Source organism: Saimiri boliviensis, chromosome 16 (assembly GCF_048565385.1).
Source record: "Saimiri boliviensis isolate mSaiBol1 chromosome 16, mSaiBol1.pri, whole genome shotgun sequence".
NCBI classification, from domain to species: domain Eukaryota; kingdom Metazoa; phylum Chordata; class Mammalia; order Primates; family Cebidae; genus Saimiri; species Saimiri boliviensis.
The window spans coordinates 86,625,481-86,753,819 of NC_133464.1; the positions used below are offsets into that span (position 1 = coordinate 86,625,481).

At 39.4% G+C, this 128,339-nt stretch overlaps 1 protein-coding gene and 2 non-coding genes across 3 annotated transcripts; all 3 read left to right on the forward strand.

The window, feature by feature from the left end:
- The first annotated feature begins 14,140 nt into the window (after positions 1 to 14,140).
- Positions 14,141 to 117,858, forward strand: MICU2 (mitochondrial calcium uptake 2). Its single transcript, XM_010335808.3, has 12 exons — positions 14,141 to 14,394; positions 53,325 to 53,466; positions 73,438 to 73,469; positions 73,558 to 73,633; positions 87,088 to 87,135; positions 88,070 to 88,152; positions 91,555 to 91,620; positions 101,485 to 101,582; positions 108,340 to 108,511; positions 114,709 to 114,817; positions 115,276 to 115,433; positions 117,208 to 117,858. Exons 1-12 carry the CDS (start codon positions 14,185 to 14,187, stop codon positions 117,310 to 117,312), a joined length of 1,299 nt encoding a protein of 432 aa, XP_010334110.2. The 5' UTR covers positions 14,141 to 14,184; the 3' UTR covers positions 117,313 to 117,858.
- Positions 62,591 to 62,699, forward strand: LOC120365779 (U6 spliceosomal RNA). The gene has a single exon (XR_005580631.1). It is a non-coding gene; the product is annotated as a U6 spliceosomal RNA (small nuclear RNA).
- On the forward strand, positions 81,829 to 81,928 carry LOC120365857 (small nucleolar RNA U13). Its single transcript, XR_005580700.1, has one exon. It is a non-coding gene; the product is annotated as a small nucleolar RNA U13 (small nucleolar RNA).
- Positions 117,859 to 128,339: the final 10,481 nt, after the last annotated feature.

Genomic DNA, 128,339 nt, shown 5'->3' on the forward strand with positions numbered 1-128,339 from the left:
TCCTTTTAATTGGAAAAAAATTTGTCATTCACAAAGAAATAATTTACATGTAAGAATCAGATGTTTAGGAGGTATTTACGTGTCACTTTACTTTTGCTGATGTGTTTGATCTCCTACTGTACATGTAACCTGCCTCAGGTAAAAACCATGCCTCTCCTAGAAAACATAGACTCTTCCATTTTCAGTCTAAGCTCTTGCTACTTAAAGTGGTCCTTGGGCCAACAGCATCAGAAACTCTTGAGCGCGTCTTAGAAATGCCAGCTCTACTTTATTCCTGCAGAACCTGAAATAACATTTGAACACGGTGCCCAAGTTGTTTGTATATTGAAAAGCACAGATCTAAACTAATCAGAATTTTCCACACTGATCCCAGTAAATATCTGTGCTTATTACAAAGATAGTAATAGGCTGGTCTTGGGCCGTACGGTATTTTATGGAATGTTTCAGTTATTTGTAAAAAGCTCATCCACTAGCTAATTCGTTGTAACTTGAATTTGAGAAGCAGTATGTTGTTGTGGGAAGGGTGCTAAATTGATAAGAGGAAACCTGAATTTTTTTGGTTTTGCCTCTGTCATTGTCTGTTGATATAACTTTGGGCAAGCCATTAATTTTGTTCAGTTTCAGTTATTTTGGTTTTGTTTTTAATTAGTATCCATTTAAATACACAAAATTAGGTTTTTCTACTAGGTGCTCCCACACTGGGCTTCGTAGCTCTTTAGACTTTCACAAAAGAGGAATGATAAGACCTCAAACAACTTTCTGTATATAAAAAAACCTGACATTGGAATTCTGCGTTTAACCATGATAAGGTTACCCAGAATTTGCTCTTTAGCTACCACATCTTCCTTGCTGCCTGCCCCAGATTAAAGTCAAGATTTAAGCTGTCTCAGACATGTGAGAAGTTCTCTCATTTTTAAAGACTTCCGGAATTCACATGGAACTGAAATTTAACAGTCTTAACTGTAAACGAATCTAAACCCCTCCATCTTTAAGCCTTCTTTTCAGCCTGTGTCCTTGTGGTCAGCAGAGGTTAGGGACCACAAGTCACTCTTTTCTGAAAAGAGCCTTTTATATAGGCCTTATCAGGGATTAGTAGTCAGCTCCGGGCCAGACCGTCCAGGAATGGTACCCAGGCCACTCGGGGTGGAGGGGTCTCATGAAAGGAGGAAGTGAAATATGACAAAGGGCAAAAGTATTCACTGCACAGTACTGCCTAGGGTCAAAGGCCTTTCTAGTCACAAACGAAATAGATGGACACAGTTTTTTCTTTGCTCACACTTTTGTTCGGCTTCTTTCTTTCTTGGCCTTTACTTTCAATGTGAAGCCTTTTTTTTCTTCCTGTTTGGTTTCAGTGACTATACAGTCACTCTTTTGTAAAATCGAAAGTAGATCTATCCCCGATAGGGAATCCTGAAAATGTTCCAGTCCCTCAATATTCTAGGGACATAGTAAAGGTTCTATTTAGATGCCACACTGCATTTCAGAGAAAATGTGATTTTCCTTTAAGTGTTTGCTTCCACATCTCCTACTTACACCAAACACACTTTCAAGTTAATAAAAGCTCTACCTGCCGAGGCAGCAAATCAGGCTATAATTAAAAAGGAGGAAACATTTTACACAAGAAAATGTGTGGTTTGGTTAAATCGTAAATATGAAAAAAAAAAAGGCATGAAAGCTGATAACAAGATATAATTTGCATTCGTGGTTTTTGTTTATTGAACAAGCTGTTAGAAAACTTGTTTTAACTATAAACTTACTATATTCTAATATGTCTTTAATGTCTCACATAGCTACCGCATTAGAGCCTGTAAAAATAACTTTAAATTCCAATGTCAAATGGAGCATGAAGATTTGGTTTCATTTTCAAAACTGCTTTGCTGAGAAATATACCCTAAAAAGCAATTCTCATTTTACTTCCTTACAGCTCCAACAGCTGCGGGGCGAATTATAAAACGTCTTTAACCCAATCTGAAAGTTAGAATTTTGATCTCTGAAGAAAGTATTTTTGAAGAGTCTCGCACATGCCAGAAAAAGGATTTAGAACGTTGATAAGGCTTCAGAAAGTAAGAAGCACTGTGAAATTTTAACAAAGAGCTACCTTCTTTTTTTTTTTCTTCTAAGAATGCTTCAGATCTATATTGTACGATTTAATACTGTATTATAGATGGATGAGTAGTACTTTATTCTTGAATTTTTCATCCTTCTCGGTACATCATATTACAATAGACAAAAAGATACTTTATACAAAAAGATTCAAATAAGCATTCACTTGTTCTCAAGCAAATGTTACAAACAGACATATATATCAGCATATATATTTAGGTTTTCTGAATGTTCATTCAGAATGATCATGCTTTCAAGCATTGTATATCTTTCTGAAGCTGCAGACAGCTCTTGGAGGAGTGGCTGGTTAATAAGGACCCAGAGTCATGGTGATTTTTCAAATTGTATCCCAGGGGAGCATCACAAATCTCTAGGGAAGGATAATGGTTTACGGCGCCTTCTGTATGGACTGGTGGCCTTTAGGATGCAGAGCTGACTTTCCATCCAATTCTGGCGGCCTTAAGATAGGGCTAATGCCACATCCTTATCTGCACTTACAGTGCTGTGTCATTCATCGTTGCGATCTTCTTCGGAAAAAAGTCACAACGCGATGTGTCAGTATGTGTTTCTCTGCAGCTATGGTAATTTCGGTATTTGCACTAGGGGAAAATAGACGATTCTTATAATAAAAGATATCCCATGTGCACATGCGCTGTCTCACTGCTTTTCTCTTTTTACTTTATTAAAAGATTTTTAGGCCAGGCGTGGTGGCTCACACCTGTAATCCCAGCACTTTGGGAGGCTGAGGCGGGTGGATCACGAGGTCAAGAGATCAAGACCCTCCTGGTCAACATAGTGAAACCCCGTCTCTACTAAAAATACAAAAAATCAGCTGGGCATGGTGGTGTGTGCCTGTAATCCCAGCTACTCGGGAGGCTGAGGCAGGAGAATTGCCTGAACCTGGGAGGCGGAGGTTGTGGTGAGCCGAGATCGTGCCATTGCACTCCAGCCCGGGTAACAAGAGTGAAACTCTGTCTCAAAAAAAAAGGTTTTTAATGAAACTCATAAGCATTATTATGTTCTGCCTAAATAATATCTTAGATTATGTTTCTGAATATATACATTAGAAATTAAATGTTTCTTACAAAATGATTGCAATACATTCCGAGATCCTTGAAACTGAAATACAGAAAATATGTAACAAAAGATGTGTGCACCATATAATACATCTGTAGATTTGTTTCTGCTCTCTAATTGTTTAGTATCATAATGTCCCCATTCCTAAGCTCTTCTGTTCCATTAGTATCATCTAATTCCGTTTTAAATTTAACACTTTAAGTCAACACTTATACTGGTATCTTTATTAATCAATCAACCAATAAATACTTCTTAAAAATTATGAGGAGAGCTGCCAAAAATATAGAAAACATGTTGTAAACTCTCAAGAAGATAATAGCCTAACTGAAAAATATGACCATCAGAAAATGATTGGAGGGAGCAGTTGGTTCATGCCTATAATCCCAGGACTTTGGGAGGTGAAGATGGGTGGATCACCTGCAGTCAGGAGTTCAAAACCAGCTTGGCCAAATGGTGAAACCCTGTCTCTATTAAAAATGCAAAAAATTAATCAGGCATGGTGGCAGGTGCTTGTAATCCCAGCTACTAGGGAGGCTGAGGCAGGAGAATTGCTTGAACCCAGGAGGCGGAGGTTGCAGTGAAGTGAGATTATACCATTGCACTCCAGCCTGGGCAACAAGGACAAGATTCCATCAAAAAAAAAAAAAAAAAAAGAAGAAGAAGAAAGAAAGAAAAAAGAAAATGGTAAAATCTACATATTTTAAAAATGTATTTATATCAGCTTCTTTACCAAAAAATATTTGAGCCATTTGAGTAAACACTTAAAGAGAATTTGTTTTTATTTTTTAGCAAATTATGGTGTCATAGGAAAATGAAGGTAAGAAGTCAGAATAATACCGATTAGAAAGCTCACATAGTTACTAGACATGAGCCACAGAGTCAGCACTGAGGAAAACATGATCAGTTACAAGATGCAGAGTGTCCAAAAGAGCGGGCTGGGTACAAATGTGAGGGGTCTTTTATTACCACCAGAACTAAGAGAAACTTCCCCTATTGATTCTTACCAGGTGATACAATATGGCTTACTAAGCTACAACCTCAACAACAGTCTTTTTTTTTTTTTTTAACTGCCTTAACCTGAGATACGACAGTCTTTTAATAATATAATACTGAGTTTCATTTTGCTATACAATGTTCTTCAACGTAATGGCAATGACAGAGAGTAAATAATAGAGAGCTGCATTGAAGAATTTACATAGAGAATATTGATAGCCAGTGTATTAGTCAGGGTAATCCATGCCAGCTGCTGTAACAACCAACCATAAAAATCTCAGTCTTTTAACACAAGAAAGTCAGTGAAATGTAGATTGTGTGTTTCTCCTCGGCAGCTCTGCGGCAACAAGTGACCTACCCTAGCTAACCCTACTGGCATGCATGGCCTGCAAGAGCCCTGCAGAAGACGAAGAGGCAGGGCGTGGAGGAAGGTATATTGGCCTTAGCTACTTTGGCTCAGAATGAACACAATCAGCTCTCCTCACATGCCATTGGCGAGAATGTGAGGATGTGGCCACACCTCACTGCAAGGGAAGCTGGGAAATATATCATCCGTGTGCCCTGGAAAAGGAAAATAAAATGGGATTTGGTGAATGTATAACATTGCCTCTGCCACAGCTAACAATGCCATACTGAGGAGATTAGATGTGATGCACTAGCCTGGGGTTCTTAAAGGGTACTGTCATATGAACTAATGGTATAAGAACAAAATATTAAAACTTCTATGCATTGCTAATTTTGATCCAACAACAACAAATAACAAATATATATATATATATATATATATATATATATATATATATACACACACACACACACACAACAAATATATATATTTAAGAACTATAGGCCAGGCGCAGTGGCTCATGTCTGTAATCCCAGAGGCTGAGGCGGGTGGATCACCTGAGGTCAGGAATTTGAGACCAGCCTGGACAACATGGTGAAACCCCATCTCTACTAAAAATACAAGAAAGTTAGCCAGGCATGGTGGCAGGTGTCTGTAATCCTGGCTATTCAGGAGGCTGAAGCAGGAGAATTGCTTGAACCCAGGAGGCGGAGATTGCAGTGAGCCAAGATCATGCCATTGCACTCCAGCCCGGGAAAGAAGACCGAAGCTCCATCTCAAAAAAAAAAAAAAAAAAAAACATATATATATAAAATATAGGCCCTAAGTAAGAAGGCCTCATGTCATGATATGCAAGACAAGAAAGTGTAAGTTCTATGACTTAAAGGAGTCATGAGAGGTATCCTTACTTGACTGCGAGGTTTCAATAAATTGTCAGGGGTTGCAGTTTCTGTGCATCCAGTTAGGTGGATTTGCTGGTTATATTGCCTAGTGTTAATGAAAGTAAGTCTGATGAAAGTGGACACCTGGCTTTTTATTTTTTTTTATTTTTTTGGAGTTTTACCTAGGCTGGAGTACAACGGCATGATCTCGGGTCACTGCCCCCTCCGCCTCCCAGGTTCAAGCGATTCTTCTGCCTCAGCCTCCCGAGTAGCTTGGATTACAGGCACCTGTCACCATGCCCGGCTAATTTTTTGTATTTTTAGTAGAGATGGGGTTTCACCATCTTGTCCAGGCTGGTCTTGAACTCCTGACCTCAGGTGATCCACTCCCCTTAGCTTTCCAACGTGCTGGGATTACAGGCGTGAGCCATTATGCCCAGCCAATATCTGGCTTTAAAAGAGTCCTGAAAAAACTCTACAGACAGATGATGCTAAAATATTAACATGCCAGTGAACTAGGACAAAATTCTGCTCTTCAGCTTTATTATAAGATAGAAACAACTTTCTAATCAGGCAAAATCAGTCCAAAAATAAGGTGATTATCAAGACAGTTATTTGAAAAAATTGATTTATATCCACTATAATTAATAATGAACCTAATTCTAAATGTACATTAAACTCTAAGATATTAACTATTAATGGTACGAAGCCACAATAAGAATTCAATACTACTATCCAAAACATGAAGACAAGCCTCTACAAATACATATTTTCATGAGTATTCAGTCCAATACTTGACAAAATTTTACTCAACTTGACTATTCATAAGTTATAAATGAGAAATTCACAACCTCCACTGAGAAAACAAGGGTTTTATTACAACAGGGTTTTCCTACTGTAATAAAAAAAATCACTAAGATAATATTCATTCATTCATTCATTCATTCATTCAAGAAGTACTCACTGAGTGCCAACGGAGGGCGAGGCATTGTTCTAGAATCAGAGATCTCGGGGTGCACAGAATAGGCAAGACTGACTGCCCTCCTGGAGCTGACGTTCTGGGCAGTGGTTCTCAGCTGGGGGTGATTCTGTGGCCTAGGGGACATTTGGCAACATCTGGAGGCACGATGTTTGCTTTTCACAGCTGGCGCAGGGTGGAGTGGGGGTGCTACTGGCATGTGGTATGTGGTGGGTAGAAGCCAGGAATTCTGCTAAACACTCTGTGGTTCATATGACAGCCCCCCACCCCTCCACCGCCCCCAACAAAAAAAAAAAAAAGAATCCTCTGTCTCAGCGAGTCAATAGTGCTAAGATTGAGAAATCACAAATGCTTAATTTTGTAGGAATAAGCTGTCTAGCGTTTTGTAGTCTTTACAGTACCCTGCAATGAGTCGAAATGTGACCATAAAATGCTTTTGGCCACATAGCAGTTTGCTAGTCAACTCATAGCAAAATAATTTAAACAATCATTCTGTGGAAAGGTAAGTTACTGGAACTTGCTTTTACAAAATGGCAAGTGGCTGGTATATGCTGCCAATTTCTACAAGCGGTTGTTGGTAATATATATGTATATATATATATATATATATATATATATATATATATATATATATAATATTGACTCTATCTCTTCAAGGCAAAGGCAATGTGTTAACAAGTCACTATCATGATCTCTGAAAGAAATTTGTGCTTGAGGTGTACATTTTGGTAACTAGTATTTGGTTAGTTGCCAAAAAATGATGTAAACATGTGACTTAGGAAGACTCTAACGTCTTCATATTTGCAACAGCTGAACTCCAGATTTTCTAACCCATTTGGAAAACCTCTGAAAGGAGGATGTTTGGTGATTTTGAACCGAATTAGTCTGAAAGAACAAGTGAATGACATCGAATAATCTGGAGACTTCAGAAGCCAGACTCTGGCAGAAACATCCCCCAAGTGGAGGGTTGAACTGTCACTGGAATACCACGAAGGTACTTCGGAATACCAGCAGCACCGTCCCCGCCACGTCCGGAACCCGCGGGACGACTGCGTGGGAGCAAGTCCGGCACCGCTCGTGCCCAGGAACACGCAGTGGCCCGCAGCCCCGCAGCACCCGCCTCCCCACCCTGCGCGCAACGATGGCGACAGAGGCTCTCCAGGGCCCAGGGCCCACTCTCCGGGTCTCTATGCTTGCTCAATGCACTCGCCTTCCAGATTCTGGCACAGGTCCGCCGGTCGGGGAGTGGCCCAGCCCTGCCAGCCACCAACCCCGCAGGGCTCAGGCTCCTTAGGAGGCCAAGTGACCGCCTGGGCCTGGCGCCCACGCTCAGAGGCCCTGGGCGGAAACAGGCCTCACCTCCCGCGCACCCTGTGGCCGTCTCCTGGAAGACAGACCTTCGTGGTCACCCCTTCCCCAAGGCAGCCCAGATGGCCCTTTCACTCCACTGGGCTGGCGCTTCTGCCTAGGGAAGCCCCCAGGCTGAGGCGCCCCCAAACTAGGTGCAGCGCAGCGCAGAACCCCGCGGTCTCAGCATCTGGACTCTGCGTGCAAGGCCCCCACCGACGGCAAGAGCTCCGGCACGGCAGCTCTTTGCCTCTGCCAGCCACGTCCTCTCCCCTAGGTCTTTGCCCCATCTGAAGCACTCCCGGCAAACCCTCAACACCCAAAGGTTACCATGAAGCCCTCACAACTGGAAGAGCCACAGCCACAGTGATGAGGAATGATGAGGCAAATGAATCAAAGCTGTCCTATTACCCGTCTGCAGGCCAAGCAGGTGGTAAGGGTCACCAACACCCCCGGACACCAGTATGCTTGTGTGCGAGGCGCAAACCTGCCCACTAGGAGTTACCTGTCACACCTGGCTCCACCCTCCTTGCCAGGTCGCCAGGGTCTCTAGATGGAGACAAGACCATAAGGTCATCGTCCTCTCTGTGAGAGCCACTGAATGGTGACCATCTCTGTGTATTTTTCAAGTCTCAGAAGCGCAAAAGAAACGCAGGGCAACCCAGTCAACTGGAGAAACAAGCCCTAGAGAGAAGCCAGATCCTACTGCCAGATGCCCAGCCTCCTGCCCTGCTGATGGCCTCTGGGTGGTGGTGCTGACACCATGTGTTCACACCCTGCGGTAGGCTAAAGACAGCTAACCAGCAGATTGGCTCTGGAGAAAAGGAATGAATGAGAAACTGAAATTTTTATTTGGGTTTTTAAGAAACAATAAAAATGTCAAAGCGTTTGCATTAACTTAGCGGCTTCTTCTGCACAGTTAAGGGCAGGCTATGATATTCTGGATGTCTCCATGCACAAGAATACATATCACTGACTTGCAAGTTTCTGCAGAAATCTTGGGATCAAAGAACATTTCATGAGATTATTAAAATCTTGTCTCTTGCTCCTCTGGACGTGCTTTTCTTAACTCTTCTCTGTCACCATCTTTGATGTGCTTGAGATGTACTAAATTTTACAGCTGAAAAGGGGAAAAGGAAAGACAGTGTGAATAGTCTCCTTTGGCAGGCTACACCGAACTTTGGAGATACTATAACGGACTTTAAAGTACCGACTGAATTCTTTTGACATACCCAATCTGTTCCATAAATGTGCTTCCAGAAAAAATTTTTTTTTGCAACCTCGTGCTCGCTTCGGCAGCACATATACTAAAATATTTTTTGCAACCCCAAACATTGTGCTGTCGCTAATTTTCATAAGTGTACTTTATGACAACACAGACCCTTCTCCCTGAGATGTGGAAGTGTTACCCAACACTCATACAACAGACTTTCTAATCTTCTTTCTGTTATCTTGGTGTCCCCCCAACCTCCCAGCATTTTAAGCAGTTGACACAACTTTTTGTCTTCAGTAAATATTTGTGTTCATTGGATTATAAGCATTATTAAGAAATACAAAAACAAAATATTGGTGTGTGGGTTTTCATTTTAAGAGCACTCATCTTTTAAAAATACATAATGAGCAGGGCACAATAACTTATGTTTGTAACCCCAGCACTTTGGAGAGGCTGAGGAGGGAGAATCACCTAAGGCCAGGAGTTCAAGACCAGCGTGACCAACATGGTGAAACCCCTTCTCTACCAAAAATACAAAAGTTAACCAGGTGTGGTGGCACACACCTGTAATCCCAGCTACTCAGGAGGCTGATGCATGGGAATTGCTTGAATCTGGGAGGCAGAGGTTGCAGTCAGCCAAGATCACAGCACTGTACTCCAGCCTGGGCGACAAACTGAGACTCTGTCTCAAACACACACACACACACACACACACACACACACACACACACACACACTCTGACCGAAAACAAATAAAAATACATAATAAAATATGTATAATACCAGACCTTGTGTCCCATAAAACCTAAATCAGCATTGTCCAAGTCAATGAAGCCAATTTAATCACACAGATCTCACTAAAACATTAACAGTTTTAGAACAAAACATTCATTGCATCTTTAATAATAAAAATACAATTGTAATTTGTAAATACTAGTTCATCTTTATATCATTTAAATTCTTACTATGTGGTTTTTAACATTTACTTGTAAATGTGTAGATTTAAGAAATTAACATACATAAATGGGGGGGGTTACATACTTTTAAAAGTTGTCAGCACAGAGGACATAGGCCAATGTGTGAAGGCTTAGCTTACTTCAAGCTCTATCCTATTTGTCCTTGTGTTTCCAATGTGTGGTACCTGGCACATATTTCACACTCGATACAGTTTGTTAAATGAGGGGGGAAAAGCCACTTTGGAGTGGCACAGAATTAAGAATTTTAGAAGTGTAAAAATAAACTGAACCCCTCCTCCTCATTTTCCAACAGGGAGACAGAGGCTTAGGAAGGTTAAATCACAGAGCTAATGGATGTATGGTGAAAGAAATGTTTTAGGAAGATTGATCTGACAGAGATCTATGGGATGCTTCAGAGGAGAGAAAGACTGGAAGCAAAGGCACGTGTTAAGAGATGGCCGCAATCATCACAGTGCGAGGTAATGGGAGCTGCATTGGGAGGATGGGAAGGGAATGAGATACAGAGGAGGATCTGAAAGACACACAAAATGCTCCTCTGGGCACTGCTTTCTCACTGTCAGTAAGATTTCATTCTAACCTATTTCTACACATGCTGGTATCAATCATGATATCCAGATATTTTTACCACGGCCCCAAACTGCACAAAAAGACATAATTAGCAGTTCTTTTGACTCATCTAGGGCCTCTGAGAGTGATTCATACCCTCCGCTATGCAATTATCCACCATATATATAGTTCAACCTCTGTCTATTCCAAGCAGTGGTTCTTTATAATGTCCATTCATATGCTTTTCACTTCATTCCTATGGGAGTCCAAACTCTTTAATCTTTTGAGATTCCCCCATATTTTTTCTCCTCCACCTAAGATAATCAATTTCAATGCACATTATTCTGGAATAGAACAGTAAACAATCCTTCAGAATCAGATAGCAATTTTTGTTTTTCTCCCCAACACATGCTAAGATCAAAGATGTGTTTGAGTTCATTTCTTTTAAAATGGAAATACAAAGGAGTAAATATCTTCAGTAAGAAAAACTAGTTGACCTCTTTTGTTCAAGAGCAGTAACCCAGAGGAAATCAAAGTTTTTGTTGTCAGTAAAAAGGAAAATAATTTGGAGAAGCCTGTGGATAGTGGCTAAGAAAGGCCAGGATACTGTCTGGGCAAGCAGAAGAAATACACTGGCAGAGCATCTGAGATTCAGAAGAGGAGCTCAGCCTCAAGGTGGGTGGGGACGCTGGAAGAGAAGCATGAATGCCCCAGTGACAAATGTGCAGAGGGACAAGGGGGCTGACAGCTGTTTCATAGCCTGGAGATTATTGGGTGGCCCCTGCCTGGCTCCCAGGACACTCCAAGCCAATCCCCATAGCTATCCCTTCTACTCCAAGCCTGTCCGCACACACTGTATGCAGCCTCCCCGAGGCTCTCACCCTGCCTCAGACCCCAGCAAGTTCCAAATCAAGTCTTTCCTCTTCCCTAGATGCTTTTCCGTCTGTGTCAGTCCACCACACCCTTGCCCCTCTGTACAGTGCAATAGAGACAATTGTTTTGAAATTCAAGCCTAGCTTCTCCAGTGAAAATAAAGCTTCTTGAGAGCAGTTTTTCTGACATATCACTTCTGTTCTTCCTTCAGAAAAAAAGAGCAGGAGTAAGTGAGTTGAGAATGATACTTTGTAACAATCAGTACTTCCATTCTGTTTTTGTCCAGCTATTTAAAACAGCATACATTGTATAGCTTTAGAAGCAGCTTCTCATTTGGGGATTGGTTTATAAACTGCATGGTTGAAAATACATCCCAGCCCAGGACTTTACAGCTGGTGATGAAGAAATGAACAAAGCTGGAGCCCAAAACGACCAATATAGTCAATGTGCTTAGACAAATGCCAGCAGCTGCCAAGGAAGATTTCATACTTAGAATGGTTATTCGACTAGAGATTGGTTCTATTATAAGAATTTGTTTCCTCTGCATAAGAAAAGTTTGAATACATTAAATTATAAGTGAGAGTTCTAGAGGCCTGGGCACATAATGAAAATCTAAAAAACAAACAAACAAACAAAAAAAAAACTAATTACACTGGTTTCCAAGTGGGTTCAAAGATTTTAGCAAAAGAAAATAAAAAGCTTTTGTTTTGAAAATAAAGTACACCAAAGGTGTAATATATTTCTGTACTTTTGATGCCCAGAGCATCAAAAATGGGAACCCCAGAGTTTCATTTGTGCCATTTATTTGTTCACTTATATACTCATTCATTGAATGCCTATTATGTGTTGGACACTGTGCTAGTTGCTAGAGAAACAGGGAAAAGGAAGACATCTCACCTAGAAGCATATCAAATTGTGGGAGAAATACAATGCTCTTAAATATGCCACATGTTTTAATAGAAATCTAAACTTACCTTGGGCTTGAGGCAATAACTGAGTAATAGAGCCCAGATTTCATTAAATACCTAGAGGAACTGTGTGAATCAGGTAGTTAGAAGTAGACAAGTAAAGACTGTGGTTTCTGGAAAGCAGGAATAGGCTACAGAGTAAGACATCCAGGGTGTCCAAACATATCCTAGAAGTCCTATAATCACCAGGGGACAGAAACAAGCTAGATGTCAATAGTCCAGAAAAGCAGGACATGTGCCAAGAGCTACCAGAGTTAGCAGAGGTGAAAAACAGATCAGAGGTTGACAAAGTCAGGCTAGATATGAAAAAGCAGCAAAGTCTCAGGTTAAGATGGGCTAATGACCTGAAATCACGGACATTCGGTCAAGCTCATTTGTGTTCACAGAGCAGGAGTAAACCAAACCTTGACCACAGTAAACATTCATCTGTCATGAGCCTACCAAGTGCCAGGCATTTGGCTAGCCACTTTACATAAAATATCTCATTTAGCTCCCCCACCCCAAACTGTAAGAGGGTTGTTCACAGATGAGAAAATTGAGACTCAAAGAGATTAAAATACCTTACCCCAAATTGCAGTGATCATCTCCCAAATCATGAATCATTTACAAATAATAAAATTGAGACTCCGAGAGATTAAATAATTTCCCCCAAACCACAATGATCATCCTGGTAGAGCTAGGATTCAAACCTTGAGGTCTGGCTCACAAGTCTGTGAAGTGAGGCTCATCTCTCTACTTCCTGCCTGGGAAGGCACACTGAAAGTGAGTCCCGCAACTGAGGGGAAAGTGAGAAAGCTTTAACTGCAGATTAATTTAGACAAGCAGGCTAAGAGAAAAGGAGCAAGGATTAAGGGCAGATAATAGCAAAGTGATCCACGGAACTTCCATGGAATGATCCAATTAGATTTCGTGTGACAGGCTTTTGTCTCTTCAAGTTTTGTTTTGTGCAAAACTTGTAGACAGCAGTCATTATGTCATTAGGAGTCTTGGCCCTTTGATGTTGGCTCCGTTACTGCATGCCCAACTAAAGCTTCTCATAGCCGGGGACATTTCAGAGGCTGAACAAAGAGTTGATTAAAGAGAGTTACTCAGGAAAAGGGCAGACCAAAGAATGGAGAATTGAAGGCTGTTAAATAAAACAAACTCGTCCGCCTCAGCTACACCACTTGTCACCAATGGAACAGCCAGGACTGAGGTGACCTTCTAAGCCCGCACTCGGGAAGACCTCCGGGTCCCCATGACAGAGACATGGGGCTGGTGGGCCGCTGTCTCCGACTTCCGTTTTGGGTAGGGTAAGAGCTACCATCACTTTGCTGAAACTGAATTTAAATTCAGTATTCAGCCAGTAGTGAGTGCCTGAAACAAAGAGAATGGCTGTGTCTGCTAGTCCTTTTAGCAGAAATGAAAGAACAGTCAAGACTACAAGCGTAGGAAGACATCAACCACCCAGAGGCGGAAGTGACTATTTCAAAACCACCCAGAGGCGGAAGTGAGTTTCAAAACCACCCAGAGGCGGAAGTGACTGTTTCAAAACCACCCAGAGGCGGAAGTGACTATTTCAAAACACGTTTGCCGGTCTCACAAGGTGAAAAACGGAAAGGAGAAACCGGCCCGCACAATCGAGGGCACTATCTTGCTTTGGACTAGTAAGCCACGTTACACTGGTTGGATGCTCTTCCAGTCATCCCATCCCCACAGCCCCAGAAGGCGGGCCCCGGAACCGAAGGCCGCTACCCGCCGCTCCGAGCGTCGCCTCAGCGGCCGCACCTACGGCGCACGCCCGGTAGGCGGAAGCGCGTCGGATCTCGCGAGAGTTCGCAGGCCCCGGGCCGCGGCGGCGGCGGAGGAGGAGAGGGGCCGCGTAGCTGCGCTTCCGCAAAGATGGCGGCGGCTGCGGGGAGCGGCGCTCGGCTGGCGGCCTGGGGCGGAAGACTGCGGCGCGGGCTCGCTGCCAGCCGACGGGCTGTGCCGCGTCCCGGCTCCTTGGCAGCCGCAGTGGCCGGTGCGGCCGTGGCAGGAGCAGGAGCGGCCTGGCACCACAGCCGCGTGAATGTCGCGGCGCGAGAGGGCAGCCTCCCCGTCTCACCCCAGGTACGGAGCGAACTCTTTCTGCGAGCCGCAGCCAAGCTCCTCCCTCCCCTGACGCCCCTTGACTGGGAGTGGTTTGGTACTGGGCGGCTCTAGCCGTCTCCCGGAGCCTGGGGCAGGGTTGTCGCTGCGAGCCGGGGCGCCTGGGGACTGGTGGGACTCGCTCCTTCCTGGACTGCCCCCTTCCCCGAGCCCCCCAAACCCCCCGAGGACCTTCGAGGCTGGTGACTGGAGATTTTGCCTCCCTTAGAAAAACGCGCGGTGCGGATGACACACTGGCCGCACTCACGTAGTAGTGACGAGTGTGGGTGTGTCTTAATTCAAGGCTCCTGATTCAGACTCTCTCGGCCCTCGCCCCTTCCTCCCTCTCTGGTCAGTGAAGTGGCCTTCACATCCGCAGGTGCTGTGCGTCCAGTACCCCTCTGGGATATACTTTCGTTAGTCTTTATAACTAAACGTTTTACGACCTCTTCTTTGGATAGCGTGGTGAAGTTCTGTAGATTGCCTTTTTTTTTTTTAAGGCACAGAGTCTTGCTCTGGCGCCAGGCGCCAGGCTGGAGTGCAATGGCGCAGTCTCGGCTCACTGCAACCTCCGCCTCCCGGGTTCAAGCAGTTCTCCTGCCTCAGCCTCCCGAGTAGCTGGGACTACAGGTGCACACCACCATGCCCAGCTGATGTTTGTATTTTAGTACAGACGGGGTTTCACTCTGTTGGCCAGATGGTCTGGATCTCTTGACCTCGTGATCTGCCCGCCTTGGCCTGCCAAAGTGCTGGGATTACAGGCGTGAGCCACTGTGTCCGGCCCAGTTTGCTTTTTCAAGTCACGAAAGTGTCAGCCGTAAAAATTAACCTGTTGATGATTTCCAGATTTTATTAGCAACTTTAAAGAACACTATTGCATGATTATAAACCGTAGTACTTTAGTGGACCGTAATAAGTGCTAAGCAAAAATTGCTCCTAAAACTTCCTTCTATTAAGTCATCCGGGCGCGATGGCCGTAATACCAGGGCTTTGGGAGGCCTAGACGGGTGAATCACCTGAGGTCAGGAGTTCGAGACCAACCTCGCCAACGTGGTGAAACCCCCGTCTCTACTAAAAATATAAAAAATTAACTGGGTGCGGTGGCGGGCGCCTGTAATCAAGCTACTCAGGACGCTGAGGCAGGAGAACAGCTTTAACCCTGGAGGTGGAGGTTGCAGTGAGCCAAGACCTAGCCATTACACTCCAGCCTGGGCGACAAGAGCAAACTCCACCTCAAAAAAAAAAGATAAAATTCAAGTTCCCTATTTCAAGATCAGTAATGTTGTGATGTAACGCATTTGAAAATATGAAAGAGTACTACTTTAAAATTTTTATAGGCAATGTTTTTACATATGAACTTTTTTGAAAATTGAAAGTATTATTTTCTTTGTTAGATTTACATTATGTGTTTCTAATAAAAAACTCAAGGAACATTCAGATACAACAAAAAAGAGAAAAGAAGTCCTTGTGAATTAAAATTATTGGCAAGTGATATTCCTTATAAATACATAAATGATTATAATATAAATTATATTAATGTAATGTAAACATATATAATGAAAAGATATATCATCTAGTGTCTTTATAGCATTTTTGTGAATCTCATGCCAAGCAGGTTAGTGTATTCATCGTCATTTTTTCTCTCCCCTTGATTCATCCTGTTTTAAGACCCTTAGGCTAATCTTCTCCGGAGAAGTGCTTTAACCACACAATGTAACCTTCTTTAGAAACCTTAGTGCAGGCGTCCCCAAACTTTTTACACAGGGGGCCAGTTCACTGTCCCTCAGACCGTTGGAGGGCCGCCACATACTGTGCTCCTCTCACTGACCACCAATGAAGGAGGTGCCCCTTCCTGAAGTGCGGCGGGGGGCCGGATAAATGGCCTCAGGGGGCCGCATGCGGCCGTAGTTTGGAGACGCCTGCCTTAATGTCTCATTTTGCTGAGAGTAAAATCCACATTTTAAAACGTTGTCATTCAGAGCCCTTTATAGTCACACTCTGACCTACTGCTACTCAGGCACCTTCCCACCAAAGTGATTCACTCACTATTCTTGGAACAAGCCCCAAATACCACTCACCCCCCTGCAGCTTTTGTAGATCCTGATTTCACTGGCCCACTTCTAGTCTTTCTCCTTTGAAATCTCTGACTTAACTAAAAAATTCACACTTGTGTAGTTATTTTGGATTCTCTTCCCAACGCTCAGCTCTCCTTCCCTGCAGCTTTGTAACTTTAATCTCCTTCCCTGCAACTTGTAACTTTAAGCTTTGTAACGTTAATCTTTGTAACTTCTACCATTTTATTATCAATTGTTTTATAAGGTCTGTTGGCACAGCATTTGCCTCATCTGCTGTTGGACGGAGACAGTGGTTCTCACCCTTGTGCCACCACGGTGGACATGTCTTTCAACATCAGTGGCTGAATACAGGAAAGATTGAGAGGAACCTATAGCTTGAAAACTTTGCCTTCACCTCAGTGATTTTCATACATTTCCCAAAGAGGTGGGGCTGTTAATCCTCCTCTACCACTACTTTGGGGACAGGTGTACATAGTTGAGCTAGATATGTACCAGAATTTTGGCTTGTGATGAATAATGTTTCATCACAATACAATTTTTTCTGCACCAATACAGTTATCTTACTTAGTATTCCAAGTTGGTAAAATCTTCCTGATGTGGCCCTGTAATAATAGTGATTGATTATGTTCTTCATTTCAGTCATTACACTAAGTGCTTTTTCCAGTAAAAATATGAATTTGTATTAATGGAGTCCTACACTTTACCAGTTCCCATTGTGACCAACAGATTGCATTTGTGAGGGTCAATCAGGAATTAAGGGTAGAATGTCATGTCATGAAACAGTGGACAGATTGGAAACTTCCTTTTGTCTTTACTTTCTTCCTTTCACAAGTATTGAAATCTTACTCTATGCTAGACAGTATGCAAGGAGCAGGGATTAGAGACACAGTTTATGTGCTTACTGTTTACTGGGGAAGGGCAATTTTAATACAGTGTGATAAATGATCTGTGGTCGGTGCTGTGGAAGCATAATGGAAGAGCATCTCACAGTCTTAGTTTCCTGAAGGAATTATTATGTAGGTTGACACCTGGAGGGTGATTGCAAGTTTGCCAGGCAAAGAGAAAAAGAAGAGTTTTGTAGGCAAAGGAAATAGCTTTATAGAGATCTGGAAGTAAGAGTTTGACTCAGCAGAATAAGAGCTGCAAAAATGGGGTTCCAAACTAGGTATGAGCAATGGCTGGGAATCAGATCATTAAGTGTCCCTTAAGCCATGTGACAGGACTTTTTATCTTAAGCACAGTAGGGAGCCATGGCAGCATTTCTTAACCCTCATGGACCCCCATATATCCATGCATGAAATTTAGGGGATCCATGAACTTAGAAAAAAGATTACATTTTTGTTTTCATTGACATGTAATTTAATGTTTTTTTCAGTTCATTTAATGAATGTAGGCAACAAGCAGCAGCGGTATTCCAGTAACTGCCTTTGTCATCGACAGAACTCTCAGATATTTTCCTACCATATTATAGTTGTTATAAGCATCTCAGAGTATCACTTCTTCAAAATGGAAGCACTTTTTAAACCTGCCCCCATATCATGTCATTTAATGCATAAAGGTCCATGTAATACTATATCACAAATTTGTTTTTGACCTTTGGAAGGAGTATTGGGACTTTAGTAAAGGGAGTGGATTGAGAACTACATTTAGGGAGCCGTTGCGGTAATTCAGGAGAGAGTTGATGATCGCTAAATTAAGTGGATAAATTCAAAAGACACTTAAAAGGTAAATTAGTAAAAACTCTGAATTGCAAGTGTATCTATTTCATTGTTAAACCTGGGCAACCAAATAGTGCCTCCTACAAAGAAATTCTTAGTGGAACTTGTTTTAGATCACGTCAGCACATCAGTTACGTCTAGGTAAACTGCTGCTTTTAAAACAGAATATTCAAAAAACTTCTCTAAGATTTTAGTATTACTCCCATGACAATGTTGTATTTGATTCAGACACGTAAAATCCAAAATAATAGAAGGGAGGAGACAGACTTACTCTGTTGTTTCAATCCATTCTGCTATGAAAGGATAGCTGCATTCTTAAACCTTGATATATTTTTTGAAATTATAAAAAGTTGTTTCAATGGAGAAAGGAGGTTTAGGAGCTAGAGTCTTAGAGTTGCAAGGGTAAAAGTATTTCTTTCCTGCAGGAATTTAAATAATGAAAGTGTTAGGGCAGCAGTCCCCAACCTTTTTGGCTCCGGGGACTAGTTTCGTGGAAGACAATTTTTCCACTGGCCGAGGTGGGGATGGTTTCAGGATGTAACTGTTGCACCTCAGATCATCAGGCATTAGTTAGATTCTCATAGGAGTGCAGTTCACAATAGGTTCGCACTCCTATCAGAATCTAATGCTGCTGCTGATTTGACAGGGAGTGGAGCTCAGGCGGTAATGCTCTTTCACTCCACCACTCACCTCCCACTGTGTAGCCCTGTTCCTAACAGACCATGAACTGTTACTGGGTTGGGGACCCCTGTGTTGTGGTTATTATTGTATTTTATTATTATAAGCTAGAATAATATACTGATAAATCCAAACTGATTAAAACAAACCTCCATTTCACTGCGTAGATACTCAACAGCATGTAAGATCAGACTAAAAGTAAAGCTTTCTGAACCATTACTGTTGGTTTGTTTTTGCTTTTGTTTTCGTTTTTGTTCTGAGATGGAGTCTTACTGTGTTTCCCAGGCTGGAATACAGTGGCATAATCCCAGCTTACTGCAACCTCTACCTCCCGGATTCAAGTGATTCTCTTGCCTCAGCCTCCCTAGTAGCTGGGTCTACAGGCGCAAGCCACCACGCCCAGCTAATTTTTGTATTTTTAGTAGATACGTTGGTCTCAAACTCCTGACCTGAGGTGATCCAGCCGCCTTCGCCTCCCAAAGTGTTGGGATTGCAGGCATGAGCCACCACACCTGGCGCCGTTACTATTTTAAGTCATTGTAATAATGCTCAAAACTGGAGAAGGAAAGTAAAAACAGCAAAGCTGAGTAAAATACAGTATAGTTCACAGTTGACAACAGTGATATTTTATGTGTTCTTATTCACTTGTTAATTGCATGAATATTTCATTTATTCCCTAAATTTTCTTTCCAAATTATATGTAATATTGTATACTTTAGGTTTTCTTTTTTTTTGACTTCATAACAGATTTGTTGTTGTTGTTGTTTGCTTTTCGATAGAAAGTTTTTCCACTACAGCCAGTCGTAGTGGCTCATGCCTGTAATCCTAGCACTTTGGGAGGCCGAGACAGGCAGATCACCTGAGGTCAGGAGTTCGAGACCAGCCAGACCAACATGGAGAAACCCCATCTCTACTAAAAATACAAAATTAGCCAGGCATGGTGGTGCATGCTGGTAATCCCAGCTACTTGGGAGGCTGAGGCAGGAGAATCACTTGAACCCAGGAGGCAGAGGTTGCAATGAGTTGAGATCACTCCATGGCATTCCAGCCTGGGCAACAAGAGCAAAACTCTGTCTCAAAAAAAAAAAATTTTCCACTACAGTTTAAAAAGTAAAATTATTTTTTATTCTAAATAAATCCAAATTACTTATTATACAAAAACATATCAAACATTCTTTGATATGTTTATTTACATTCATATTTATAAATATGTAAAACTCTTTTCTCTGTTAGCAGTTTTTCTTTTCTTTCAGTGCTTATCACTCTCTGAAATTCTTTTATCTACGTGTTTATTTTGTCTTCCCTCACTAGAATGGCCTGTCTTTTTCATCTCCGTATTATTAGTACCTGGAAAAATCGAAGTTATCTATTGGCACATAATAAATGTTTATCTAGAGTGAATGAATGAACTGAAAGGCATTAGATAACAAAGTGACCTTCTCCATCTTTGGTTTGCTTGGCATTTATAGAAATATTAGACAACCAATATCTAAAAATAGTTAGAATCAGCTAAGTTACTAACTGTCCCAAATATATTTAATTACATACTTAGAGCCATAGAGACATGTCATGCCATATTCCCAGTAGAAAAGATAAGTAAATAAGAGACTTTGCTCTAATCTGTTATGTTCCAAGGGTCTAGAAAAAAGCCTGGCACATAGTAGGTGCAGTAAATGTTTATTGAATGGGTGAATTAATTGATGACATCTATAATGTTTTATTAATAGATATTCCTTTCTCTCTGAAGTTTAAAGATGGGTCCATTTAACCTGTTATTACATATAAGATTGAATTTTTAATATAGATTATTAACATTTATATAGCAAGCTTTTGTCCTTTGCTATATCACTTTAAAATAACAAATATTCATTTTAGAATTTAAATAAGATAATTACATTTTGACTTCAGTTACTGAGATGCTTCAACTGGTAAACCTCAAGGCAATTAAATTAGGAAAATAATCCTGACATGGCAAAAACCAAGTATATTAATAAATTAATTTTTCATCATAGTCAAATGTATGTTACATATTTTAACACCAACTGAAGATGTAAATATAACAAGCTGTATAACTTAACAATTGGCTGAAAATCCTCTTAGTGAGAGAATGGTTTTGGTTTACATACTCAGTTTTGAGGTAGAGAGCAAGCCCCATAAGAACCTGAATGTTGCTGACCTAGGCTTCAGGGGTAAGAGAAAACTGCTTTGCATCATTCAAGCAGAAGAATTTGAAGCATATAAAGAAATGTGGGAGGAAGTGAGTACTGGGAGTGAAGATAGAGGGAGAAGGAAGGACAAGATTGGAAAGACTACTCTGTATGGTCTTAAGATCTCTCCTTCTTTCAGCCCATCTTAAGTCTAGCAAATTCACAAATGCTTGAATAGAGTTACGCAAAGCTCCCATGGTTTAAGCAGAAGTATCACTAAATGAAAGTGAATATCAAAAGAGGACACATGGAGAATGTAAGTACCTCCATTGCCTCAGTTCTTAGCAACACTCCTGGAAGGGTTTTGAATATTCATAGATTGTGAAATTAAAGATAGGATATATCTCTGTCAGAGTCCAATGAGGAGACAGAAATCAGTAATTTCAAGAAGGAAATTTAATGTAAAAAAGTAGTAAAAGAGCCGGGTGTGGTGGCTCAAGCCTGTAATCCCAGCACTTTGGGAGGCCGAGGCAGGTAGATCACGAGGTCAGGAGATCGAGACCATCCTGGTCAACATGGTGAAACCCCGTCTCTACTAAAAAAAAAATACAAAAAATTAGCTGGGCATGGTGGCACATGCCTGTAATCCCAGCTACTCAGGACGCTGAGGCAGGAGAATTGCCTGAACCCAGCAGGCAGAGGTTGCGGTGAGCCGAGATTGTGCCATTGCACTCCAGCCTGGGTAACAAGAGCGAAACTCCGTCTCAAAAAAAAAAAAAAGTAGTAAAAGGTGATTGATACTAAGGGAGTAACACTCACACAGTCCAGAAGTAGCAGATGTCAAAAAGTAGCTACTGCCTTTAGTCTGAAGAGAGTGGACCATGAAGGACCTGAAGACTTGGGAGAAGTATCCCCCCTCCATCCCCAAAGCGGAGACTCACCCTCTTTCAAGAGGCTGTGCCTATCCCAAGTAAAGCCTGCTGCTGCTGAAGAAACTTGCCAAATGGCACAGGCCATAGCTAGTCTGTAGAAGGAGCCTGCCATTGGTGGAAGGGTTGAGTAGGCTGGAACTAGTCTATAGTATTGACCTGCTGGGTGGGAGAATGTGGCCGGAGGTCCTGGCTTGGAGCTACTGCAGAGGTGGCACCCTGGAGTAACTAATAACTGCAGCCTAGTGGGTTGTGTGTGACCTAAGGGCCCCTGGAGCTGTCATGGAAGCTGTTCATTAAAGCTATTTGGAAGCCAACAACCAGTGTGTCCCAAAGGTGCAGCTGAAGTCACTGTATCTGCCTACCAGAGCTAATTGGAAATGGTTCTGGCTGGTCTGTGAGGGGCCCCAGTTCTGAGTAACAAAAGGTAGACTGAGACCTGAGAGAAAAGTGCCTTTTTGCCTCTGCTATCTTGCAGTGTCATTCCCATACCCTCTATGAACAGAGCTTTCCCAGCTGACAAAGGAGAACTTACAGAGTCTAGCTCTAGTATTACCAAGCAAAGAAGTGTGGATTTTAGCTGGTAAATTGGTAACTGGTATACAGTTCTAGAGAGTTTTACCTGGGTTTCAAGAAGCAGGGAAACCGCCAACTGACTACTGTAATGGTACAGGTTAAAGATTTCTTTCTCTTTTTTTAAGCTTCTAGTTTCTATTCTTACATTAAAGTCTCTAATTTTGTCTTTAGTTGTTTTTTCTTTATTCCAAAAAAAAGGTGGGGGGATACATATAGAACTTACAGGTTTGTTACATAGGGATATGTGTGCCATGGTAGTTTGCTGCACCTATTGACCCATCTTCTTAAGTTCCCTCCCCTCACTCTCCACCCCCTAACAGGCCCTGGTGTGTGTGGTTCCCCTCCCTGTATTCATGGGTTCTCAGTGTTCAGCTTCCACTTATATGGAGTGACAGTCACATGTGGTGTTTGGTTTTCTGTTCCTGTGTTAGTTTACTGAGGATCATAGCTTCCAGCTTCATCCATGTCTCTGGAAAGAACCTGATCTCCTCCCCTTTTATGGCTGCATAGTATTCTATGGCATAAATGTACCACATTTTCTTTATCCAGTCTATTATTGATGAGCATTTGGGTTGGTTCCATGTCTTTGCTATTGTGATTAGTGCTGCAATAAACATACATGTGCATGTGTCTTTGTAGTAGAATGATTTATATTCCTTTGGGTATATACCCATTAGTGGGATTGCTGGGTCAAATGGTATTTCTGGTTCTAGATCCTTAAGGAATCTCTACACTGTCTTCCACAATAGTTGAACTATTTTATACTCTTAGCAACAGTAGTAAAAAGCATTCCTATTTCTCCACATCCTCTCCAGCATCTACTGTCTCCTGATTTTTTAATGATCTCCATTCTAACTGGCGTGAGATGATATCTCAGTGTGGTTTTGATTTGCATTTCTCTAATGACCATTGATGATGAGCATTTTTTCATATGTTTGTTGGCCTCATAAATGTCTTCTTTGGAAAAGTGTCTGTTCATATCCTTCGCCCACTTTCGAATGGGTTTGTTTGTTTTTTTCTTGTAAATCTGTTTTAGTTCTTTGTAGATTCTGAATATAGCCCTTTGTCAGATGGGTAGATTGCAAAAATTTTTTTCCCATTCTCTTGGGCCGGTTCACTCTAATGATTGTTTCTTTTGCTGTACATAAGCTCTGGGGTTTAATATTGCCTATTATGGCTTTTGTTGCTAATGCTTTTGGTGTTTTAGTCATGAAGTCCTTGCCTATGCCTATGTCCTGAAAAGTTTTGCCTAGCTTTTCTTCTAGGGTTTTAATGGTGTTAGGTCTTGTGTTTTTAGTAGAGATGGGGTTTCACCATTTTGGCCAGGCTGGTCTCAAACTCCTGACCTCGTGATCTACCCAACTTGGCCTCCCAGAGTACAACCTGATGGCCAGTAGGATCACTCCTGTATAGGGTATCTGACAACCTTTGTTGGAGGGTTTCACCCAGTTGGGTGGCATGGGGAGCAGGACCCACTTAATGAAGCATTTTGTCCCTTGTAGAAAGTGTTTCACTGGGGGGAAACCCACTCATCTGGGCTGCTCACATTCTTCAGAACTAACGAGGAGAGGCTAAGTCAGCTGGTATGCAGAGATTGCTGTCACTTCTCCCTTTAGGGGCTCAGGCCCAGGGAGATCCAAATTCTGACCCTGAGCCTCTGGCTGGAGTTACTGGAGATCCTGCAGGGAAACCTTGCCCCATGAAGGATGGGTCAGGGTTAGGCCTGAAGAGGCACTCTGACTGCAGACTGCCACAGCCGGTGTGTTGTGCTTTGGGACAAGTCTTGGGACCAAACCATCAAGCCTCCCTGGCTCCAGCAGGGGAGAAACACAGCCCTAGAGCTATAGACATGTATGCCACCCTTCCCCCGTCCAGGGAGCTTAGAGTGTTTTGCAGTTGCAGGTCCCAGTGCTGGCTGCTGTCACTCCTCCAAGGAGCTCAAACAGCTTAGACTACAGGCTGCCAAAGCCAGTGTTGGTCTCCCTTCCCCCTGGGAAGTAAACTTAAGCAGATTCTAGCTGAGAGGCTGTAAGAATCTGCCCGTTCTGGGGTTGGGACGCTAGGCCTGAGGTGTGGGTTTGCACGTGGGATCTTCATCTTCCGATGCACTGTTGCACCGTTTCGTGGAAAAAGCACAGTTTCCCCGGCTGGGTAGCATGCTGTCTCATTGCCTCCCTTGGCTGAGGGGTGGGGGTTCCTCTTCCCCATGTGGCTCTCAGGTGGGCCGTCCCACCACACAGCTCTTGCTTCTCTCCATGGGTCACGCCAGCCTTCTAGTCAATTTTGATGAGAGAACCTGGATACCTTGGTTGCTGGTGAAGGATTCACAGGCCTGTTATGGGTTTTTTCAGTGGGAGCCTCTGAACACTGCTGCTTCTAGTTGATCATCTTGGCCCTGCCATAAGGATTTTCATGCTTGCATTATATGCAGTGCTCATGATATATGGGCAGTTTATATGATCCAATTTGTCCCTTTTGTTTCTGCAGTTATCCTCAAGGAACTTAAAAACTCAATAAAAGTGCGCTTTTTAGCCAAGAGCTTGGCATTTAGGCAAAATGTTAGTTGGATAAACATTCCATAGTTTGAAAATAGTTTGACCTACTCCCCACTGGAGATTTTGCTTGCCATTATTTACTGTTTGCTCTGTATAAAATTCCTGCTAATTTGGTATAGGAATTGAGGTTTAGGATATTTTCATTGTGAAAAACAATAAGGTTATAAGACATTGTTGAAACCATAATTTTTATATTTTTAAGATAGATATCATTAATGATGGCAGGGAAGTCATGAGGTCAATGTGATGGTCAATACTATGTGTCAACTTGGCTAGGCAGTAGTGCCCAGCTATATGATCAATCACCAGTCAAGATGTAACTTTGAGAGTATTTTTTTAATGTGATTAACATTTTAATCACTAAACTGAGTAAAGCAGATAGCACTCCATAATATGTGTAGGTCCCATCCACTCAGTGAAGGCTTTAAAAGCAAAGACAGAGATTTCCTGAAGAAGAAGGAATTTGGCCTCTAGACTGCATCATAGAAACCAACCTCCCTGCAGATTTTAGACTCAAGACTGCAGTGTGAACTCTTACCCAAATTCTAGCCTGCTAGCCTGCCCCGTGGATTTTGGACTTGCCAACCCCTGCAGTTGAACCAGTTCCTTAAGTATCTCTTTCTCCTTCTGTTTCCCTCTCCCCACTTGGATGTGTGTGTGTGCACGTGTGTGTGTGTGTGTCTTGTTCTGAGGTGAGGGAGAGATGGATATACGTATCTTCTCTTGGTTCTCTTTGGAGAACACTGACTAATATAGACATTGGTCCTGGGAAGTGGTGTGCTGCTGTGACAGATACCTAAAAATGTGGAAATAGGTTTGGAATTGTGGAATGGTAATGGGTGGAGGCTGAAGGTAGCATTTGTTAATGATGAAATTGGATATTTAGCAAAGGCAGTTTCTAAGCCAAGTGTTGAAGGCGTGGCCTTAGTTTTCCTTGTTGCACATAGTAAAGTGTGAGTGGTGAGATAAAGAAGGAATCATTACCCAAAAAGGAACCAGAATGTAAAGGTTTGACAAATTCTTGGCCTGTCCATCTTGCAAGAAAATGAGAAAGTATGCTCTGCAGATAACACAGAAGACTGTGTTTGGGCACCTGTTTGCTGAAGAGATGTAGTGTGACTCATGGATCCAGACACCCATCTCAGAACTGCTGAAGCGGATAGAGAAGGGATGAAATGAAAGAAGGCTGTGGGACTTCTGGGAGTCCACAGGCTGTTAGTCTGTTGCCTTTCAAGTAAAGGGAAGAGTGACCCTAAGGTTGGGGTCACTACCTGGTAGGCCCAGAGGATGAGCATCAGATTCAGACTGTCTGACTTTGGTGTGAAAGCAATACACATTCAGTAGAAACCATACTTCAGATTTTGAATTTTGATTATTTCCTGGGCTAGCAATATCTGATGTGATACTGTTTTCTCGATGCTGGGTAGCAGCAGTGAGCTGCATCTTCCAATCAGACACACAGTTGGGGGGATAAACACCAATACTCTACAGTGTACTGTGTTACCCAACTGTAGCCTCAACATTAAGTGTTCTGTGCATGTTAAGGGTAGCCTAGGCTAGGCTATGATGTATGGTAGGTTAGGTGGATTAAATGCATTTTCTACTTAACAATATTTTCAATTTGCGATTTATTTATCAGGACTTAACCTCATCATAAGTCAAAGAGCACCTCAGACTTGCTTGGAATCTGTGGCCTCTTATTTTCCTTCCAATTTCTGCCTTTTGGAATAGGAGTGTCTATCCTATTCCTTTCTTACCATTGTATTTTGGAAGCAGTTAATTTGTTACCTCATGTCACAGCCTTACAGAAGGAGTAGAATTTCACTCATAACTGATCTTAATGAAAGATTTGGGCCTTAGTAAGATTTTTGGACTTAGAGTTGATGCTGGAATGATTAAACCTTATGGAGATTTGTTGGGATGTGAGGAGGACATGAATTTGGGAGTAACGGAGGGCGGACTGTTAATGAGTTGAATTGCATCCCCCTCAAAATTCATACATTGAAGTCTTAACCCTTATTAGCACAGTATGTGACCTTCTCTGGAAATAAGATGATTGCAGATGTGTTAGTTAATATGAGATCATATGGAATAGGTTGGCCCCTAATCTAATGTGACTAATGTCCGTATAAAAAGGGGAAATGTAGACAGAGAGATGCACACACAGGGAGAACACCATGTAAAGATTGGAGTTAATGTTGCCACAAGCTGATGAACTACCATAAAAGTTGCTTTAAAAGAAACATGACAGGAGATCATACCCTCACATCAGAAGGTGATTTCCCCAGGGATCAAGAGAAAGGCAGAACAAGCTGAGTGGTCAAGAAAAGATGCCATTTTGTCACTGCATTGAAATTATGGCAGATAAACTAAAGATAGTTTGAAGATTAATAAATGATATTAGGGGTCTTTTTAAGTAGATATCAAGACTGGCTTAGAAGTCTTAAGTCTTCTTAATATTTTTCTTTTTTCTATAACTTGCCTGGAATTTGGATGTAAGGCTTTTCTCAAGAAAAAAAAAATACAAAATACAAAAATACAAAAAAAAAAATACAATGTATTTTTTTGTATTCCAAAAGCTTAGTTGACATGTTTAGATTAATTTTATATAATTGTTTATATAGTTAATTCTGTTATAGGAATTAATTATAAATGTTAAATTTGATATTATTTACTTAATAAATTTAATTTGGATATCTTTATGTCCAGACAAAGCAGGATGCCTCCAGTTGTGCAGTTCTAAGTCTCACTTATTTGAATGTATCAAAAAAGAAAAATCAAGATTGAGTATTCACTGAAATTTCATCTACTTTAAGTGCACATTTAGCTTTTAGTTCTTATAACTACCATCTTAAAGTACTTATACCTGACTATTTAGCTTTTATTATCATTTTACTAATACTTAGTATAGTCCCTATTTCATGGTAGGTCCTAATAAACAACTGTTAACCGAGTAAGTCAGTGGTTGAATGAATAGTAAGAGTGTCCAGCTAAAGCTGTGCTTAAAATGGCTTAATTCAGTTCAAAATCAGTGTGCCTTTCCGTCCATCTATAATCCATTCATATTTTTCCTATGCCTACTTGCATTTGCAGTTTTAAAGCATTTTCACCTATGACTGAGTAGTGGCTACTTTCCAAAATGTTCCTTAATTTAGGTTTGGTTGATGTTTCCTCATGATGTATGCACTTTTATCACAAATACCATTAAAGCCATACTGTGTTCTTTTCAATGCATCGTATTAGGAGATACACAAATTAGATTTCTACCAGTAGTAATTACCATTACTTTTATCATATAGTAAAAAGACATCTGCCAAGTTTCTTCACTGAAAACTTAATAAGTACTTTGTACTCATTAATTAATAAGTATTTTGTGGGGAAATAATTTTGTGGCTTTATAAGGCTTTCTCTCCACTGTTTACTCATTATTCATTTATATCTACAGGATTATAGGCCGACTCATGGTTTCCCATTTTCTCAGTGTTCCCATTTATTTTGATACTCAATCGCCCCATATGTAACCAGTCTCCTAAAAGTCGGTGCCTTGAACACTTGGTACTCTTCTCCTGTCGTCCCTGGCAACAGGGAGGAAAGAAGAAAGGGTACAGCCAAGTCTTGATTAACTGATCTGAGAGAGGAGAGCTTTTAGCTTTGATGTATAAAATGACGTCATTTTCCTAGGATATAGTAGCTTATACTCTGAAATGTCAGGCAAATAATGGGAAAGAGGGAAGAAGATCCCTGGAAAAGCAGCTCCTAGGAAAACAAAATTAGGCATCTTCTCTCACCAACTTTATTGAATCACTTTTCTATATATATTTGAATGTTTGTATATTTATGCTGACCTTGGTACTGGAAAGATTTAAAGTGACTTAGAAAAATGCTACTGTAAGTTAGAATTTTTAAATAGAGAGAAAAATGAGAGTAATAAACATAAGCCATAAAGAAGACTAAAAGATATACTGTAACACACTAGGTTTGTTGGCTCGCGCCTGTAATCCCAGCACTTTGGGAGGCCAAGGTGGGAGGATTACTTGAGGCAAGGAGTTCAAGGCCAGCCTGGACAATATAGCAAGAACTCTTCTCTACAAGAAAAAGAGAAAAAAAAAATAGCCAGGATTGGTGGTACACGCCTGTAGTCCCAGTTGCTCAGGAGACTGAGGCAGGAGAATCGCTTGAACCCAGGAGCTGGAGGTTGCAGTGAGCCGAGATTGTGCCACTGCACTACAGCCTGGGTGACAGAGCAAGACTCCATCTCAAAAACCAAACAAACAAAAAACCTGATGGTGAACTGCTCTGAAAAATAAAGAAGTAGGCCGGGCGCGGTGGCTCACACCTGTAATCCCAGCACTTTGGGAGGCCGAGGCGGGTGGATCACGAGGTCAAGAGATGGAGACCATTCTGGTCAACATGGTGAAACCCCGTCTCTACTAAAAATACAAAAAAAAAAAAATTAGCTGGGCATGGTGGCACGTGCCTGTAGTCCCAGCTACTCGGGAGGCTGAGGCAGGAGAATTGCTTGAATCCAGGAGGCGGAGGTTGCGGTGGGCCAAGATCGCGCCATTGCACTCCAACCTGGGTAACAAGAGCGAAACTCCGTCTCAAAAAAATAAAAATAAAAATAAATTAAAAAAAAATAAAGAAGTAGATTCTGGGAAATACGGACCACATCAGAGGGATCTGTAATCTGCTACTGCAGCAGATAACCCAGATAGTTAGCGGAAGAAGGGATAATTTACAAAGCTGTGAACCTTAACCGTGAGATAGAACAATTACAATGAATATAGGACCAATTGCCACAAACTTCTAATGGCTTTCTTCTAGTGAGTCAGCTAATTGGGGTTTTTTAATGTTTCTGTAAACTGTTACCTAAAAAATGCTTTTCATAAACCTTGGTATTTGAGTTTAATACAGGTAATATATTGGGCATTAAATTTAAAAATCTCATTAAAATTCTAAAATAGAGAATACCAAAGATGGTTTGCTTTTCTTTGATGCTATTTAAATTCATATTTTGAACTCATTTTTTATTTTGTGAGTACAATCTGACTAAAAGAGATGGTTACAAATTTTAAATAAAAGCAAGAAATGTGGACTGGTGTGTTTAAACAACTATATTTTTAATAACTTAGGAAGTGAATTTGCAGTTTCATGAGACGTAGAGTCTCCTTTTTTTTTGCATGTCAGTGAGTATTGTAAACACTCAATGTAGTTAATAAGATGGATCTATTTTAATTTGCTATAATCAGAAAATTAAATTGGCATAGCTTTCTTTTATTTCAACCTGTTTGACCATAATTTGTATTGATTATTTTTGTGAAAAAGAAAAAAAGATGTTAATAGGACATTAACAATAGGTAAAATTGGAACTTATTGGAGTGTACTGCTAGTATATTTGTGTGCAGTGCATTAGTTTAATGATACTGCATGTAAAATTGGTACAGCAAGGACAGTAAACTTTATAGCAACGTACAGAAGTTTAATAACCATGAAACATTGTAATCCCAGTGAAAACTAAAGCTTTCTTGCAACAGTAAAGCAAGAATGCAAAGAAGTTTTTATACTTTATTGCCTCAGGTAAATATGTCTGTAGAAACAGGTAAGTGATGACAAAGCTTTGATGTTAATAAACCTAAATGGAAGTCACAAATCAAAGTGTGTAAATGGCTAGATTATGAAAAGAGAGATGACAAAGTTATACCCTGTACTTACATGTAATTTGTGCTTTTGGCATAACTATTTGTCCTGCATGAATGAGAGGTTGTCTTACTTTCCTTCCTCGTATAATAGGACAGTACTTAACGATCCTACTGTAAATCGATGGAGTGACTTTTCTGGGAGGCCAAGGAGGAAAGAAGAACAAATTGTAATATAAAAACAAAAGCATATTTAACCTTTTCTTTTGCGTGTATATTGTTTAGTGGAATCTAAATATTACTGTCTGTTCTTGTTCTATAAACCATGTGTTTTAGTAGATAATATATACAAATTACGCTTCTGTTACTGTGAATTTTAGAGTTTTATGAATTACAACAGTGCATAAATATAAGCCACTGATAGTAGCAGTATATGAATTTAAATGTTTTATGTATAGTTTAAAAAGTGGCAAATTGGTAGAGTAAATCAGTAGTAAATATATCCTCTCAATAACCCTTCATAAATAAGATTATTAAATGTTTTCAGAGTAATTTCAATATAAAAATAATATTTAATGAATCATATTTTTAAGTATAGCCTGGCCCTAAAATTTTCATAGACATCTATGAAAGTTCCATAGATATGTGGTGTATGGAATAAAAGTTGAACTCTACATGCATACCTTATTTCCAAGGAAATAAGTCGATATAAAATCTTAAATTTATCCACATGGATATTATTTGCTTTGTGTTTTGTACTAGAAACTTGATACCTTACGATCATAGGCATCTTTGTCCTGAGTCTCTCATCACTCAGCTGTATGTACCCTGGAAATGCAAACCATTTTTAGAATTAGGCAAAATGAACCTTAAATATGAAAGCACAATGTGTTTCCACAAACTGTTCCAGATGTTTCAAAGCAAAATATGAATAATGCAGCACATCTACTGTTTGGAATTGTCATTCTTCTCATTCACTAGTATATACAATTAGAAGATTATATACAGTAAGAAGTTGTAAACAGGTTGATTTCTACATTTCTAAAAATGTAGGAGATTAAATACAGGTGACAGGACACTGGAGAGCAAGAAGATGAGGCAAGGGCTAGTCTCCAAAACAAAATCCAGGAGATTACATTACACTGTTGAGTGTTTTAAGAACAAAAACCTTTTCAGTTTAACTTGGCCGTAATTGCCCAATTAAGAAACCAGATCAAATCAGCACATTTTCAGTATGGCTCTGCATCCATTCAGCCACAGTCCTGGGAAGTTCTGGAATGCTTGGAATGCTGGAGGGCTGAATTCCAGGTCAGGGAACTGCTCTTTCCGTGATAGGAGAAGTACGGCTTTGACTGTTGCTTTAGCGGGAGCCCATAGGTGGAGTTGTGACTGCCCTACTGCAAAGAAAAAACAATAAACGGCCGAGCACCTCCCAAAGGCTCATTTAATTATCAGATGATAACTGATCCAGCTGCCTCCATAAGTTGAAGTATATATGAAAGATTTCACTGTCCTAGTAGTTCTTAAACTTAGACATACCAAGTATAACATCCTTCAATGGCAAGCCAGAAAATAGTGATTGAGGAAGCACTGGCTTTAACAAGGAAACCATCGCAATGCAAGGAAGACAATCAGTAGTATATGTTCCAGAGACACATTTTTCTCTTTTAAAAAACTCATTACTGACTGATCACCTTTTGTCAGTGATTGGAGCTTGTTTATGTATTTAATACTGCAACTTTTTTGTTTTTATTTTATACTTTTAGAGACGAGGCTTGCTCTGTCACCCAGGCTGAAGCATAGTGGTGCAATCATAGCTCAAGGCGACCTCCCTCCTCAGTCTCTCAAGTAGCTAGGACTACAGGCACAAGCCACCACGCCTAGCCCAGCCTTTTTGTTTTTAAATTAGTACTTTGTATTTCATTAGTGAACTTGGCCATTAAACAGTGCCTATATCCATCTTAAATTATAGTCATGAAAAGATTGCTTCCTGAAACACTGAAGAAATAATTTTTTATTATGATTACTGAAGTTCCTTGACATATATCAGGGGCTAGAGATGTTGCTTGTTTCTCAGTTCTTTTTTATGTTGGCTTTTTTCTTATTGAAATACATGTATATTAGAGAAAAGTTAGGGGAAAAGTCAAAAGGAAACTTGTAAAAACCGTCTTCTTCCTATGATGACTTGAGAAGACTAGTTACTATTAAAGTTTTGGCTGTTGGATCTTGAGTAGGTAGGTTTTTGTTTTTTTTTTTTTTTTTTTTTTTTTTAGTAGAAATAAAGCTGTTAGTGCTGAAGCTAAGAAATGATTGTGGTAGTTCCAAATTGTGTCATTAAGGGGAAAGTGCGCCGTCCAGGCCCTTTTGGAGACTGGCCCTCGCCCCTGTCTCCTAGCTCTCCAGTCTCTTGTCACCCATATTTCTCTTTAGTTGTTTCTCTGCTGACGGCTATAAGTATTTATCATACTTAATGTGATGACCGCTTTCTTATATAGAGCAGGGGAAGGCAGCCTGCAGTGGCTTTATTGCCACATCAGGGAAAAAGGTATAGTGAAAACAAAAATCAGAATTATGCAGATATGCATGTAAGATTTTGTTGAAGACCAAGCTTTTATTCAAAAATTTTGTGTAGCAATGATTTCCTGTAGTTCTTTGCTTTATTCATGCTAGAGAGCAGTTTTGTGTATTCTTCATTTTAATTAATCTGCTTTAGCTGGTGACATTTTTAGATGACCTGGCATTAATAGACTTTACATTTCATGCTTAGTCATGTTGGGGAATCTCTTTTCTTGTAAATTTTGAAAGAGACCTTAACTGCTGGATATAGAAAAAGAATTAAGTCAAATACTCAGTCTCAGCTGTTTAAACTTCATTAACTATGTACATTATTCTAACATGTGCAGTACTTAAAATTGAGACATTTTATTTTGTTGGTCATTGTATTTAACTGTTTTATCATTTATCTTTGAATAGGGTGTAAATCTGATTATATGCTAAAAGTTATGTATTCTCTTTTCCAAAAAATGCACATACATGTTTCACACCAATTTCAGGGAGTTATGAACCCCAGAAGTATGATTATGTCATGTAAGGTTAAGAACGTCTGCTGTAGGCCGGGCACAGTGGCTCACACTTGTAATCTCAGCAGTTTGGGAGGCTGAAGTGAGTGGATCACCTGAGACCAGGAGTTCGAGATCAGCCTGGACAACATGGAGAAATTCCATCTCTACTAAAAATACAAAAATTAGCCAGGCGTGGTGGCGCATGCCTGTAATTGCAGCTACTCAGGAGGCTGAGGCATGAAAATTGCTTGAACCCAGGAGGCAGCGTTTGCAGAAACCTCTGCTCTAAATTTTCAGGTTACGTCCTTATTCCTTTCTGGTTCTTAATATTCATCCTTCACATTATAAAATGTTTCAAAGGCTAGATCTAAAATTATTTTCCACTTCACTGCTTTGATTATGTCACTGTATTACTGCTAATTTGTACATGCTGTTACCTTCAGATCATGTAATTGATGATGTTTGCCTCTTACTCTTTACCAATTCTTCTCTTTGGTTCTAACTCTGTACATTCTCTGTTCTAACCCTGTTTTACTAACTTACCCTGTTTACAACTTTATAAATGGAACAGACACCTTTGTTTGTTGCCACCAACCTTCATTGTATGAGGGAGCCTCTTCAAGTTTATTCACCCTCTAGCCTGTAAGTGAGTTGGGGTATTCCAAGTTCTCACAGCCTAAGGAGTCTACCCATAACTTCAGGAATATTATTAATGCTGGTAATAACATTTATTATATAAAGTTTTATAAAATTATATGTTAAGAGACTATCTAAAACAATAGCTCATAAATATTTAGAACAGGGGTCCCCAAACTATGGCCCACGGGCCACATGCGGCCCCCTGAGGCCGTTTATCCGCCCCCCCGCCGCACTTCAGGAAGGGGCACCTCTTTCACTGGTGGTCAGTGAGAGGAGCACAAGATGTGGATGCATCCCGTGCTCCTGGAGTACTGTATGTGGCGGCGCCGCAAAGCGCAGTGTCGCTCATGTACAGTACTTCCGGTGACGCAGGCCGCACGCGTCACAGCTCTGGAAGCGCGTCATATGACGCACATCCGGTCTGTGGCTGCGGCGCAGTGTGAAATAACAGCAGAAGTAAGAAGAAAGGCAAAGCACTATAACCATTACTACACAGTACAATGGCCCCTATACTCCCCCAAATGTACAACAACAATGGCCCCTATAACCTCCCTTTGCCTAAAAGTCTCCCCCCACATTACTATACACCGTGTTTCCCCTGTTATAAGACCCTGTCTTATATTAATTTTACCCCCAAAAGACGGGGGCTGTCTTATTTTTAGGAGATGTCTTATAATAGGGGAAACATGCAGCAGTGGGCTTCCCACAGAAGAGGCCCACCGCTGCTGCAGATGTCCAGGACGCTGTATACACAGTGTCACAGGCTGATCACCGCCATCCCTGTATACAGCACTGGAGGCGGTGCTGGGCCTGTGACACTGTATACCGCTGTCTGGGATAGTGGAGGCAGCAGCGCTGGCCGTGAAGGGTGTCACACCTTGCATAGTCCAGCCCTCCAACGGTCTGAGGGACAGTGAACTGGCCCCCTGTGTAAAAAGTTTGGGGACCCCTGATTTAGAAAGTAATTTTAGACTAAACAGACTGACACAATTCATTCAAGTTTTCAAATATTTAAGAGTTACTCTTTCGTACTTCACAAGCAATTCAGGTTTGGAGATTTGGCTTGCCTGGATCATTGTAGAACATCAGGCTCTGTCTATTCTAGTCTACCAATATCTGCTCCACACTCTTCCCAAGATCTAACTAGGATTATTCTTTATTATAAAGACACAGGAGTAGATTAGCCAATACATTTTAAAAGGGAAAGATTACCCAAATGCTAGCTCTGTACATGCCTACCCTTAAAATATATATGTAGCAACTTATAAACTACAAGTTTTCTCTGGTTTTGTTTCTCATGTAAGATTCTAGAATTCCTGGGGATCAAGGTAAAAATTTTTCTTTAACCTACACCAAAGAACTTTATATTTGGTATAGACCTCACTGCTGCCTGGGCAAATGCCAACAATTTTACTTAGTATATGATTCCCTGGGACAGTTTTATGCTGCTTCCTGTGCTTGAGGTTAAGATGTAGCACTCACATTTCCCCATTTGACACCAACTGTTGTAAAAGAAGAAAGGGTAGGGGCGGTTGAAGGAGAAAAATGACCCTGGTTCTAGTAGTCATGGCAACTGAAGTAGTAAAGTGGGAAATTGTTTTTCTACATATTTAGTTGCAGTTTTACTTTAGTTGTACTTGGTGCTACTGTAAAGCATAACAGAAAAATCACAAAACTTGTTTGGTGCTTCAGTTGTTATACTGCAAATTCTGTTGTGAAGTTTTTTAGAATCTTCACTGTTAAAGTATCCTCAGAAATTACTGAGAGCATGGATGTCTTACGAAATATTTCAAAAAGAATAAGGGAAAAGTAGAAAGGGAGACCTTGGCAGATTTGTGCTGGATCTTAAATGATCTGCTCTATATTTGTTCATAACTAATATAAGCAGAGTTTTGCTTGAACAATAAATTAATTTGCCAGAATATTATGTAACTGTATCTGCATTACTTTATTTTTGTATTGCGTGATTTATTTACAAACATGAACAGAAATATTAATTGCATGTGTCTCAGTACCTTTGCTGGTAAACTACCTGTTTCGGTAAAGTATCTGACTCATTCTCTGCTCATTTCCTATAAGTGCATTTTATTAGCAGAATTTTATCTTAGAAATATTTCATTACAGTCTGTCAATCACCTCAGAGATGAAGCTGAAAAGTCGACTAAAATCTAACCCCACCGTGGTATAAGGCCTGAAATCCATCAAGTCATTCATTCAGATTTACAGAAGGAGAGTGTGAAGCAGCTGGTGTAATCCAGTTTCAGAGCATTCTGTTTCTAAGATTCCATGATTTCTATGCTAAGCAAAAAAGAAGGCAGTATCCTTTGGTACAATTAACACTGCCACCACCTGTCAATGGCTTTACCTCTTCCTCTTGTTACAGAGGCATTTTTAAAATCTAAAGTAATTAGCAGTATGCAATAATTTATAGTTAAAGGGAAACAAAGGGCCCTATTTGTTTGTGTACATCTTTAGTGAGGTTGCACATAGAGTACGTAGCTGGCTATCCAAAGATATTTTAATAAATTATTACTATAATAGGGCTTTAAAATACATCAGTATAACCACTTTTGCATACTGGTTCACAGACTAAAAAAAAAATTTTTTTGGTGGGGGGCCTCACTCTGTCACCTAGACTGGAGTGCTGTGGCACAATCATGGCGCACTGGCTCACTGCAGTCTTGACCTCCCAGGCTCAAATGATCCTCCCACTTCAGCCTGCTGAGTAGCTGGGACCTCGGGCATGTGCCACCATGCCTGAGTTGATTTTTTAAATTTTTTGTAGAGATGAGGTCTCCCTATGTGCCCCACGCTAGTCACAAACTCCTGGACTCAAGCAGTCTTCCTGCCTCAGCCTCCCAAAGTGATGGGATTACAGACAGGAGCTACCAAGCCTAGCTGTAAAATTATTTTTTTAAGATCACACTTTGAGTTTGGAATTGATTCCCATTCATAAAAAGCCATGAATGTTACCATGTTAACCATGTACTAGGCATTGGGGATACAGAATAAAAGAGATACTTCCTGTTCTTGAAGACTTCAGTGTAGTGAACAGGCAATTCCAGTGCAGGATTACTAGGGCTTTGATAAAAACTTACTCAGGGTTCTGTATGCCCACAAGGGAGGACACCGAACCCAAAATAGGTACTTCTGGAAGGACTCCTAGAGGCGATAACTACTGGAGTCCTTTTTTTTTCCCCCCCCTTTAATTATTATTTCTGGACAAAAATCTCGCTCTGTCACCCAGGCTGTAATGCAATGGTACCATTATAGCTCATGGTGACCTTGAACTCATGAGCTCAAGTGATCCTCCTGCTCAGCCTTCTCAGTAGCTAGGACTATAGGTATGTGTCACCACATCTGGCTACTTCTTTTATTTGTTAAATTTTTTGGAGAAACAGAGTCTTACTGTGTTTCCTAGGCTGGTCTATAACTCCTGGCCCGAAGTGATCCTTTTGCCTCAGCCTCCCAAAGTCCTGGGATCACAGACATGAGCCACCAAGCCCTGCCTAAAATTAATTCTTAACAAATAAGTTAGCCAAATGAAAAAGGGGAGCTATATTATGTGCTGAGTTTTGTGAGCTGTTTTAATTACAGTTAGAAGCAAGTAAATGGTTATTTAATCTGTCCTCTGGAAAAGTTTACTGAAGTTAGTGTAAGGCAGTCAAGTGAATGCTGAAGCTAAGGACACCCTAGCAGGTCAGGTTTGTTTTAGGGAAATCTTGTTAACAGTGATCAAAACTGAGATTGACATTGAAGAGAGATAGTACGGTATTTGTTTTATACAATATTTGTTTTGTTTTCTGAATTGTACAAAGACTAATCCAGAAAAAAATACCATCAATGAAATTTTTTAAAAGTATAATTTTTAAAGTAAGAAATTGGAAACCTCCTAAATTCAAACCGTCATTATCTTTCCATTTACCTGAAAGCTTAAAAATGTTTTTGTTCTATTTTTGTTTTGTATAAAATTTCTATTTGCACACAATCAACATATACCCTGTAGGACTTTTTAAAAAATAATTCCAGTAGTTAAAATTTTCTGTAGGGTTGGGGTGGGCCATGAGAGATGTGATGATAGAGAGGCAAACTGCTGTCAGTCAGTATTCAGCCATGAGAATTCTCACTGTCAGTTTCCTGTAAGCTGGGGAAGCACGTGGAGGTGACAGCCATTTGTTGAGGACCAGGATATGGAAATCTGAGTGGGTCACAGAGAATGTGGGAGCACAGGGGAAAGCAGGACAAAATACTATATGAATGAATCACTTTCCTGCTGCATTCACAAACTGTAAAATACTTAGAGCTCCAGATTGCAGCTCTTCCCTAAGAAGGGATGGGAGGAAGAGAGGGATCCCTTAATCCATCTCCTCTTTGTTTCATACTATGTCATATTATAGGATATAATATCCTAAATGTTGTGATCCCTAGTAGTAGCCTCTTTTTATGACTCAGCCCCCTGATAGCAGCACAGACTTGAAGTTCTCAGTTTCCAGGAAACCTTTTTGCATGGGTACATGGATTCCTGAAATAAGAACACAGCTTATACCACAGGAGTTCCTTGTTACTGCTCCGCATCTATTTCTCAGCTGCCCAAAGAAGAGAGCTCAATCAAGATAAAACAAGATACCAGACCTGTTATTAGTTTTCTATTCAAATTTAATTATATAACATTGAAAAATATTAGTCTGGTGCTATCTCATTGTGAAAAGTAAGAAATCAAAATGTCATGTTTGAGAAATAATGTGTGAAAAATACTTAAATTTATCCTTGTGGAACATACCCATTTGCTAAATGCTTGTTGCTCCTTTGATAGTTGAAATAAATGATATTAATGATACCTTGTTGGAAGTATTGAGATTTTAAGGCTCTAGCGTTTTGTTTTGTTTTGTTTTTTGAGACAATCTCACTCCGTTGCTCAGGCTGGAGTGCTGGAGCAATCTCCACTCACTGGAGCCTTGACCTCCCACGCTCAAGCAATCCTGCCACCTCCGACTCAGCCTCCCAAGTAGCTGGGACCACAGGTGTGAGCCACCATGCCAAGATAATTTTTGTGTGTTTTGTAGGTATGATGTTTCGCCATGTTGCCCAGGCTGGTCTAAACTCTTGGGCTCAAGGGAGTCTCCTACCTTGGCTTCCCAAAGTGCTGGGATTACAGGCATGAGTCACCCTGCCTGGCCTAGTCTTTTTTTTTTTTTTTTTTTTAATTACTTAAAATTTAGTTTATACTTCCAGTTTCGAACAGAAACAGCAATATATGTAATTATTATGTACCTCTTGGAAGATAATTACGCGAGAAGCAAAAGTGAGTTCTGTTCAGTTATTTAATCAGGAAAGAAAAAGCACTGGAAGAGAAGATGCTTGTTTCTTTACTCAGCCGCATCCCCTGACAGTGGCCACTATTCTCCAGATAGAAATCTGTGGGGTTTAAGAAAAAAATTATGTGTGTGTGTATGTGTAAGCATATGCCATTTCATTTTACCATCCTCATCTTTAAAAAGTCATGCTAGCTTTCTTCTAGTCTCTGGGAAAAAGTCTAGACTAGACCATTATAGATCAAACAATATTTCAGAAGCGAGAGAGAGTAGTTCCTAGAGCTTCCAGGTTTCCTGGGAATAGTCTCCTTGGCTGTCATTTTGTAGAATGTATTGTGAAGCATAGCTGATGCAGTGAATATTTGTAATTTAGTCTGGCAATATTTTGTTTCATATATGATAAAGTCTCCCTAATTCAGAACGAAGTGGAAACATTCTGTCTAATGAAATGAAAATTTTTGATTGTAAAGGTTTCTTTAAGAAGGAAAGATAGTCTTCCGTTTATACCACAGAAAGTTCAGAAACAACAAAGCAATTTTATATTTTGTACAGATTATTACAAATTCCAAAATAAAGGCCCCAAATGAATAGGTCTTACTGTATTTTGTCTAATGCCATGTATATATATATTGAAAGCTATAAGGAAAGCCCTTTCCCACTTTCTTCCTGAGAAATATAGAGACCAAAGAATGTTAAACAAAGAACAGAGAACTAACTTTTTCCAATATGTCACTTCATGGATAAAAAGTAGAGACAGAGTGGTGAAGCACCTGTTGCTTTAAAGGCAATAAACTAGTGAAATGTTTTAACAGAAGTCATCAGCTTTCAAAGATCTCTTTTATCCAGTTCACATCACTCATTGCTCTTAATTCCTTTGTCACATTTTTTACTGCATTACAAGTAATCCTTGAAATCCATGGAGCATTTTATATATAACTAGAACCATGTGGATGGTTCTCATGTGTTCAGCATAGCCCCAAATCCCAGCATTTCTTCTGCTCCTCTTTTTCCATATATTTAGTAGTAGATACAGGTTTGAGAAGCAAATCATGGTAATAGAGAGAATCCATCCCTCCACTCCCAGCACTTTCCACCTCAGAAGACTCTAAGTTGCATCTTGGGTAGGGATAGGATGACAGCCGTCAGCAGGCCCTCAGCAGCTCTTTGATCTCCACCACTGCATTCCATACCCTTCCTCTCTTCCTGACCAGCTCGTTCCTCAGGCAGCTGCTTCTCCTGCCAGTCCATTGGTTATTTATATGTAATTGTATACACTGCCAACTGAGTAGGTTTGTAGAAGCATCTTAGGAAATCTCTTTCAGATAAAAGTTAAGATTAATATTGTTTATTCCATTCCTACTGGAGTATTGTGTTTAACTACAGTAAGCGGTTTGAGGTGAGTAGGGACAAAAAAATTCTCTGCAGTTTTGTAGGTTGAATAGCAGCAGTGCTGTTACTCCCTTTGCACTGCTTTTACCTCCTCACAGAATATGTGAGGGCAATGTGTGCCTTTTCAGAATAATCTTAATTATGTCTAATCCTGTACTTTTTTTTTTTTTCTCCTTGTTAACTCCTTGGACAACAGTTTTTAAAAGGTTGAATCCAGCAATCAAGGCATTATGGTTCTAACCTTGTTTACATTTTCTGAGTAACTAAAATGGATCAGTTTCCTCCTGAGGTCCTCTAGAATTGTTCATACTTAGTATGCATACACATAGGGCAGCAGCAAATAGAGCAGCAAATTCAAGTCTTAGTTTCAATAAAGTTTATTTTCTATTACATGTTTTAAATAGATAATCTATTTGCTCTTTCTCTTTGTGCCTTTATTCCGCCTTCTATGGGATTTTGTTTTATAGCCCACATATTTTCTGTGGTGTTGATTCCAATTGTTACTGTTTCATTAAAGTGTTTTTAATTTTATAGTTTTCTCCTCTCTTTTATTTAGTTTGACCACCTCCCTTCTTATATATTTCTGTTGTCTTGCATCTTATCTTTGCTCTCTGTTATAAAGTCTATTATCTCTTTAATTTTCTATAGTTTTTTTCTCTTTCAGAATGTGCTTTTTATTATTTTTTTCCTCTTGCTCTTGCCTTCATTTGTCCTATAGAATTTGCTTAGGACCCTCATTAGGTTTTAAATAGATGCTCTAGCCAAGTACATTATTTACCCAAAACAATGTGAATGTATATTATTTTTCAGTACTGATCTAAGTACTCTTTATCTTTCCATTAAAATATTAGCTAAATAACGTAATAGCTTTTAACAACTGTTAGTCATTCAGCTGCCTGACGATCGAGAAAGAGCTGGGCTTTGGACGATTGCACTTGGAAACATGTCTGTGTCCTGGGTCTATACTCATCCCTCAGTGTCCACAGGAGACTGGTTCCAAGACCAACCTTCCACACCCCATTATGGATACCAAGTCCCTTATATAAAATGTCATAGTGTTAATATTTGTATATCACCGACAAATATCCTCCCATATACTTTAAATCATCTATAGATATTTATACCTCATAGAATGTACATGCTACATAAATAGATCTTAGACTGCGTTTTTTTGTGTTTTATTTGTACTTTTTTATTGTTGTTTTGCCATTTTTTCTTGTGTGCGTGTGTGTTTTTTCCTAGTATTTTTGATATGGGGTTGGTTGAACCACAGATGCAGAACCTTGGATATGGAAGGCCGACTGTACTGTTTGTACTGTTTGGAAGTTCTGCCTGTTTGGCTAAGTCGAAGTTTATCCCATTCCATAGGGTGGACTTTTAATTTCACTTTGTTTCTCCATTTCAGGGTACCTGCCAATTTAAGGAAGTATCCTCACAGTTCTCAGGTTTTAAATTACTGTAGCCATTAATACAGTACTTTTCTCTGCACAATGAGGCCATATTTTGCTGATACTGATTCTACCTTTAACAAGATGCAGGAGAAGAACAGTCAAGTGTTGGGTCTCTAGTGAGTGCAGTGAGTGAATGGAGCTTCAAGTTGCGTATTCTGTCCTCCTTTCTGGTCTGCCAAGTCCTTACAGATTGGGAGGTGTCAGTGACGGCACAACCCCTAGCCCATATGGTACCTTCGTGCAAATTAGAAAAAGACACCCTTTCCTCTGCGAATCTTACTGCCATTTGCTAGACAATTGTAGGATTACAATATAAATGGTTTGCTATAGAGTTCTGCAGTGCACACCCTAACAGTGAAGTCATTCAGAATTTCTGTCTTCTAGTTCCGTTATAGTATGCTAGTCTCTGAAAAAAGAAACTGGTTTTCAATCCTAGTGTTATCTTACAGGTTGGGCCAAATGTTCAGTATCTAGAAGATCATCTAGAACAAACTTAAAGTGAGAGGTTAGAAGCTCACTTCAGCATAGCTGTGTTTACCTCTTTTTGGTTGTTGTGGGGGGTTTTTTTGTCAGTAGTGGGAGGAGGAGGGAGTGAAAACTTCCACTTACTGCCTTCTTTCCCATTTGTCCTAGTAACCTTTTCATTTTGAGTTAACTCAGGAGGGCATATTGTACCTTTTTTTTTTTTTTAAAGAAAACTTATCATAAAGGACCTTCTCAGATTTTATTTCCAAGTAGATTCTTTTTTATTTATTACTTTTTTACTTGGCAGCTCCAGTTCAAAGAATCCAAGTGGATTCTTATATAAATTGAGAGTAAAAACCAAAATCCAAAGAAAAAAAAAAGACACTTAAAAAATTGGCTTAGGCAGCAGATTCTACAATAAATACCTGGAGATTTTGACTCCCTCTGGTGCTGATACCCTCTGTAGCCTTGAAACTAAGTAAGTAAGTACTCAGTACTTACTAGGATTTTAGACATGAGCAGCAACATTTATACTGAAATTTACATCTTATATAAATTGCTTAAAATTATGGTTTGCCTTATGATACTTTTTATTTTTATCAGGAAGTTTTTTAGCCCTAGGAGATTGTCCCATTTCTTCTGATGTCCTGAAATCCCTAAACTTGTATGTCAACATACTGAATTGTTATTCACATAGGTGCATTTCCTGAAAGTGATACCTCATTGTGACTGCTGCTAAACTAGTGATAAATTCTTTAAAAAAGTGTATGTTAGCATTATCCAAAAGATGAAAGCATTTGCATCATGTGGTCTAATTTTATTTGACATGTAATAGTATTTGACAGCCCCAAACTGTGTCTGCTTTTATTTTTCTGAAAAGACATTATGTTTCCACTCACAGCTCTAATTATTTTCTATATTTATGTAAATATAGCCCTGGTATTTTTATATAACATACATTCTATGAAGTACTTGGAATATGTAATAAAATCAGACAGTGATGTTGAACTTATATGGCATCCATGGAGTATGCAGCATGTAGTATATGTGAGTCTTCTAGGTGACTAAAATTAACCGTGTAAGCAAAAAACCATTTGTTTTTATTCACATTAAAAACAGCTAAACTGTATTTCATATTTTTCTACATTGTAATATTCCCTAATGATTAATTTATCATCATAACCATGAATAGACCTGGCACTGTTGATTGGTTGTAATAACATTGATGGGTCCAGGCAATTGCAACCATGTTTTCTATAAAGAAAAATTTTAAATCCCAGGACCCCCAAACTTAAGCCTAGAGGCTGAATCCTGCAACACCCCCTTTCAAATGAATGGCTGTTACTAACAGTATACTGGAGCCAGATCTTCCTGGAAAGGAAAAAGGCCTTAGGCGTGTGGCAAGGCCTACCCCACGGATTATTCATAAGTGAATTCTTTGTAGCCTCTCTTCAGCAAGGACATGCCAATTATAACTGTAGGTGTACAGTCTAAGTCTAGCTCCTAAAGTTAAAGTCTGTTCAGTTCCACACTGATAATGTCAATTACAAGTGTATCCCCCCAGGGCAGAACAAAGAAGAGGACGACTCCCTTTTTCTCTCCAGACACACACCTTATCTTCTGTCATGTAGATTCACTTGGGCACTAAGTCTCACAGGAATGTAACCATTTGCCTTACCCCTACCTGCCCCTCTTCCTACATGCCTTCGCCCATTTTAAGGAAATGTATAAATACTAAAACCTCCAGAAAAACAGCCACAGATGTGTTTGTAGCTTATGTATTTTCCGGACATGGCCTACGACTGGCTTAATAAACTCAATGATTAAAACTTACGTTCCGGTCACTCATTTTACTTGTCTCTATTTTGTATTATTTTTCTCTCCTGCCTCACTGTCAGGCTGTTAGATCTTCCTTCTGCCATTAGTGCATTTTAATCTAGCACTTAAAATTTAATGTTTTTAATATGGCAGGGTTTTGAAACTAACCAAGTTTATTAGATTGAAGTGTAGATTAAGAGTGCTGAATCATGATATCAGATTCCAATTCCAAATTTCCAAATAGGCTCCAGTGTCTATGTAAGATATGTTCTCTATTTTATAGATTAATAAAAGAAAAGGTCAAAATTCATGATCTTTGCAGTACAGTATGGCTGCTGTTCCTTTCCTTTGTCCATTTTTGTCACATACCCCAAAGACTCTCTATACCATGGATCTGGCTGCCCCAATGTCAGAGCTAACTTTATAATAGCTTGCTCTACTGTTGTTTCCTGTCTTGGCAAACTCCTACTCATCCTTTAAGATCCAGTTTAAATATCTCCTACTCTGTAATGCCTGTCTTACGTCTACGAGGCAGTTTATTGGTTCTCTGCCTTCTCATAGAATTTATGTATAGTTCTGTTAGAGCATTTGTTAAAATTATGACGATCATAATACTAATGGCTAACCTTCTAGAACATTTAATATGTGCTGGTCACTATGCTGCGTTTTATGTGTATATCTCATTGAATGCTCATTTAAAAAAAAAAACTTTGCAATAGGTGGTATTATTTTTTGCATTTCACAGATCAACTGAGGGATAATGTTGCCCAAGTGGCAGAACTAGAATTTAAATCTAGGCAGTTCGAGTCCCCTTTACTCATTTTTCAAATGAGTCGGCTGAGGTGCAGAGAGATCATCTGTCCAAGGTCACATACCTAATAAGTGACATAACTAGAATTTGAATCCCAAGCAGTTTGATTTCAGAGCTAGTGCTTTGAACTGTTTCTTTGCTATCCAACACTCCCCTTTGTAAGCTCCTCAAGGGGGAGACTTCATAGTATCTGTCTATATGTCCCCAGAACAATGACGCATAACAGGTCCTTAAATGTTTGAGAATGAATTAATGAACTATTTAACTGCCTGATATGTAAAACAATATTAAGCTTGGTATTTGTACTGTTACTAGATTTGATTTTTTTTTTATTTTAATTTCTATTTTATAGAGACTGGATCTCACTACATTGTTCAAGCTGGTCTCAAATAATGTGGATATTTTGATATCTATTAGAGCTCCTTATCCTCTCCATTCAAACTGATGTTCTAACTGTACTTACTTAAGTCTACAAGCCATTTCTTTACCTTAGCTCAGTTTACCAAGCCTAACCTACCACAAATACACCACAGTGAAAAAGAGACAACATGTTGAGATTAAAGTAAATGAGTACCCAAAGCAATATGGTTAGTTCAGGGAATATGAAAGGAGCAGCAACAAAAACAAACCAAAAAAGGGACCTGAAACCTAAAAGGGAAGAGAAACAAAACTGGGAAAAGAGAGAGCATTCACACAAGCTCACAGATGGGAGGAAGGAAGAAGTGAAGAAAGAAACAGAACAAATTAAGAAATAGTTCACATTTTCTGCCAAAGGCTTGTTGTAAACTGTGTTTTTAGTTGTTCAAAGTTATTTATAAGGGATAATTTGCCATACGTTTCCCTAGGCTGTACATTAGCAGCCTTTGGACCTTAGCCACTTGTACCCAACGTTTATCAGAAGTAGTTAATAAACAAACTGGTTAACCAAGCATGGTATGGAACTCAGAAGACCTGACTTCTGGTCCTTTGCACAGAAGTGTTGGAGTAGATGATCTCTAAGTCCCTTTTAACTCTTAAAATTCTATGTCGAGTGTCAGTTATAGTCCCAATATGTGTAAGGCACCAGGCCAAATGCTTTGCACAGCACAGTGAAACAAAGATGAAATTTATACTTCAAGAGTTTAGTTGAAAAATTAGACCAAAAAAGCTTGTTTTTTATTTCAGTGCATTCATGGAAATGATATAATAAGGCACCTTTTTTTCTTCTTGGGAACAATATTGTGGTTAGTACATTCTTGACCATTAAATCTATCCAGTACATCTGAGATTTGTTAAGAATTATTATAAACCTGAAGTAAAACAAGCTAAGCCTGACAGATGAATAAGGGGTTAAAAATGGTCTTGGGAAATTAATCTTCCAAATTATATGAAATAAGCATAAATATAGAATGCACATTGATTATATTAGTGATCTTTTAAAATGTACTTATAAAATTCAACTACTGTATAATAATGATGACCTAAATAAATCTATGTTGATTCATCAACTTGGAATTAGAAAGGCTCTGGTAATTTCAGAACAATACTTTTTTTTTTTCCTTTACATAAATTGTTGTAGCAAAGAAACACATTCAGTGCATCCTACTTACTTTAAATTTGATTGAACTAGGGAAGTAATACATACCATTTAGGAAATGGACAACAGTTAGCCCAGGGACTGAAGGATGGCTAATTCTAGTTTGGTTCTTTGTTATTTATTCTCTGAAGTCTAGCTTAAATCCTATTCTTTTCATAAAAACTTTCTCAACTGTCGTTACCCAGACACTGCTTTTTCTGTTTTCCTAATTTATATTATTCTAACAGGAGCTAGTAGAGGATAGTGGTTGAGGCAGTGGGGTTGATGTTATACTGCCTAAGCTCTCACAATCTAGGCAAGCTGGTTAACTTTCACAAGCTTTAAGTGTTTTGATTCTTTTTTTTTTTTTTTTTTTTTTTTTTTTGGTAAAATGAGGATAGTGTCCACTATTAAGTGCATTATGAAGATTGAGTGAGAACACGTATGTAAAGATGTTAGCACCCTGCTCTGCGTATATGACGTACTTAACAAACATTAGATACTATCATTAGTATTTACTGCTACAGAGTTGCCCCCTTGATTAAGTGTTCTGTCTCTTCCTAGAGTCTCCTCAAATTAATAAATGCTCAATTAAGTGTTTTCTTCAGAGAAAGTGGGACTTAGGATGAAGAGAGAGACTCTAATAGTAGGAGATGGTGACTTGGGGGCTTGCTTTGTATATTCAATAGGAAAATGGGATTATAATCTGCCATGGTGATGACCTCCAGATGATAATTTTGTACTCTATAAGCAGAGTGTGAGAGGTAGTGGAGAGGATTAGGAAAATGAGAGACATTGTTAGTGCTGACAGTGGGAGCTGAAAGGTTTGGGGGCAGGTTTGTTTAGACTATGGAGTAGCAGGAAGGAAAAGCTACCATACCAAAGTGAATTGGGGGGATGTTGATAGAGTTGTTGGAAGGTTTTACACCACACCATGTACTGGTAGACTTATGGCAGTGGGACAAATTTGGAGGCCATTTTTATGTAAGTGACCTTCTGAATTCATGGTCTGCCATTCAGTAACAGCTTCAACTCAGAAGCCAACCTCGGAAAGAAAGTGAGCTTTAGTTTCAATTCCTCTACCTTTTGTTGTTCACTAGAGCGGTTATTTACCCAAAATTGAAGGAATGACAGTTAATCAGCCTTTCAACTCAGTAAGGCACTTCCCTCAATAACGGACTCTTCTCCAGCCTCTTCAGAAATGTTATCCTGTGTGAGTTATAGGCATATATAAGCATATAAAAATGGTAACCATAAGATAGAGGAGTTTGTGCGGTCTAAACCTCCTATAAGAAAAACAGAATTTCTTTGAAAATAGTTTTTACACTCACTTCCAAGATGTACCAGCAGAAGCCTCCTGTAAGTACCAGCAGTGACAGGTGCTTGTAGCACAGGACACTCACCCCTTCTTCGGCAGTTGATTTGATTTGCCACACATCACTAGTGACAGCTCGGTGGCATTCTGACTGTTTATCTTTTAGGGCAAGATACCCTGATTCTGAACTCACTTGGGTTGGGTTGGCATGAGCTGTATCCTACTGAAAAAAATACCCCACCTCCCTCCTAGGTCCACTTAGACTTCTGCACGTGGAGTAAATAAAGCCATAATGGAGCCCATGAGAATTCCCAGGAGGCGAGCAGTCTGGATGGTGATGGAGGAAAGGGCCAGGCAGGCAGGTGAAACAGAATCTCATCTGGCCAAGGCTTGGCAAGATTGGATTTCCCAGGGGTTGAGTAAAAAGAGCATAGGGAAATATATTTTTTCAGTTTCTGAAGACACCGTGTGCATGCAGCTCTGACCTCCTACTTTATGGGACTCTGGCTGCTGCTCAGTTTTATCTGGGCAAGTGATATATTCCTGTAGGAACAACTGGCGGCAAAGCCTCTTTCTAAACGTTTCTGCTCCTTCCCCAGTCATCTTTGGGGCTGGCGGGTGGGACACACTAGTGAATAAGCACTGTGTGCCACAAGTTTTTATGCAGAGGATGGAAGGAAGTTTCGTTCCACAGGCACCAAGATAAATATAATTTTACAGCAATTAAAGCTGCTTCAGTGGGAGAGTTTCCGTACAACATTCTGTACAAATTCCTTCAATTTTTTTGGTTGTTTTTATTTTATTTTTTTCATTAAAGTCCATTGATCGTCACAAAAACCCAGGAAAAGACAACTAAGGAGAAGACAAATGTCCAACCAAGATCTAAGAACCCAGAGCTATGGAGGAGACGTCGCACTCGACTGCTGGCTGTGCACAAGGGGGCAGGAGGGGCGATCCCCATGGATCCTGGCCACTGTCGTGGGAAACACAGGAGGGAGGCCAGCCAGCTGGCTGGGTGGTTATGTTAACCACTGCATGATGACAGCATTGAGCAGGTTGGCTTCCTTCGGGGTCTGGCTCTTGTCAGCCAGCTCTTTGTTTGGGAAAGTAGTCATGAGGATAAAGCTGGTGGCAGCCATGGCCAGCCGGGCATCCACGATGAAGAGTCAGACGTCGCTGATCCTGTGGCTGTGATTAAATTTCTGCACCGGCCTCCCGCCGTCTGCAAGCCAAATTTGGATGTTTGTGGTAGGCTCTGATTCGTCAATTAAAATGGAAGAGCTGGCTTTGGCTTCATTTTCTGCCTGTTGGGCTGGAGAGCTGGTACTCAACACCTGCAGATTCTGCTTCACAGTTGTTCTTTGACCTGCTGACTTGTGACTTGCAGAAACTTGGGTAGTAGTCCTGACCTGGTAAAGATCCTCCACCACCCCTGTAAGTTTGCTTCCTATGCAGGTTTGGGAGAGGAGGGCCGCTGGGCTCTTGGATGGAACCCTTTCCCCATTAAACAAACCAGAGACTTAGAATCCATGCTGACTCAGGATCTCCTGGTTTGGAATCATAATGTGCCTCGATCCTCTTTCCAAGCAGGCCTCACCAGTCTCTTTCTCTTTCCTGCTTCACCCCTGCAATGAGCCAAGAACCAACGCTACATCCACCTAGAACTGTGGAAGGGCTTGTGGTTTCAACCAAGACCCATCCTGAGAAAGGGACTTGGCTTGGTGCTTTTGATCCCAAAGTTCCCACATTGGCAGTGGCCTGCTGGGACAATTGCCTCTGTCATGTTGTTCCCTCCAGCAGGTGGAGATTACTGTGGAACCTACATATGGGTCTGGAAAAACTGTACACTGTTGTCACCTTGACCGTTAAAAACCAGAATGAGGAAGAAAATAAAAAGAAAATAGTTTTTATGTCTTGTTGTAAGAGAATGGAAGATTAGTGTTTTTACTTCTTGATGAGATTCGATATTAGTTAGGACCAGAAAAGGGTAAGTTTCCTACAAGATAAAAGACAACCAGAAGAAACACAGAGTTGATGGCCTATTTTGTTATGGAACCAGTAGAAGACACAGATAAATGAGTAGCTGACCTTTTTTAGTTGGTTGAGGTTTGGAAAGAAGAGCTTGTTTATTTTTACAAAAAGGATTAAATTGTTTTGCCAGCCATGAACAACTTAGATATCAGGAAATTTAAAAGAGACAACATTCACTTAGGAATATGAGAATATAATTTTTTTCTGTATGAACTATTTGTTAATCTTATTTATTAGTATAATAGATATAAAAAGTATCTAAACAGTGTATATGCCCATATTCAGCTTATTTCAGTTCTCTAATATATGCTGTATTCTCTCTTATGTAAATCTAGGACTTGGTAAATGCCGTGACCTTCACTGAGAATACTCTTAGCCACCCTCTCATCCCTATCTCAGCCATATACTTTCTTATAAATTCATTGCCAGAATGCTTAGTACTTTCTGATAGGAATTAGTTTATCTACTGTTGTCTTCCTACAGATATTTAATAACAATTTGTTAAATAAAATGGTATATCTATTGCTACGTGTATTTATATTTTACTATGTGTGCATGTATATTTGCCTCGTATAAAATGTTCAGAAAGTATCAGTAAAGTTTAGTTTTCTGATTACTGGCATAAGTATGGACTTACATGATTAAAACATTCGCTGGCCGGGCGCGGTGGCTCAAGCCTGTAATCCCAGCACTTTAGGAGGCCGAGGCGGGCGGATCACGAGGTCAGGAGATCGAGACCATCCTGGCCAACATGGTGAAACCCCGTCTCTACTAAAAATACAAAAATTAGCTGGGCGTGGTGGTGTGCGCCTGTAGTCCCAGCTACTTGGGAGGCTGAGGCGGAAGAATTGCTTGAACCCAGGAGGCGGAGGTTGCAGTGAGCCGAGATTGTGCCACTGCACTCCAGCCTGGCGCCTGGCGAAAAAGTGAGACTCTGTCTCAAAAAAAAAAAAAAAAAAATTCGCCTTGAGTTACTTTTGTAGTAGTCATTTAAGGGGAAAGAAAAGGAAAGGCATAGGGGGAGGTAGGGGTACAGATCATTGCAATATTGTTGATATTCTGTACATGTGCAATACTCTGGTAGGCACAACACAAAAGATTTGTAAAACCAGCTGCTCAAGGAAGCCTATTATCTAATTAAGCGTGAGAATTCGTTCTGGTCAGAGAACTGAAATCAGCCAAAAAGAAGGGGTTGGCAGCTTTGAATTTGGAAGTTTTTCCCATTTCAATTCAAGTCAGCAGTCACTGAACATTGCCTGTGTGTCAGGGAATTATAGGATCAGTATTAAGTGTGAAAAGTAGGTGCTAAGTCCAGGAAGGATACCATAGTCACGTTAGAGCTAACCCCAGGATGCAGTTAGAAAGCAATCCAGGATGAAAGCCTGCTATTGGATTTCACAGATAATATGTTCTTGAATCAAGAGTCATGCATTGACTAAGTCTGGGAACTGCTGTATCATCTTCCTCCAGTCTCCCTAGTTCACAGTGCCCAGTCATGTTAGGAGGATAGTGTGGTATTGAAAAGATTAAAACCCTTTAAGTCAGACCTCGTTTTTTTAGCCTGCCTCTGCAATTTACCCTTCAGTTTCTGTATCTACTGCTGTATCTACTGTTCAAAGTTATTGTGAGGATTAACTAATCTATGTGAAGTACTTAATTAGTACAGTGCCTAGCACATAGAAGGTGCTCAGTGAAAAGTTCATTATAAAGATTTCAATACTGTCTTCATTAGCACTTAGTCAGGGTCTAAGTCCTACTGCCTGAGGTGCAGACTCGTCCACTACAATATTTTACCCATCCTTCTAGTTCCTTCTACCCATTGTTCTCTCACATTTCTGAAAACAGCTGTCTATCTAATATGTCATATTTTATCTTTATGGAAGCACAACTTTACATGATCTGTTGCCCTCCTGTCTCTCTTCCGCCACTCTTTTTCCTCAGTCACTCTGGTAATATTGGCTTTTCTGCTGTTCCTTGACCAAGCTTTTTCCCACGTCATGGATTTTCTGCTTGCTTAGAACACTATTCCAGGGAGCCCAGTACACCTAACTTAGTCTCTAAATGTTACCTCTTTAGAAAGACCGTCTTAATTATCTTAAGATATTACCACTTTATCCCTTTCTTATCCTGCTTTATATTTCTTTGTAGTGCTTCTTACCATTTTATTTATTTTTTATTTTATTTTTTGAAACAGTCAAAACTTTTTTTTTTTTCTTTTTTGCAATGGTCTGTCACCAGGCTGGAGTGCAGTGTGCAGTCTTGGATCAGTGCAACCTCTGCTTCCTGAGTTCAAGCAATCCTCCTGCCTCAGACTCCCAAGTAGCTAGGATTACAGGTGCCCACCACCATGCCCAGCTAATTTTTGTACTTTCAGTAGAGACGGGGTTTCACCACATTAGCCAGGATGGTCTCAATCTCCTGACCTCGTGATCTGCCCACCTCAGCCTCCCAAAGTGCTGGGATTACAGGCATAAGCCACCGTACCTGGCGTGTTTTACATTATTTTTTACATTTATTCATTAATTGTCATTTTCCCTCTTTGGAATATCACATCCCCAAGTTAGTCTTATTCACTGCTGTATCATCAGTGCATAGTAGGGATTCAGTTAATATTTGTTAAATGAATGATTTTAAAAGTTTGGGGATTGTCAGATCCAAGCATGAAAATTGCTTTTTAAAGATTGTCTTAGAAATGACTGTTTGAGAATAACACTGAAAAAATCTTAAATTGCAATGTATTTTTCTTTTAGAAAAATGTCGAACATGGAATAATGGGGAAACTGTCTCTTCGTAAGCGGCGCTTTATGCAGTTTTCTTCACTGGAACATGAAGGAGAATATTACATGACACCACGAGACTTCCTCTTCTCAGTGATGTTTGAGCAAATAGAACGTGAGTCGGGTCTTTTTCTTTTTTTAAATCGAACCTTAGAGCTGAAAACCCTGTTTTTCAGGATTGGTAACACCTTTTCTTCATTTTAATCATCATCTTTGTACCATGCGTTTGCTTACTGTTTAGACTTTTCATTTCTTATGGCACTACTTACACTTTTATATTTATCTTAGAAATAGTTGTTTTGCATATAGGTTTCTCTAAAGAGACAGGAAAAATAGTTTATGTTTTAAATGCCACTAAATATGTCATTAGTAATTACTTTGTCCATGTTTTTAATTGGGCCCAAAAAAATGAAACCTAATGCAGTCATGATGTCATAGGTAGAAAATCCTGAAAAAAAATGAGGAACAAGAAGTTGAAAAACTATAATTACGTGATTTTATTTCATAAGCAGCCAACTTGCATTTATTTCACATTTCAGAAATTCTTAGTTTTATTATCTAAACTAGTCCTCACTTTGCATAGAGTAGATTTGGCCCCATCTCTCTGTCCATATTGAAGAAGGAGTCTGTGAAAACTTGTTGGCTTTCTTACACCTTCCAAAGTGTACTGGGATACTCTCTATAAATATGCAGCAGCTGAAATGGGTGAGAGCCAGGTGAGCAGTCAGAATAGTAGACTGAATTGGAAGAGGCTGAGAGGATATGAGACAGCATTCTAAACATTGAAGGATGCTGAACAAAACCAAAATGAGCGATCATGGTGTATTCTAGGGACAATCAATTCACTAATCACTGGAACCAAAGGATTACTTTGAACAGTAGTGAGGAGTCAAATTGAAAAACAGATAAGGTCTAGATCAGGCGTCCCCAAACTGCGGCCTCCTGAGGCCTTTTATCCGGCCCCCCGCCACACTTCAGGAAGGGGCACCTCTTTCGTTGGTGGTCAGTGAGAGGAGCACAGCATGTGGCGGCCCTCCAACAGTCTGAGGGACAGTGAACTGGCCCCCTGTGTAAAAAGTTTAAGTTTGGGGACGCCTGGTCTGGATTATCCAGAAGACTTCAGTGACCCTCTCCAATCACCAGATGAATGATACTTGGCAGGGATGCATGGACTTCATCTTGAATCCGTGAGGGAGCATTGAAGATTTGTGAGCAGAAAAATAAGGTGGTTAAAATATGTTTAGATTTTTGGGGTGGGGGGAGTTGTTTTTTGTTTTGAGACAGAGCTTTGCTCTGTCTCCCAGGCTGGAGTGCATTGGCACAATCTTGACTCGCTGCAACCTCTGCCTCCCGGTTCAAGCCATTCTCCTGCCTTAGCCTCCTGAGTAGCTGGGATTATAGGCACCCACCACCACGCCTGGCTACTTTTTGTATTTTTAGTAGAGATGGGGTTTTACCATGTTGGCCAGGCTGGTCTCAACCTCCTGACCCCAGGCGATCTGCACGCCTTGGCCTCCCAAAGTCTAGGATTGTAGGCATGAGCCACTGCACCCGGCCTTGTTTTTTTTTCTGTTTTGTTTTGTTTTGTTTTTTTACAGCTTTTTTGCGGGAAAGTTTGTGTGTATCAGAAACCTTAAAGATATTTACCCACATAATGCAGTAAGTTTACAACATAAGTAATCAAAGATATGCAAAAGATTTCTCTTAAAAAGTAGTTTAGCCTCTGACATATAATGCACTTAGACATCGTGAATTGCCCTTAGATTCATCAGAGAATTGAGGTCACACTGACCTGGAGGCAAGCAGATCCATAGAGGCAGCTCACTGCCAACAGAAACCACTGAGAACCCAATAATGGAGCCAGCTTCAGGTGGGAGTATTTAAAGGGTAATTAATTGCTAGAATCTGAGTGTGAACTAGCTTGAGCGATAAGTCCTGAAGAACCAGCCACTGAGAAGCCCATAGGCTTTTGTGAGTTTTACCTTGAGGAGCTCCACCAGGTTCTCACAGTGAAGATCTAAGAAAAATGCTCCTCTCACTCACTCATTGGGAGGGAAAAGTAACCATTTTTAGATACTCCCGGAGCATTTCATTTTCCTTAACTAAGGCCTGCACAGAAAGAAAACTATTTTACTGGAGCCCAGCCAACCTGGGGGGATGAAAATTCCCAAATCTACCTCCCTTTGGCCTTCTTGTCTCACCAAAGGGAGTGGAAAAACAAAAAAAAAAACTGAGAAGTGCTTTCGAAGAGCACAGCCCTTTACAGTCACACAGTCTAACTAAAAGACTGAGAACTGATCATAGGACTGTGTAATACATTACTACCTTTCTTTCCACCTCACCACCACATTGATAGAGCAGGCCCTCGTACAGTAATAAGGCAGTACTGAAGATACTGAAAGAACTTACCTCTCAGATCTTGTTTAAGGCGAGAAAAGACAACAGGGGAGGGAAGAAAAGGCACCAGAGGGGCGGGGTGCGATGGCTCACGCCTGTAATCCCAGCACTTTGGGAAGCTGAGGCTGGTGGATCACAAGGTCAGGAGTTCGAGACCAGCCTGTCCAACATATTGAAACCTCTTTCACTAAAGATGCAAAAAATTAACCAGGCATGGTGTCACATGCCTATAATCCCAGCTACTTGGGAGGCTGAGGTAGGAGAATCGCCTGAACCCAGAAGGCGAAGGTTGCATTGAGCTGAGATTGAGCCATTGCACTCCAGCCTGGGTGACAGGGCGAGACTCTGTCTCAATATAAATAAATAAATAAAAGCACCAGAGGAAATTTTAGCCTCTGTCACCTACAACTACAGTAAACACAACTGGTTCCTAGCCAGATAAACATAAAAGGCCAGTCTACGTCACTAACTTTTACCCAATACATCATGTCTCACTTACAACAAAAAAGTCACAAGTTATGCTAAAAGGAAAAAGCACAATCTGAAAAGACAAAGCAAACATCAGTATCAGATTCTTATATAGCAGATATTTGGAATTATCAGACCAGGAATTTAAAATAACATGATTAAGGCTCTAATGGAAAAAATGCACAGCATTTAAAAACGGGTAATGTAAGCAGAGGCAGGGAAATTCTTGGAACAAACCAAAAGGAAATGTTCGAAGTCAAAAATAGTATAACAGAAATGAAGAACACCTTTGAAATTAGCCAGGCATGGTAGCACACACCTGTAGTCCTGGCTACTTCAGAGGCTGAGTCAGGAGGATCCCTTGAGCCCAAGAGTTCGAGGCTACCGTGAACTGTGATTGCACCACTGCACTCCAGCCTGGGTGACAGAGCAAGACCCTGACTCAAAAAAAAAAAAAAAATGCATTTGATGGGCTCATCAGTATAACGGACCTGGTTGAAAAACGAATCAGTGAGCTTGAAGATATGTCAATAGAAACTTCCCAACTTGAAAAGCAAAGAGGAATAAAAAGAAAAGGCCAGGCGCGGTGGCTCATGCCTGTAATCCCAGCACTTTGGGAAGCCAAGGTGGTTGGAGCACGAGATCGGGGGTTTGAGACCAGCCTAACCAATATGGTGAAACCCCATCTCTACTAAAATACTACTAAAAATACAAAAATTAGCCAGGCGTGGTGGCACACGTCTGTAATCCTAGCTACTCAGGAGGCTGAGGCAGGAGAATTGCTTGAACCCGGGAGGCAGAGGTTGCCGTGAGCCAAGATTGCACCACTGCACTCCAGCTTGGGCGACAGAATAAGACTCTGTCTCTGTCTCAAAAACAAAACAAAAAAAAGACTGAGAAAAACAGAATATTCAAGAACTGTGGGTCATTTACAAAAGGTCCAACATACTAGTAACAGAAATACCAGAAAGAAAGAGGAAAAGAAATATTTGAAATCATAATGACTGAGAATTTTCCAAAATTACTAACAAACATCAAGCCGTAGATTCAAGAAGTTCACAGAAAAACACCAAGCAGAATAAATATCAAGAAATGCCTAGGTATATCATATTCAAACTGCAGAAAAATTTTTAAAAACAAAGAAAAAATATTGAAAGAAGCACCTTATCTAATAGACATTAGATAAGAATTGTGTCATTTCTTTTTATAAATCAGTAAGCAGTAAGAGGGTGGATAAAATATTTTAAATTTTGAAAGAAAAATTTGCCAATGTAGAATTCTATATCCAGTAAAAATTATCCTTCAAAAATGAAAATGAAATACATTCTCAGACAAACAAAAATTGAGAGAATTTGTTACCAGTAGATCTGATTTACAAGAAATGTTTAAATCAGTTTAGAAAGAAGGAAAATGATATATCAGGAACTTGGCATGAAGAAAAGAAGAGAGTTAAGTTAGAAAAGGAATAATACATGAGTATAAAATTAAATACCATTTTTTAAATTGATGTAACAGATAACAGTTTAATCAAAATAATAGCAACACAATATTGGATGATCAGATTATATGGATAAGTGAAATGTATAACAGCAGCGGTATAAAGGACAGGAGGGAGAAATTGGGAATGCTTCATTATAAGATGCTTGCACTACCCATGAAGCGGTGTAGTGTTATTTGAAAGTGGACTTAGATTAGTTGCAAATATATATTGCAAAATTTAGGGCAACCACTGAAAAAAATTTTTTTAAGAAATAGAATTGACATGCTAAGAGAGGAGAGAAAATGAAGTTATATAAAATACTCAGCTAAAACCAAAGAAGGCAAAAAAAGAGTGGAAGACAAAAAAATGAAAAAAACTCAAGTGTAATGAATAAAAAAATGGTTAGATATGGTAGATATCAATCCAACTATATCAACAATCACTGTAGATATGTATTTTATATATGTTGTCTATAAGAAACCCATTTTAAATACCAAGCTACAGATAGAGTAATTACTAACACTAATCAAAAGAAGGCCAACTTGGGAGAAGTCCTCTCTCTACTAAAAATACAAAAATTAGCCAGGCATAGTGGTGAACATCTGTAGTCCCAGCTACTCAGGAGGCTGAGGCAGGAGAATCACTTGAACCCAGGAGGCAGAGGTTGCAGTGAGCAAGATCACACCACTGCACTTCAGCCTGGGCAAGGGAGCAAGACTCCATCTTAAAAAAAAAAAAAAAAAAAAAAAAAAGGAAACTACTACTTTGGAAAATAGAACTATTTTATAAAGTGAAACATCAGCATAACTTTTGACATACAAATCCCATTCCTGTATATACTCTATATGCAATAAGAATGTTTGCCCATATGCATTGGATATATGTATAAAAATGTTTATAGTAGCATTGGATATATGTATAAAAATGCTTATAGTATGCTTATAGTATACTATAAGCATAAAAATGCTTATAGTAGCTTTTTCCAGAAAAAGCTGGAAACAATTCAAATGACTGAATAAATAAACTGTGCTACAGTGTATTCACACAATGGAACTTTACTGAGTAAAAGTGAACAAACTTAGTCAATCGACTTCCATCATGGCAGCATGAGTAACTCCCTTGGCCCACTCCCCACTGAAACTGGTGAAAGAAATTTAAGACCTTTCCTTTAAGTCTCTGGAAGTGGTCCTAGAGTTGTACAGCACATTTTTAAAAAATCATCTGTTTAAGAAAAACTACTAAAATTGGATAAGAAAAGTAAGAGTCTATGATATTTGAACTAAGAACTCCCTCCCTACCCTGTCCCAGTTTGTTGAATGGAAATCCATTCCAAACTGGTGTAGCCAAAAGGGTTTCCTCTTCCCTCAATAGCCATTCAGAGGGCTTTCTTCCCAGAGAAACAGGACGTCAGCATTTCTCATCCTGCCCCCAGCGACTTGTTGCTGAGGCTGGTTCTGGGGAGTGCAGCTGAGAAGTGGGGGCTCCCTTCTCCCACTCAACCCTCACCTGTGAAATGGAGGTTCCACCTTGGACTCTGCGCTACTAAGAATACTGGGATCCTGATTGCTCTTGTCTCAACTTGTAAGACAGGTTCCACACTGAGAGAGGCAAGTCAAGAAGACCTGAAGTTACACCATTGGACCCATTCCCAGTCCCAGAGCCCCAGCCCACAGATTTTGTGGGGTGAGAAGTGGAGGGTGTGGGGAACAGGTAAAACCAATAGCTCCTTATCTCCTCCGAAAGAAACTGACTACTGTCAACAGAAAATAGAGAAGTGCAAGCCTAAGATCCACTCTAAAAAACCAGTGGAGGTGGTGAAAGGTAATTGGGAGGCCCTTGAAAAAGTCAGTGAGGATAACAGGCTAAACTGTCGGCCGACTGCTCTCCAAAAGAGAACTAGGGACAGAGACAACTGTAAGGAGCCCTCTTGGGGTCATAACAAATATTAAACACTGACCATGGAAATTATTCCTTCAGAGGACCCCAAATTAGTGGAGCTTAACATCTTGGTATGGTCAAGAAAAAGGAAACTAGGCCGGACGCAGTGGCTCAAGCCTGTAATCCCAGCACTTTGGGAGGCCGAGGCGGGTGGATCACGAGGTCAAGAGATCGAGACCATCCTGGTCAACATGGTGAAACCCCGTCTCTACTAAAAATACAAAAAAAACAGCTGGGCATGGTGGCACGTGCCTGTAATCCCAGCTACTCAGGAGGCTGAGGCAGGAGAATTGCCTGAACCCAGGAGGCGGAGGTTGTGGTGAGCCGAGATCGCGCCATTGCACTTCAGCCTGGGTAACAAGAGCGAAACCTCGTCTCAAAAAGAAAAAAAAAAAAGAAAAAGAAAAAGAAAAAGGAAACTAGAGTGCTGCCAAAATTACTGTCATCCCAGGGTGACTATAGGCATACCCAAAACCGCCTCCCTGAGGAGCAGCGTCAGAGGCTTAACACTGCGGGGGTTAGTCTTCATAAAATAATGCAGCCTGGCACTAAACAAATGAATAGCAAATAAGCAAATAGCGGTAACAACCCTGAGAGAGCAGGGAATTACTAATAGTACCCAGAGTTGCTATAGTATATTATCTGAAATGTGAGATTTCATAGCAAAAAATTGTGAAATATGCAAAGACACAGGAACACATGACCCTACTGGACAAAAGCAGGCAACAGAAACTGCTTGTGATTGCAACCAGGTATCAAATATAGCAGAAAAAGACTTCAGAGTAGCCATTGTAAATGTATTCAAGGAACTAAAATAAACCATGATTAGAGATTATAATGTTTCCACTTTTATTATTCATTGGAATGCAATTAAACTATCAGAAGGCATTTAGCTAAATCAAGAATGCAGTAATTTTGCAGGCCAAATAATACATCCTTTATGCATATGATGTACTTCATCTTCATTTTTCATCATGGATAAGAAGAAGAATATTGGTTGCATTCCTACAGATCATGATGAACAGCAAAATAAGGAAAAACAGAGCCAACCCACTGACCCATGATCTCCTTGAATAAACAGAAAGATACAAAACAATGTAAGATTTATTAGATCCTAAACTCATTTTTACCTGATATTTATCTTTTGGGATTTTTTGCAAATAATAGACTTTATTAATAGTAATTGATGAGGCTTATGTAAACCATCTCCCCATGCTCCTCTCAAGTAGATACTCATTCTTCCTGGTTCCATGGTAGGTGTGAGGGAAAACAGTGTCATCCTCAGCCCTCCAGTGTGCACTCTAAAAACTGTCAACCGTGCTGCTTTGAGACCCTGGCTTATCTAGCCAGAATACCATTTCCCCTTCTTTACATGCTTTTCTACTGAATTTCTTTAGCCTTATAGTTCTTTAGTTCTCATTTCCAGTGACCTTCATTCTTATTCATGTCCCATGTCCATTACCTGGAATTGCTCCAGTTTTAAAATCTCAGAATCCCATTCTCTGGCAACAACTTGTTATTGTCCCCACCTTGCCTACTTTCTAATACCCAGTACACCTGTTCTCATATTTCATAAGTTTCTAGTTTCAACTCTCCCATTATTCCCAAGCTCTTTGCTCCTCCTGGATCGTTTCCCTCCTTTGTAGCTACAGGTTTGTCATTTTTTCACTGTTTAATAACTACTTACAAATGTCTTTCCCATTTGTTGTTCTTGTCAGACTTAGCCTGCTATCAGCTTTGGGAGAAAATCATGTGGCTGTGAGATTGGGGCCACTGAATTCATAGTCTTCACCTTCACCCAGAGTTTTCAAATTACTTTACCCATGAATTAGCTTTCTCCTGTTTGCTTCATCAGCTCTTCCCAGCTGCTTTTTTCAAACTTTTTATCACATCCTTTTTTCGCTTTTATGATGTTATTTGACCCATTTTTAACTGAGCAAATTAAAGCCATAAGCTAGGGAGTTCTTCAGATCTCTCCCTTACTGCCCAAGAACTTGCCTACATGCTTCCTGGCCTTTTAAACTAGAAGGTGTGCTCTTACCCTGCTAAAGCTGATTCCTCCACCCCCTCCTCTAGTTCCATCACTCTTCTCCACCGTCTCATTCTTTAAAACTTCCAAATAGTCTCATGTCTTGACTATACTGAAAACTCCATAGACATTAGAGATGTAAATTTAAGAATCTTCAATATATAAGTGCTATTTCAAGCTAAAATACTTTATGAGATCTCAAAATTTACTTTATGAGAAAATTTAAGTAAGCATTTCAAGGAAGAAGGAGTAACCAACTATGAAAAATGCTGTTGACAAATCAAGTCAGATGAGGACTAAGAATTGACCATTCATTGGATTTGGCAATATGAGGGTTGCTGGTGACCTGTATAAGAACAGTTTTGGTGCATTGGTATAAACACGAAAGCCCAACTAGGGTGGGTTTAGGAAAAAAATGGAAAAAACAAAAAATAGACCCCAGGGTGGCTTGCCATAAAGAGAAAGAGATGAAGCAACAGACGAGGTGGAAATGTGATCAAGAGGGTTTTTTAATGCATGTTGGTAGATGAGAAGGGAAAACTTGGCAGTGCAGGAAGAAGGAAGAATTTCTAAAGCAAAGTCCTTGTGAAGACAAGAGGGGAAAGAGTATGAGAGCACAGTGGAAGCTTGGATTAGGTGGGAGCACAGAGTTCCTTCATAACAGCGGCAGAAAAGGCACACACACCACAGGGCATCTAATGGGAACTGGCCAAGTTGTTTATCATCTTTCTTTCTTTCTTTCTTAGTGAATTAGGAAGCCAGGTCATCAGCTGAGAGTAAAGAAAGGGGAAAGTATTGGAGGTTGACAGAAATAGCCTTATAAAACAGTAAGAACGTTGATGGATTGAGAAATACAATATGGTTGCCAGTAGCCTTATTAAAGTCCCACTTGAAGTTATTAATTATGAAGTTAAACTAAGTCTATTTATGTTCTTGCTTCGGCAGCATGTATACTAAAATTGGAACAATACAGAGAAGATTAGCATGGCCCCTGCACAGGGATGACACGTAAATTCGTGAAGCATTCCATATATTTTTTAAAGTATAAAACAGTAAGTAAAATAAGTCTGTTTAGCATGATTGTGTTTCTTTTTCTCCACTGTTTGCAGCTGCAAACGTGCTGCTATGGAATAGGCAGAGAGTTGGATCTAGCCAGCGTTGAGATTAGCCAAGAGCGTATAACAAAATGAAAGAGAGGCGAGGAAGTCGAAGTGTATACAAGGGAAACAGTCTGATGGTTGACCATGGAAGCTGAACCAGGTGGCATGTTAGGACATGAGCAGGTGAGAAATAGTGGAAAGATCGTGGACTCAAATACATTGTAGGGCCCAGTGAGATCAAAGGGTGGTTGTGGTCCACACACGTAAGTGAAGGACGAAAGAAGAATGGGCATTGCTGTATAGTTGAGAGTACAGGTCCCAGAACAGGACAGAAAGTGAGTTTGAATATTCACTCTACCACTTAGTAGTGTTGCATCTGTGGGCAAAGTTATATAAGCTCTTTCAGCCTAGGTTTCTCGTCAGTCAAATGGGAGTGCTAATAGTACCTACCTCAAAGCATTGTTGTAAAGATCCAATAATACAAGTAGAGAGCAGAGTACCTGGCACACAGGGGTTCTAAAACTTAACTGTCATTCTTGTTAAGGAAAATGCAGAAGTATTGGCAGTTATTATAACTGAATTCTTCAACCACGGGTGATTTTAGGTTTTTTAAAAATTATTTTCTATATCTAACTTTTAAAGATTTTATAATGAATGTTATTCCTATAATTGGTAGACCCCTGCAAAAGTTTTTGTTTCTTTTGCTTTGTTTTGTTTTGGAGATAGGGTCTTGCTCCGCGGCCCGGGCTGGAGTGCAGTGGTGCTGTCGTAGCTCCCTGCAGCCTCAGCCTCCTGGGTTCAAGCAGTTCCCCCATCTCAGTCTCCCAGGTAACTAGGACCACAGGCACTTGCCACTGCACTCAGCTAATTTTTTAATTTTTTTGTAGAGACAGAGGTTTTGCTTGGTTTCCTAGGCTGCTCTTGAACTCCTGGCTTCAAGTGATCCTCTTGTCTAGGCCTCTCAAAGCACTGGATTATAGGCGTAAAACACCATCCCTGGCAGGAAGTATTTTTAAGTGCAACTCAGCATTAAGTTGAAACTGGAAACCAAAAATTAATACATTCATGTAACCAAAAGTGTCTGGGCTGAGATGATAGAGTGGATTTTGCCTTAGATCTTCTCTAAGTTAAAGCAAGCAGATATTTGTAGCTCCCGTGTGTGCAGCTAGACCTTACAATCAATCATCGTTGGTAACAATATTTAACGGAAACTAAAGCAGTACTATCTCTGCCTTTTAAAAACATCTATTCTACCACCTCTCAAACTGTGATTTTTGCTTAAATTCCTTGAAGTTTCTTTTCACACATCCAGAAGCCTGAGGTCACACTCTGTTAAATTCTTAATAACTAGCTGAGTGTAAGCAAAAATGGGTCGCAAAACGGATACCACTTATTAAAGTCCCACTTGACATTATTATTATAAAGTTAAAGTAAGTATATTCAGCATAATTATGGTTATTTTTCCCCACCATGTTCAGCTGCACAATTGCTGAACTGCAAAGAGGCCTTTAGAAAGACACCACAGGGGCCGGGCGCGTTGGCTCAAGCCTGTAATCCCAGCACTTTGGGAGGCCGAGGCGGGTGGATCACGAGGTCGAGAGATCGAGACCATCCTGGTCAGCATGGTGAAACCCCGTCTCTACTAAAAATACAAAAAAAATTAGCTGGGCATGGTGGCATGTGCCTGTAATCCCAGCTACTCAGGAGGCTGAGGCAGGAGAATTGCCTGAACCCAGGAGGCGGAGGTTGCAGTGAGCCAAGATCGCGCCATTGCACTCCAGCCTGGGTAACAAGAGAGAAACTCCGTCTCAAAAAAAAAAGAAAGACACCGCAGGAATTTTGCCCTATACTGGTGTTGACTGGTCCTTATACCAGTATACAGAATGCCCTTATTTAAACTTACAGCATAAGAGATTTTGTTGCAAATAAATAAGTAAATAATAAATAAATGAATAGTCAACCCAGACAGCCGAATTCAGATCAACCAGTTGATTGCTCTGAAAGAATTATAATTAGGGTAACCATAGAATTTATTATGGCGCATGTGTCAGAGTTGCTCGTGTGACCCCATATCTTTGCGAATTTATCTTGGACTTTGAAATTCCACAAATGAATCTTAAATTTGAAAACTAATTGCAGTTAAACTATGTAGTTCTTGTTTTTGCCACCGTATACCGTGGCAATCTGATTGGGGGCTCATCTCCTAATCTCTCTGAGATTGTTTCCTGCTCTGTGAAGTTGAGTATCAGTTACCTAATGTGATAATAGAATTTCACAAACTTGCTTGACAGTAAATTTGCCAGAGGCCTTTGTTGAAAAACTCTCAAGCTTGTCCTCCCCCTCCCCGACCTTGGGAAAGTTTGAGTCATAAGGTCTGAGATACAGCGGTAGAATCCATATATACTCTCCCACCATCTGTCTACCTATCTTTCTTAGATTCCTGTATGCTTAGCAAGTACCCTCCAGGTGACTGTTTTCATCAAACAAGTTTGAGAAATATTTATAACATATGTGAAGGTGTCTGGGGATGCTAGGTGTCAACTGTTGTAAAGGGTGGCATATTGCAGCAAAACCGGACCTGGAGACAATCCTCTCTCCACAGCTTCACTAGCCCAGTTGTAACCTTGGGTAAACTGCCTGGCCTGGCCTGTTTCCAGATGTATAAAATAACAGTGTCTACCATATAGTGTTGTTGGCATGATTAAATTAGAGAATGTGAGAAGACCTACAGCTGCTGCAGGTTAAAACTAATATTTTCAATTAAAAGTTTAAAAGATTAAAGCTACCTATCCACAAAATCTGTATTAAGGTCTTAACCATATTCATTAGGTAAACATTAGCAGCTACATATTTTAGGTTAAGAAATAAGACGTTTCTATAATAAAACCTATGTTCATGTTTAGAAACTAAAACATTACAAAGTATAAAGCAGCAAATAAAGTCAACCATATTGTCACCACCGTTCAGAAATAACCAACGTTAACACACTTACTTTTACAAATTTGAGACCATCCTTGGGCTTTGTATGCTGTTTTTATACCCTAACTTTTTCTGTATAATGGATTGTGAGTTATTTTCCTTATGAATATATATATATTTTTTTTTTGAGACACAGTTTTGCTCTTGTTGCCCAGGCTGTAGTGCTGTGGCACAATCTCGGCTCACTGCAACCTCCACCTCCTGGATTCAAGTGATTCTCCTGCCTCAGCCTCCCAAGTAGCTGGGATTACAGGCATGTGCCACCACACCAGGCTAATTTTATATTTTTAGTAGGGACAGGGTTTCTCCATGTTGGTTAGGCTGGTCTTGAACTCCTGACCTCAGGTGATCTGCCCACCTTGGCCTCCCAAAGTGTTGGGATTACAGGCGTGAGCCTCCATGCCCTGCCTCCAATAAATTTTTTTTCTAAAATACTGGTTTTGTGACTGTACAACACTGTTTTATTAATATGCCATAATTTATTTAATTGGTTACCTAGTGGTAGGACATTTGCCTGTATTTTTTTCCAATCTTATGAGTAGTGCTATAGTGAATATACTTTTTCATATATCTCTGACTCTTCTTCCTTGATGATCTTATCCACATCAATGATAGACCTGTTTCTTTAACACTGATTTTTACACCCGTATCTCCAGATCAGACTTCTCACCTGACCACGAGACCCATGTATTCCTTGTCTCCTGAACATCTCTAGGTAGTACCAGAGGCGTCTCAGGTAAACAACTCTATATGCACTGCAGATGCTCTGCCCCCATCCCCACCCCAAGTAGACACAGACACCCATACCTACCCCATCCACAGTTCCTCTGTTAACAACCTCAGGGTCTGTCTTAACTTGACATCATATTCCCAACCTAGCACAGTGCCTGGAACAGATGTTAGTCAGATAGATTCGTAAATACATCAATCAGTACAAACTATTACGTAATGAAATAAGTTAAAATCTATACATTTCTTTAAATTTGTATTTGATTTACCTTATGTAACAGGCACTGTGTTAGGCCTTGGGGATATAGTGGTGAATAAAACACACTATTATTACATTAATAGAATTCATGATGTAGTGTAAGAGCTTCCGTAATGACTAAAGTCTGACAACATTTCAGCAGAGATATCAGTGAGGGCTGGAATAGTCAGAGATTTCACACAGGATGTGAGAAGAATGGATAGAATTTCCCTAGGTAAAGCAGAAAAAGGAAGAATATGGTATATGAAGAGATAACTTATTAAGATGCTGTAGCATTTGTATTTTCAAAAATGAAAATACTATTTCTGGTCCCACATGCTCTTCCAGAACCTTATCCCTCCCCGTCAGAACTGCAGCCTATGTCCCTCCCCTTGAACCTTTGTGGCCGCCTCAACTCATAGAGCATGTCCGGTCGAGACGTTATGAGACTTCTGAGACCAGGTAATAAGAGGCAATAAGTACATAAAGCCAGTTGCTAATATTCTTAATGACGAAAGGTAGAATGCTCTGTCCCTAAGATCAGGAACTAGGCAGGGGCTGTCCATTTTCACTACTTGTCTTCAACATTGTACTGGAAGATCTAGCCAGTGCAAAAAGGAAGACAAAGAAATGAGACCTACACATATAAAAGGGAGAAATAAAGCTGTCTTTGTTTATACACAGCATGATTACCTATATAGAACATGCCAAAGAATCTATCAATATTAAAGCTATTAGAACTAATAAGGAAGTTTATCAGGGTCACAGGATAGAGCAGCACTGTATAAAAATCAGTTGTATTTTTTTAGACTAGCAATCTCAGATGTATCATGCTGAGTTTCTGCAGGCCTCCAGCTATTGTTAGCACCTTCCGCTACTCTAGCAAATTATCCGACCACCTAGCTCCAGATAAAACAGAAATCATTAGATAGGAGCCACCTCAGCCTTCTCTGCCAAAACCGCTTGCCTTGGCACTCAGCTTCTCCTGCCTTCTCATCATAATAGAAGAGACTGGCAGGACTTGCCATCTGGTCCTAGAACATTCCAACACATTCCCTTTTCAGAACTTAACACAACATGTGCATCATGCTTTTAACCTCAGTTTTCTGAGCTAATTCATACTAATACGTAAGAGCAGCTCATATTTGGAGCTTTCCCTTACTTCTCCCACCCCCACGTTATAAAATCTCTTAGCTGCTGTATTTTCCCTTTAGATCATTTTTAATTAAATATGTTCTTATTATTTCATAATGCTTGAGGTGGCAAAAAAAAAAAAAAAAAAGTCTTTTTATCCTTTCCAAAACAAATGTATTGAAAACCATACTTTGAAAATGGCAAGGAAGCCAGTTTGAGGCATTAGGCATTTTAGGGAATAACCTTCTGTCTCCCTTTAGAAAACATACAGCCAGAGAATATCTTTACACTCACTCCTTAAATATTCCAGCAAACATAAACAAGCCGTATATTTTGTTGAAGGAAAATAACACACTGAATTTGTTCTCTTTTTTTCTTCAGTTACCAGTTAAAATGTTTTATTTGTTGATTTTTATTTTTTTAATTGACACATAATAATTGTACATACTTAGGGGGAACATACTGACGTTGCAGTACATGTAATGCGTAGTGATCATATCAGGGTAATTAGTATATGCATCTCAAACATTTATCATTGCTTTGCTTTGAGAACTTTGTTTCCTCCTCCTAGGTCTTTGAAACTGTGTAATGTATTACTGCTCACTGTAGTCATCCTATAGCAGCATATAGAACACTAGAACTTTGCCCACCAATCTTGCTGTAATTTTGCATCCTTTAACAAATCTCTTCTTGTCCCTCTCTTCCTCCCACCCTTCCCAGCCTCTAGAATACTCTGTTCTACTTTTTACTTCTATGAGATAAGCTTTTTTTTTTAGATGGAGTTTCCCTCTTGATGTAGTACAATGATGCAGTCTCAGCTCACTGCAGCCTCCACCTCCTGGGTTCAAGCGATTCTCCTGCCTCAGCCTCCTGAGTAGCTGGGACTACAGGCATGCGCCACCACACCCAGCTAATATTTGTATTTTTATTAGAAGCAGAGTTTCACCATGTTGGTCAGGCTGGTCTTGAACTCCTGACCTCAGGTGATTGCCCGCCTCAGCTTCCCAAAGCACTGGGATTACAGGTGTGAGCCACTGCACCAAGCCAAAATCAACTTTTTTTTTTAGCTCCCACATATCAGTGAGAATATTGGGTGTTTAACTTTTGGTTCTTGACTAATTTCACTTAGCATAATGTCCTTCAGTTCTGTCCATGTTGCTGTTAGTGACAGGATTTTATTTTTTTAATGGCTGAATAATATTCCATTGTGTGCATATACCACATTTTCATTATTTGTTTTTCATCTGTTGTTGGACACTTGGATTGATTGCATGTTTTGGCTGTTTCGAATAGTGCTGCAGTAAACATGGTGAGGATATGCAGATGCCTCTTTGATGTAATGATTTTTTTTTTTCCTTTGGATGACTGGCCTGTGGTGGGGTTGCTGGATCATAAATGGTAATTCTGTTTTTAGTTTTGTGAGAATTTTTTTTCTACTTCTGTGAGGAGTGTCATTGTTATTTTGCTAGGGATTACACTGGATCTGTAGATTGCTGTGAATAGTGTGGTCCTTTTAGCAACGTTAATTCTTCTGATCCATGAGCAGGAGATGTTTTTCTGTCTGAAGTTACTGCCCATCAGAAGTTACTGTCTCGGTTTCTTTCACCAGTGTTTTGTAGCTATTTTTGTGAAGGTTTTTCACCTCCTCAGTTAAATTTATTCCCAGTTTGTGTGTGTGTGTGTGTGTGTGTGTGTTTGTACCCATTGCAAATGGGATTGCCTTCTTGATTTCTTAGTTCGTTGGTTGCATATAGAAAATGCTACTGATTTTCCTATGTTGATTTTATATCTGCAACTTTACTGATTTTTTTTATTCTAAGAGTTTTTTGGGTAGAGTCTTTAGGTTTTTCTCTATATAAGATCATGTTGTCGGCAAATAGGAACAGTTTGACTTTTTCCTTTCCAATTTGGATGCCCTTCATTTTTCTTTCTCTTGCCTAATTGCTCTGGCTAGGACTTCCAGTTCTATGCTGAATAAGAGGGGTGAGAGTGAGCGTCCTTGTCTCATTCTAGTTCTTAGAAGAAAAGCTGAGAGCTTTTAGTATGATGTTAGCTGTGGCTGTTAACCACTTTTATTAGTGATATGAGGAAGGTTCATTTTGCTAATGTATCATCTTCTGCCTTGGTTTCCATAATGGCTGTGACTGAATAAAATCATGTATTAGAGTAATTATCCCTGTCTTACGCTGATTCTAATATCAATGCCAAGTTGTCCCATACTTTATGAAAAAGTTATGCAAAGAAGGAAATGTGTCTATTGTCTAATTTTTATGTATCGGAAGATTCCTAACCTCTACAATATGAAATTAGGTTATGTAGTGCTGGTATTGTTTTTGTAATTATGATTATCAAATAATTTTATTTTCGCCAGAGGCAGATTTATTTGATCTGTAAGAACGCTTAATGTGTATAGATGCAACTTTACTGTTTTAAGTATTAAAAGGTCTGCTTACCTATAACAAGATATGCTGTATCTGGATTTTACTTCGTAAGTCCTCTGTAAATAGTGAAAACCACATGGTGGACTCTCTAGTATAGGTGGAATCCTTTAAAACCATTATACTTCCTGAGCCAAAATTCTGTCCTGGTGCTTCAAGATCTATGCCTCCTCCTGCAAAAACAAAAAACCCCAATGTGTTTTTCTTGTTTTCATATTCATGCAATGAAACATTACAACCTCAATTCTAGATCTTTGTTCCTGTTTTCTTGCCCCATTCTGTTATTTTCCCCCATTCTGTTATTTTCATAAAAAGTGCGTGAGTACATATAAAATAGCTGTGAAAATAATGAGACTAAATTTTTTATTTGTGTGAATGTGGAAATAGCCAAAGAAAGAGAGACAGGAGTCACCCCCTATAGCCCACCTTGAAAAAAACAAACTAAAGCAAAAACAGAAGGAAAAATTAGATTATTTGCCAGATGGGTTTTATCCTTAAATAGAAAAATATTGTCCAGAAATACTTAGTTATGTTTAATGTGGCCTTGCCTTGTTACTGCTGTCTGGAGAAATTAGGTCGTGGCTCCTGGTGTGCAGGTCAGACCATGGACCTCTTACTTTGCTGCTCTTGTTTTTTTTCTGATACAGCCTGTGAACAAATAGTATAGAGTAAGTAGCGTGGGTGAGACAACCATCTACCTAAACAAACCCTACCACAGTGTTCTGGATTTGAAACACCACACCCTCTCATAATACTCAGGGAAAAATACATTAACTGAAGAGAAAGAGGAAGCAGGAGAGAATAGGTGTTCACTCCTGGTATCTCTTCCTTGTCTTTTTTTTTTTTTTTTTTTATCTAAAAGTGAATCTTATATAAAAGAATATCTTCTAAACTTTTAGCCAAAAAGTTAATTTCTTATTTTCTAATCATTTATTCCACTTGAATTTTTTAAAAAAAATTTTAAAAGGGGTTTTTACAACTTAAACTGCATTAAGTATGTGGTTTTCCCACTTTTGATGATCAAATTTTTATATACATATGAAATAGAACTTATAATCTACATGAAGTAATCGAAAGCAGCAAAACTGCCTCTATAATCATACCGTGCATAATTATTCAGTTTTGTTAAGTGTTAAAAGTAGGTCACAGGTTCTTTTTTCTTTTTACTACTACCATGGAATTCAAAGAGTCTTAACACCTGTTTTTGAAAACTCTATATGAGATATGAAAATAAATCCTTCAATGCCCATATTGTTACCTAATTCCTGTTGCCTATTTGTTTTACATGTAAAATGATAAAATTATCCAAAAGACAGGCACCAGGATAAGAAGACATTGTGAAATTTTTTTCTGACTTGTTTATTCAGTTATTCAGTCAACAGATATTTAAATGTTTAGCACTGACCTACATAAAAGTAAGACAAGTATGAAATCTGCCTCCGTAGATTTTATAATTTATTTCTTACCTGTGATTCTGGCATTGTATTATTCAATTAGTTCGTGACTTTATTGTGGTATTTCATTCACATAGTATTGAATTTTATTGGCTTAGCTGTTTGCAGCCAGACTTCTAGCTGCAGGGAAGCAAATATTACCTTCTTTACTCACTCAGTTTCAAGTAGAAGGACTTTTTTTTTTTTTTTTACAGATTTCTGAAAGACCAAAAAGGAATCTAGCCTTCAAACAGATAAACTCCTTAGAAATAAGCTGATTTTTAAGAAACTCTTAGGCACCATCCATTTTGCTACCTCAAATTCTTGTTCCTCTTCTGCCTTCAAAATGTCAATCATTGCTTTCTAGAATACTTTCTAAGTTGATTGTAAAGCTTAATCTCCTTTTAAAAAATAGATAAGACTAATTTTAATTGTGTAAAAATAAAAGGGCACGTGAGTGAATATTTGTGACATAACTCTAGGAAAAGCATAGAAATAATGATCCGTTTCTTTTTTAAATTAATTGACGAAAGATAAGCAAATACATGTAGTACACAGTTTTCCGGAGTTCATTATCAGCGTTATATTACTATATTATATACACATTCACTCACTTCCGTTTTTACATTAAATGGTAATTTTTATCTATTTGATTATTTGGTACTGTAACACCACCCAACAGTAGAATCCGGGGCTCTTTGGCTTTGGCCTTCACCTAATAGTTTCTCCAGTGAATAAAAATTATCCAAAAATAACTCCTGAGCTTCCAAACATAGTCATAGATGTTTCTAAAAAGTATGTAGTCATATTCACAACTAAATGTTTTGATTAATAATGTAAAAATAAAATCTTGACGGTTTACTAACACCAAATAATAGAATTTGCCCTTGTAGATTTATCTTCCAAATTAAGGAACCCAAAGTGCAGAAAAGGCACATCTAAAAACACTCTTTTTTTTTTTTAATATGCCACCTGAATATTCACAGACTGTGTAATTGTACTGAAGGAACTTCATAGACAAGATAATTTTGAGAGCAGTAAGCAAAGTTAGTGCCGTATATACTTATGTAAGAGACAAAAATAAAACATTTTTCAGTTTTGTTCTAGATGTTTAAAATGACTTAAGGCTATCATCAGAATAACTCCTAAAAAAAAGAAACAGTATCATGGCTTTAAAATTATGGTGGATATGAGGAAAGTTATAAAGACAGTGAAGAAGTTGGCTTGAAAACCGGAAAGCATTTTAAATCTCTGTTATCCAATAGGAAGTTATTTAAAGTGACTATTTTAGAATAGATGGTTATGTTGGCTAGACTTTTACATTGGACTGGAGAATTATAAGCCTAAGAGGACTTTCCAGATTTACAAAAAAAGGAAGCTTTCTGAATCATGAGTGTTTTTTCCTAAATCAATGAAACTGAAAAAGAGAGTGGTTTTAATAATCATATGGTTCAGACAACTAAGATAAGTCATAGATGGTCATATACGATTTCATATATATGAAATACGGTGAGTGAAATTGAAAATGGATCTTGCAAAAAAAAATAGTGTCTTTGTGTTTACTCTTAGAATTCTCTGACTCATAATTATGGTTTAAGGTGTTAACTAAAATTACAAGTCTTTTTAAATATTTGATTGTTTTGTCTTTTAAATAATTTTCTTTCTGCAACTTGAGTTTTACCAAAGAATATGGTTACTAAATAATGTTTGTTCTTTGTTGTAGGTAAAACTTTGGTCAAGAAACTGACAAAAAAGGTAAGCAGCATGTGGGAGGAGGTGGGGTTTGTTTTTGGTAAGATAGAAAATGAACTTTTAGTTAAATGTTTAATATGTGTATTCAAAGGACATCGAGGATACACTGTCAGGGATCCAAACAGCTGGTTGTGGATCAACTTTTTTCAGAGACCTTGGCGATAAAGGTAATTTTGATTTGTTGCTAAATTTCTAGTTGTTTTATTTAACTGAAGTATTATTAAGGAATTAAAGTATGAGATCTCCACCATGTTATTTAACAGGTGTTTATAAAACATAATAACATAGTAAGTAAGAGGTAACTTTTTCAAAGTCTCTGAGCAATTACAGATAAATTATTAAAACATCAATGTTAATTAAAGCCCTGGAGAAGGGGTGAGGCAGAGTATTTAAAATAAAAGATGAGAAGCCTCCAAGAGCATCCAGAAGAGCACCATTGTTTAAGGGAGTAGATGGGGCAGAGTGATCAGAGAGGTAGAGGAGCACCAGTAGAGTGTCATCACAGAAGCCAAGGAGAGACAGTGTTAAAGAAAAAGGAATTTATCAAATATGAAAACCAAGTAAATTTAGGGAGTTGAGTGAGCTAAGGACTGAGAAGTATCCATTACATTTAGCAGATGGAAGTGTTTGACATTTTAACAAGTACAGTGGTGCCTTGTTATCCATGGGGTATTGGTTCCAGGACCTCCCTTGGATACCAAAATCCAAGAATGCTCAATACCCTGATACAAAATGGCATCATATTTGCAAATAACCTACAAGTATCCTCCCAAATCATCTCTGGATTACTTATAATACCTAATACAATGTAAATAGTTGTTATATTCTATAACTTATTTTATTTGTATTGGTGTGTTTTTATTTTTGTTTTTTGAGGCAGGGTCTTGCTCGATTGCTGGGTCGAAGTGCAGTGGCACACTCATAGCTCACTCTGCCATCAAACTCTAGGGAGCAATCCTCCTGCTGCAGCCTCTTAAATAGCTGGGGCTACAGGTATGCACCACCACACCTGGCTAATTTTTTTTTAATTTCTGTATAGCCGGGAGTCTCACTATTTTGTCCAGGCTGGCCTCAAACTCCTGGACTCAAGCAGTCCTCCAGACTTGACCGTTGGATGTGATGGTATTACAGGCATGAGCCACCACACTTGGCCTATTTTTTTTTTTTAAATATTTTTGATCCATGGTTACTTGAATTCATGGATGTGGAGGGCCAACCATACAGGTCAGTGATAGGATGAGATCTGAAGCCAAGTTGCAGAATGCTGAGAAGTGAAGAGGGATATGAGAAAGGTAAGCGCAGACCTCTTGACAGACCTGGTCGTGAACAGAGGAGTTAGTGGGTAGTAGCTAAGGGTAGAGAAAAAAGACCAAGGGAATGTTGGTTTATCTTAGGTGGTGAGCTTGCTTCTTGTTGATGAGAAGGAAAGGTGGAATATACAAAGGAAGTATGGATAGGACAAAATCCTGGAAAATAATGAGAGAAGGGATTGTCTTCAGAGCAGGAGTTGGAAGGATCAACATTCCACAGGGAGGATAGCTTTCCCTTTGCATCAGGAGAAAAGGATGAACAGGTGAGCGTTTTATGCAGATATGTGCAAATTAGTGGCAGGCAAATGAGACTGGTGTTTTGGAGCAGCCTTGATTTTATTTATAAAGTAGGATAGTAGGGCTGAACTTTATGGAAAAAGAAGGTTTGAAGTAGCTTTTGGGATATGGAAAAAGAACGGATGAGGGAAACAAAGATTTCTGGGAATCCTTCAAGGACTAGAAGAGAACATAGATTATGAAAGAAGAGAGTCAATGATCAGTGTAGTTGTAGACTAGAACAGAACAGAATAGTTGGACAGTTAGAATTTGCTAGGCAGAGGAATGGAGGAAGTCATGGCCTAGGGAGTTAACAATGTTAGGAGTAAGAGAGGTTTTAACTAATGAGCCATTAGAGTCTAAGCAGGATCACAGAGACAATAGAGAAGAAGGTAAAACAGGAAGAAAAATGAAGAAAGGAAGTAGGAAAGTCAAGAGGGAAAAAAAATTCCATTTTATGATAAACTTCAATAAAAGAAAAAAGTCTAGAGAGAAAGCTGCCAGTGAGGTTGAAAACAGTTGTAGTGGATGTCCAAGTGCAGAGAAAACTATGGTCATAGAGTAGGTGTCTGAATTTAGTTTCTAAGCTGATGCACTTGCAGGTGATTTCAGGGTTCAGGGAGCGATAGTAGAAATAGATAGCTAAAATAGAAGTCGTCGGTATTGTTAATTGAGTGAAACCTATCGAGGATCGGAGAGATAGACCACTCTGTTTTAGAGGTTGGTGATTAGTTATTCTTTCCTGTTGTTTAAAGAAGGAATTGGAGAATTAAGAAATAAACGTAATTTCTAAATCAGTGGTTTATAACCTTTCATTGAACGCAGCAGAGCTTTTACAATTCATCTCAAGAGATTTACAGCATTCTCAAATCAACATTAATTTTATGACTGGGTGTATTAGCTCACACTTATAATCCCAGCACTTTGGGAGGTCAAAGCAAGAGGATAGCTTGAGCCCAGGAGTTCAAGACCAGTCTGGGCAATGTAGCAAGTCTCCATCTCTACAGACAAGGTAAAAGAAAAAAATTAGCTGGGCATGGTGACACACACCTGTAGTCCCAGCCACGTGGGAGGCTGAGGTGAGAGGATTGCTTGAGCTCAGGAGGTTGAAGTTGCCATTGCAGTGAGTCGTGGTCTTCTCGGCAACAGAGCAAGACCCTATCTCAAAAAAATATGTAACATTAGTTTTAAATAGAGAGTAAGTTTATCGCATTACACTCTGTGGGGAAGAAAATATGACAAAGGTATAATAAACTCCATAAAATCAGTATTAATCAATTATCGTTTATTGTTGATAAATATCTATGTCTGCACATTCATGATTTAGTGGGCTTTCATTGTATTCTACAAGTATTCGTTCCTTATACTAAACCGTTCACTTATCTCTACACCCACTCCACCCCACCCCTCACCAATTCCTTCCGGTCCTAGCACCAGAACATCCCTATATACTTTGAGGTTAACAAGCTCCTAAATTTTTTATAGTGGGAGTTTGCTGGAATGTAATATATGGTTGGTGAACAAAAGTGTGTGTTTTGAAGTTGACAGACTTAAATTCAAATTTTTCCTAGTTTTTATGACCTGAGGAAATTACTTAATCTCTTTCATCCTCACTTTCATCACCTTCAAAATAAGATAGTAATGCCTTCCTTATGGGATTGTTGAAAGAATTTAATAAAATAAGATGTTTTAAACATTTATAGTATCTGTTATGTAGCCTTAAAAAGTACTAAGAACATGGGTTTTAAGCCTGGTTTAGATTCCTAGCTCTGTTAGTTAGCTGTGTAACCTTGGGCAAGTTGGTTTTAGTTTTCTTATTATGTGTCTGGTACATTTTAAGTTTGTCATTGGAATATTGCTCTATGTTTTTTGTAAGATTTAATATTAACTGAACTGTAACTTCTTATTAATGAATTTGTAAATGGTATTTTTAAAAATCATAGTTAATAAAGATTTTGTAAAGTTTTACTTTAGGAAATTATTAATTTGACATTTTAAAGTAAATTTTAAGCATAATATTAAAATTTCAAGTACCAATATTTAGGTCAAAGCTACAGCTTTGAGGTACCTTTCCATGATACAGACTTTTCTGGAAGCATTTTGAGATTTTTAAGAAAGATATTTACCAGTTTTGAAAACTCAGATAATGTCTGTGAATATACACTGAACTGACTTACGATTATTTGAGGGTTTTTTCCCTGAAGTAAGGAAGGCTGGGAAGAGTTCTATAATAATTCTGACCTAAAGGCAGACTATGAGAACCAGAGTAGATTAATTCAGGTTTTGTGTAAAACTCTACATAAACATAATGTGATTTTAGAAATTCTATTCAAAATTGTTTTCAAAGAAAATGCATAAAAGGCCGGGCGTGGTGGCTACGCCTGTAATCCCAAGCACTTTGGGAGGCCAAGGTGGGCGGATCACGAGGTCAAGAGATCGAGACCATCCTGGCCAACATGGTGAAACCCCGTGTCTACTAAAAATACAAAAAAATTAGCCGAGCGTGGTGGCGCGAGCCTGTATTCCCAGCTACTCGGGAGGCTGAGGCAGGAGAATTGCTAGAATTCGGGAGGCGGAGGTTAAGGTGAGCCGAGATCACGCCATTGCACCCCAGCCTGGCACCTGGTGATGGAATGAGACTCTGTCTCAAAAAAAAAAAAGAAAAGAAAAGAAAATGCATAAAATAAAAACTGAAAAGACAAAGTTTAAATCATCTTTTAAAAAAATTGAGAGGTAAGAGATTAATCTGTAGATCTTACAAGAGAAACCCATTTCAAGGACCTTAGAAGCACCTGTGCTTCTCAAATACCCTATAAAATCCTGTATAGGGTATTTCAAAGAAGTACCCGATACCGCTTCATTGCTGCATTCACGTTGCAGACTCCTGGTAGTGCCTTAAGTGCTGCCTGTGGCCTTTATATGGAATACCATACTCCTGCTACCTGCTAAACAGTTTCTCACTTCTCAGCTACCCTACTCTATGAAGTCCTCTCTGAAACCAATAAACAGAGTCTTACCCTTTCTCATTTTTATATTTTGTTATACTGTACTCTCTGATTTCTAATCTTTCTTAAACCATAAATTGTCAAAGTGGAAAAATATGTGTGGTTATTTTTTTATCCCGAGTTGCCTGGTATGTTGCCTAAAAACATTCTATAACACATAATAAATGTTCATCTAAAATTAACTACATGCTAATTACAAATTATCCTGAACTATTTCAATGAGTCCATTGAGTATTTTTTCTATACAGTTTTAATTAGCCTTTCTGTGTATTAAAAGCATGAACACTGCCAACCTGGGCAACATAGGGAGACCCTGCCTCCACAAAAAAAAATTAAAAGATTAGCTGGACATGGTCACTTTTACGCCTGTAATATCCTCTACTCGGGAGGCTGAGGTGGGAGAGAATCACTTAATCCTAAGAAGTTGGCTTCATTGAGCCCTGATTGTACCACTGTACTCCAGCCTAGGCAACAAAGTGAGACCTTATCTCAAAAAAAAAAAAGGAAATACTTAAAAAGTTAAACTGGATTAATAGGTACTATTTTGTCAACAAAATTAAATCCATTTGGTAGTAATGCTTTCATAAATTTTAGAAATAATGCATCAACTTTTTTTTCTTTTTTCTTTTTTTTTGAGACAGAGTCTAACTCTGACATCCAGGCTAGAGTGCAGTGGCTCAATCTCGGCTCACTGCAGCTACAGTTCTAGTTAGCCTTTCTGTGTATTGAAAATATGAATGCTACCCGCCTTGGCCTTCCAAAGTGCTGGGATTACAGGCGTGAGCCACCGCACCTGGCCTCTCTGTTCTTTACATAGCTGGAAGACTATTTCTGTTCTCAGAATTAACAACAGCATAATCATATATTTCCAGGATGGTTTTTTTTTTTTTTTTTTTGAAACGGAGTTTAGCTCTTGTTACCCAGGCTGGAGTGCAATGGCGTGATCTGGGCTCACCGCAACCTCCGCCTCCTGGGTTCAAGCAATTCTCCTGCCTCAGCCTCCTGAGTAGCTGGGATTACAGGCATGCACCACCATGCTCAGCTAATTTTTTGTATTTTTAGTAGAGACGGGGTTTCACCATGTTGACCAGGATGGTCTCGATCTCTCGACCTTGTGATCCACCCGCCTCGGCCTCCCAAAGTGCTGGGATTACAGGCTTGAGCCACCGCACCCGGCCAGTTTTTTTTTTTTTTAAGGAGAATTGAGACCCAGTGTTTCTGGATGATTGGGAGAAAGCCCTTAGTGATGAACTATTAGAAAAATAAACAGGAAGGTTTTTCCCTTCTTAGGCAAAATCTATGAGGATATTTATATGAGAAATAGAGGAATGAGGATGATGAGAGGGGAAGAGGTGAGGCAAGGAGCCTTTAACTAGAAATAGTGAATGACTGCAAGGATCGATTATATATATAACTAATGTTCATTACAAAGTCAAAGATAAACTTTTAACACGTACATGCAGTGGCTGTGGGAGGAAAATCAGCTTACCTTCCTACATTCATAAAGGACTGGCAGGGAATTCAGGACTGTAAGATACAGCTTAATGATGACAAGAAATTTAAGCAATTGACAGGTAAAAGATGAGGCAAAACTTGAGAGTTAACAGAATTAGGAAGAGTTCGAAGTATCATGAAAGGGCGTGGTATAAGATCTGCTATCTCACCATTCGTCCAAATGCTGGCCACCCTTAACTAAGACTTTTATATACTTAAGCTTTTCTGTACTTTCATCCCACTCTGGGGTCTCAACCCTGATCCTTCCCCTTCTCCGTTCCTCCGACACATCTACCGTACCACATTCTAGCTGGGAGAAGAGTGTCCGTAATTGTGAGAAGCCTTCACAGGCTGAATATATAGAGGGCATCACAGCTCCTGTGTAGCCTGTGGTTTATGAGCTGCTTTAAAGCCTGCTTCATTGGTAAAATAGAGATGCTTACGTGAAACTTCTGACACAGTGCCTGAGATTGCGTCAACAACAGATCTCTTACTAGGGAAATCTGTGTCTCTTTTACCTCCTGCCTGTTAAACATTGGTACTTCTTAGAATGTTGTCCTTCAGTTACTACTCTTCTTCAGCTTCCTTGGTTTTAGCATTTATGAGCTACCAGACACCTGCTTTTGGATCTCTCTCAGTTACCTTGGATTCAAATATGCCAACCTGCACTCACCATCTACCCCCTAAACCAGGCATCCCCAAACTTTTTACACAGGATGCCAGTTCACTGTCCCTCAGACCGTTGGAGGGCCGCCACATACTGTGCTCCTCTCACTGACCACCAATGAAAGAGGTGCCCCTTCCTGAAGTGCGGCGGGGGGCCAGATAAATGGCCTCAGGGGGCTGCATGTGGCCCGTGGGCCGTAGTTTGGGGACGCCTGCCCTAAACCAACACTTCCTGTATTCGTGATCTCATTTGGTAGTACCAGATTTCATCTAACTCCCTCAAACCCAAGAAATATCTTAGAACCCCTTCTCTCTCTCTTTTTGCCCATCCCAGCCTTCATGTTCAACTGAACACAATGTCTTTCCAATTTCAAGTATTTATCAAATTCATCCTCTCTTCTCCCTGCCTCTAGAGAATAGGAAACAGATCAAGTAACTTTGTCACTTAATAAGTAAAATCCAACTTCCTTAGTTTGGTGCATATAAGCCCCTTGTGGCCTGTGCCCTGCACAAGCTTCTCCCCTCTCCTCTCTTGCCATTCTACAGAGTGCCATGTCTGCTCACGCTTCTGTGCTTTTGTTCATGCTGTTCCCTTTGCCTGTGCTGTTCTCTCTCTCCCTCTGCTCTCTGACTCACCACCTTCTCCCAGCCTTCTGCTCGTTGGAGAATCAGCCCAAGCATCACCTCTTCTGGGAATCGTTTTTAACTTCTTCAGTGGAAAAGAATTGTTCTCTCCTCTGCATGCTCATCATTCTTTATATAGTCTCTTTTGCCACATTTTATTATAATTGCTTGTTTAGATGTCATCTGCTAACTGCTTAGAATATGAAGTCCTTGAGGGAAAAGGCTTTTTCTCTGTAAACTTGTGAGGTCTAAGCATGATGGCTAGCACGTGGTATACTCTTAATAAATTGTTTTTGACTGAACAAATAACAGTAGAATTGGTTATTAAATTATGAGGAAGCCCAGTACAGTAGAAGAGCTGAGACTTTTGTATATCTTGTCTATAATGTTGATTGTAATCTGATAGTGTAGGAAAAAAAGTGCATGTAAGTACAATAGGGAAACAGCTTGAGGAAAGATAATAGTATGTTTTAGTTCTCTGAACTACATGAATTGAAGTGTACATTTCCAACTTAAAAAAAACACTAATGTAAATATAAGAAAGATTCAGAAGATACAGTTTTTAAAGGTGTATTTTACTATTGCTTTTAATAGTGGTTTGAAGAAAAACAATGTGAAACTTAGTTACACTTGGGACCCGTTAAAATACTCCATTTTACCACATATAAGTACTATCAAAATTTAAACTCTTATCATAACTAGCAAAAGGTAGGACATTCTAAAAATAATTTACCAACATGTATTATTATAAGGAAGAATAAGTTGTAAGTTATTATTTTTTTTAAATAGCATAATTCTCAATACCATCCTCAAAAATATACTGAGTGTAAATTATGAGATATGGTGTAAGATATAAATATATTCTTACAATAGATGAGATAATTCAATGTCTTTGGAAAACAGGATTCACAAAATTGAACTTAACAGCAGATCATTTTTAGAATGGTTCCAACTTAATATTTCTAGATAAGCATTGTAACTGCCAGAATTTATTCATCTTAAGTGTGATAATTGGGTTTTCACACTCATGAGTGAGATGTGCCTCCTTTAAACCTTGTTACAAGGACAACATATTAGTTGTCTGACGTGAAGAGGGGAAAAAAATAAGAATTTATTCATTTCTTCTAGTGCTCCTCTTAAGGATTCTTTAACAAACTTTTTTTTTTTTTTTTGAGATGGAGTTTCGCTCTTGTTACCCAGGCTGGAGTGCAATGGCGCGATCTCAGCTCACTGCAACCTCCGCCTCCTGGGTTCAGGCAATTCTCCTGCCTCAGCCTCCTGAGTAGCTGGGATTACAGGCACGCGCCACCATGCCCAGCTAATTTTTTGTATTTTTAGTAGAGACGGGGTTTCACCATGTTGACCGGGATGGTCTCGATCTCTTGACCTTGTGATCCACCCGCCTCGGCCTCCCAAAGTGCTGGGATTACAGGCTTGAGCCACCGCGCCCAGCAACAAACTTTTAAACATAAATTATTTAAGATATTCCGCTAATGCAGTTTTGAATCATTGCCATTTAATAGCATTTGTTTTACAATTAAATTTAACAAATATATATTAAACTATTTCTCCTGTCAGTATTCTCGTGTATCAGTTTTCTTCAAAAACATTTTCAGTGGACAGAGGCCTAGAATGCTTGTTTATTTATAACCCACCTTGAGAGTGAAAGGTACTGTTTTTATACTGTCTCAACTCTGTGATTATTCAAGCTTTTTATAAGTCATTATTTCAAAGAAAGACACTGGAATTTTCTTTTTCAGAAAGTTCTGCTTGCATAAAGGACCTGTACCTGTGTCTACAGAAAAGAAAAGCAAGGTCTCCTTTTGGCACCAAGCCCAGTGCAGTCTAGCAGTTTGGCCATTTTTTTCATATTGCCATATTCCTTTGATAATTAGAAAAATTCTTAAGGCTGCCAAAGAATGAAATACTTTGATCTTTCAGCTAACACTAGAGCACTTCTCCCAGGTACAAGATACGACAAAACACATTTAATTTATTCTCCTTTTATATAAGGACTAAATAGTTGAAAGCAAAATAAATCTGAAAATGTACTGCTGTCTTTTTATTAAAGAAAAATATACCTGCTCCAAAATAGAAACAACAAAAAGTCAGTAATGCAAAAAAAGGAAGTCATTGAAAACATTTAAAATATTTACTTATAGGTGAAACTTGGAATCATCTATATACACAATTTTTGCCTTCCTTGCTCTGAAGTACCTTTGGGCTTTGGCCCTGAGTCTTCTCTCTATTTGATTGGGAGCCATTAGGGTATGGTGTCCTGCACAGGAGGGTAAATAAATTCCCACTGCCATCGCCCTCTGCAGGTCTTTATTCTTCCTGTCTGAACTACCATAGTAGTTTTATTTCCCATTGCTGCTTCCACGTGAACGTTTTTTCAGACAGTCACTTTTCAGTTTTCATATTCAGCTTCATCTATCCTAAATAGCTTTCCCATTCATACCACATCAGCTTAATTAAAATTTTTACCAATCATTTAAAGATTACTGTTAGAATTACTTTCTCTCTGACACCTTTGATCATCTAAGCTCAGATATGCTTACACATTTTTCTAAACTCCTGTAACTCTTACTATCTATATCTCTCTATGGCGTCGAGTATTTTCTGTAAACATCTGGAAATATAGAACACCATCTGTGAAGAATTCTTGCCAAATTCAAACTTGAATCTCAGCACACATCTGGATCTAAGTACCGTTTGTAGAAAATACAGAAGGTAGAGGAACATGTGAAATACCAAGAGATTCATTCATCAGAATTTTATAGACTGTTGAAAATTTTACAGGACAAATGACCAGCTTTTTCAACAATTAAGTTGAAAGGTAGGGGCAAAAAAGACAAGGGAGAAAATCTGCATGTTAAGAAAGACATAAGAGACATGAAGGCTGAGTACAGTGGGTCACATCTGCAATCCCAGCACTTTGAGAGGCCGAGGCAGGATGATCACTTGAGCCCAGGAGTTCGAGATCAGCCAGAGCAACAATAGGAAGACCCTGCCTCTACCAAAAAAAAAAAAAAAAAAAAAAAAAATTTTTTTTTAATTAGCTGGGCATGGTGACACATCCCTGTGGTCCCAGCTACTCAGGAGGCTGAGGTGGGAGGATTGCTTAAACGTGGGAGATCAAGGCTGCAGTGAGCCATTGCTGTGCCACTGCACTCTAGCCTGGGCAACAGAGTGAGACCTTGTTTCCAAAAAAAAGGGGGAGAAAGAAAAGGAATAAAAAAAAAAAATTAGACGATATCAAAATTAAGAACATTTGTGAATCGAAGAAAACTGTGAAGAGAGTGAAGAGAAGATCCACAGGTGGGAGAAAACATTTTCAAATCATATATATTTGTATGTATGATAAGGTAATAACCAGAATATATAAAGAACTATAACAAAACGTTTTTTAATGGGAAAAGGACTCAAACAGAAATTTCTCAAAATAAGAGATGCACATGGCTAAGAAGCACATGAAAAGGTACTCAACATTACTAATCATCAGAGAAATGCAAACCAAAACCACATTGAGATACCACTTCGCATTCAGTAGATTGGCAGTTAAAAAAAAAAAAAAAAAAAAAAAAAACACAAGTGTTGAGGACGTGGAGAAATTTGGTGGGAATTTGTATTTCCACAGCTGCTGCAGAAAATATAGAGCAATTCCTCAAAAATTAAACAGCATTAGCCGGGCGCGGTGGCTCAAGCCTGTAATCCCAGCACTTTGGGAGGCTGAGGCGGGCGGATCACGAGGTCGAGAGATCGAGACCATCCTGGTCAACATGGTGAAACCCCGTCTCTACTAAAAATACAAAACATTAGCTGGGCATGGTGGTGCGTGCCTGTAATCCCAGCTACTCAGGAGGCTGAGGCAGGAGAATTGCTTGAACCCAGGAGGCGGAGGTTGCAGTGAGCCGAGATCGTGCCATTGCACTCCAGCCTGGGTAACAAGAGCGAAACTACGTCTCAAAAAAAAAAAAAAAAACAAACAAACAGACATTATGCCAAGTGAAATAAGGCAGTCACAAAAGGACAAATATTATATAAGTAATCTTATATTAGGTACCTAGAATAGGCATATTCAGAGACAGAAAGTGGAATAGAGGTTACAGGGGCTAGAAGTGGGGATGAGTGGTGGGATTAACGTTTAATGTGTACAGTGTTTCTATTTAGGATGATGGAAATTTTCTAATGCTGATTGTACAACAGTGTGAATGCACAAATGCACTTAATGCCACCAAACTGTACAGTTAAAAATGGCTTACATGGTAAATTGTATGTTATATTTGTTTTACCACTGTATTGCAATGTAAGGACTTTCTTTGGATGCTCATTTGAACACACTTGAAAACTTATCTAAAACAGGAAAATTGATAATGCTAATTTGAATTTGCAGATGTTAAGGAAATGATACTTTTTAGATGTGGTAACTATCTGGTAGGGAGGGTCTTTTTAGATATACAGCCCGAATTTTTTAGAAATATGTGCATGTGGAATTTGTTTCAAAATAATCCAGTGGGAAGTAGGGAGTGAAAAGAAGTATAGGTAAAGCAGCACCTGCCGTGAGTTGACAATTATTGGCACTGAGTTTCATTGTGTTATTAATATAATTCTGTGTAATTATTCATCATATTATTCTGTCTGCTGTTGTGTATGATTGACATTTTCCATGTTTAACAAAATGTTTTAAATTATTAATTGTGCATTTTGCCATTATACCAATCTTATTATCCGGAGAGAACAATTGTTTTTTAGTTTATCAGGAAGCCATGTTTTTGAGATACCATTTCTATATTTAATGTAACTTTTTTATTGTAAGCAACATAAAACCTGACACAGTGTACTTGAACAAGCAAGAACGTTTAGTGACTAGACAGAGTTAGCTTCAAACCCAAATTCATCCAGGGCTCAAACATCACCATATTCATTTTCTGGATCTGGCAATTAAAGATCGGCTACATTCTCGAGCTCTAAATACTGGCCTGTCGCGGTTCCAGGCACTCTCTCCATTGTCTCACGTTCCTGAGAATAACATTCTCATATCACCAAAGCCCAGCACAAAATAAAAATGTAGAAGTCAGTAATCCAGCATTTGCATCAGAAATCCTGCTGTACTACTCTGAGTGGCCCAACTTAGGTGATAGCCCATCCCTAAGCCAGTCCCTGGATCAAGACTATTGTAACCTGCTTTTTACCTTGGCCTGAGCTACTTTCCCATCCCTACATCAATTCCACAGAAATGCAGTGATTGGCTTTGGCCAATTAGCATTTACTTGCAGAGGCAAATGTAGGGTCATCCTACCCAAACTGCATATTTGAGACTGGCAAAGAATGATTTCCCAAAGGAAAAATCAAATTACTGCTACAACAAATTAATTGCTACATTTTAAATAATGTAACTTGACTCTCAGTTTTCCAAGTCTGCTATTCTACTGAATTTATAAATTTGCTTCACTTGAGATGTTATGAATAGTAAAAATTTAAGTAGAAATTACATAAAATGCCATGCAAATAGAACTTCTAGTGGATGCCTATTACTTGCTAGCCAGCATCCATTCCTTCTCTGTATTAGTCAATGTACTCCAGAGAAACAGAACCAATTGGAAGTATAGATAGAGATTCACTGTGAAGAACTGGCTCATGCAATTATGGAGGCACAGAAGTCCCTTGATCTGCCCGTTGTAGACCCAGGAAAGCTGGTGGTGTAATTCAGTCCACATTTAGAGGACTGAGAACCAGGAGAGCCAGTGGTATAAACTCCCGTCTGAGGCTAGAAGATAAGATGTCCCAGCTAAAGAAGTGAGGTAGAAAAAAAAGGTGCATTTCTCCTTCCTCCACTTTTTGTTCAACAGAGAGAGGGTGAATAATGCCCACCCATATTGCGGAGGACAGCCTACTTTGCCAAGTCTACCAGTGTAAATGGTAATCTCACAGACACACCCAGAAGTGATGTTTAATCTGGGTACACAATATGTTCGGTCTGTGACCCAGTCAAACTGACACTTAGTTAACCATCACAACCTCCTTACTGGCAATGGTAACCTGATGAAGCATAGTTTCCTTTTTTTTTAGTATTAGGACTCTACTTCAACTATTATAAAAATTTTTCATTGTATCAAAGAGAGGTGATTTAAGGTAAAAATTGTTTTTTAATTAGGTGAAATTTCAATCTTAATGTCTCTGTATGTTTACTTCTAAACCATCTAAAACTTATTTTCTGGTATGTTTTTATCTTATCTCTTTCAGGGCTAATTTCATATACCGAGTATCTTTTCTTGCTTACAATCCTCACTAGTAAGTATCCCAGTTTTTCTCAGTGATCATGTGGAATTCTCTATTCTTACTAAACAGGATTTTAAAAGTTTGGTATTTATGTGTTTATCTTGAAAAACATTATCGGTACCTTAGTTTCTATGTCTACAAAATGATAATGTTGGATTCGATTATCCCCGAGTCTCTTCTACCTCCTGTGTACTAGAGCAGCCCAAAGCTTTGTCTCTTTAATAGAAGTTTGTTGAACAAGAGAATGAAAGTGATAGTCTTGACTTTAGAAATGCTTATCTGACATTATACAAAATTCCTGACCAGTACCCTTCAACAGTGTGAAGGCCATGGAAAACAAGGAAGGACTGAGACACCGATACAGATGAGAGAAGTCTCAGGAGACATGATATCATATCTTTGATCCTAGAATAGGAAAACAGCATTAGTGAAAAAATGTGAAATCTCGATAAAGTCAATAGTATAGTTCATAATGCTATGCCATGTTAATTTCTTAGTCTTTATAAATGTACTATGGTTGTGTCAGATGTTAACATTAGAAGACCATCCATGGTGGCTCACCCCAGCACTTTAGCTTGAGCCCGGAGTTTGATACCTGGGCAACATGGAGTAATCATTAATTTGAAAATAGCCAAGGTACTGTAAGAATATAGAAAAGCCCCTAGTAGAACTAAAGAAATAAATTAAGCCCACAAATTAATTTTGCCTCGAAAGGGAGAACACTTAAATCAGAGCAGTAGCATCTGTGGAAAGGGTGTTGGAGAAGGCAGGGAACAAAGCCATAACACCAAATATCAGCCTTTGGAATTGTTGCAAGAAATCATTACGTTTTCTGTGGAGACCCTTATTCATACAGTTTCTGCTGATTTATGTGAAATTTGAAGATCTGTCTGTCTGTAAATAACTTGCTTTTCATCAACATTTTTCATTTTTCACTTTACTGCAGAACCCCATTCTGGATTTCATGTTGCTTTTAAAATGCTGGATACAGATGGTAATGAGATGATTGATAAGAGGGAATTTTTTAAGGTAAGTAGATGCTAATTTTAGGTTTATCATAAAATACCTGGACGTTTGTGTGATAATTTTACACTCTGTTGCCCAGGCTGGAGTGCAGTGGCAGGATCTCAGCTCACTGCAGCCTCTGCCTCCCAGATTCAAGCAATTCTCCTGCCTCAGCCTCCTGGGCAGCTGGGATTACAGGCACGTGCCACTGTGCCCACCTAATTTTTTATATTTTTATTGTAGATGGGGCTTCACCGTGTTGGCCAGGCTGATCTCGAACTCCTGACCTCAGGTGATGCACCTGCCTCAGCCTCCCAAAGTGCTGGGATTACAGGCATGAGCCACTGTGCCCAGCCATATGTAGCATCTTGTTTTTGAAATTTTCTTCAGAGAACTAAATAGTTCTTTACATATCAAAAAAGCACATTTAAAAGGAAGGGATTTATCTTAGTTTATCTAAATGTTTTCCTAGTAGATTTTATTTCTTGCTCTACCCACCATATGTACTAGAAAGTAATGAGAATCACTTCAATACCTAAAACATATATGTAACAAAGTGATTTGAATAGCAAATGTAAAAGTAATGATAAAGTATGGTAATAAAAGCCTTGTGAAAATGTCCTAAAATACAGATTGCCTCAGTTTGTTACTTTTGTGTTTTGTAAACATTCATGTTTTATTAACATTCATATCTGAAAACTGTGTTAGTAAGTGTATTCCTTGTTCCTTTATCTCAAGAACTCGTAAAATAACAACTGTCTGCATGAGCTGTTCTCTGTCAGCTAATAATAAAAGAGAGCAACTGTGATCAAAGCCAGTAATGGTTAATCCATTAAATCTTTACCTTGATCGATGGTACACGTGCTTATGTGGGATACATGCCAGGGTTTTAGTGCAATCTCTCTGAACAGTAGATGAACGGGAGGTCTGTTTCCTAGTATCAGTTGCTCCTTAGGTGGTCCTTTTATTTTGCGTTGCTTTCATATTGATGGCAAGGACTGCCCACTTAATATAGTAGCATTACAGTTTTATTATACTAAATATATCTACTAGAGTTATTTTTAAATAAATATAGAAACCTTCCACGTGAGTTACCAGGGAAATGCAAGTTAAAACCGTAGTGACATACTACCCTCTCAAGAGAATGACCAAAATTAAAAAGACCAGTCACATCAAATGTTGGTGAGGATGTGAAGGAACCAGAATTCACTTTAGAAGATAGTTTGGCAGTTTCTTATAAAATTAAACAGATCTGTTATCCTCCTAAGCTTTATCCAAGAGCAATTAAAACCTACATCCACAAAATTGAGTTGTAAAAGAATGTTTGTGGCATTTTGATTCACAGTAGCCAAAAACTGGAGCCATGAAAATCATCTATCAAAAGGTGAATGAATAAATAATGCTATATTCATAAAATGGAATAAAATGCAACAATAAATGGCAGCAACTACTGACAGGCAACCAACATGGATGAATCTTAAGACCATTATGCCAAGTGAAAGAAAGAAGTTGGACACATGCTGTTTAATTTCATTTATTTGAATTTCGAAACTAGGTGAAACTAATTTACGTTGGGGAAAAAAATCAGAACTGTCTCTGTGGGCCAAGAGTAAAAGAGAAACTAGGATTGGAAACTGGGAAGAGACACAAAGAAACTTTGTCAAAATTGTATGGCTGATGTTTGTACATTTTAATATATGTAATTTTTTCCTGAAGAGCTATAAATAATAATAACTGGAAAGGGAACAGGGAGCAGGTAGAGATATAGATGAGCCAGGAATGGCAGAATACTGGTAATTATTGAAGATAAGTAATGTTTATATGGTGACTTATCATAGAATTCTGTTCATTTTACTTAACGTTTGAAATTTTCTGTAATAAGAATTTTTAAGAGGTTCCAGCGGAATAAGCACAGGGAGAAATGTTTGGATATTGAACTTGGCATTATACCATTTGATTGTCAACTTTAAAAATAGGTGGGGCGCAATGGCTCCCACCTATAATCCCAGCACTTTGGGAGGCCAAGGTAGGCGGACCATGAAGTCAAGAGATCTAGACCATCCTGGCCAACATGGTGAAACCCTGTCTCTACTAAAAATACAGAATTATCTGGGCATGGTGGCATGCGCTGTTTAATTCGAGAGGCTGAGACAGGAAAATAGCTTGAACCCAGGAGGTGGAGGTTGCAGTGAGCCGAGATCATGCCACTGCACTCCAGCCTGGCGACAGAGTGAGATTTTGTCTCAAAAATTAAAATTAAAATTAAATAAATATAAAGCTTTTTAACTTTTTTCTAAAATAAACTAGTAGGGGAAAGGGGGACATTGAAACCTGGCTGAGAGAGTTAGAGAACCAGAAGTAAACCACTTGCCTAAAACAAACATAATAGAAATAGCCAAATTTGGCCGGGCGCGGTGGCTCAAGCCTGTAATCCCAGCACTTTGGGAGGCCGAGGAGGGTGGATCACGAGGTCAAGAGATTGAGACCATCCTGGTCAACATGGTGAAACCCCGTCTCTACTAAAAATACAAAAAAAATTAGCTGGGCATGGTGGCGTGTGCCTGTAATCCCAGCTACTCAGGAGGCTGAGGCAGGAGAATTGCCTGAACCCAGGAGGCGGAGGTTGCGGTGAGTCGAGATCGCGCCATTGCACTTCAGCCTGGGTAACAAGAGCGAAACTCCGTCTCCAAAAAAAAGAAATAGCCAAATTTGAAATAACTATTATGAAATTAATTGCAGCAATTTTCAAAATGTTAAATAGTCTAGAAAAAAAATGGATAGAGATTTGTCTCCTAATTGATTTGAATCCATAGTTTGGGATTTTTGTCTATATCTGATTCTTTTTAAATGCTTTCTTTTTTAAATTTGCTTTCCATATGAGGATTGATACAAATGTTCCTGAAAGGCAGGTAGGTTTTTTAATGTACTCAGTTTCAAGATATTATTTACAATGTCCTAATTAGTAGAAATGTAAGTCTTTAAATTATTTTAATGCTTTATAAATGCATAATGGGAAAAGTAAGACTATGTGTATAATATAAATCGCTTTTTAAGAACTATATACTTGAAAATGTCACCATAAACTAGTGACGTAACAAAATAATTATGGGTAAAAATTCTCTTGAAAGAAAGTGTAATCTTGAAGTTTTTATAGAGTGCTACCTAAGAACATGTATCTATTAAATAAGCTAGCTTTCTTAGTAGAAAATTGTAGTAATAATAATGTCAATACTTTTGTTATCTCTTTTGTCCTCTGATTCTTACATTGTCTAAGAGAAAAAGATAATAGAAGTTATGATTAGAAAGAGTTTACTGTTCAGCAAATAACTACATATATTTTATAACAACAACTTGGCATCTGTTTTTTAGGTTGTTTTGAAAAATCTGGTAGGGACACATGTAAACTCATGATTGCAATCTTTTTAGCTGCAGAAGATAATAAGTAAGCAAGATGACTTGATGACAGTGAAAACTAATGAAACTGGATATCAGGTATGTGTAAATGATTTACAAACAATTGATATTTATAATAGCTACTCTATTCTGTTTGTTCAGATATTCCCAATAGTTACCAATAAATTTGGTATCAGAAATTTAATTTTTTTAATACAGTCATGCACCACATAACTTTTCAGTCAACAACAGACTGCATATACAGTGGTGGTCTGGGCGATAGGCTGTACTGTATAGCAGAGGTATGTGGTGGGGTATACCACCTAAGTTTAGGTAAGTACACTGTGATGTTCTCACAGTGACAGTCACCGAACAATGCATTTCTCAGCACTTCTCCCTATGGTTAAGCAATATATGACTGTATTTTAAATATATATGCTATATTTACGTGTTCCTAACTTCGGGTGGTGCACAGGAGTATGTAGGTCGAGCAGAATTTCCTTCCCAGTCACCCAGTTCTCCTCCCTGGGCAATTAGGGCTTTCATTTTCTTGTGTATTCTTCCAGAGAGGTTTTACGCATATGTAAGTACACATGTAAAGAAGTAAATAGATACATCTGTATTCTTTTTCTGTTTTAATATAAGCAATAGCATACTATACATTGTTCCACACTCTTGTTTTTTAACTTAGTATCTAAAGATGTCATTCTTTTGTAAAGGCTTCATAGTACTTCGTTGTATGGATATAGCGGTTTATGTAGCCATTCCCCTTTCGAAAGATATTTAACAGGTATTCATCTTTTGATATTACAAATAATGCTGCATTGAGTAATTGTAATTATATCATTTTATACATATGTGAACATATCTCAGGAATAACCCCTGAAATTCAGTTGCTGGGTCGAAAGATGAGTCTTTCTAAGGTCATTGACAAACTTTCATAAATATTGACAAATACCTTCTGGAGAATATGAACCAATTCTTATTCCCATCGGTAATGCCTATCAGTGCATTTTTCATTAATCATCTTTTGATCAATTGTAATTCCACACTCTGCTTTTCATAAGATTTTCTTAAAGTTTTAAATCACTTCATATTTTAGAGCATATCTGCTTCAAAATCAACAAATTTATTAAAGTCACAGTTCTTTACATTTTATTCCCTTTGAGCAGTTGTATACTGAAGTTTTTGGCTCACATTCAATTCCCTGAATGATATTCCCTTTTCCTAAACATATCTTATGTGCTACCATAGTACTCCGTATGTCCCCAATCACAACAGCTTGTCACATGTTAATATAATTGTTTGTGTCCTCTACAATGAAAGTATCATGCTTCTCTTTAAGGTTGTGTGATGTTAGGTAGTAGTTCACAAGGCCACTCTAACTTCTGACAGCAACTACAGAATTTAAGGGGACCCCCAAGACCACTCTGAGGTTCAGTAACTTACTGGAAGAACTGACATAACTCACAAAGTTATTATGGTCATGGTAACAATTTACCACAGGGAGAGGATAAAGAATCAGCCAAGGCGGCCAGATGTGGTAATCCCAGCACTTTGGGGGCCAAGGTGGGCAGATCACCTGAGGTTGGGAGTTCAAGACCAGCCTGACCAACATGGAGAAACCCCATCTCTACTAAAAAAAAATACAAAAATTAGCTGGGCATGGTGATGCATGCCTATAATCCCAGCTACTCAGGAGGCTGAGGCAGGAGAATCGCTTGAACCAGGGAGGCAGTTGTGGTGAGCCAAGATCGCTCCTTTGCACTCCAGCCTGGGCAACAAGAGCAAAACTCGGTCTCAAAAAAAAAAAAAAAAAAGCCAAGGCAAGGGGCACATGGAGCCGAGTTCCAAAAAGTCCTACAGGCAGAGGTTCCAGTTGTCCTCTCCTAGTGGAATCGTGCTAACTTTCCCAGCAGTGGTGTAAGACGATAGGCACAGAGTAGTGCCAACCAGAGAAGCCCGCCAAGGTGTTGATGTCCAGAGATTGTATTTGGGTCAGCCATGTAAACCTGGTTGGCTGCCCGTGTGGCTGACCCTTGTCTCCAGCCATTCCAGGGTCAAGCTGATCCCCTTCATCCAAATCCCCACCCTAAATCTTATTTTTAGACTGTCTGCTGTGACCCAAGACCCCTCAGTCAAAAAAGACACTCTTATCTTAGAGATCAACTTCCAGCAGCCCAGAACAAAGGCCAGACCTCTGTTCTGATAAGATTAAGTCTATGTGGCGCTTTACAAGGCCACATAGACTTGTAAAGCGCCAGGCATGGATGACATGTTCAGTTGATATTCTTTAATGAATGAACAGATACCTAATCAGATGGATGTAATGTATTTAAACGTTGGCCTGTTCATTGGTTATTAAGATTGTTTCCAAATATTTGCTATTAGAAGTTGATATGGTTTGGATCTGTGTCCCCGCCCAAACCTCATGTTGAAATATAACCACCAATGCTGGAGGGAAGGCCTGGTGGGAGGTTGTTGTATCACAGGAGTGGTTTCTCATAGTTTAACACCCTCCTCCTTGGTGCTATCATTGCAAGGTGAGTTCTCATGAGATCTGGTTGTTTAAAAGCGGTGGCACGTCACTCGTCTTTTTGTTGCTGCTGCCTTCAGCCATGTGAGATGCCTCTGCTTCCCCTTCGTCTTCCGCCATGATTGTTAGTTTCCCAAGGCCTCCTCAGAAACAGAAGCCCCTATGCTTCCTGTACAGCTTGCAGAACCATGAGCCAATGAAACCACTTTTCTTTATAAATTACCCAGTCTCGGGTGTTTGTTTATAGTAATGCGAGACTGGACTACAGAAGTCATGCCACAGTAAATATCCAAACATGTAAATTTAGAATAAAATTCTAGAAGTTGAGATTCTTAAAGCAAAAACATGAATACTTTTTAAGTTTTTGGTACCTGTTGCCAAATTGCTTTCTATTATAACCTTTCTGGAAAGGTTATAACAATTTATAGTCCCACCAGCATTGAGTAAGCATACCCATCTCTCAGCAGTTTTTCCAGGATTTGGTATCTTTGTTTTGTTTATTGTTTTAATAATCTGTGTCACTAATTTGATAGAGTGAGAAGTTATCTCAAATATTTTTTGAGATAATTATTTAGAGCGTTTGTATTTCTTATTTTATAAATTTTCTGTTTCTGTTTTTTGAGACTTTTTGTTTCATATATGCTCTTGAGAGTATTTTATATTTAAGAATATTAACTTAGTAATCTGCAAAATTATTGAAGTATTTTTCAGATTAGGTTTTATTACGAATTTAATGTCATATTTATCTCACTTAATTTATCCAATTATTTTCATTCTTTAAAAGGCCCTTCCCACATCAAAATACTAACCTATATTATCTTCTGGTTTAGTTGTGGTTTTATTTATTTAAATTTAATTTTTTCATTCATCTAAGTTACTTCTTGAGGGCATCCCTAGGAAGTTTACATTACTTTTTTACTGTTACATAAATGAACTCTTTTTTTCCCTCCAGGGGAAAATTACTGTAACTAAACAGGAAACCTATTTGATTTTTAGTGTTTTTGCTCTGGTCTGAATTATCTTATTATTTTTACTTTTCGGTTTATTGTCTTGGTCTAAGTGTAAAATCATGTTATCTCTAAATGATATTTATCTTGTCCCAGCATGATGGTTCATACCTGTAATCCCAGTGCCGGGCATGGTGGCACATGCCTGTAATGCCAGCTACTCCAGAGACTGAGACAGGAGAATCACTTGAACCCAGAAGGTGGTAGTTGCAGTGAACTGAGATCCCACCACTGCACTCCAGCCTGGATGATAGAGCCAGACTCCATCTCAAAAAGAGTTTGGCAGAGTGGATTAAAAGACGTGACCCAACTATATGCTGCAATAAACTCACTTCAGATATAAAGATACAGCACCTTGAAAGTCAAAGGAAACCAAACACCACTGTTCCTATTGACTTTTTTTTTTTTAATAATAACACTTTTTAAGGATTAAAAGAAAATTGGCCAGGCTCATGCCTTTAATCCCAGCACTTTGGGAGGCCAAGACAGGCAGATAACTTGAGGTGAGGAATTCAAGATCAGCCTAGCCAAAATGGTGAAACCCCATCTCTGCTAAAAATACAAAACTTAGCCAGGCAAGATGGCACACACCTGTAATCCCAGCTACTCAGGAGGCTGAGGCAAGAAAGTCATTTGGACCCGGGAGGCAGAGGTTGCAGTGAGCAGTTGCACCATATCCTCCAGCCTGAGAGACAGAGCAAGACCCTGTCTCAAAAACTTATAATAATAAAGGATTTGAAAAAGAAAAAAAAAAAAAAGAACTTGTGACTAATCAAAAGGCAAAGGAAGAAGAAAGATGATGTATTATGCCAACACTAATGAAAATGTAAAGAAGACTAACTGTCTAATACCAGATAAAGTTGACTGCAAAGCAAAACAAGTTACCAAATATAGAAAAGAATATTGTATAAATAACAAAAGCATGAACCCAACAACACCATATAGCAACTCTAAATGTGTGTACCACAACAACAGGGCTGAAAAATAATGTGATGCCAAAACTGTCAGAACTGAAAAGAGAACTAGACAAATCTACAATTACAGTTGGAGATTTAAACAACCCTCTTTCAACAATTGGTAGAACAAGTAGACAAAATCAGCAAGGACACAGAACACCATCAGCCAATAGGATCTAATTGTCCTTTGTAGAACTCTCCTCCCAACAATAGAATGCACATTCTTTCCAAGTGTTCATGGAACATATACCAAGACAGAGCACATCACAGGCCACAAAACAATCCTTAACAAATGTAAAAGAATTGAAATAATACCGAATGTATTCTCTCACTACATGGAATCAAACCAGAGCTCAGTAACAGAAAGACAACGAGAAACTCTCCAAACACATGGAAACTAAAGAACATGCTTCTAAATAATCCATGTGTCAAAGAGAAAGTCTCTAGGGAAACCAAAAAATATATTTAACTGAAAATGAAAATACAACATATCAAACTTTGTGGGTTGTAGCCAAAGCACTACTGAGAGGAAGGTTAATAGCATAAAATGCCTACATTAGAAAAAAGGAAAAGTCTCAATAATCTAGGTTCCTGCCTCAAGAGATTAGAAAAGAAGAGCAAAAACCCAAAGTAAGCAGAAAGAAGAAAATAATTATAAGATCAGAAGTCAGTGAAATTAAAAACAAACAGTAGAGAAAATTAATGAAACGAGCTGGTTCTTTGAAAAGATGTATGTTGAAAAATGTCTAACAAGACTGACAAAAAAGGAATACACAAACTGTGAATATGAGGAATGAAACTGGAGCTATCACAACAGACCCTGTAAATATCAAAAGAGAATACTACAACAGTTCTACACACATGAACTTGATGTCTTTGATAAGATGGACGAATTTCTTGGGAAAAAAAAAACACCACAACTCATCCAATAAAATAGATCATTTGAGGAAATTGAATTCATAATTTTATCACTCCCTAAAAGGAAATCTTCAGATCTAGATAGTTTTGCTGGAGAATTTTACTAAATGTTTAAAGAATTACCACCTACATACAATTTCTTCGAAGAGAAGGAAGAAGAGGGAAACACTTTCTGGAACACTTTGCAATTCATTATATAAAACTAGTATTACCCTGATAATAAAACCCGACCTAAACAGTACATAAAAAGACAAACCAGGCTGGGCACAGTGGCTCATACCTGTAATTTCAACACTTTGGGAGGCTGAGGCAGGAGGATTACTTGAGCCCAGGAGTTTGAGACCAGCCCAGGCAATACAGTAAGACCTTGTTGTCTCTACCAAAAAAAAAAAAAAAAAACCGGCCGGGCGCAGTGGCTCAAGCCTGTAATCCCAGCACTTTGGGAGGCCGAGGCAGGTGGATCACGAAGTCAAGAGATCGAGACCATCCTGGTCAACATGGTGAAACCCTGTCTCTGCTAAAAATACAAAAAATTAGCTGGGCATGGTGGCTCGTGCCTGTAATCCCAGCTACTCAGGAGGCTGAGGCAGGAGAATTGCCTGAACCCAGGAGGTGGAGGTTTCGGTGAGCCGAGATCGCGCCATTGCACTCCAGCCTGGGTAACAAGAGCGAAACTCCGTATCAAAAAAAAATAAAATAAAATAAAATATTAGCCAAGCATGGTGGCACATGCTGGCGGGAAAATCACTTGAGCCCAGGAGGTAGACATTGCAGTGAGTTATGATTGCACCACTGCACTCCAGCCTAGGCAACAGAGCTAGACCTTGTCTCAAAAAATAATGATAAAAATAAAACTTAAAACCAGCCTATAATTCCAGCACTTTGGGAGGCCCAGCAGGTGGATTGCTTGAGCTCAGGAGTTTCAGACAAGCCTGAGAACATGATGAAACTCCATCTCTTTAAAAATACAAAACTTAGCTTGGCATGATGGCAAGCATCTGTAGTCCCCATTACTCAGGAGACTGAGGAAGGAGGATCACATGAGCCTGGAGGTGGAGGCTGCAATGAGCTCTCATCATACTGCTGCACTCCAGCCTGGGCAACAGAGCAAGACCCTGTCTCAAAAAAAAAAAAAAGGGACAAGCAAATCTCCCTCATGAATGTATTGGACACAAAAATTCTTAACAAAATATTAGCAAACAGAAGTGGGTTTTTTTGTTTTTTTGAGATGGAGTTTCGCTCTTGTTGCCTGCCCAGTCTGGAGTGCAAAGGCGCAATCTCAGCTCACCACAACCTCCGTCTGCCGGGTTCAAGCAATTCTTCTGCCTCAACCTCCCAAGTAGCTGGGATTGCAGGCATGTGCCACCACACCGGCTAATTTTTTTTTTTTTTGTATTTTTAGTAGAGGGGAGGTTTCTCCGTATTGGTCAGGTTGGTCTCCAACTCCTGACCTCAGGTGATGCCTGCCTCAGCCTCCGAAAGTGCTGGGATTCAAGGCACAAGCCACTGTGCCTGGCCAAGGTATTTTTTAAATATGTATCATGGCCAAATAGGGTTTATTCCAGAGATGGTTCAGTATTCCAAAAGCAATCAGTGTAATCCAGCATATTAACAAACTGCAGAAGAAAAAACGCACAATCAAATCTATCATTATGGAAAAAGCAAATATTTGACAAAATTCAACACCTGTTTGTAGTTTCTTTAAAAGCACTCATTAAAACAAATAGGGCAGGGAGGTGAGCATTGAACTCGGTAAAGAGCATCTACAAAAAACCTACAGCTAACATACTTAATGATGAAAGGCTGCATTCTTTTCCCCTAACATCAGGAACAAGGCAAGGATGTTCATTCTTGCTATTCTTGTTCAATACAGTACTGAAATTTTTCGCCACTCCAGTAAGGCAAGACAAAGGAAAAAGGCCTACGGATTAGAAAGTAAGAAATGAAACAGCATCTTCTCATAGAAGGCCTTGTCTCTGTAGAAACTCCCAAGGAATCTGCAAAAAAAAAAATCCCAAAGCAAAACATAGCTTCTAGAACTAGGAATTGATTTTAGGAAGGTCACCAGGTACAAGAAAAATGTACAAAAATCAGTCACATGTGTATATACTATCACTGAACACGAGGGACACTAAAATTTTAAATATACCATTCACAGTTTTCAGAAAGTAATGAAATCTCTTCAGCAAATGTTGCTGGTACAACTGGATATGTATGTATAAAAGAATATGGACTCCTACCTCATACCATATACAAAAGCTAAATGAGTGTAAGAGCTAAACTTATAAAACTCTTAGAAGAAAACCTCAGAGCAAAGCTTCATGACATTGGATTTCACAATGATTTCTTATATAATGGGACCAAAATCACAAGCAACAGAAAAAAAAGTAGATATATTGGATTTCATCGAAATAAAAAATTCATGTTTATATAGAGGACACTATCAAGAGTGTGAAAAGGCCAGGCACGGTGACTCACGCCTGTAGTCCCAGCACTTTGGGAGGCCGAGGCGGGTGGATCACGAGGTCAAGAGATCGAGACCATCCTGGTCAACATGGTGAAACCCCGTCTCTACTAAAAATACAAAAAAATCAGCTGGGCATGGTGGCACGTGCCTGTAATCCCAGCTACTCAGGAGGCTGAGGCAGGAGAATTGCCTGAGCCCAGGAGGCGGAGGTTGCGGTGAGCCGAGATCGTGCCATTGCACTCCAGCCTGGGTAACAAGAGCGAAACTCAGTCTCAAAAAAATAAATAAATAAATAAATAAAATAAAAGTAACATGAGAGATCTTTGTGATGAAAGAATGTTCTGTATGTTGACTGTGTCAAGTTGTGATACTTTACCATAGTTTAGCAAGATGTTACCATTGAAGGATACTGAGTAAAGGGCAGAGAGGATCTTTTTGTATTGTTTCTTACCATTGTATTTGAAATCTGTAGTTATCTCAAAAAGTTATTTTCCTTAGGCCAGGCAAGATGACTCACACCTGTAATCCCAGCACTTTGGGAGGCCAAGGCGGGCGAATCATGAGGTCGGGTGTTCAAGACCAGCCTGGCCAACATGGTGAAACCTCATCTCTACTAAAAACACAAAAAATTTAGCTGGGTGTGGTGGCAAATGCCTGTAATCCCAGCTACTCGGGAGGCTGAGGCAGGAGAATCGCTTGGACCCAGGAGGCAGAGGTTGCAATCAGCTGAGATTGTGCCACTTTACTCCAGCCTGGGCAACAGTGTGAGACTCCACCTCAAAAAAAAAAAAAAAGTTACTGTTTTTTAAAGGACTCATGAGAAATACTTATTTGTTCCTTGGGTGATCTGGGTTTTTCTGCCTTTTGCCTGATTTGTTCTTTTTCTGTTTCTTGCTGCAGTATCTTTGTATAGTTGTCATGCCTTATCTTCTCCTCATGCTCATGCTCTATCCAGACCCTATCTGCTCTGGCAGAGCATGAGTGAGATTCTCCTTAATACTGTTCTCCCCTATCTGGAAATAATTTATCTTTTCCCCTGAGCTGCAGGTACTGCATTCTGGTCCACTACTATGTAGACTGAAGGAGAGAAGGGAATTCCTTAGTCTAAATGCAATCCTTACTGGAGCACCTAGACCCCACGCGCTCTCTGTAATTCTGTTAAGTGTTCCAGACCACGGCCCACTCCACCCTGAGTCTAAGATATATCCCATCCTGTGGGCTTCTGATTATTCCCTCAATTTAACATAGTGCCCTGAAAGATAGAAGCCCTTGAAGCCCTTCTTCACTCTGCAAGTCCCACCAAGCTTCAGGGAGGAGCTTCTACTGAAGAGTTTTCCATGACTTGTCTCAGGGTTGTCTTCTCACCCTGTTAACCTGCTTATCACAGAATTGAAGGTTTTCTCCTAATGCGGTAACCTGACATTCCCTTGTACTTCTGAGAATCAGTGTTGGGATGGTGGAAAGATTAGGAGACATACTAGACCATCCCACACCTGAGTCTAGGGTGTCTCTGACTGCTCTTTTTCAAAATCTGGTTTAAATTTTATACCCCCTTTGTTGTTTGGTTGCTGCTATTTTTTTTTTTAGTAGTTTGTTGTTGTTGTTGTTGATTTTATTAAAGAATTAAGATGTGCGAATCTGCCTCACTTATTACCTTTACTGGAATTCTCACCTGTTAATTTTATAATTAGGAAAAACAAGTGTTTTGCAAGTATTTCCAACATTCAACAAAAGCTCAAAGACTTTCTTGCTTTAACTCTCTCAGTGCTGCTTCATTAGTAAAGACCTAGAGATCATATTTTCAAGTAATATTTATTTCACTATTCTAAACTTCTTTTTTGGCCTGATCTAAGATCTTGTTTCATGCTGAAGTCCACCTTGATTATTTCAGCCCTTACTGTTTTTTGCCTGCTTGAGCAAAGATGGTTATGGAGTGTTTGCAAAATAACAGAAGGAAGGACTCTAACCCTCTTTTACAGCTTTTGTTGTCGTCCTTTCTGGGTATTATTCTAAGAGTTCTACAGATTCATTTTTTTTTTCTTATTTATAATATTTTAAATTCTTATAATTTTTTAATAGGAAGCAACAGTGAAAGAACCTGAAATTAACACAACTCTTCAGATCCGTTTCTTTGGAAAAAGAGGACAAAGAAAACTTCATTATAAAGAATTTCGAAGGTAAATGCAAATATTTATATTCATTTAGGGAAATGTTATGGGTAAGAAATAAAGAGAAATAGAATAGATTCATTTCCCAGAACTGCAAATCATAAAAATAAAATACTGTCTGGATTTTGTGTATCTATATAGTATTTATCTCTTAAGAACTAAACCTATGAAATAGAAACGAAAATTAGTGTGCTTAAAATATTCTAACCTGTTATAGAACCTATTTTCTGTTTCATACAATACTTTTTAGAATTATTTTTAGTAACTTAATATTTGCAACAAAGAACCATGCCCCTAACATCAGTTCTTTAGGCAGAACACCAACCCCATCTTAAACCAGCAGCCATTTATTCTCATGAGTCTTTAAGGCAGTTGGGTAGTTCTCCTGACGGGGACAGGATTGGCTGATCTTGACTGTACTCTTGCATTGGAAGTCTGATGATGGGTTGGCTGGCTGCTGGCTCTTCTAAGATAATCTCAGTTGGGACTCCTCAGCTCTGCTTCATGCAGTCTCTCATTCTCTAGCACAAGGGTTGGCAAACATTTTCTGCAAAAGGCCAAAGAGTAAATATGGTCTCTGTCACAACTACACAACTCCATGGTTGTAGTGTGAAAACAGCCATAAACAGTACATTAACAAATAGACATGACATGTTGAAGTAAAGCTTTATACTAACATTAATTTTAAGTAATGTATTTAACCTCCCTAAGCTCATTTCTTTATCTAAAAAATGGAAAGAATAATGCTTACCTGTATGATTATTATAAACATTAAAATGCAGTGTCCTGTCTGCCGTCTTCCCGACGATAATAATTCCATGCACAATGAGACAGTGCACCTCCCTGTGCTGCTTCACTAACCAAAGTCTTAAATATCAAAATGCAGAACAGAACAGTGGGGGAAAACTACTGACTTGGGAGGCAGGAGACCTGCATCTTACTCGGCTGAATCTAGTTCAGTAAAGATTTATTGAATGTGATATATGCTGTTATGTGTCAAATTACCTCTCAAACACTAGGAATAGTACCTTCTGGAAACTCTCCAGCAAACAGGCAGAAAAACATTTAAATACACTGTAGTTAGTGCTTTCTTATATAAACAGGATATTGGGGTAGCACAGATCACTTAGTGTACCCTGTGTTAAAGGTTGGGACTAGGTAATCAGGGGAGGCTTTCTGGAAGAAATACTAAGCTGAATCTTGACAAACTAGCAGAGATTAACAGGCAAAAGTGGTTTGGGCAGGGAGGCATTTTAGGGAATGATAACACAGCAGGAGCAAAGATGTAGAGGCATGAAAATGTATGGTTTATAAAGGGAATTAGAAGCAGTCGAGTTCATAAAGCAGTAAGCATAAGGTGAGGAGAACGGAGGCTGGGGAAGTATGTACTTACCTGTGTGAAGGTTTTATACACCGTAAGACAGAGATAGCTTGTTGGATTAACTCAGTGATGAAGGCCCTGAAGAATGCTGTGTGAAGGGTGTTTAGTCAGATGTGCTCTCCCCATCTGGCAGCAGAGTAGAGGGTAGATTTTATAAGAGAGAAGACCATTCAGATATTCCAGAAAAGAAAGAAGAGCCTTGAACTAGTGTAGTGGCAATAAAGATTTTGAAGTGGAAAAGATTTCCAGACACAGGAGATAAAATTGTAGGACTCAGTGATTGATTAGATTCAAGGAATGGAGAAGAATACATGAAAATTTAAGTGCCTACTGCACTTCAGCCTGGGCAACAGAGTGAGACTCTGTCTCAAAAAAAAAAGAAAGAAAGAAAAACCTGGCCAGGCATGGAGGCTCACACCTGTCATCCCAGCACTTTGGGAGACTGAGCTAGGTGTATCACAAGGTCAGGAGTTCAAGACCAGCCTGGCCAAGATGGTGAAACCCTGTCTCTACTAAAAATACAAAAATTAGTAGGGTGCAGTGGCAGGCACCTGTAATCCCAGCTACTCGGGAAGCTAAGGCAGGAGAATCGCTTGAACCCAGGCGGCAGAGGTTGCAGTGAGCCGAGATGGCACCACTGCACTCCAGCCTGGGTGACAGAGTGAGACTCTGTCTCAAAAAAAATATATTTTACAAATCTGAGTTTCTGAATTGTATCCTAATGCCACTAATCCCAGTTTACCCGATAGCTATACTGAGTCATCTAACCTGTCTGTAACAATTTTTTTCAACAACAGTTTAAACCGTACTTCTTTTGTATACTTAAAATATCACTCTCTCGGCCGGGCCCGGTGGCTCAAGCCTGTAATCCCAGCACTTTGGGAGGCCCAGGCGGGTGGATCACAAGGTCAACAGATCGAGACTATCCTGGTCAACATGGTGAAACCCTGTCTCTACTGAAAAATACAAAAAATTAGCTGGGCATGTTGGCATGTGCCTGTAATCCCAGCTACTCAGGAGGCTGAGGCAGGAGAATTGCCTGAACCCAGGAGGCGGAGGTTGCAGTGAGCCGAGATCGCGCCATTGCACTCCAGCCTGGGTAACAAGAGCGAAACTCCATCTCAAAAAAAAAAAAAAAAAAAAAAATCACTCTCTCAATGTTTGTTGAAGTTCCAGAATATCATAATTTAAAACAAGGAAAGCTATTATCATAATTCTGATATTGTCATATTACTGATAATTTTTTAAACTACATTCACAGAGATACTAATATGCCACTTCACTTCACTTTAAGATTCCCTGGCTAGTTAATTTTTAAGGATGCTTCTCACCTTACTTTAATGGCTCCTATAAATAATGGGCCCTGTGAAATTTGTCATACCATCGTGCGATTTTTAAAATCTGATTAAATTAACAAAAAACTTTAAAAGTGAAATTTTTCAGAAGTTTTCTAAGATACTGCAAAGTGTCCCTAAAGTTAAAATTAATAATTATACTAGGCTGGAATTTATGGCAATCATAAAATAGCTTTTAAATTTTGCTAAGTCATAAAATAACAGAAAATGGCTTCCAATATATAATATTTTCAAAAGCTTGCACCAACATACTAGCCAAATTAATTATTGAAATTCCACAAAAAAATTTCATATGTATTATTTGGAGCTAATACTTTTGTGTTTCTGGGAGTGTAATGAATAACATGTTTAACTGAGGATAGAAGGAGGCGAAGGCTGAAAATAGAGGAATGACTGGGAATCACCAGAGGAGCAAGGTCCCTGAGGGGGAGGAAGTACAGGGATGTAGGTGAGATTCACAGTGCAGGCAAATGAGTTAGCCATAGACAGGAAGAGGGACTCCTCATCCATGGTGACAGGAAGCACAGAGTGGAGAGAAGGATGCCTGTAGATGCTATTAAAATTTTTAATGACAATAAGAAAATGATTGAATTTATTAAATACTGATTTCTAGTTTCTGTAGGAAGCAGGGGCAAAGTCATATGCTGAGGATAAACAGAAGAGAAAGTGAAAAGGGGTTGAAATAGCTTCTAAGTAAAATCAAAAGGACACATTTCCAGGCTAGCAGAAGAGGGTCTGGGAAGGTCAAGGACCCACTTGAAAATGTGCACCATCAATTTGTGAAGACAGCACTATGTGCAGTTTTAATACGGTTTTCTTTTTTTTTTTTTTTTTTTTTGAGACGGAGTTTCGCTCTTGTTACCCAGGCTGGAGTGCAATGGCGCGATCTCAGCTCACCACAACCTCCGCCTCCTGGGTTCAAGCAATTCTCCTGCCTCAGCCTTCCAAGTAGCTGGGATTACAGGCACACGCCCCCATGCCCAGCTAATTTTTGTATTTTTAGTAGAGACAGGGTTTCACCATGTTGACCAGAATGGTCTCGATCTCTTGACCTCGTGATTTACCCGCCTCAGCCTCCCAAAGTGCTGGGATTACAGGCATGAGCCACTGCGCCCGGCCTTAATATGGTTTTCTTTAAGCCATACTTGAAGAAGGCCTTTTTCAGCCCATTAGAGCTGAGGTTGTGGGTGAGAAAGTGGGAAGCAATTAAGAGTGGAGTCTGGAGCTTGGCATGGCAGCTCACACCTGTAATCCCAGCACTGCGGGAGACCATGGCAGGCAGATTGCTTGCGCCCAGGACTTCGACAGTAGCCTGGACAACATGGCAAAAACTCATCTCTGCAAAAGAGATGTGTGTGCTGGTATGCACCTGTAGTCCCAGCTACTTGGGAGGCTGAGGTGGGGAGCATCACCAGAGTTCCATAGTTTTCTGGTAGGTGATGCATTGGATGGGCCTTCAAGTACCAGACTAGGTTTCCAAAAGGACAGGCACAGATCAAGAGAAACTCATCAGCTAATGAGGAAGCACACAGAAAAATTTGTGATTTGTTTTCTGTTTTTTTTTGTTTTGTTTTTTTTACTTATACAACTAATAAAAAGATTTTCCAACTAAAATACCACTTAGCCGTTTAAGTAAAAACCACTGTATAATTTAATTGTCTCCCAGAATTTTGGTGTTCTTTTATTGTTATGAAAGCAGCAGATAATTTAAATTGTGAAAACTGAATTTTCTATCAACCAGCATGACGTTCGAGGGGAGAGCATTGACTCGGGCTGCTCGGGCAGCCCCTGATGACATTTTCCCCCCCCGAATCGGTGCCTCTTGGTTTTGTTGTGTTTTTCCTGTCTCCTTTTTCCTCTTCTCTCTTACTCTCTTTGGAGACTTTTCTTCTTCTGCATTTCTTTTCCCTTCTTTTAAACTCCATGATTAGCCTGGAAGACAGTAACCAGAAATAATCCCTGAGTTTATTGCTAGCGTGGCACATTTGACCTCGTTTTTTATACTGAAAATAAACCTGTGACTTAAGATATATAATGGTTAGAGGGAAGAAAATTGGCCTCGAGTCTTCTTATCAGGAGAAATTGGGGAGGATGTTGATACTGATGTACTTTTTAGGACTGGGATTGTTAAAAATTCTGAAATGCCAGTTATTAGTTGAGGATTTCTGAGTTTCGTCAAGAGTTTTTATCAATTCAGAGGTGTCTGTAAGAGTAGTGTGCTCGTAAATATGTTTAACAGTCATCTGTCTCAAGAAAAACAGCCTTGATTTGTAGTGTTTGCCAATTAGTAGTATACATAAATACTCTTGCCACGCCAATGTCACGCTCCCCAGCATGAAGCAGAGGTGGGAAGATGTGCTCGATAGACCCACAGCTGATACGCATCACTGCACTACACCACTGCCTAAACAATTCCAGTGAGGAGAAACAGATGTCTGTCATTGTTTCCAATTAACTCACTAATTTATAAAGTATGTGATTTGTTCACAAATATGTCTGTCAGCCTATCTATAAATCTTCCAATTATTCATATATGCATGTTCAGATCATGTTCTAGACTTTCAAGATATTATGATTTTAAGCTTAAAGGGAAAAGATTATCATCATAAATGGGCTAATATTCATTAAAAGTAGTATAATTAGGTAAGATGAAAGCAGCTTAACCTTGACAATGTATAGTTTAACGGCAATTAAGTTTATAGTATTTCAGCCTCTGCCAGTGGCTCAGATAGAGCCTGAAGAAAAAGAAAGGGAAAGGAACAAGTTAGTAATGTTTTTATACCACATTTTCTGCTTGCATAATTCAGTATACACTCATTTGCATGTAGAGCATGCATTTAACAGTCTTAATAAGAATCAAGTTAATGTCATTACAGTATACAGGGCAAGAAAACTAAACAAAATAAAAGGCAAAATATATCAGGAAAATATTTTGTTGATCCGTCAGTCCAAACTTAAAATGCTTTAAATTTTAGATAAAGTTCTGCTTTGACCCAGAAAGAAACATGGCATTGATGAATCTGTGTATTCAGTACATTCAGAAAATGTTTTAAGTAACAAACTCTTGCCTACCATGTAGACAGAAGTCTAAGATCAAACTCCTTCATGCTTTTAAGATTTCTGGGATAAATATAGAACTTCAAGCAAGTAATTTTTAACAGTGACAGTTTTTCTCTCACTGAATTAGAATGTCCCTCTCTGTCATCACCCCATATATATTTTCATTTGAATTTGACATGATAGATAGTATCTTTTAACATGTGGAAAAGTGAATAAAGAGATCTGCAACATATTAAAATTTGTGGAGATGATAATACTTTTCACATGATTTAGGTTATAAATAAATCAAGTACAACATTTCTGGGTTCTTGTTCAAAGAAGATATATTTTAATCTGATGTCTTTTCAACTTGTCCCTTTCCTGGGAAGCCACTGATGACAGTTTGATCAAAGTGCCATGTTGTTTTTATAAGAAAGGAATGTTGAGTCATATAGACATGTATTATTTGTTTAAAAGATTATATTTTTAGGTAGATCTAAGCTTTTGATGCCAAGCCATTGATTACATTGATTAACCCTGGTATTAGAAAAATGTTAGGAAGTAGTAATTATGATTAACATTCTAAAAACAATGTCCCACCTAAATTTTAAATTTCTCTGATTATTGATAATTTTTCTATATTGGAAAAAATTAGTTCCCATGGAATTGTATTTTCTCTGGATGTGTCAAAGCAGCATTTTACTTACTTCTTTAAGTCATTAGGTTTATCAAAATGTAGGTTGCCAGGTATAACTTACACAAACACATCGAGTATAGGGAGTTTCTGATGGAAGCCAATGCTCAACTCAAGTCAGCTTCTCTGCATCCTCCCTCACCACAGTCCTTGCACAGCACTCTGCCTTATCCTGCTCACCACGCAAGGAGGCCAGCCACACAGTAGGTAATAGTGAAGGTACTCTGCAGACCCATTTACAGTATTTAAGGTTGAATACCACTAGTTACTTTACTAATTTTGTATTTTAACATTTAGATTTATGGAAAATTTACAAACAGAGATTCAAGAAATGGAATTCCTTCAGTTTTCTAAAGGTTTGAGTTTCATGAGAAAAGAAGACTTTGCAGAGTGGCTACTTTTTTTCACTAACACTGAAAATAAAGATATTTATTGGAAAAATGTGAGAGAGAAGTTATCAGCAGGAGAGGTTGGTATACCTTTTATTGGGTATGTGATAAAGATGAAATAATAAGTGAGACATGTTTACATAAATAAAGTAACTTCTGCCCAGCCTGGAGGCCCACATCTGTAATCCCAGCACTTTGGGAGGCTGAAGCGGATGGATCTTGTGAGCTCAGGATTTTGAGACCAGCTTGGCTGACATGGTGAAACTCCATTTCTACTAAAAATACAAAAATTAGCCGGGCATGGTGGCATGCGCCTGTAATCACAGCTACTTGGGAGGCTGAGGAGGAGAATCGCTTGAACCCGAGAGGCAGAGGTTGCAGTGAGCCATGGCACTCCAGCCTTGGTGACAAGCGAAACTCCCTCTCAAAAATAAATAAGTAAATAAATAAATAAAGTAACTTCTGAATTAACCAAGACTATGCTATTCTCAGTGGTATATAAAATCACTTTGAGGAATGTTCTGTACGTGCTGTTTTCCTGTGAAGGAAAACTACTGCCTAAGACAGAATCAAGTCTAGCAATGACAAGTGTTTCATTTCCAGTAAAGCCGTGAATAAGACAGGTGTCACCACTATTATTTGATATCATTCTGGAAATCTTAACCAGTCCAAATTAACACAGTTATTTAAGAGTATTAAAAAGGAGGTAGCAGTTGTCTCTGTTTTTATATGATACAATTACATGCCTAGAGAACCCAGGAGAATCCAGTAGAAAAATCATAGAAACAGTAAGAATTCAATAAAGTACCTGAAGTACCTGTTACAAATTAGTATATAAGAAGCAGCAGCTTTCCTGTATACAAATTACAAGTAGAAAATGTAATGGCATGCATATGTGTGTGTATGTATATACGAGATACGTGAAATGGTGATTGCCAAGGTATTACTCATGTGCAGTCGTGAGGTTTCAAGTGACTTTTACTTTCTTTCTTCATACCTTTATGTATTGTTCCAAAAAAGTGTTTGCAATGGACATGTATTTTATATAACTTTTTAAAAAGTTACTTCTAAGAAAAATGATAATAAAATACAATAGAAGAACCCAGTTATAATTACAAGGTAAATATATAACAATTAGAAATAAATGTAACCCAAAAAAGAAGAAAACTTAATAGTCTTGATGACTATAAAAAGAAAATGCATCTAATTTTAAGACATTCCCTATTATTGAGTAGAAAGTCTTAGGATTATAAATATAGCAATTCTGTTGTATTCTAATTCTTCAGTTAGTCTATAAGTGTAATGGTTATAATACAACAGTCCAAGTTTGCTGCGACTACAAATTAACCATGAAATTCCCCTGGCCGACCCTGAGTTTCTTGCGCAGTCATGCCACAGTTCCATTGTGGGCTGATAGGTGTCTCTGTCTGCATAGAGGTATAGACCCCCTCAGGGGTCTAGACTCTGAGGCTGTGCCATCTTGGAGTTGCGTCATCTGGAAGAAACACCACACTGAGAGGCTGTAGCAGGAAAAGAAGGAGGGGAGTCACAATCCAGCAATTAAATGTGTTGGCCTGGAAACATCACATGACACTTGGCTATTAGCCAGACTAATCACAAACCCCACCTGAATGCAGGGAGGCAAGGAACTGCAGTCTTTCATACATGCAGGAATCAGAAAAGAGCCAGACACTGGTCAACACTTGTGGGTTTCAATAAAAATTCTTGGGAATTTTTATTCCCCAAATTTTTATTCTTGGGAATTTTTATTCCCAAAATTGAATTCTTGGGAAGAAACTAGACAAGCCATAAAAGTTTATAGGAAAAGAATGTCAGCATATTAAAATATATTATCAAATCTTGGTAACTAAAATAATTTGTTACTGACGATGAATTTGACAGATTCCAGAAATAGACTTGAACATATGGAAAATTTAGCATTTATGAAATAGTATTTTAAATTAGTTGGGTAAAGGAATTATTAATAAATGGCATTAGGATAATTCACTGGCCATCTGAGGGAGAAAATAAACATAAATCTCTACCCCATTCATTACTCTAAATTTTAAATAAATCAAAAAATTAAATGTTGAAGAAAGAAAATGAAACTAAGTGTAGAGAAAAACATGGAAACAGTGTTTTATCTTAGGTCATAAACCTTTCTAAGCAAAACCCAGAACCTTTCCAAGAAAATTTGATGAAATACCTAAAAATTAACATTCTGTTGTCTCACCTCATCCCCTCCAAAAATTATAATCAGAGTCAAAAGAAAAAGTTAACAACATGAGGAAGTGGGAGAAAACTGATATGTAAAGACCAACTTTCTTAATTTATAATGGGATCTTTAAAAATCAGTAGGGATTGGCCAGGTGTGGTGGCTCACACCTGTAATCCCAGCACTTTGGGAGACTGAGGCAGGAGGCCCTCTTGAAGTCAGGAGTTCAAGACCGGCTGGGCCAACATGGTGAAAACCCATCTCTACCAAAAAAATACAAAAAAAAAAAAAAAAGTAGCTAGGCATGATGTCATACATCTGTAGTCCCAGCTACTCAGGAAGCTGAGGCAGGAGAGTTGCATGAACCTGGGAGACAAAGGTTGCAGTGAGCCAAGATTGCACCTGGGCAACAGAGTGAGACTCTGTATATATCAAGAAACTTTAAAGGGTGTGAGATTTTTTTCCCTATTTAATATGTTATGAAAATCAACATGTGATTAACTGTAGAGTATCTGAGATTTTATCCCTTTGCAAGTTAGCCTGAACAGTTTCATGGCTGTTTGCAGAAGATACAAGAATATTGAGTCAGACACAAAGAATTTTATTATCATAATGTAGCAACAACATGAGCAACATATTTGTGTCCGTTCCCCCTTGCCTCCCAGTCCCTGTGGGCATGATGCTGAGAGGCCCAGGTCGATGCTGCCCACACACTAGATTCACCTCACAGCTGAGACCTCTCATCTTAATAAATTTGAATGTTTTGTAATGGGCAGTAAACAAGCCTTCCTGAGCTTTACTGCAGTGGGAGACATTGTGCATTCATGATACTGGACAGTAAGCAAAGCTGTCCTGTGCTGAGGAACAATGCTGTCCACTATACAATCAATTCTCCTGCCTTGTCCTTCTGAGTAGCTGAGTTTACAGGCACACGCCACCATGCCTTAATAATTATTATATGTTAGGTGAAATGGGCTTTACCGAGTCGGCCAGGCTGGTCTCCACCGTGTCGGCCCGGCTGGCTCAAACTCCCAGCCTCAGGTGATCCACCTGCCTTGGCCTCCCAAAGTGCTGGGATTACAGGCATGAAATCCTTGAAAAGATCATGTGGAACAAAAATGCAGTTGGTGCTGCCTCTGTTTGATAGATATACAGAAATGTGAGACTCATGGAGAACAGTCTCCCACAATATGAAGTTACCTAAAAACCCATTAGAAATCTGGGCCGAGGACATAAACAGGACACAAGAAGAGAAATTCACAAATGACTAATAAGCACATGAAAAATGTTTAACTTCATTCACAATTAAAGACATAGAAATTCAGGCCAGATGCTCTAGTTCATGCCTGTAATCCCAGCACTTTCAGAAGCCAAGGCGGGTGGATCATCTCAGGCCAGGAGTTTGAGACCAGGCTGGCCAACATGGTGAAACCCCGTCTCTTCTAAAAATATTAAAATTAAATGGGCATGGTGGCACATGTCTGTAATCCCAGCTACTTGGGAAGCCAAGGCAGGAGAATCACTTGAACCAGGGAGGTAGATATTGCGGTGAGCCAAGATCATGCCACTACACTCCAGCCTGGGCAACAGAGCAAGACTCTGTAGGACATAAAAATTCAGACATTAATACAATATTTTTCATCTATCAGAAAAGCAGACATCAGAAAAGTTGTACCCAGTACCTACTTTGAGATCATGATAGAAGCAGCCACTCTTATTTGTGCTGATAAACATACTGGTTTTTTTCTTTTTCTTTTTTCCCTCTCTGCCTATCATCTTTTAAATATACTGTTGGCCAGGCGCAGTGGCTCAAGCCTGTAATCTCAGCACTTTGGGAGGCCGAGGCGGGCGGATCACAAGGTCAAGAGATTGAGACCATCCTGGCCAACATGGTGAAACCCTGTCTCTACTAAAAATACAAAAATTAGCTGGGCGGGGTGGCGTGCACCTGTAGTCCCAGCTACTCGGGAGGCTGAGGCAGGAGAATTGCTTGAACCCAGGAGGCAGAGGTTGCAGTGAGCCAAGATTGTACCACTGCACTCCAGCCCAGCGCCTGGCAACAGAGTGAGACTCTGTCTCAAAATAAATAAATAAATAAATATACTGTTAAGAGAATAAAGGAAGGTACAAAAATATGTAAAGAGATTGTTCCCATTTTGTAAAACACACACATCTGTACATTTATATACATTTATATAAATAGAATATTTTTGGACAGAGACACTAGGAATTGGTATCGCATGTCTGGGGAATGGAACTGGGAATCAGAAGAGGAAGGACTTTTCATCATTTATTCTTCATACTGTTTGAATTTTTAACCATGTACACATACTATTTTTTCAAAAACTTTATTGAAATGTTTAAAAATAAAAATGTCATGAAGTCACAAAAGCTTAAAAACAATGAACCTTGAGTAAGACCACACATTATGGAGGGCATGATCCTGAATATCCCTCTAAAGAGAAACTTTTTTTTTCAGGCAGGGAAGAATTTACTTGCAAATTAAGAATTTTTGGCTGAGCACAATGGCTCACACCTGTAATCCCTGCACTTTCTGAGGCTAAGGTGGGAGGATCACTTGAGCCCAGGAGTTTGAAAACAGTCTGAGCAACATAGCAAGATCTCTTCTCTACTAAAAATAAAATTTAAAAATTAGTTGGTGTGGTGCTGTGTGCCTGTAGTCCCAGCTACTTGGGAGTCTGAGACAGGAGGATAGCTTGAACCCAGAATTCAAGGTTGCAGTTAGCTGTGATTGCACCACTGGACTCCAGCCTAGATGACAGTGAAATACTGTCTCAAAAACAAAATAAAAGCTAAGAGAATTTTTATACTTTGTTTATTTATTTTTTGTTTGGTTGGTTTTTTTTTTTTTTTTTTTTGGAGACAGGGTCTTGCTCTGTTGCCCGGGCTGGAGTGCAGTGGTGCATTTATCTTACTGTAACCTCAAACTGCTGTGCTCAAGGAATCCTTCTGCCTAAGCCTCCTGAGTAACTTTTGTGTTTTCTGTAGAGACAGGGATTTCACCGTGTTGCTCAGTCTGGTCTCCAACTCTTGAGCTCAAGCAGTCCGGCCACCTCGGCCTTCCAAAGTGCTGTAATTACAGTCAAGAGCCATTGTACCCAGTCTTGTTTACTTTTTAAACTTTTTTGTTTGTTTGTTTGTTTTTAGAGGAAGCCTCACACTCTCACCCAGGCTGGAGTGCAGTGCTGCAGTCTTGGCTCACTGCAACCTCCGTCTCCCAGGTTCAAGCAATTCTCCTGCCTCAGCCTCCCAAATAGCTGAGACTATACACATGCACCACCACACCCAGCTTGTGTGTGTGTGTGTGTGTGTGTGTGTGTGTGTGTGTGTGTGTGTGTGTGTTTCACCATGTTGACCAAGCTGGTCTCGGACTGCTAACCTCAGGTGATCCTCCTGCCTTGGCCTCCCAAAGTGCTGGGATTACCTGCATGAGCCACCGCATATGGTCCATTTGTTTTATTTTTAAGTGTGCAGGTTTTGAAGTCAGATGGACCAAGGTTCAGATCCTGATTGTTTCAGTTAGTAGACCTTGGGCAAACTATATGACCCCTGAAGTGTTACTTAAGACTTATGCTAAGGTCATACATGTTGTAAAGGGCAGAACCGGAATTTCAACATGAGTTCATCTAACTCCAAAACCCAGTGCTCTTACTCAGTGCTGTGTCCACTAATAAAACTTAACAGAAGTGGATCATGTAACAGACTACATTAGTCTCCTCAGGCAGCCACCCCCAAACACCACAGGTTAGGCAGCTTAAACAATAGATTTATTTCTCACAGTTCTGGAGGCTAGGAGTCCAAGATCAAGGCACCAGCAGGGCCAGTTTCTGGTGAGGCCTCTCACTCAGCTTGCACACAGCACCTTCTCACTGTGCCCCTCATGGCCGTTTCTTTGTGCACACAGAAAGGAACAGAGAAAGCTCTGTTGCCTCTTCCTCTTAGAATGACACTAGTCTTTAACCATAGAAAAGAACGTTCACGGCATTTATAAGATTATTTAACATATTTACAAAATTATAATAAAAACTCTTGTTTTATTAGAGCATTAGTTTGGATGAGTTCAAGTCATTTTGCCATTTTACAACCCACTTGGAAGACTTTGCTATTGCCATGCAAATGTTCAGTTTAGCTCATCGTCCTGTCAGACTAGGTAAGTTATATGAAAAACCATTCAATTTTTATCATCTATAAACAGTTTTACTATATTCTTCAACTAAATACTACCAGTCAAGGAGCAAATCATAAGTAAAAATAATGTGGTTATTCCAGCTTTTAATGTGGCTATTCTAGATTTACAATACCAGTACTTCAATTTAATGGTTATTTACTTTTATTTTCTCATTCTCCTAAAAAGAAGGAGGAATTGTTTAAATATATGTCTATAGCGTTGATTAAATTAAAATAGCTCATTTATCTTGCAGTGACTTTAATGCCATCTGTCAACTTACGATTTGAATGTTTTCTTCATGGACATTTTTTTGTTTTTGTTTTACTTCCCAAATAATAAAAATTTGGATTTGCTTTTACTTCTCAAATAATGAAAATTTAGATTAGTTCCACTTTGACTATTTCATGTAGTTGATGAGTTGTTTTATCTTTGTTTTTTAGCCGAGTTTAAGAGAGCTGTGAAAGTAGCAACAGGACAAGAACTCTCAAACAATATTTTGGACACCGTCTTCAAGATCTTTGATTTGGACGGTGATGAATGTCTTAGTCATGAAGAGTTTCTTGGGGTGTTAAAAAACAGAATGCATCGAGGTTTATGGGTAACAGATTTTTTTATGAAATACATGTTTACATTATCATTAACTGAATGATATTAAACCTAGAATTTGGGCAAATGTACAGTCTTTAAATGGAGTTTTCATCATTTATAAAAAGATTATAATTAATTGAATTGTAATTGAAATATGGAAATATACTTTATGTATGAGATTTAACATTTTCTTTGATTTTTAAAAAATAATCTGAATCTAATCAGATACCACTATTTAAAGTTGCCATGAGCTATGATTGCACCTCTGCATTCTAACCTGTACAACAGAGCAAGACATTCTTATTTAAAAAAAAAAAAAAAATTTTTTTTAAAGAAAATGCTATTCAGAAATGTAGTCTAGCCGGACATGGTAGCTCACATCTGTAATCCCAGCAGGAGGCTGAGGTGGGCAGATCACTTTAGACCAGGAGTTCGAGACCAGTTTGGGTAACACCATGAGACTCTGTTTCTACAAAAAAAGGAAAAAGAAATCATACCCTAGTATTTGACTAACTACATGTAATTAGATATATGTAAATTCAAATCCCAGCTCTACTGTTTTATTAACTGCTGAATCTTGCAAAGCCACTTAATTTTTCTTAGTCTCAGATTCTTTATCCATACCACAAGGAAACTAATCTATCAGAAAGCATTATTGTAAGAATTTAATGTGAAATACTTAGTATAGTAGCTGAGATAATGAAATTAATTTCACCATTAGCATTATTCACTCAAAGTCACATATGAGTCTATACTTATAGGAGAGATCAAATTCAGATTTGTTTTAGATTAGAATGTGCTAGAAGCACTGTCAGAAAAGAAGTCTGCAAGGGGAAAACTAGGATCCAAAGAGACCCTACATAGTAGGCAGGCAGGCAGGCAGGCAGACAGACAGACAGACAGACAAGAAGAAAGAAAGGAGGGGAAGAGAGAGAGAATATGGTACTATGCATGAAAATAAAGCTGTTTACAGTTTAGAAAAGCAATTCCATTTCCTGCAACAAATATAACAGGGAAAAATAATAAATATGATTTTCATTAGCAAACATAATTTATAAGCTTTGCAGTTATCCAACACTCCATAAATATATTCCTGGAAATCAAGCCAGTCTTTACAGTTAACAGTTTACCTGGGAGTCTCTTTGCCCTTTCTCAGAAGACATTAAAATGAAGAGCTGTAAATCAGTCATAGGAAAAAGAACATATATAATCTGGAGAAGAATTTTGCTTCCACTTGGCTAATTTCCATCAATGCCAGGATCCAAATATTTTCTAACCTTTACCTTTTTATTGAGAGAAGTAGTAATCCACACATATTTTTTGCTAACAAATGTTGCACATGAATTAGATTATTTCTTGACACTTTTCATTAAATATTTTGAGACCTATTGCTTTTTTTTAGCTTTGGGTTTATAATTTTATTCCACACAGCTAAATAAAGTTGACCAGAAAAAGGAAAAGATTATAAAACATTATAAAATAATTAAATGTTAAATTCAGTATGTGAAAGGAGATGGCCCAACATCTTTATTACCCTCTTACAGAAGAAACTCCATTAATGTGTGCTGAGTCTGGTTCCACTCCCTAGTTCCGTTAAGTGTAGTCACATCACTGTTTGTCTTTTACCCTCATTTTACAGTTCTGTTGTGATCATCTTTTACAACACAGTCCATCCTCAACTACTTTTGGAGGAGGGAAGGAAATAAACGGTAACATAAACTACACATGAAATCATGTTTAACCTTGAAGACGATGACCCCTTGATTTTTACTTTTGGTTAACAGGTACCACAACATCAGAGTATACAAGAATACTGGAAGTGTGTGAAGAAAGAAAGCATTAAAGGCGTAAAAGAAGTCTGGAAACAAGCTGGAAAGGGGCCTTTTTAATAAAAGCTATGATAATATGGCAATTATGTTGCTCCAAATGTCAAAATTTGTGATTTTTAGAAGTACTAGCTCTATATTTTCATAAATCTTCATTGATATTCTTTGTGATGTAAGCATATCTTGACTTACTTTCTGATTTATAATTTTACTAAAGAACTTAGAAAAGTAAGTATAAAAATACATATTGGATTCTGTCAGAAGGCCTAGATTTGAAATAATGTTTTGTACTTTGGTAAGATGGAAAGCTTAGTAAAGATTCGCTGATTTCCTAGACACTAATGTGATATGCTTTCTGGAAGGATAAAACATACAGGAACAAGTGCTTGAGACCAAGGTCAGTATCAATTCCAGACATCCTGGTGTTCCTAATAGGGTAAGTGAAGTTAAAAACTTACTTCAGATTTTTCTCATCTGTATCTTAGGTCTCATAAATTTATTGTATATTTTATGTCAGTAGCTTAGCTGTTTATTGTCTTTAACATGTAAATTTCAATATTCTATCTGGAAGCAGAATAAAATATTTACATATATATAAAAAATACTGAGAGGCGCTTTTTATTTTTCATGTGTTTTTAAAAATACTTTTTTAAAAAAATTGTAAATACTCTTCATCCCTGCCAACCTTATTTGTTCTTAAAGGCTAGTGTAAGGCCGGGCGCGGTGGCTCAAGCCTGTAATCCCAGCACTTTGGGAGGCCGAGGCGGGTGGATCACGAGGTCAGGAGATCGAGACCATCCTGGTCAATATGGTGAAACCCCGTCTCTACTAAAAATACAAAAAATTAGCTGGGCACGGTGGCGCGTGCCTGTAGTCCCAGCTACTCGGGAGGCTGAGGCAGGAGAATTGCCTGAACCCAGGAGGTGGAGGTTGCGGTGAGCCGAGATTGCACCATTGCACTCCAGCCTGGGTAACGAGCAAAATTTCGTCTCAAAAAAAAAAAAAAAAAAAAAAAATAGTGTAGTTGGGAGAAATTTTGATCACAAGGTCAAGGTCTCATGGGATATATTAGGTTGTGGAAAATGTTTAAAATGGTGTCAAATTAATTGGCATTAAACAATATAAAATGCTATTATAAAATGGCATTTTTTTAATGCAGTAAATAAAAATTATAAAAAACAATAAATAAAAAAATATAAAAAACTTGTGTGTCAGACACACAATTTAGGAAATTGCAAATACCTAAAACCAGTTCCATTCTCCAGAGAACTGGCTAATTCCAAGGCTGTGACAGGGAAAGCCCAAGATAAGGCTAGAACATCCTGTGCCTAAAAGTAAAGAAGGGCTCACAGAAGGGTGCCATCCACGAATCAGGCTTATCTCTACTGAAGTATTAAATCAACAGCAGGAGCACTGCTTTAGTCATCTTTATGTACCAGTCTAGCTGAATCCCTGGCATCCAACAAATGTTTGTGGAGCAGAAAGAAGAGAGGGAGTGAGGGAAGAAGAAAGGAGAAAGGTGGGATGGGAGGAGCTAGTAAAGGTCGTAAGTCAACAAAGAAGTATGCCAAAAACCTGCCAGGCACCAGGCATACAATGATGAATTAAATGGTTCCTGCTGTCATGGAACTTACAGAAGGTGAACACACGAAACATTTTAAGTATATGTATACAACTACAAACTAAGATCAAAAAGAGGGATGTTAGAGATTAGACTTCCTTACCACAGGAGTATTTAGAGGGCTGAGGATATAGTTTTCAATTTTTCGAGGCTAAAAGGAAATTAACAAAAGATTTCTGAAAATGAATAAAGTTCATCATGTGATTACTACAAAACTACCTGATCCCATTTGAAAAGAATAGGGATCAATATCTGTATCAAATAAGCAAACTAGATTTGCCACTGTCTCCTAAGAGTTTGGAGACTTTCACCTGGAAAACAGCTGAAGCTTTTATTTCTCTGCTTATCCCTTCAAGGTGGGAGACAGGTGCAGTGGGCAGCTGAGCCCTGCCTTCACTGGTCTCCGTGCATCCTCCCTCGGGGATCTCATCACACCTCTGGCTTCTTTCTCTCCTCACCTTTAGGCCCAGTTGCTTTCTAGATGTCTCCATTTGGTTTGTCCAACTCCACATCCAAAACTGACCAGATTATGTCTCCCTCTTTTTCCAAACTTCATTTCTTCATGTCTTGTGCCTTAGTGAGCGTCTCCCACAAGAGACCAACTGGGAACCAGACAGTCATCCAGGAACCTCACTCCCTTAATCATGTCCTATCAATTCTGCTTCCTCAAAGTTGCCCAACCAGTGCTCCACCTTCCAACCCTGGTGCCACTGCCTTAGTTCAAGCCCTGATTATTCATTACTTAGATGATCTCAATAGAATCCTAACTTGCCCTTTCTCTAGCCCCTTGTAAGGCACAGCAATTAAGCATCCAAACTCTGCAGTTAGACTACCTGGATTCAAATCTCAGCTTCACCACATTAGTTAAATAACTCACCATATAACATTCGGCAAAGTACTTGACTTCTCTGTGCCCATTTTTTCATCTGAAAAGGAATGATTTTAGGTCTGATGTCATGGCATTTTTGTGAGGATTGAGATGATATGTAAAATACACTAGAGTCAACCTTTAGCAGCGTTTAAATACTATTACTGTTAACTTATTTCAGATCCTCCTTCACAACACTTATTTTCTGAAGCATAAATCTGATCATGTCACTACACTTCTGATAATCTTACCACACTAAAATGGCTTTAAAAATAAAATTTAACTCGGCCGGGCGCGGTGGCTCACACCTATAATCCCAGCACTTTGGGAGGCCAAGGCGGGTGGATCACGAGGTCAGCAGATCGAGACCATCCTGGTCACCATGGTGAAAATACAAAAATTAGCAGGGCATGGTGGCGCGTGCCTGTAATCCCAGCTACTTGGGAGGCTGAGGCAGGAGAATTGCCTGAACCCAGGAGGCTGAGGTTGCGGTGAGCCGAGATCGCGCCATTGCACTCCAGCCTGGGTAAAGAGTGAAACTCCGTCTCAAAAAATAAAAATAAAATAAAATTCAACTCTACATGCTTTTGCCCCATCTATCTCTCTCATATCCTAACACCTGCCCTGCACACCTTACACTACAATACTGAATTCCCTGCCATCACTCCACTTGGCCAGGTTCTCACTCTGCAAGTGTTTGCACTTACTAGTGCTCCTGTGGAAAACGCTCCCACCTGCCTAACTGCTTGTGCCATTCTATCTGTGAGGTTTTCCATTTTCCTCCCTGCTTTTCCTTCACATTCTTTTTTTTTTTTTTTTTTTTTGAGACGGAGTTTCGCTCTTGTTACCCAGGCTGGAGTGCAATGGCGTGATCTCGGCTCACCGCAACCTCCGCCTCCTGGGTTTAGACAATTCTCCTGCCTCAGCCTCCTGAGTAGCTGGGATTACAGGCACGCACCACCATGCCCAGCTAATTTTTTGTGTGTTTTTAGTAGAGACGGGGTTTCACCACGTTGACCAGGATTGTCTCGATCTCTTGACCTTGTGATCCACCCGCCTCGGCCTCCCAAAGTGCTGGGATTACAGGCTTGAGCCACGGCGCCCGGCCTCCTTCACATTCATTTAGGTATACATGCTGTTAGTTCCTTCACACATTTCTGTCCACATATCTTTCAAGCCTCATTAAAGTATACTGGAATTCTTTTATGTATTTGCTTCTTATTGGCTATGAGCTTATTGAGAACAACAACATGACTCTCTTAACACTATCTCCCAGCATCCGTCAAAGAGCTGGTACATACTGGTTGCTCAAAAAATGTTTGACCTATGAATGAACAAAAAGGAAAGTAGAACAAGAAATATCCCTGGGCTGGGCATGGTAGCTCACGCCTGTAATCCCAGCACTTTGGGAGGCCGAGGTGTGCGGATCACCTGAGCTCAGGAGTTTGAGACCAGCTTGGCCAACATGGCAAAACCCCAACTCTACAAAAAATACAAAAATTAGCCAAGCATCATGGCCTGCACCTGTAGCCCAAGATACTTGGAAGGCTGAGACAGGAGAATCATTTGAACCTGGGAGGCAGAGGTTGCAGTGAGCCAAGATCACATCACACTGTTTCACTCCAGCCTGGGTGACCGAGCAAGACTCCATTTCAACAACAACAACAACAACAACAACAACAAAATTCCCGTATGTGCTTGACCTGTTCTCACATTTCAGCTTTTCTGTTACAGGACTGGACAGGAGAGAGGAGATGGCTTAAGGGAGCTTTAAGACAGCTCTGGTTTGGCCTTTGCTTTGGATATAGATAGCAAATATCAAGAGACTGGCCAGTTTCTGATATGGTTAGAAAGCAGAACAGGTTCTGGGAATGAAAGCAAATTGAAATACCTTCTCAAAGTTTGGAAACAAGGTTACCCTCCAGGAGTTAAATCATATAATCAAAGCATAATGTAGGGACCAGGCATGCTGGCTCATGCCTGTAATCCCAGTATTTTGAGAGGCCGAGGCAGGCAGATCACTTGAAGTCAGGAGTTCAAGACAAGCCTGGCCAACATAGTGAAACCCCATCTCTACTAAAAATACAAAATTAGCCGGGTGTGGTGAGAGGCTCCTGTAATCCCAGTGACTCAGGAGGCCAAGGCAAGAGAATCACTTGAAATCAGGGGGTAAAGTTTGCAGTGAGCCCAAGATTGCACCATGGCACTCCAGCCTGGGTAACAAAGTGAAACTCTGTCTCAAAAGAAAAAAAAGGTATAACGTAGGGAATGTCAGGGAAGATGGCAGAGCAGGAGGATCCAGTAATCTGTCTCTTCTCATAAACAGCTATTGAACTGGCAGAAACTGTCTATTTTGGAACACTTCTGACATCTGTGGGAGAGAGTAATGAAATTGGTAGTAAATTTTGGTGAACTTCAGCCTTTTGTGATGTAGCAGCAACAGGAAAAAGCCTGCCACCCAGCACCAGGAAACTGTCAGAGAAGCAGCCCACACTCCCAGTACAGCTTCCTGGAACCAGTTTGGGCACAAAGGGCCTTATCCTCCAGGAGTGGGAGGTCATGTGTTTTGCTAGGTGCTTGCTGCTTTTTATTGTGAGGGACCAGGCTGGAGGCCAACCATTTTTTAATGCCCACCTCACAGGTTGAAGCAGCTTCCCAGCCACAGGAGGTTTAAAGAGACAGGATCTCTTCCCTCCTTCTTGAGAGCCAGACATTTAAGGACATTTAACTGTAGAGACAATGGAAAAGAAACCCTAGTGGCCACACACAACAAGGAAGATACACTTTGCAAAAATAGTTTGGAAAAGGCACAAATAGGAATGGGTCGAGCCCACAACAAGCAATTTCTGAGGAGTAGAATTAGATTCCAGAGTAACTACAAAATAATGCTCAGAATAACCAGTTCCCAACAACAAATTATAAAACATGTAAAGCAATAGGAAATTAAGATCCTTTCACAGGATATGAAGACTTTCACAGAAACCATACCTAAAGAAGACTAGACTTTGAAATTATTAGTCAAAGTTGTTAAATCAATGGTTTTAAATACATTCAATATATTTTCTAAAGAAAACCACGAATAAACACTAATAGAAATCAGGAAAACAATGTCTCAACAAAATGAGAATATAAATAAAGAGACAGAAATTATAAAAAAGGAGCAAAAAAAATTCTGAAGCTACAATCTGTAATAACTGAAATGAAAAATGCCACAGAGGGATTCAACAGTAGGTTTGAACAAGGAAAAGAGAGGAAGACACTGGAAATTACCCAGTCTAAGGAAAAGAAAGAAAGAGTGAAGAAAAATAAAGAGAGCCTGAGGAACCCATGGGACCTCATCAAGCATACCAAGTACACATTATAGGAATCCCAAAGGAGACAACAGAGAGAAAGGAGAAGCAAAAAATTTGAATAATGGCTGAAAAATTCCCAAATCTGATTAAAAACATGAATATATACATCTAAGAAGCTCAATGAACTCCAAGCAAGAAAATTTTCAAGAGATACATACTGAGACATATAGTCAAATTATCAACTCCCATAGACAAAAAGAGAATTTTGAAAGCAGCCAGATGGAAGTGACTCATGCATGTACAAGAGATCTTCAATAAGAACGACAGTTTATCTCCCACCAGAAACCATGGAGGCCAAAAGGCACTAGATGACATATTTAAAATCATGAAAGAAAAAGACTGTCAACTGAGAACTCTATATACAGCAAAATTATACTTCAAGAATGAAGGAGAAATTAAGATATATCTAGATTAAAAAGACTGAGTCCGTTTATTACCAGTATCTACCCTACAAGAAATGCTAAAGGGAGTGCTTCAGGCTGAAATGAAAGGATAATAGATAGTAATTCAAAGACAGAAAAAAAAATACTACTAAAGGTAACTTCATAAGTATATGTAAAAGTCACTGGGCCACAAATACGTGGAAACTAACAACACACTCAAACAGCCAATGAGTCAAAAAAAAGAAGGGGGGAAATTAGAACATACGTTGAGACTGATAAAAATGAAAACACAACAGCAAAACTGTAAGATACAGTGAAAGCAGTGCTGAGAGGAAAAGAAATAGCTGTAAATGTTTACATTTAAGAACAACAGTCTCAATTCAACCACTTAACCTTACACCTTAAGAAAACCAGAAAGAGAACAAATGAAATCTAAAGATAGAAGCAAGGAAATAATAAAGATTAGAGCTGCGATATATGAAAGAGAGAAAGAATAGAAAAACAATAGAGAAAATCAATGAAGCCAAGAGTTGATTTCTTTTGAAAAGAACAAAGTTAGCAGGCATTTAGCTAGATTGACTAAGAAAAAAAACCGAAGACTCAATTAGGATTAGAAATGAAAGAGAGGACATTACAAGTGATCTTACAGAAATAAAAAGGGTTATAAGAAAATATTATGAACAATTTTGTGTGACCACAAATTGGATAGTTACAGTGAGCCATGGACAGCTGCAGTGAGCTAGAGTCACACCACTGCACTCCAGCCTGAGTGACAGAGCGAGATCCTGTCTCTTAAGAATGAACAATCCAAAAAAGAAATTAAGAAAACTATTTCTGCTGGGCGCGGTGGCTCACGCATGTAATCCCAACACTTTGGGAGGCCGAGACGGGCAGATCATGAGGGTAAGCTTCATTACATTAGATTTGACAATGATTTCTTAGATATGACACCAAAAGCACAGGCAACAAGAGAAAAGAATATATAAATTGGTCTTTATCAAAATTTAAAACTTTTGTGTATCAAAGGGCACTATTCAGACAATGAAAAGACAACTCAGAGAATAGGAGAAAATATTCACAGATCATATATCTGAAAGGGATTAATAACCAGAATATATAAATAACTCCTATAACTCAACAAGAATAACAACAAAATCCTAATTAGAAAATAGGTAAGTTCAACAGCAAGTTTCCAAGATGCCGCCCAAAGGAAAAAGTGGTAAATACATCAACAGAATATTATCCAAGCGTAAAAAGGGATGGGGTTGTGATACATGACACAGCACGGATGGACCTTGAAAACATGCTACATGAAATAAGCCAGACACAAAATTGTATGATCCCACTTATGTAAGAACCTAGAAGGCCAGGCGTGGTGGCTCACACCTGTAATCCTAGCACTTTGGGAGGCCGAGGTGGGCGGATCCCCTGAGGTCAGGAGTTCAAAACCAGGCTGACCATCATGGTGAAACCCCATCTTTAAAAAAAAAAAAAAAAAAAAAAAAAGCCAGTTAAAAAACAAAAAAAGAACCTAGAATAGGCAAATTCAAAGAAGCAGAAAGCAGATTAGATGTTACTAGGGGCTGGAGGGTGGAAGTGGGGGACAATGTGGACTTACTCCTTAATCGTTCCAGAGTTTCGATTTGGGGTTATGAAAATTTTGGGGCCGGGTGCAGTAGCTCATGCCTGTAATCCCAGTGCTTTGGGAGGCCAAGGCAGGCAGATCATGAGGTCAGGAGGTCGAGACCAGCTTGGCCAATATGGTGAAACCCTGTTTCTACTAAAAATACAAAAATGAGGCCAGGTGTCCTGGCTCATGCCTGTAATCCCAGCACTTTGTGAGGCCAGGGCAGGTGGATCATGAGGTCAGAAAATCGAGACCAGCTTGGCCAACGTGGTGAAACCCCATCCCTACTAAAAATATAAAACTTAACCAGATGTGGTGGTATGCATCTGTAATCCCAGCTACTCTGGAGGCTAAGGCAGGAAAATCACTTGAACCCCGGAGGCAGAGGTTGCAGTGAGCCAAGATCACACCACTGCACTCCAGCCTGGGCAAAAGAGCAAGACGCCATCTCAAACCAACAAACAAACAGAACAGAAAAATGTTGAAAATAAGTAGTGGTGACGGTTGTACAACATTGTCAATGTTACTGGATTGTACATTTTAAAATTGCTAAAATGGGCCGGACATGGTAGCTCACACCTGTAATCTCAGCACTTTGGATGAGGCAGGTGGATCACCTGAGGTCTGGAGTTCAAGACCAGCCTGACCAACATGGAGAAACCCATCTCTACTAAAAATATGAAATTAGCTGTGTGTGGTGGCACATGCCTGTAATCCCAGCTACTCGGGAGGCTGAGGAAGGAGAATGGCTTAAACCCAGAGGCGGAGGTTGCGGTGAGCCAAGATCATGCCATTGCACTCCAGCCTGAGAAACAAGAGCAAAACTCTGTCTAAAAAAAAACAAGCAAGCAACAACAACAAAAACTCCAGAGGGTCCCAACACGGTAGCTCACACCTGTAATTCCAGCACTTTGTGAAGTCAAAACAAGAGGATCACCTGAGATCAGGAGTTCTAGACCAGCCTGGCCAACACGGTGAAACACCCCGTCTCTACTAAAAATACAAAAATTAGCCAGCTGTGATGGCTCATGCCTAGAATCCCAGATACTCAGGAGGCTGAGGCAGGAAAATCACTTGAACTCAGGAGGTGGAGACTGCAGTGAGGTGAGATCGCACCACTGCACTCCATCCTGAGCGACAGAGCAAGACTGCAAATCAGAAAACAAAACAAAAACTCCAGAGGAAGCCATGCTTGGTGGCATGGACCTATAGTCCTAGCTACTCAGGAGGCTGATGTGGACAATCCCTTGAGCCCAGGAGTTCAAGGCTGCAGGGTCCTTTGACAGTACTTGTGAATAGCCACTGCGCCCTAGCCAGGGCAATATAACAAGAGCCAATCTCTAAAAAAATAATAATAAAGAAATAAAAGACCAGACACGGAGGCTCGTGCCTCTAATCCCAGCACTTTGGGAGGCTGAGGCATGCAGATTATTTGAGGCCAGGAGTTTGAGACCAGCCTATTAAACTGATGGTAAACACCAAACCACAGATTCGGGAAGCTCAGAGAACACCAAACAGAATAAATAACCATACAAATCTATACTCAGATGTACTATATTCAAACTGCAGAAGATCAAAATCAATGGGGAAATCTTGAAAAAAGACAGAGGCGAGAGAAATAACCTCTAGGGGAGCAAGCGTAAGAATAAATGACACTGAACAGTGGCAGTGGACTGAGATCAAGCCACTGTACTTCAGCCTGGGCGACAGAGGAAGACTTTGTCAAGAAAGAAAGAAAGAGAGAGGAAGGAAGGAAGGAAGAAGGAAGGAAGGAGGGAAGGAGGGAGGGAGGGAGGGAGGGAGGGAGGAGAAAATACTCTGTTATAAAGTATCTGCATGCCTGTGAAGTGGTATATTGCTATTTAAAAGAGTACGACCCGGCGCGGTGGCTCGCACCTGTAATTTCAGCACTTCGGGAGTCTGAGGCAGGTGGATCACCTTAGGTCAGGAATTCAAGACCAGCCTGGGCAGCATCGTGAGACCCTGTCTTTACTACAAATAACAAAAATTAGCCAGGTGTAGTGGCGGGCGCCTGTAATCCCAGCTACTCAGGAGGCTGAGACGGGAGAATCACTCGAACCCAGGAGGCAGAGGTTGCAGTGAGCCGAGATCGCTATTGAACTCTAGCCTGGGCAACAGGCTCAAAAACAACAAAAAAAAAAAAAAAAAAAAAAAAGGAAGAAAGAAAGAAAGAGGACATGGATCTTGTCTCTATAAAAAATTAAAAATAAAATAAATTAGCCAGCCATGGTGATGCATACCCACAGCCCTAGTTACTGAGGAGGCTGAGGCAGGAGGATCGCTTGAGCCCAGGAGTTTGAGGCTGCAGTGAGCTGTGATTGCCCTCCTGTACTGCAGCCTGGGTACCAAGACCCTGCCCCTACAAAAAAGAAAGAAAGAAAGAAGACGTGGGTTAGTTATGAATGTATATTGCAAGCCGGGCACAGTGGCTCACACCTGTAATCCCAGCACTTTGAGAGGCTGAAGCGGGCAGATCACGAGGTTAGGGGTTTGAGACCAGCCTGATGAACATGGTGAAATCCGGTCTCTACTTAAAAATACAAAACTTAGCCAGGTGTGGTGATGCACACATGTAATCCCAGCTACTTGGGAGGCTGAGGCAGAAGAATTGCTTGAACCTGGGAGGCGGAGGTTGCAGTGAGCCGAGAGCATGCCATTGCGCTCCAGCCTGGGCGACAGAGCAAGACTCCATTTCAAATAAATAAATAAATATTGCAAACTTGAGGGCAACCATCAAAAAGTAAATAACCTATTTATTTTCCAAGGCTCCCATGACAATAAAATGCAAGCCTTCACCAAGGTCTCAAGGTTCTTCCTGTCCCTGCCCCTGACTCTGCCAACCTCACCTCCTCACCTCCTCTCCGTCCGCTTCTTGCTCAACCGCGATGGCCATCTTGTTTTTCCTGGAAACCCTCAAGCTCTCTCCTGCCTCAAAATCTTTGCCTTGCCCTTCACCTAGCATGTAATCTTTCAACTCTGGGTCTTTCTTTCTTTCTTTTTTTTTTCTTTTTGTGTATGTATGTATTTATTTTTTATTGGACTTTAGGTCCTGGGGTACATGTGCTGATCATTCGCGATTGTTGCATAGGTACATACATGGCAGTGTGGTTTGCTGCCTCCATCCCCCCGAACGCTGGGTCTTTCATAGGACTCACCCCTCAGCATCATTCAGGTCTCTGCTCAGTTATCCGTATGAAAAAGACCATCAAGAACCAAT

Coding starts and splice junctions, on each gene's coding strand:
- MICU2 (XM_010335808.3), top strand. CDS start 14,185: ATGGCGGCGGCTGCGGGGAGCGGCGCTCGGCTGGCGGCCTGGGGCGGA. Junction 88,153..91,554: donor ATAAGAGGGAATTTTTTAAG/GTAAGTAGATGC, acceptor CAATCTTTTTAG/CTGCAGAAGATAATAAGTAA. Junction 108,512..114,708: donor AGAAGTTATCAGCAGGAGAG/GTTGGTATACCT, acceptor TTGTTTTATTAG/AGCATTAGTTTGGATGAGTT.